The 142,669-nt window shown below is 29.3% G+C and overlaps 14 protein-coding genes, 1 long non-coding RNA gene and 2 pseudogenes across 35 annotated transcripts in view; 5 read left to right on the top strand and 12 right to left on the bottom strand.

The window, feature by feature from the left end:
* LOC149878500 (uncharacterized) overlaps positions 1-5,818 on the top strand; it is a 10,377-nt gene extending 4,559 nt beyond the window's left edge. For both annotated transcript variants that reach the window (XM_090072805.1, XM_090072806.1), the window contains 10 exons: positions 1-2,515; positions 2,728-2,743; positions 2,872-2,908; positions 3,056-3,084; positions 3,201-3,292; positions 3,495-3,536; positions 3,626-3,723; positions 3,849-3,955; positions 5,107-5,232; positions 5,373-5,818. The exon at positions 1-2,515 is cut by the window's left edge. In XM_090072805.1, coding sequence (XP_089928931.1) covers positions 1-2,515; positions 2,728-2,743; positions 2,872-2,908; positions 3,056-3,084; positions 3,201-3,292; positions 3,495-3,536; positions 3,626-3,723; positions 3,849-3,955; positions 5,107-5,232; positions 5,373-5,544 — 3,234 coding nt within the window. In that variant the 3' untranslated portion in view covers positions 5,545-5,818. The remainder of the gene's footprint in view (positions 2,516-2,727; positions 2,744-2,871; positions 2,909-3,055; positions 3,085-3,200; positions 3,293-3,494; positions 3,537-3,625; positions 3,724-3,848; positions 3,956-5,106; positions 5,233-5,372) is intronic.
* Positions 5,819-10,089: 4,271 nt separating this feature from the next.
* Positions 10,090-19,211, bottom strand: LOC149878499 (solute carrier organic anion transporter family member 4C1-like). Of its 8 annotated transcripts, none has more exons than XM_090072803.1 (8): positions 19,009-19,211; positions 12,686-12,813; positions 12,162-12,555; positions 11,884-12,064; positions 11,105-11,252; positions 10,787-10,947; positions 10,517-10,702; positions 10,090-10,376 (listed from the first exon to the last, which is right to left on the bottom strand). In XM_090072803.1, exons 2-8 carry the CDS (start codon positions 12,782-12,784, stop codon positions 10,226-10,228), a joined length of 1,320 nt encoding a protein of 439 aa, XP_089928929.1. In that variant the 5' UTR covers positions 12,785-12,813; positions 19,009-19,211; the 3' UTR covers positions 10,090-10,225. The 8 variants fall into 8 exon arrangements, with proteins under 8 accessions (XP_089928929.1, XP_089928925.1, XP_089928923.1 ...); XM_090072799.1 differs by having other exon boundaries at positions 12,686-13,546; positions 19,009-19,210; XM_090072797.1 differs by having other exon boundaries at positions 12,686-13,534; positions 19,009-19,210.
* A 459-nt stretch (positions 19,212-19,670) lies between these two features.
* On the bottom strand, positions 19,671-43,721 carry LOC145193130 (rotatin-like). 4 transcript variants are annotated; one of them, XM_090072988.1, is made up of 36 exons: positions 43,534-43,721; positions 42,830-42,921; positions 42,159-42,340; positions 41,794-41,980; positions 41,407-41,601; positions 40,536-40,726; positions 40,274-40,418; positions 39,744-39,848; positions 38,433-38,668; positions 38,098-38,253; positions 37,594-37,806; positions 37,176-37,397; positions 36,904-37,029; positions 35,379-35,916; positions 35,181-35,272; positions 33,023-33,279; positions 32,775-32,918; positions 32,290-32,637; positions 31,972-32,163; positions 31,524-31,821; positions 31,288-31,416; positions 30,836-31,084; positions 30,440-30,538; positions 29,588-29,937; positions 28,869-29,027; positions 28,544-28,782; positions 28,269-28,397; positions 27,691-28,124; positions 27,508-27,582; positions 27,250-27,376; positions 26,790-26,998; positions 26,540-26,699; positions 26,268-26,390; positions 26,064-26,167; positions 25,867-25,936; positions 19,671-19,917 (listed from the first exon to the last, which is right to left on the bottom strand). In XM_090072988.1, exons 2-36 carry the CDS (start codon positions 42,891-42,893, stop codon positions 19,832-19,834), a joined length of 6,633 nt encoding a protein of 2,210 aa, XP_089929114.1. In that variant the 5' UTR covers positions 42,894-42,921; positions 43,534-43,721; the 3' UTR covers positions 19,671-19,831. The 4 variants fall into 4 exon arrangements, with proteins under 4 accessions (XP_089929114.1, XP_089929115.1, XP_089929117.1 ...); XM_090072989.1 differs by having other exon boundaries at positions 43,593-43,699; XM_090072991.1 differs by lacking the exon at positions 43,534-43,721 and adding an exon at positions 43,157-43,258.
* Positions 22,453-24,299, bottom strand: LOC149878498 (uncharacterized). Its single transcript, XM_090073174.1, has 2 exons — positions 23,618-24,299; positions 22,453-23,248 (listed from the first exon to the last, which is right to left on the bottom strand). Exon 2 carries the CDS (start codon positions 23,242-23,244, stop codon positions 22,453-22,455), a length of 792 nt encoding a protein of 263 aa, XP_089929300.1. The 5' UTR covers positions 23,245-23,248; positions 23,618-24,299.
* A 3,248-nt stretch (positions 43,722-46,969) lies between the features above and the next one.
* Positions 46,970-48,762, bottom strand: LOC145193242 (carboxypeptidase D-like). The gene is made up of 3 exons (XM_080070678.2): positions 47,996-48,762; positions 47,524-47,804; positions 46,970-47,387 (listed from the first exon to the last, which is right to left on the bottom strand). The coding sequence occupies exons 1-3, from the start codon at positions 48,679-48,681 to the stop codon at positions 47,134-47,136; spliced, it is 1,221 nt and encodes a 406-aa protein (XP_079926804.2). The 5' UTR covers positions 48,682-48,762; the 3' UTR covers positions 46,970-47,133.
* Positions 48,763-49,032: 270 nt separating this feature from the next.
* On the bottom strand, positions 49,033-56,537 carry LOC149878497 (uncharacterized). The gene is made up of 2 exons (XR_016447690.1): positions 56,407-56,537; positions 49,033-50,227 (listed from the first exon to the last, which is right to left on the bottom strand). It is a non-coding gene; the product is annotated as an uncharacterized LOC149878497 (long non-coding RNA).
* Positions 56,538-58,215: 1,678 nt separating this feature from the next.
* On the bottom strand, positions 58,216-69,290 carry LOC145193142 (enoyl-CoA delta isomerase 2-like). Of its 2 annotated transcripts, XM_090072826.1 has the most exons (8): positions 68,831-69,290; positions 68,281-68,379; positions 61,560-61,605; positions 61,140-61,276; positions 60,821-60,996; positions 60,365-60,575; positions 60,130-60,273; positions 58,216-58,406 (listed from the first exon to the last, which is right to left on the bottom strand). In XM_090072826.1, exons 1-8 carry the CDS (start codon positions 69,008-69,010, stop codon positions 58,251-58,253), a joined length of 1,149 nt encoding a protein of 382 aa, XP_089928952.1. In that variant the 5' UTR covers positions 69,011-69,290; the 3' UTR covers positions 58,216-58,250. The 2 variants fall into 2 exon arrangements, with proteins under 2 accessions (XP_089928952.1, XP_089928953.1); XM_090072827.1 differs by lacking the exons at positions 68,281-68,379; positions 68,831-69,290 and adding an exon at positions 67,482-67,684.
* LOC149878496 (uncharacterized) lies at positions 62,996-64,232 on the bottom strand (annotated as a pseudogene).
* A 1,827-nt stretch (positions 69,291-71,117) lies between the features above and the next one.
* Positions 71,118-77,028, top strand: LOC145193719 (uncharacterized). 4 transcript variants are annotated; one of them, XM_090072829.1, is made up of 10 exons: positions 71,118-73,164; positions 74,605-74,809; positions 75,021-75,131; positions 75,260-75,382; positions 75,470-75,535; positions 75,886-76,008; positions 76,126-76,298; positions 76,395-76,459; positions 76,604-76,698; positions 76,817-77,028. In XM_090072829.1, exons 2-10 carry the CDS (start codon positions 74,614-74,616, stop codon positions 76,915-76,917), a joined length of 1,053 nt encoding a protein of 350 aa, XP_089928955.1. In that variant the 5' UTR covers positions 71,118-73,164; positions 74,605-74,613; the 3' UTR covers positions 76,918-77,028. The 4 variants fall into 4 exon arrangements, 3 of the variants coding, with proteins under 3 accessions (XP_089928955.1, XP_089928957.1, XP_089928956.1); XR_016447578.1 differs by having other exon boundaries at positions 71,129-73,164; positions 76,409-76,459; positions 76,817-76,922; XM_090072830.1 differs by having other exon boundaries at positions 71,183-71,307.
* LOC149878495 (uncharacterized) lies at positions 71,265-73,162 on the top strand (annotated as a pseudogene). The gene has a single exon (XR_016447577.1). The product of XR_016447577.1 is annotated as an uncharacterized LOC149878495 (transcript).
* A 3,076-nt stretch (positions 77,029-80,104) lies between the features above and the next one.
* Positions 80,105-84,317, bottom strand: LOC149878494 (DNA-directed primase/polymerase protein-like). The gene is made up of 3 exons (XM_090073161.1): positions 82,441-84,317; positions 81,020-81,118; positions 80,105-80,861 (listed from the first exon to the last, which is right to left on the bottom strand). Exons 1-3 carry the CDS (start codon positions 83,492-83,494, stop codon positions 80,356-80,358), a joined length of 1,659 nt encoding a protein of 552 aa, XP_089929287.1. The 5' UTR covers positions 83,495-84,317; the 3' UTR covers positions 80,105-80,355.
* An 827-nt stretch (positions 84,318-85,144) lies between these two features.
* Positions 85,145-86,012, bottom strand: LOC145193149 (vacuolar protein-sorting-associated protein 25-like). Its single transcript, XM_080070556.2, has one exon. It carries the CDS (start codon positions 85,913-85,915, stop codon positions 85,373-85,375), a length of 543 nt encoding a protein of 180 aa, XP_079926682.2. The 5' UTR covers positions 85,916-86,012; the 3' UTR covers positions 85,145-85,372.
* A 133-nt stretch (positions 86,013-86,145) lies between these two features.
* LOC149878493 (diacylglycerol O-acyltransferase 1-like) lies at positions 86,146-103,955 on the bottom strand. Its single transcript, XM_090073139.1, has 16 exons — positions 103,273-103,955; positions 102,263-102,350; positions 97,718-97,758; positions 97,222-97,304; positions 96,662-96,714; positions 96,287-96,389; positions 92,194-92,304; positions 91,646-91,702; positions 90,963-91,066; positions 90,797-90,835; positions 89,182-89,223; positions 88,912-88,956; positions 87,878-87,990; positions 87,399-87,464; positions 87,115-87,202; positions 86,146-86,911 (listed from the first exon to the last, which is right to left on the bottom strand). Exons 1-16 carry the CDS (start codon positions 103,506-103,508, stop codon positions 86,705-86,707), a joined length of 1,476 nt encoding a protein of 491 aa, XP_089929265.1. The 5' UTR covers positions 103,509-103,955; the 3' UTR covers positions 86,146-86,704.
* Positions 103,956-111,087: 7,132 nt separating this feature from the next.
* LOC149878492 (uncharacterized) lies at positions 111,088-113,881 on the top strand. Its single transcript, XM_090073311.1, has 2 exons — positions 111,088-111,220; positions 112,516-113,881. The coding sequence occupies exon 2, from the start codon at positions 112,523-112,525 to the stop codon at positions 112,982-112,984; it is 462 nt and encodes a 153-aa protein (XP_089929437.1). The 5' UTR covers positions 111,088-111,220; positions 112,516-112,522; the 3' UTR covers positions 112,985-113,881.
* Positions 113,882-116,103: 2,222 nt separating this feature from the next.
* LOC145193423 (von Willebrand factor A domain-containing protein 7-like) lies at positions 116,104-126,456 on the bottom strand. 3 transcript variants are annotated; one of them, XR_016447562.1, is made up of 12 exons: positions 126,183-126,456; positions 123,667-123,778; positions 123,222-123,427; positions 122,112-122,294; positions 121,774-121,941; positions 121,572-121,661; positions 121,197-121,390; positions 120,802-121,063; positions 120,325-120,689; positions 119,713-120,186; positions 119,174-119,356; positions 116,104-116,613 (listed from the first exon to the last, which is right to left on the bottom strand). XR_016447562.1 is itself a non-coding variant. In XM_090072725.1 (12 exons), exons 1-12 carry the CDS (start codon positions 126,241-126,243, stop codon positions 116,243-116,245), a joined length of 2,625 nt encoding a protein of 874 aa, XP_089928851.1. In that variant the 5' UTR covers positions 126,244-126,456; the 3' UTR covers positions 116,104-116,242. The 3 variants fall into 3 exon arrangements, 2 of the variants coding, with proteins under 2 accessions (XP_089928851.1, XP_089928852.1); XM_090072725.1 differs by having other exon boundaries at positions 120,325-120,645; XM_090072726.1 differs by lacking the exon at positions 126,183-126,456 and adding an exon at positions 125,110-125,340 and having other exon boundaries at positions 120,325-120,645.
* Positions 126,457-132,873: 6,417 nt separating this feature from the next.
* On the bottom strand, positions 132,874-139,338 carry LOC149878490 (ribitol 5-phosphate transferase FKRP-like). Of its 3 annotated transcripts, XM_090072729.1 has the most exons (3): positions 138,852-139,333; positions 133,449-133,691; positions 132,874-133,371 (listed from the first exon to the last, which is right to left on the bottom strand). In XM_090072729.1, exons 1-3 carry the CDS (start codon positions 139,162-139,164, stop codon positions 133,292-133,294), a joined length of 636 nt encoding a protein of 211 aa, XP_089928855.1. In that variant the 5' UTR covers positions 139,165-139,333; the 3' UTR covers positions 132,874-133,291. The 3 variants fall into 3 exon arrangements, with proteins under 3 accessions (XP_089928855.1, XP_089928853.1, XP_089928854.1); XM_090072727.1 differs by having other exon boundaries at positions 132,874-133,691; positions 138,852-139,338; XM_090072728.1 differs by lacking the exon at positions 138,852-139,333 and adding an exon at positions 133,783-135,932 and having other exon boundaries at positions 132,874-133,691.
* Positions 134,423-136,470, top strand: LOC149878491 (uncharacterized). Its single transcript, XM_090072730.1, has 3 exons — positions 134,423-135,690; positions 135,854-136,029; positions 136,401-136,470. The coding sequence occupies exons 1-3, from the start codon at positions 135,352-135,354 to the stop codon at positions 136,438-136,440; spliced, it is 555 nt and encodes a 184-aa protein (XP_089928856.1). The 5' UTR covers positions 134,423-135,351; the 3' UTR covers positions 136,441-136,470.
* Positions 139,339-142,669: the final 3,331 nt, after the last annotated feature.

The following is a 142,669-nucleotide window of genomic DNA, read 5'->3' as shown; positions in this document are numbered from 1 at the left end:
ATTTCTCTAAATGATTCTTCTTTGACAACTGATAGCTTATCTTCTGATGTTCCAAATAGTAAAGTTTGTGCAAAAGCGATGTTATCTGCATTAAATGATACACTCATATCAAACAAAAATACTTCTTTATCTGTGCCCGAAAGTAAACATTCAGCAAAGAAAATTTTATCTCTGCTTAATGAGAATCTGCCTAAGCCTATCAACGATGATAAGGATTTAAAATTAACTCAATTTGAAAAGGTTTTAGATGTAAACAATTGTAATTCTGAGAATGAATCTCTTTGTAAGAAGTTGAAGACATTTGCTGATCTTTGTGATAAAAGCTATGTTAATCCAATCAGTGTTCCATTTTCTGCAGTTGTTAGAGAAAACCCAAATTTTAGCATTCAAAGTGATGGTATGGAAAAGTTGATTGATGAATCCTTATTAGAAAGTGAACAGTGCAATAATAATAAAACTTTCTCAAATATATATGGCTTTTACAATAAGAACCAGAGCATAGATATCAATAATTCTTCTAATGAACAAATAGAAAATAGTGTTAATTGTTTTGACACTTCATCATTTATAAAGAAGTTTCACTCCCTTACAACTTCCAAAAAGTCTGCAATAACATCTCAAGTAACAGACAGGTGTGCTGAAAATAAGAGTATCTCTCAAACCGACTTGATGAAATCAAATCAATTACTAAAGATTTCAGTACCAAATAATGAGTCTAATGATGAAATAATTACTGAAACATTACTTACAGGCATAAGCAAGTTAGGCATGGTTCCCATTGAAAATGTTGCTGAAGATCAAACTTTAACAGAAACTTCTTTAGTTGTAAACGAGCCAAATAAATCTCCAGTACATAGTATTGGAGAACAAATTGATGAAAGTAATATAATTGTGACTTCTGTCAAAAAGGTCTTTGAGGACCAAAATTTGATATTAGAAAAATCACAAATAGAGCATGATGATGGGAGACAAATAACAGTTTGTAAAGACATTAGTAGGGTTGTTGAGATCAGCCCGAAAATTTATTCAGCCAGTTCAGAAAATAATTTGAAAGGATTAGATGATAATACTACAAGAGATAAATGTAAAGATAGTTCATTAGTGGCTCAAAAACCTATCTCCCAGAGTTTATCAATTATTTCAATTAAAAACGTTTTAGAATCTCCTGTCATTATTAGACAGTCAGATATGGAAGGCGCTACTCCATCTGTTTTAAGTACCAGTGCAGTTAAGACTAATGAAGAAGATGTTAGTTTAAATAAAACGTATTGCAAATCAAGAGCAAATACAAAAAACACAGAAAAGAAAAGAAAGAAAGATAGAAGAGGAACTTATACAATTGTAAAAGACCATGAAACCTTTGGAGAAACAATCCTTCAGGAAGTTCATTATGATAACAATTGGATAGAAGATAATACAACAAGTTATTTAAGGAATAAGCCATTAGCTAACAGTTCTATAGTTTTGCCTAATGATCTAAATTCAAATACTTTTGTTTTACCAATTAAAGCAAAGGATAATGAGAAGATGTGCCATTCAACAGACCAATCTTGTCTGATGAGTCTAAGAAGCCCAACATTTATTCATGAAACACCCGAAAAAAATTACAAACTTTTGTCTGATGATGATACTACACAGTGTCTTAATGAGATTGTTAAAACACCACAAATCACTAACTCAAGTCCGCTTCAGTGCACTCCAACTGAAAATCATACTATTCCATTGCCAGTCTTAAGAGTTAAATCTTCTTTATCTAAGAAACAAAAAAATACAATGAAGGTATCTGATGCTGATACTCCTCAGTGTCTTAAAGAAGTTACTAAAACACTAATCAACTCTTACCATAGTCCTCTTCAGTGCACTCCTACAAGTTATACCTATCCTATACCAGTCCCTAAGAGCAAGACTCCAAAAGCATTGTTAGAAGTACAAGTACCTTGCTCTTCATTATCTTTTTCTAAGATTCAAAAAAACAATGAAGTACCTAATGACAATATTACTTGCCAACTTAAAGAAATTACTAAAGAACCACTTGACCTTAGCTCAAGTTCTCTTAGTAAAACCACTCCCATACTTACCTCACCCAAAAAAAAAAAATCAAGAGCTACCACACCAAGAAGGTCATCTAAACGAATTGCAAATCGATCATTGGTATCACAGTCATACTCCGACCCATTGGAACTTTCCATATCTGTTGGAACTGAAAAACTGAAGAATACGATACCTAAATCAAAAGAAAAAACACCTCTCAAAGAGATGAACAAAAAAGATTTGAAAATTGAAGAAAAAATAAATGATTCATTTCAGTTTTTTAAAGTTGAAGATTCTCCTAGTCAAACCTTTAAAACCAGGGATAAAATTTTCAGATCTCCAAATAGTAACTTTCAGAGTGATTCAAATGCTAGATCTAAAGCATGCCAAATAAATAATCTATCGCATGTGGTCATTGAACACTTGAATACTGATGTTTTATTACATGGGCATAAAACAAAAAATGCATTAGAAACTAATGAAGGTAATTTTAACTTAATTTAAAAAGACTTTTAAAAATTTCACTTGAGAAAAAGTCTTGGCAAATTTTCTATTTTGGCTAAATTAGAAGAACAAAGTAAATACAATTTTATATGAAAGGAACTTTTTTATGCAAGAAAAAAAATGTTTAACTATTAAATAATTCTAGGTTTTTTTTCTGGCATAAAATACTTTATAAACTTTTTGTTATTTTAGTTTCTGCCTGTTTAAGGTATATCTTTTGTTTATTTTTTTGTATGTAATTTTTTTTATCTCATAAATTTCAATGGATTTAATGATATGCCAGTTCTCTAGAGGCATGTTGTATTTGATAAATCTCTTTAATTTTTTTGCTTTAAGTATGTCTATATCTGAGCAAAAGGAGCTTTCAAATGAGGTGATTATGATATTACTTTATCTGTCCTTAATGAAATCAAAAATTTTTATTAAATTTTTAAAATTATTTAATGTTTGTTTTTTTGGGGGAAGGGAGAGGTTGTTTTTAGAACATGCAAGTTATATTTTAATTTTAATGTAATATTAGATTGAAGCATTAGTTCATGCTTGTAAGAGGTATTTTCTTTTATTTTTATTAAAAGTTTGAAATTTTTTTTGGGATTTTTCTGAAATTACATTTGGTAAATTTAAACTAAATTTTGCAATTAAGATAAAATTATGTTTCCAATTAGCAATAAATGGGTTATCACTACTTTGGAGAAATTCCTAATCTCAGTTAAATTTACTAACTACAGTTACCATGAAATCCATATTGAGTTAGCAGGTATAATTTACTCTTATTTTATTTTAATGTCTTACATTTGGTCATTTCTTTTTAATTATTTTATCATTACTCATCTTTCTATAGGATATTTTCTATTTTACTATTTTTACCTCATTATGAGCAGAGATGAGATATTTTTATTTTAACATTTCTAAAATGTTCTACTTTTTTTCATTGTATCTGCTCTGTAATTATCTATTAGGTACAGAGATTAAAAGTTTATCTTTGGTCCAGCTTAAGCTGAGTAAGTTAATATTTAAACAAAATTATTTTAGAAAAGTTTATGATTTAATTGTTTCTGTTTTGCTCTTCTTTTTCTTTCACTCAATTCAGACGAAAAGTTAACGTCTGAAAGATATGTTTTAAACTTAATGACAAACGTTATATCCAACGCTTTACTCGTCGCAAAAACTGTTAACCAATTGCCTGAGGTTAGTAATTAGTTTTTATTATGTTTAACAATTTCAATATAAATAAATATTTTGAATGAAGTTTTTTTTTTTTTTTTTTTTTTTTTTTTTTTCGTTTCTATAGTTATTAACCATTCGTTTTTTAGATTTTTGAGGATATTTACAATCGGTTAGCTTCTTGGCTCCCTGTGGCAAAAGATATATATAGTGTTTTTTATAAGTTTTTGGGGTGTGTAGTTTTAAAAGATGACGGGTAAGTTGTTTATTATCGCTTTTTTAGGCATTCCTGTATTCGTCACTTTTATATGATCTTATAAACAGTATAAAATTTTTTAAGACTTTAAAAAAATATGAGTTAAAATCAGAAGTGAAAAGTACCTATTTCTTTAGCATTTTAAATAGTGAAAATTTAGCACCTCTTTTTGTTCCTTTTAATGAATAATTTGAACAAAATCAGATGATGGTGTCAATGATGGTATTTTAGTTTCTGTCGTAAAGATGCCCTAGCCATTATATCTCTAATCAATAAGCGAAAGGATGAAATAGTTATGCTGAAAATAGTATTATGTTGCAAACGAGGCTTCAGAGATATAAGAAATTTTTATTGCATAATAAAGTTGCTAAAGTTTGATAGTACGATGCATGATGTAAATCTAAACTTCAATTAGTTTAAAACATTAAAAGTATCAGACATCTGTATGGTTTTGGATTGTTTGGAGAGTGCTCTGTTGAAAAACCATTGATTTTTTGTTAGAGCTGCATCGCCCGAATTGAGTTTGTCACATGCAATCTTCACTGGGCATCAAAAGATTATGATATTCTCTGCAGTGAGGAGTTAATCCTTTAGTTTATACTGTTTATAATTTGTGCTTGTAATAAATTATGTTAAGCTTGTAATAAATTATGAATGATGTCCTGTTGGTGTATGTTTGTATTAAATTATGCTTGATGTCCTGTTGGTGAAAGATTAAACTCCAAGTATCAACCGACTGTTAATCATAGTGTGGGAAACAAAAGTTTGGGGTTACTTTTGTCGATCGCGATTAATCCACTTCACTCTATTGACAGTCTTCTTTATTAAGTTATATACAAGTAAATCATCATCAAACTGATGCTCCTAATTGTTGAAGCTTGGATGGATATATTAGTATGATAATGACCCAAAACTCACCGCCCAAAAAATCTGCTCAAAGCTTATCACAAGACCATCACAGAGTCCAGACTTGAGTCCAACCTTTGGGACCATCAGACTGACATAATTTTTTTTAGGAAAGAACTACAAAGCCTCTTTTTTCTGTATTTTTCAGCTGAATTTAGTATCTAAACTTCACTCTATATTTACTTTAGTTTTGTAGCTATTGTATAGTGTGTAATTATCGAAACATTTCAATAATTATTTCTTAGTCTGTCAGTGAATTTTGTTGTGGAAAAAAAGGTCCATTCTGCATTCTATCTACATGTGTCTTTTGATGTCACAAAAAATAAATGTAAACTTCAGTACGCACTGGAACACATGGCTTTGCACAATATGTAAGTTTGTCAAAATCACCGCCTAAAGGTTATTTAGCGGTTAACTTTTTGTGACACTTCTTAAAAAAAAACAACGATTTTTTCAAAAATATATCTATGGTTTTGTGCAATATCAAAATATAGTAATGCTTTTTTTTTAGTCTTGATCACGTGGAGATGTTGATAATGTCTGAAAAGAACCTCAACACAATCATGGCAGTGTGTAAACTCTTGTATGATTACGCTTTAAAAATTTCATATGGACAAATAATATTTGAAAAAGAGCCTCCATACGCCCAAAGAGGAATCGTACGTCAAATAGAGCTAACGTGATAAAAGTTTTACACTTATGTAACCTTGTAATTTGGTCAGTTTTAGTTTTATTTGAATAATGTTGTCCGTGTAGCGTTTTTTGTTTTGTTTTGTTTTGGTATTTAAGAACGGTCCTAATTGTCCTGTCAACTTTGTAAACTATATTATTCGGTTTTTTTTCTTAAAGTATATGAAGGAAAAATATAAATAAGTTCTTAAGTAATAATTTAATTTCATTTTAAGTTTGTATTTATTTCTTTTACATATGAATCGAATACAAGTGTAACCGATTACTTACTGGCGCTTTTTTTTGTTAATACCTCCTTGAAAACTTGTTGCTGTCACTTGTGATCATGATCACTCATTATTATTTTTCGTATCCTGTTCTCTAAGATCTTGTAGGTAACCTTGAGACATCGGTACGAAAGTTAAAGAGCGAGTCTTATCTTTTGGTTTTAAGTAAAGTTTGTTTTAATTTTTGAGATAATTTGCGATCACATCATAAACAATAATTATCTTGTTTTTCTGAAAGTTTAGTGTGAATACGGAGTAAATTTGATTTTTAACGTAATTGTTTGTGACGTAGTTATTAATAATAATAATTAATAATTATTAATAATTATTAAATTTTAACGTAATTATTTGAGATCACAACATGCACTGTTGTAAAATTTTGAGATATTGAACCACTAGCTGACCCGAAATTCCCACCTATACTGGATAAAAGTAGAGATATGCCACTATCAAGAGATAAATTTTGAAATCCCACTATGACGTTTGTGGATATAACCCATTTTGAAGTTTGAAAGTTTTTCTATCACATGACATTGGCTAAAGTCAGCCAATGTCATGTGACAGAAAAACAGCTAGAAAATCCCTTTTGTAAGCAGCATTCCAATAAGATTTGGTGGGTTTTTCATTAGGGGGGTATGTCTTTAAGAGTGTTCAATTTCAAGCAAACATTTTGTACACAGTTGGTTTTATGGGGTTTCATCAAACTGCAAACCAAATTTTTGTTGATTTCACCACAAAATCTTCTACTTGACAGGCATGTTGTAAATTGACCCAAGAGATCTTACTTTACAGAGACACTTAACTTTTTTTGAGGATTTTTTTTTTTTCTCTAATTTTTTCAAACTGATGAAAAATTAGAGGCTTGAATACTAACCACATTTCGAGAATGAAGCACTTCAAATTTTATCCTTTCATGATTTTAAATATGGTAAAAGGTAAAATAAAACCAGTTTATGCATATTGGGAAAAAAGATTAGTAAAACGTCAAATGTAGTAGGCCCTCATTTTCAATTTTTGTCAATTTTGTTGTACGGTAACATAAAGTATAATTTTGGGTAAAGATTTTTTTCAAAAAGACAGCTATTTTTTTATTTTCTTTATTTTCTTAGAACATAATCAACTTTTGTCACAACAAATTGCAAAAGCAACTTTCTTCAGTTGATAAAGTTTTTTTTTTAAGGTTAATAAAAATGCACGCGAAAATGAATTAATGTTTATATCTCCTGTCAACGGATAAATTAAAGATGTTTGCTGTTTCATTCAACAACACAGCTTATCAGTCTTTAAGCATACTCTTTATGTTTTAACATCTTTTAAACACTGCCAATAGTGACTGAAATCTTGATGGACTGCTTCACTAGCTTGCTCACTGTAAATTCTCAGAGCTGAGCGATGACAGCTGATGAAGTCTTGAATGTGATGAAGCACCAAATGGACTTTTGGTGTAACACTACAGTTTGGAATTTTTTAAAGGACACCTTGAACTAGTTGATTTTTTCAGAATAATCTTCTTTTAGTTCAGAGCCAAAACAGGTTTCTACAACTACTTCAAACTTACTAAAGGCATCAATTATCCCTGAAATCTAATATGCTGCGCCAGATTCTACAAGTTATTAAAGGCAGTCCACATTTGTTAACACTTTGCAACACTCATTATCTTCAAATTGCTTCCCCCCCCCCCCCTCCCCTCATGATAAAGACTTACCGCAAGGTTGAGGAAAACTTTTCTTAACCGAGCCCAATGTTATTAAGATGCCTTTGTTTTCCAGATTTTTTGAGTCAATGTTGCACCAACAACTGGGTGTGAACTTGAATGAATCTGAAGGTAATGTTTGCAAGCCTAAGATCACAAGCAACAAAAAGGTTTATTGCAATATCTTCAATAAGTGACAAATTTGTTCAATATTGGAATAAGTCTCAGGGAGGTCTTCAGAGACTGCTACTAGCATCTGGCGCTTTAAACTTTTGAGCTTGTCTATTCTCTGGGTCAAGAGCCTTTTCTGAGGTGGTGATGCTAGCGCTCTGAGGATATTTCCTCTTTTCTTGAGGATTTTCTTCAACTACAAATAGGCAAAGTTTGAAAAAGTCTCTACCAACATTGATTCTAAGTTTAATTACAAAAGGAGGACTCTGTTTTGAAGGTTCAACAAGTACTTGCAATAAACAATAAGATGGTCTGTAGCTGGGATCTCTTTGGCATTGGATCCTTTGAATTAAGTGTGAATAAATAAATTCTTGAGCTGCTCATCAGCAGCTTTAAAATTTGAGTTGAAGTTGGGCTTTAGCTTTCCAACAAGTCTTTAATTTACAGGACTGACTAGTTTCTTCATACCAAGGTTGGATAAACCAGCTTTAAGTAGAACACTCACAAGGTCATTAGTGGTCAGTGAAGGAATAGTTGTCTTCAAATTTACTCCAATAAGTACCTATGAAAAATCCAAAAACTGTTGCATCCCATCCATCAACCAAATCTAGTTCCAATAAAAAGACTTCAACAATGTCTTGCTCTCTAAGCCGATATTTTGTTATTATGGTACACACACTGGTACTATTAAGAAACTAAGTTTTATCTATTTTTTTTTTTCTATATTGCAAAAGGAGAGGGTATCGAAAAAGGAAAGGGTATTGCATCAAGTACTTTTTTTTCAAATACCCAAGTTATTTTAATATTGTTTTTTAAAACACTTTGAAGTGCATAGAAATATAAGAAATAAATGTTCTTTTTAGTTACCTGGTGCAAAAGGTAAAGAGTGACCTTCAAAAAACTTTGCCAGAAGAATTTATCCCTTAGGAGATGATCCTTTGTGGATAGGACACTTATCGCAATTTTTTCAGCAACAATTGAATCTTGGGATGCCAAAAGGCCTTAAATTTTCTCTGAATGTAAACTGTGTGCAATTGTGTGACAAAACTTTACCAATGGGGCTTAGGCAGGTCTTACATCGCACATTTGATTCCTCACCACCTGAAGAAGGTTGTTCTAGTGGATGCTTTTCATTCATCTGCAAACGTCTAATTTTGTAAAGCAATCACAGGCTTGACTACGTGTTTCAACACGGATAAGAACAGTTGTAAAGTCAAACAATTTGGGAAGGACAACTTTGTTTCTCTCATCTCTTCGCCTCGTGATAGTTTGTCTCACAGATTTCTTGTGGAATACAAGCATCACAAAAATCAAAGTTAACACCATAAATTTTAGAGATTTTTTCAAACCAGAAAGTCTGTGAGTTGCCTTGAACACTTCTTTAGGAAAGTCAGACACACGACATTCCTGTTTTGTTGATTGTCTCTTGCCTGGTTGGGCATTGTGGATGAAGAAAGAAGCTTTTAATTTAATAGGAAAAAAAAAATTATGAAATCAATAAAAATGTTCATTAGACACTAAATTTAAATGAAGAGATATCACAAAATGTGTTAAACAAAAATTAATTCTTCCGATGTGAAAAACCCATAGTTCAAATATCATAAAAATATGATGAATGTATCATAATCATATGATGAAAATTTAGGAAAATATTTCAGTTTAAAACTTACAGAAACAATTTGCTTACATTATACAATTTATCTTAAGATGGGACGCTGTCCCATTTTAGGAAAATTAGATGTCCAGTTATCAATTATTATCGTGAATGCAGCATGTTTCTCTGCTATCAAGTTTAGTTCTGCAATAAATTATCATTATATAAAAAAATATCGAATTTAAAAAAGTATAAGACATTACATTTAACATGCCATTTCCTTGTTTAACGTGCATAAATAACAGTTATATCAGAGATGATGACTGAAGGCCCGGCAGTTGGAAATGATTTCGAAGTGTTTTTTTGAACTTTAGAACTAAAGAAGAGAATCTTCAGTGAGTGACTTTTTTTTTGCTCCACGAAGGTTATGAAGTTAATCATGGTTTTACAAGATGTAGCATTAGAAAACACATTTGCTATATCTAGTCAGCGGAATTTTCAGCAGGATGGGGCGTTCTTAAAAACCACAAAAAACATCAATCGGTGTCTGAATCCAGAATAACTGAAATTCTAGATGAATCTTTAATCTCTTTTAATAATTGTTGCATAACAATCGTTTAAACTCTTTTGGTTTGTAAAATCTTTCTAATCAAATCAAACCTTTTTTTTTTTTTTTTTGATTGATTTGAAACTGAAAAGTTTCATTTTTCTAGGAAGAATCTTGGAGCCCCCTTTTAGTAAGGTTGGGCCAGGAGGGGTCTTACCCCTAATCTGGTTTTAACAACTTTTCATGCAAACAAAGAAACGAAGAACACCAAAGAGAAATTTTATTTTATCATAAATTGTCTTTATAAAAGTTAAAATATAGGAAAGAAATATCTTTTTTAAAGAGGAAAACGCCTCTGAATACAAAAAACTAAGTTTTTTGATTTTCTGAAATTTTTTCGTTCCTAAGTTATCGATTCATGAGTTAAGTTATCGATTCCAAGCATTTCTTGAATTGGTTTTTTAATCGTAGGAAGTTTATAAGTTTTGTAAGCCAAGAAAAAAAGAACACAAGAAAGCGTCTTAACACTGAAGGTGACCAAAAAAATGTATAATCTAAAAAAATATTGCACAGTAAATGTTCATTACTCAACAAGTAAACATAACACTGAGTGCTGCAAGAATGGTATCCATAAGAAATAGCAAGTAACAAAGAAGCTATTAAAATGACTTTTTTAATAACACAGGCTATTTACCTGAAATACTTGTTGCTGTATTCTAAGCAACTTGTTACTTCCCCAGTGCATTCGTTGGTGTTCCAAAGTACGCAACTTGCATCGATAAGTTTACCAAATACTGCAGACGATGGTATCATCCCCAAAAAACGTAAAAACACCTGCTGAAACCCTACACCAAGTGAACCCAAACTTAATGGCAATGACCTAAGAAGTAAAGCATTTATTTTATAAATAACTATTAAAAATTACCCGAGTGATAAACCCTTAGAAGATTGATTGTTGTTTTACCAAAAAGTGGCATTAACTAGAGGCACAGCATTCATAAAAGACATAAACAGCAAGAAGAACGATCCAACAACAAAAAATGGGTATAGGTCGCATATTGAAGCGCATGGACCATCACGTAGGGTTTTTCCTGACAACGGTAGACATGCGCAATTGTGATATGTCTAAAATAAAGATTTTATTAATTTGTTAGCGAGTAACAACAGTTCTGTTTTTTTGTTCGCTTTTTTTAAGTTGTTCTAATACGTCCATTTGTTTTTTCTAGCCAGATCATTTAACAAAAAAATGAGCTCATTTATAGTTGAAAAAAAAACTACTTACCCCGTTTTCTAGAGGTAGATTCAAACACCCTGCATGACAAGGCGAGTAAAACGTTTTTTGGTCATCTATCGAACACACGGGTTTATACATACGGTTATTGCACTGGCAGTTTACGTTGCACGTACTGTTTAATGAAATCCCTCCGTTGCTGTAGAAAAAAATTGCATATAATTTGAAAACTAGTGCAATTAACAATAATAACGAAAATCATATATTATGCAGATAGAGTTACGGATTGATGATAAGTTGAGTGCTCAACTAAGTTTAGGCAGAGTTGTGTGTGTTATGGAGCAATCTCCATAAAACGCAAAGTACGTTCTTATTTAATTGAGGATTTAAATTTTAAAGCAAGCAATTTTAAAATTTTAAATCTGATGTTTTTGTTTTTTTTCAAATTTATGGAAATAAAAATTATGTAAAGTAGAAAAAGCTAACGCCATTGATTTTCCCCATGGTTTTTTGTTTATAAATTAGTAGTACAAAATATGTCAGATCCTGCAAGAAGTCAGACATCTTTATTACAAGGTAGGCCTTATCATTAATAAGTTATAAACTAACTGGTGAAAAATGAAAGTTATGATGGATCTTGATCGTTCCACCTACATATGAATTAAATTCAGAGTAAATTTTTAAAATATTTATCAAATCCTCTTTTTGAACTTTTTAATAACAACTTTTTTACAAAGTCAGACGTTAAAATTTTGAATTGATGATGAAGCTGATTAATAATCTTTAAATTATTTATTTGACAAAATTTTGACTTTAAGTCGGTTATTTACCTGCTATCGAGGTAAGGAATTGTTCTTCCAACTACGTTATGGCCATCGCAGCCAATCAGCACAATAGGAATAAGCATGGTAGATATTATGGCGAGTATATAAATAACTTTTAAAGTTGTTCGACAATCCCAACCGAAGCGCTTACTGATATATCCGCCTAAACCCATTCCTCCACCGCATGCTTAAAAATAAAATTAAAAGAAAAATTAGACGGTTGTTAAACAACGGCGTGAAGAACGAAGTATTTTTAGATGAAGATCATCATGATTTATACTCACCGGGAATGATAATCAATCCGCTATACAAAGAAGCTTTTGATGCTGGAAAATGGAATTGTATTTCCACAAACTTTGCAAAGAAAGTCGAAAATCCACTGTTTACGAAGCTCTCGCAAGCTATTCCTAAAGTTAAGTACATATATGGTGTGTTAAGTAAAAGAGCTTTTACTGATGGCCAAGCGGATTTTAAATCGTGATTTAGATTTACGTCTTCATCTACATTGTCCGCATGAAGTTTCTTGAGCTTAGCAACTTTTTCTGAGTTTGAAAACATTCTGGGGAAGCCAGATAGAGGAATAACTGTGGTAAGCAAAAGCAAAGCTCCTATCAAATACCCAATCCACCAAGCGCCAACCCAACTTTGATCATTCGGAGTCAAGTTTGAGTTTGAAGGCTTAAATAAAAATGTAAATAAAAAAATGAGAATGTTGTTTAAATGTTAACAAAAATCTAAAAAGAAAGAAAGAAAAAAAAAAAAAATTAAACACTTGAAAGACTTTTCAAAACTTTAGATTGTTGCGTACCTGTTGAATATCCACGTAAGTTTGAAGAATAGGATTTCCAAGAATATATCCTGCTGCAGGTCCTAATATTGACACGGTCTTCATTGCTAAAAAGTACATGCTAGCGCTGCTTCGATCGGCAATAGCATCTAAATGAGCGTAGCTAAGACTTTGAACAGGAATATTTCCTAGTCCACTAATGGAATGTCCGACTAAGAATATACCTAAATAGATGCGGTTACTTGGAAGTGTACAATCAGTCTCGTTATATAAACTATTTAAGGAAGTGTTTAAATGACAAATGTCAGTTGAACGCGACACTCCAGCCACATATTTTGATGAAATAAAATGCGGTATTAACAAGACTGCCATTCCTATAGATAATGTCAGTCCTCCTAAGGCCAATGCGCGCGGTCTGTGTCTGTGACCAATGTAGCAAACTAATGAAGAAAATATGCCCACGGTTACGTTAAAAAATGTCGAAAACAGAGCAATTTGTGTAGATGTAAAACCATAACGTTTTTCTATCGAAGTCAACAGGACGTTGTTAAGACCGTTACATATAAAACCTTGTCCAAAGGTTAACCAGCAAACGCACACTAAGAAAAACCACGGACGATTTAAACTTTGCAAAAATATAGGTCGGTAAGAAAACCAACCGTATCTTAAATACATGGCATTTTGGCTTAGTTCGTCAAGAAACATATGCTTTCTCGTAACCATTTGTATCCTTTTAATGGTGAGGTATTATTTGGAAAGATCAGAGCTGTACACTACAACCACAAAGTTTATTTAACGTTGTTTTATGATAAGTTGTGGCTTTTATTTACAAAACATTCGTGAAGAAGATTGATTTTGAAGAATATTACCCTATAAAGAAGACTGTTATCAAATTGATTTTATGGAAAAAAAATTTTTACATAATTTTAAAGGATTTATAAATATTTTCGAAAATAGTTTCCTAAATAAAAAATATTGAATTGAACCCAACACCAACAATTAACGGTTGTGGCAAAAACTGTTACACGTTTTTCAAAGACTTTATTTAAAAAACCATCTCAAGAGTCAAAATAGATTACTTTTTAAGAGACAAAAAAAAAAAAAAAAAAGTTGAGGGGAAGGGGGGGGGGGGGAAAGGCAAATGTTATTTAGAAGGAAACCTTTATGATTTAGAAATGACTATCGAATATCTTTCGGTAGGACTTTTTTTTAGGAAACCAAAAATGTAAAACAGAATTTTTTTTAACTTGCCTATATGACGGCTTATATGATGATGCACAGTGAGTCAGAAAAGTGAAAAAACGGCAAAAATTGTATGACCATCAAAATATAAACTTGTTATCATTACTAGTGTTTTTGGGTCAGAAAATTTAGATTTGTCATTAGAAATAAATTTTACGCGTGCCCACGTGCGTACGTGGCTTGGTATCAGTTTATAAAGATTTAAATAAAAAATTTGGATTCCTCGATCCCAAATATCAGATAATACCACGTATACAATATATGTTAAGTTTTTTTTTAAATAAATTTTACATGTATCAAAAGGCGCATATTACACACGCATTTGCTTGTTAGAATCTTTTACGCGCACAAATATTAATTTAAATAAAAAAAATTTGGGTTCCACAAACCAAAACGAGCACATATACTAATTAATATAAGAAATTTGAATTCAAAAAACCAAAATATCGTACTATCTTAGCTTACTATTATATGACCAAAACCAAAAAAGAAAAAAACTATTATTTGCAAAAACAGCTTTATTTTGTTTTTACGTCATCAAAAAAGAAGAAATATTAGGGGAAGGTGGTTTTCCATTTTTAAATTTGTGGTTTTTGAAACTAATGCGGTTAATGAAACTAAAATTTTCAAGGTTTGCCTTCTGCTACTTCTAACTTTACCTCAAAATCGATCAGTCAATTCATTTCAGCTTTAAGATGTTCATCTTCATTTCTGATTAAGTCTCTCGTTTCCATTTGATATTTGAGATAGGGTCAACAGTAATGTGTACTAGAGGGCTTCTTATTGAACCATACTGTTCCCTTCATGATGGATAATTTAAGTGGATTAATAGCTATATGAAAAAGACTTTGCTCGTTAACATGGGCCTCACCAATATTTCCATCAGTATATTTTTGTTTATATACACTTTGGAGACACAATCAAAGCCCCCTTTAAAGTGAAGTACACCTTTCCCCATTCACAGCAAATATTCTTATTGAGTCTTGGCATTCTGTAAAAGTTAGCATCCTTGTCAGAGTATGATTAAACATACTCTGTAGAGGAGTTGGTACAGATATTACTGTCAAAACTACAGCCTCAGGATAACATATTTCTCTTTCATTAGTAAAAGATAAATGTCTGCATTCTGTATTAATTTGATACTGTTTATCAGAAAGATTTTTAAGATCAAAGCATCTTCAATCTTCATTTTTAATGAAAAATTAACCTCCATGCTTTTTAAATTTGCCAGGATTTTTGTGGTATTTTTAACAACAACAAAATCTTTCTTGGTAGGTTCTCTAGAGGCTTTTCTTATTGAAGCTAATGCCAATGCTTCAGCAGGATATTCACCCAACTTGGTAACCATAAATATCTTAAACATATGCCTTCAAATTCAGTTTTGAACTGTTTTTACCCGTATCAACCTTAAAAGTGTGACCCTTAAACGAACATTTTGTGCGCGAATTTCGCAATTAAAAAATGAATAAAATAATGTCTTAGGAAAAGGTGAAAATCTCATTGAAATTTAGTTACAAATAAAAAAATTAGAAAAAAAATTGACACCAGCGTAGCGAAAGCTCATAGAAAATAAACAGTGGCCGTCTACTTAAATTCGTTGATTTCGAAGGTAAAAAAGTATTTCCTACCGTTTGATATTTTCTTTAGTTTTACACCAAAAAATACAAAACCAAGAATATTTATCAAAACTACCAAATAAGTAAGAAATAAAACGTCCCCTCTTTTCTCAATTTATTTATTTTATACTTTTGTTATCGGAAAGTTGTCATAAAAAAATGTGACATTGTTTCCTTCTTTTCTTTGTTATTTATATTTGTGTAAACAAATTTTAAAATGTTAAAAAAAAACCACCTACATTTTTTATGTTTGCAAATCAATTTCGATGCAACAAGAAAAATACACAACAAGAAATATTAGTTCTTTTATCTATACAAAACTTTATTTTTTTATTCCGCACTGTCTGTTTGTTTACACGATTAATTTACAAACAAACGATTATTCGAATTTTTATTTGAAATGAAATCACAATTATTTTTTCTTTCTTTTCATGATAGTAGATGTTTGAACATTTTAATATTAAATAAAACTCCATACGGTGCTTCTGCAACTCAATATATTAACTTAACAAAATTTTCAATGAGTAAGAATGTTATAGAATTTGTCAAGTTTTTTGTTCGCGTAAAAATTTGGGTACTAAAAATGCGTTTCATGAATTTTCCCACCTTTCACAATTTTAACAATTTGCAATTTTAAAGTTGTTTAAAAAAAAATCTAAGTAGAAAAAGTTGTTTCAAAAATAAGTAAAAATTAATAAACGTGTGGGTTGACTTGACAAAACTAGCATCAGAATTTAAAAAAACATCTTAACTTTCGCTCTTTATCAAAAGTAGTTTAGATAAACATTTTTTAACTTTCGCGCTTCATCAAAAGTAGTGTAGAGAAAAAAATGAATTTTTTTGGTTTCAAATTTTTGTGTAAAAAATTTAACGTTTAAAAATTTTTCCCCTTGTTTAACTAGGAATCGAAAACATTATCAAAAATTAACGATGTACCGCCATCTACCATTGTCAATGATTTGAAAACATTATCAAATATCAAAAATTAACGATGTGCCGCCATCTACCATTGTCAATGATTTGAAAACAGCTTAAACGCAGGAAAAGTACCGTCATTACTTATCAATTATCAAAAATTAACGATGTACCGCCATCTACCATTGTCAATGATTTGAAAACAGCTTAAACGCAGGAAAAGTACCGTCATTACTTATCAAATATCAAAAATTAACGATGTGCCGCCATCTACCATTGTCAATGATTTGAAAACAGCTTAAACGCAGGAAAAGTACCGTCATTACTTATCAAATATCAAAAATTAACGATGTGCCACCATCTACCATTGTCAATGATTTGAAAACAGCTTAAACGCAGGAAAAGTACCGTCATTAGGAAAATTCTCTGAATAAACATAAAATGTATTGATATTCTTATTATCTGATTTATAATAAAAATCATCTTAAACCTTACATAAACAAAAACAAAAACTTAAAGATATCTTTTAACTATTCATCGCAATCATCCTACCAAACTGTGTAATTTAGGTCCACATCCACCAATGAGTGTTTTAGGTCTGCTATTAGGTCTCTTAGGGTTAGCTAAACATCTGAGGTGAAGCGGTTATAACATTACTTAAGCTCAGATATTTGACTAAAATTTTATTAGGTGGATGAGACGAATTTTATGATGCAAGTTACCACGAGTTCAAATAAGCGCTGTAGTTCCATCAATTTACACAAACATTTTAGTAGGTCAGTCCATAGATTACCGATTTTGTTTATGGAGTAAGAAAACATTTTTAAAATTCTTTTATGGTTTTAGCGAGAATGGTGCGGAACTCTCTGTACCACTTTTCTTTTTGTTTTATAAACACTTGATTAAATTGCAGAAAATAAACCTTGCTGCAGCGTGATCAAGTGTTTGCTTATTATCAGTGACTTTTAGGATTATTGACGCTTTTTATTTTCGTCATTTCAATGGATCTACATGCCTTCTGAACTTTTCCCTTAAAAGACTTTTAATGTTCAAAAACAGTTGCATCGTGATCTTCAAAAACCACACGTGTCGCATTTTTTTACAATTCTTTTTTTATTGCAAAAAATGCTCCTAATTTACGGTATCTATGATATTCAGTAAAAATCAGACATTTACATGTGGTACTTTATCAACAAATTTTGTGATTACGTGAAGATTATGGAAAAGAACAGTTTTTTAAATTTATCGAGAACATTGATTTTTTAAACTTATCGAGAACATTGATTTTTAAACTTATCGAGAACATTGATTTTGTAACATGCGTAGCTTTTACAAATCGCGATTTAAACTTTATACTTTTAAATCAATAGACAGCAATAATTCTTTTTCTGCTTCCAATTAAGATCTTTTTAAAGACCGATTTGGTAGGTCAGCCTAAAATCAAAACAACTTTTGATTGTCCAATGCCACTCGCTGTAAAAGCTGATTTATGTGCTTTTTTCAGTCTCAACATCTGAGGATTAATGATAATGAAAGACTTTTCTGGTTGAATCAAGTCTCTCAAATCCAATTCCATCTCCTTGTTTCCAATTTAATCTCCGTGTTTTCAATTTGGAAAGTTTTACTTATTGATTTTTTAAATTTATTCTCATAAAGCTGGTGAAATCTCCTATAGGTTAGCTAACCCATACATTTATAATTGAACTAATCCGTGTAAACAGCTCCTAAATAGTTTTCATTATTAACTTTAACCTGTTTTATTTTTTGCCTCCTACAAGTGCATTTATTGACAACCAACTGTTGGATACATAGGACTGCCTTGTTTGTAATTTATTGTAAAGAAAGTTTTAGATTTTCTATAAAGTTTTTTATTTTATTATATTTAGGTGTTCATTCTAAATTCGTCATATTATACGCATATATCATATTATACGCATATATCATATCGTAGTTTATTATTTCAATGAAATATTTATGTTATATTTAATAAATATGTCCTCTTCATTGAATTAAAACCAAAAAAAGTTGCCTTTTCGACGATTTAAACAAACTGTAAACAAAAGTTATCGTTGTAACCTCAACCTTTTTTGTACCGTGCCCCACCTAAACCTTTCTAATATTCTTTTGACCCCCTATGTAACCTACTTATTTTTAAATATTCGAAAACTAAATTATTCACTGAAGAAATTAAGCCGCTTATACAAGGAATACACTATTACCCCCCCCCCCCAATCTTCTCCCGTGGAGAATGATTTGACTAATTTTAATGACGCATGGAATTTGGTTGGAATCAGTAAAACGACATCAGTAGTGTTATCAATTTAAGCTGAGATAGATTAGGTCTGGCTTCGCTTTTTTATTTATTAGTAGATCAAAGAAAACCAAGAGTTACTTTCACGAATGAAATTTTTTGAAACAGAACTTTCCTTTTCAAAAAATGTTTTTACGGAATCCGAAGAAAGCAGCGATTTATATTAACTTCTAATATTTAAGTAAAAATAAAAAATATCACTATGTCTAAAAGTAAAAAAAAAGTAAAATAAATCTTTATTATATGTTAATGTAGCTTACCTTAAGAAACACCGGATAGGATTTCCTTTTTAAGTGATAAATATTTATTATTCACTAAACTCTTTAAAACATGAAACGAATTTATAAAAAGCTTTCGTTATTTACGCCTGATGAGAAATAAGTTTTTGTGGTGAATGTGGCCAATTATCTATGCAAATTCATAGGATGAATATTACTAACGAATATATCAATCTGTTTTTGGGACAATACAAGATTAAAATTTTCAAAACAAACCTCGAAAAACATTTTTCTCAAAAAAGGAAATGAAAATCGATTTTTTTTTTCTATTTCACTTATTATTAAGTGATATTTTAACGAAACGTTTAATAAGCGGCATTCTGAAAACTGTCTTTTACGCGTTTTAAAATTTCAATAATTAAATTGTAAGTAATAAATAAAAAATAAATAAATAGGTAAGTAGCCAATGGAGTCAAAATAATTGCAGCAACTTTAAAGATAACAGTTGTAAAAGGTAAACAAAGATAATGTAAATTTTGTGGGTAAACGAAGAAAATGTAAAACCTGAGTGTAAATGAAGAAAAAGTAAAACCTGCGGGTAAACGAAGAAAAAGTAAAACCTGCGGGTAAACGAAGAAAAAGTAAAACCTGCGGGTAAACGAAGAAAAATTAAAACCTGCGGGTAAATGAAAAACAACTAAAACTTAATATGAATTGATCGATACCACTGAAAAAAATAGATATTTCACTCACACATTTAAATATTTATATACAAAAATCTTAAAACAACTAGAGTAGATATATTACCGAAGTAAATATCTAAACTCCTGGGTTTTCGCTTTTTTAAAAATAAAGTCTTCATAAATCACCCAATCAACTCCAATGTTTTTGTTATCGAATATTTTAAAACGTCATGACATCGGAGATCCCCGTCTTCAGCTAAAAAACGACCTGGAAAACAAAGGTTGTATTAACTAAACAAAAGATGATGATTCAAGTTTATTCATCAACTTTAAAAAATGAGTTAACATCACATGTTGCGATGATGTCGGCGAAGACTTTTCGTATAAAATCTTCGCCGACATCATTGCAACATGTGATGTTAACTCATTTTTTAAAGTTGATGAGTAAAGTTGAATCACATTCTGAAATAAGTTTCCTGATGTGTTTTTTAAAAAAAAACAAATTGAAGATTGTCTAGATCTGGTCAATTCTCTTTTATTTTGGGGGAAAAAAAGTTTTCGCAAATTAAAACAGCTCATATTTTCTCAACGGACTCAGGATTTTGGAAAAAGAAAATATTTTATGCGAAAAATTTGTCGCTGAGTTAGAATAAGGTTGAAATATTGCTAAACTTCTAAACTTCGTTTTAGAGTTTTCATCTTTAGTTTTTTACACAAAGATGAAAATCTTTTATTTCTAACCAATTGTTCTTACATCCGATTGATTTAAACAGTTAACATAAGCGTTTTAACAATACTTTTTAAGATTGTTGTAAAGTTCTTTTATCTTTCGGTCATTATAACTGTCTGTTTTATTCAGTTCTAGCATCTGTGGTCAAAGGAGCATCTTTTATCTCTTTGTGTATTTACTTTATAAACCACCTATAACGATTAGTGATATTATCAACAAAACCGTTATAGGTAGTTTATAAAGTTTTTTACGGCTTTGTGGTACAGACCAAACTTAAGACACTCACGTGAAGACTTGAATATTTGTAATAACTTTATTTTTTCACTCACATTTTGCAACATCTCTCTAGATACTTGTTCCATCCGTTTTTTAAATTCCTATTTTACAACTCACATTTTAAATGTTGCATTTTTGCAAGCCATTTTTCTTTTAAAAAAAAAAAAGTTGAGCCACATATAATCGAATTCGTTGCATGGTAAAAATAGTGCAACACTTTAACGTAACCTTCTTTTAAAGTTCCTACATCTTTAAGAGTATTGTCAAGGTAAAAGAGACATCTTTAAGAGTATTGTCAAGGTAAAAGAGACAGCTTTTCAAATGATTATTACTGTACAATTGTATTTTTTCTATATCCACTTTTACAACTGGGTCATCTATACCATCTACTTGTAAAACAATTTTGGACCATAAAAACATTACTTAACCTTATTTATTTACTACACTATGTAAATTTACTACACTATAATAAAGTTTTTTCGTTACTTTCATCTAAGTTTGAAGGAAGTGACATTCTTCTTTTAATAAAACAGCTCAAGCATCTGAATGAAATAGTTTTTTTGTTTACATTAACGATACAACTTAAGCTTCGATATTAGGCGCGGATTTTTATTTTCGGGATATTACCGCTTACATAATTCTCTGAACAGTTAAAAAAAATTCACTTAATGTTTCATCATTCTTGTTACATTCACAACCTTCGGTATTAGAGGCAAAATCTCAAATACTGATTGTAGTGAGAAATATAATAGAGATCAAAGATCCAGATTTACGTCAGATCGACAAGTTTTACAACGCTAGTTGTGTTATTCATTGTTTTGTTTGTTTTTTTTTTAAAAAAAAAAAAAAAAAAAAGAATTACTGAAACCACTCTTCTAAGCCTCTGCGTCTCGGAATAGCTTTCTCGAAATGAACCGGGACAAGCGTAAAAAAAAGAGAAATTTCCCGGAAAAAAAAAGCGAGACAAAGGAAAAGTTTGTTCTGGAAAAAAGTTATAAATCGGGACGTTAATTTTGTCTCGGATTTAAAAACTGTGTCCCGGATAATTATGAAACGTTTTGATACTGATCAATTATATCAACTAGGTATCTAACTCGCGCTTTCGCAGTGAAGAAAATTTTTAGCCAACCAAGCTTGTTTTGCCAGCCAGAAAACGACGCAGTGACTCAAAACAACAAAAAAATAAACCCCTCACAACTTTTTTGTAAATATAGTGCACTTTTTTTTTTTAACAATATTAAATCAAAATGATTATATATTTAAAAAGTAAAAACAATTTTTTCATAAAACTTATATTTTGTGTTTTATGACTAAATTTTAATATTATTTTCAAAGAAATCTAAAAAATGAGAGATTTTTATTGAGTAAAAATGGTGACCTTTTGATCTAAATTAAAGTCTATATTTTTATTTTAAAGATAACCTTTTAACTTTATATATTTCAAATATATTGGATAAAAAAATTGCATACTGATTTTTATTGTTCAAATTAGAAGAATTTTCTAAAGTAATATAGAATATATACTAGGGTGGTCCTTATTCATTACAAAAAAAATTTTCTTCAGTTTTCTGACGGGGCACCCCCTTCAATGGTTGACGTTTATGAAAAAATAATTGTACTGAAAATTTTATTTGAAAAAAATACATTTTAGGGGTCTCTACCGCAGAGTTTATATCTATAAAAGTGCCCACAGAAGGCTCATATGTTCAGTATTCTACAATATGAATGATTAGGACAAATATGATCACAGAGCACAACATTGCTTTATTGAAGCACATTTAAACAACTGTTACAGTGTTACATATTGTAATTATTATTGTCCTTCTGTGTTGAGACTGTCAAAGTGACAAAAACCAGACATACTGCTAACTTGTCATTCAGTATTTTGTGTGTGCCACGCTTACGTTTAGTTCTCTTTGAAGTTGTGGTTGATGATGGCTCACCAAATGCTTCATTATCATTACCAGACTCCTGTTCGCTTTCGGAATTCTGAAGAATAGCTTTCTCCTCTCTGGCCACTCTGTCCTGTTCTTCTCTCTCTTTTCTTCTCTTGAAGTTTTCTTCTCTACTGTGAACATCTCTTTCTCTTTTGGCCATGGCTTTGTCAACACTTCCCATCTTACCACGTCGTCCCGCCTCACGCTGAGCTAACAGGAACTCCCTGTCCTCCTGCATGCTAATCATCTTCATGGCGTCCGCATGAGCAATGTCAAAAAGACTCTCTAAGCCATCCTTCCATTCTTCTTCCTTCTTCAGTAGACTTTCAGAGCGCTTTGCTTTATTTTCCTTATTTTTCTTCAGTTTGTCATATTCATGAAACAGACATTCAACTTTTTCAACAACGTGTTTCTTCAACCGTGTCGGGATGCGGGCTTTAGCCCACACTTCAAGAACGTCATTAGTTGTTGAATGTGATGCTTCACGAATGGTCTGTTTGGTGGCCTCTTTGTAATAGAAGAAAAGTGCCATGACTTCCTTCTTTGACGGTAACTTTGTAGAGCTGAGAATTTCAGACATTTGGCCTATCAGCCACAACTCAGTTTCTCGTCTTGTAGTTGGTTTCGAAGTCCTACAGCAAGCATTGGCCATCTCCCTTAAAGTAATAAATTTTATTTGTTACCATCCAATTTAATTATTCAAATTATATGTAATTTCTAACAAAAACTTATAGAGCTCAGAAAACTAACTGACAAAATTTATGTTATGCAATATAAATAAACAACAATGACATATGAAAACTCTGACAAGGTCTAAAACCAATAAATAAAATACACAATTATGTGCATAAATGAAAAGTCAAGTTCGATACTATGGCACTCAGGCAATTGATATTAATAAACAATTTAAAATGTATTTAGCACAGCGGATCGGTCATTCTGTCTGTTTTATAATAATTCATTGTTAAATCAATATAATTTGGCAAATTAATATTTAAGCAAAAATAAACAAAGAAAACACTCACTTTTGATCCAGTATCCACTAGGTCAGTTGTTACGGAAGTTTCCCTGAGAGAGTCAGTAGTCACTAATTCAGATTCATCAAATATTATTGTTATATTGAGTGTCTGTCAGTGTCTGATTACAAATGGCTGACAGCTGGTGAAAACATTCTGGATAATTTAACAATAAATAAGTAACATCATATTGATAAATTATGCACGTGGTATAGTGTGCAGTGAAAGAGTTCACCAGCATAACAACTAGTGACATGCAGCCACGGAACCCCACATGATACTTAACTATTATATATGTGGTAGGGACCTCTAAATGTTTTCAGATTTAGCTGATTTTTTTTGTGAATTTTTTATGCATGCATATAAACAAAATTCAAGGGTGCCCTGTACAAAAATCAAACTTTAAAAATTAAGGACCACCCTAATATATACATAGTATTTTGTTTTAAATATCAGCTTAAAAAAATGTCCCATTGAGTTCCAAGGAGATATATATTTTTTTCAGTTAATTAACACTTTTACTTTTAGAATATAAAGGGATTTCTGCGGTCACCTACAGTATAGGGAGTTATTGAAGAAATACAAATGTCAATAAACCCATAAAAATTTTGTTTTCCGCCATTTTTAAACAGTTGTTTATTTATCAAAACAAATGAAAATGGCGGAAAACAAGTTTTTTATGGGTTAATTGACATTTATGTTTCTTGAATTTGAGTTTTTTAACTGTATGACTTGTTTTAACAAGTCAAATATAGTTCCAAGGAACATATTTTTGTCATCATATGTACTTAGAAATTTGTTAAAATGTTTTTATTTGAATTATAATTTACTATTCAAGAAGTGCTATATTTGAAATAGCATTACTTAACAACTTCAGTATTTCCTGTAATATACAAGTAACATTATTTACTTAAACATTATAGGAAACTTAGTGTGATAATTGTCAAAGAAATAATAACATAAAATGTTAAACAGTGTAAAGTGAAAAATGATGTAAAGTACTCAAAAATGTTTCTGATATATATTAATAAAAAAAAAATTAGATCTTATTCCGAATATACGTGAATTAGAAGTGGATAAATTACGATTTTGGAAGGATTTACTTAACGAAATCAAATAAAACTGAAGAAATTAGCATAGAGAACATAAAGGCTACTTAAGATACATTTATTTCAAAAGTGAAGAAAAAACTAAAACAATGTGATTTGGTTTTTTTCACAACCAAAATGGCTACTTGTATTGGTCATAAGATTTTCTTGAACCATTGGCATTCTTTTTCTATAATTCTTTTATAGAAAAAGAATGCCAATAGCTTCAAGAAAATCTTATGACCAATACAAGCAGCCATTTTGGTTGTGGAAAACCCCATAAACAATGGGTCGTTTTTGGAGAGCAAAGCAAAAGAGAAAAAAATAAATGTACTCGATGTTGAACATCATGCTCTATTTTTAGTCTCTGCAAGAATTACACTTTTTAAAAAAAGTCAAATGTTTTACAGATCAAAAAAGTTAAAGACACTTTGGATAAAACCTTTCCTTTAAATAATACTGTAAAACAAACTCTTGGATTAGAAGTGAATATTGACCTCAACGATAAACAATATCAAATGATCAGAAACTTAGCCCTGGGATACATATTTATCCACTTCTTGCACGATATTATAGTGGAAAAAGTTAAATAGTATCCTAAAAATACTTTTTTTCTCTGATTTCAGCTGCTACCATTAATATTGCTAAAGCTGTGATTATATAGATGGTATAACAATATTAAAAGTAGCAGCTTAAATAAATGATGGTAATTGTGCCAGAAATTCATTACTTAAATTTTACATTAGGAATAACTAGTATGTCTCTTTATGTCTCGTTATGTCCCGTTAAAAAGATGTATATTCCGAGAAATTGTAAAGCTCCTATTTTGTCCGGGACATTTCGTCTCGTCTCGGTATCGTCCCGGATTTCGAATGAAAGTTGGCGCTTACACTCTTCCGCCTACAAAACTCTTCCCACACAAAAATGAAACTTGTTCGCTTTCGCTAACTCCAAAGTTAACGAAAGCGAATAAAGAAGCTGGGCCTTAACTAGTAAATAAAAAGAGGAACAAAAGTAGAATTAGTAAACACTTCTTTCGTTTATTCACATGCTAATTATTGTAATAAAACTGAGATACAATGCCAAATTTTAATGAGAAAAAGGAACCAGATCCGGACGTTGCGCTAAATTCTCAGAGAGTTTAGAAAAACAACCGTATACAAATATTACCTGAATTGACGTCATCCTTCAACGCCATCAAACAGTTTTTAAAATTCGATTTCTTCAAGAAATTCATCGCCTGGTGAAAAGTTTAGAACTTTACTCAAAAAAAAAAAAAAAATCAAAGTTCTGTCCAAAAAAAAGTTTATAGAAAAGAAATTTAATTAAACTTAAAATAAATTTCAAAAAAAAAAAAAAAAAAAAACCTTTTGATTTCCGTAAGTGAGAATCCAAAAAAACCCGCTGACAATAGATTTGGTTTTCAACGACTGAGAAGTCAGCTTTTCTAACACAGATGATAGCAATTCAGCTGAAGAAAAAAAAAACAACGATCAAGGAGTATCTGTTTGGAAGTAACTTGAACGAAGGAACGGAGGAAAAAAGAAAAAAAGAACAACAAAGTTACATACAGTTTGAACTTAATGACTGTTTAATAGCAGGAACATATGCAATATTTCGAAGAATGAGTAATCCATAATCTTGTTTTTTTAAGCTTGACCCGTTTATCATACTAATAAGTATTAAAAGAATATCTAAAGAAAAAATTACTTTAAAAGCTTGGATATTAACGGTGAAAAAATAACGGTCTTGTGAAACTAGACTGATTTCTAAAACGTCGCTCAAATTCTTTGAGTTCGAAGATGTGAAAAAACAAATCGTCATTTAAAGAATAAAAAGTTACCAGGAATTTTCCAAATCACTTTAGCACCGTCTTGAAAAAATGACAAAGATGAGAGCAATTTCAACCAATCAGAAAGGAGAGCATTTGCAACTTTTCGCTGATGCATATTTCCTGAAGAACTTGTATTGTATATGGTTGTAAATAAACCAAGCAACCCGGACTAATTTAAAAAAAAAGGAAGTAGTGAATATTTTTTTCTTTCTGTCATTTAATAACAAAAATAGAAAAAAAAAACTTTAAATAAACAGACTTTGAAAAGAATTTTTCTGCATTCTGAAAAACTTATTGCATTTATTAGGATCCCAAAACAAATCGCAGTTCGGTTGCTTAGTTTTCCATTAGCTAAGAGAGCGTCCCTTTGAAGCTTTTCCAGCATCTTGATGTTATATTGGATAAATGAAGTTTCGTCTAATGCATGTTTATTCACCAAACTTGTTTGAGAGCAAATGGCTACTTGAGCTGTGAAGGAAATAAAGTAAAATTTACCTTATTAAAAATGGAAGAAATATTTGTAAAAATTTTGAAATAGTATTTATATATAAGTATATGAACTTAAGTATTTAGAAAGACTCATAAACAGATAAACACTGTAACTCACTTAGTCTATTAATGTTTTGTATTTTTAACGTCACTTTTTGTATAAACATTTTTTCCCTGATATTTATCAAAAAGCGTTTTTTTTTATTACCCAATGCATTCAGTTAACAAACCTGTTCTACAATGACAGGATAAAACCAGGAGAAGCAGCAACAAAGCATCGACCAATGGTGGGTGGAATGCAGACCACACTCTCACATTTAACAAATGAATTGTAATACCTCCAGATATTAGTGCACACTTTAAACACAATAGTTAAAACACAAATTAGTAAAAGACAATACATGCTATCCAATCAAGAATGTGATTGGATCTTCATAAATTTATAAAAGAAACCCAAAGGGTTATATCTGGAAGATCTAAAAACTTACTTTTATATTTTCGGCATGCACTGCAAAGTTGCGAACTATATTTAAGCAATCAATGAGCTGTTGAAACAATTCCGCCTGCAATGTAGAAATTGTAAAAAGAAGATAAGTAATAAAGAAATGAACCAAGAAAAATAAAAAAGATAACTACGAGCACCTTTTGCCCCAATCAATTCACATTCTCACCTTATTCTCGTCAACTTTTTTTCCCTCTCGTATTGAACAAATGTTAGTCTTTATGAGTAGATCTTTCATTTCTTCAATAAAAATTTCAGCAAAACCTTCTTTAAGGGCTAGCTGCTTTGCTTTTTCACTAACATTAAACAGAGAGCTTAAAGCCATTTTACCCAAATGAAAAGAATTGCACAAAACCCTGTTATGAAGATACAGCAAAATACAGCATAAATATTCCCCGACACATATGTTTTCACTTGGTAAATTAAAAACCTGTATACCAATGATAAACTTAACAATTTCTCTTGCCACTGGTTTCACATCCAACAAAGATAAACAGAATTCATTCATTTGAAAAATAATCACCAGAAGCTTTAACAAGCTGTCTGTGCATTTATTGCTTGTTTTCAGCTTAGAATAAACGGTAATAACAAACGACAAAGCTCCTATAATGATAATAGATTAATCCTTTTATTAGGTCATTTTGTGTTTATTTTTAAAACTAACTTCAAAAAAAAATAGCATAAAAACTTTATTCTTGCTTTTTTAAATATAGAAAACAACTACTACCTGACAGTTTAAAACCTTACCACAAAGGGACTGAACATTGTCTGTAAGACACGCTGCCAAAGATGGGATTGTTTCTTTAAAATTCACTACCAATCCTCCAAGTAAGGAGCAAACATTGTGCCATACATCCATATAAATATCCCTGTATTCTAAAACAAGAAAAATTTTCTTTTAGCAAGTTGAAGACTGCATTAAAAGTTCTACAAAGGCATGAAATGAACATTTATAGACAGAAAGTTCTTCACCAAGTATACTTTATATTATGTGAGTATTTTTTGTTTGTTTTAGTACTTACCCCAAATTGGATTAAAGGAGAGTGAAAAAAGCGAGTAGAACTTTTCAATCAATTTGAAATCTATCACTAATTTGATGCATACATTCTCATACTTTTTTATTGAGCTACTTGAAATTAAAACGTTTACAAGATTTGCAACAGCCAACGCAACCTTTGAGTGATGCACAAGTTTTTTTGCCAATTTTATTTGTGGTGGATAAGATTTTGATAAAGTAACAAAATCTGTAGGATTCCAATTTCTAAAAGAAACAATAGAAAATAAAGCATGATAAAGCTCTTAAATAAAAAAAAGTATAACTATTTAAAAATGGAATAAAAATAAAACCTAAAAATAGCATCCAAAACATTTTCTGCTACCATCTTGCTTAGAACATCTTCAGGAGATAACAATATTAAACCAGAAACAACATCAATAACTGATCTCTTCATCAGCAAAGACTTGTATTGCTTAGGAAGAAAATCTCTATGCAGTATGTGTAGAGATCTTGAAGAGAAAAGTTAAAGAAATTTAAAAAATTAATAAATAGGAACAAATAAGTTTTACTTGACATCTCTATACTTCAACTATTTGCAGCAATTTTTCTACTCGGAAAAAAACGATATTCTCTAACAGTCACTAAATCATCAAAAGAAATCATCAAAAGAAATCATCAAAAGAAAGCCCCAAATCTTAGTTATGGTAGAAGATATTTTTTGTGGTTATTTTTTTCTTTTTTGTAGAAAACTTGAAAAAGGATTTTTAAGCAAAACATATATTACAATACACTTTGAATTACAAAAATTTTAACCCTGTTAAGCCAGGTTATGTTGATTTTCAGATTTTCATGAATAACAAATCTTTTCAATCTTTACATAAAATCTATTAAGTTTGTATCATTTTTTTTTTTTTTAATTTAATTAAAAATTTTGAAGAAAAGTAAAATTTGAAAAGATGAAATTTTGTACAGGTAAACATTATCAAACTGCTTTATTTATAGATATAAATAAAGTAATAGTCACTAAAATATTTGTGAAATGAAAATAACACTGTGTGTGAAGACTTACAGTTCGAAAGATTCATTCAAGAGTTTAGTGTGATTGCTTTCAATAAATTCATTCAAGAGTTTAGTGTGATTGCTTTCAATAAACTCATTTGGTAAGTATTTACTTGACAGTAAAGATACATCCTCAGGTATATCAGAATATTTACTACCTAGAGTTTGCATGGTTTCACTCGCATTTGTAGGCAAAATATTCTCACTAATGTAAGAATCTTGTGTCATTGATGTAGAGGCATTGACATGTCTAACAGATAAAACATGTGAAAAATCATCATCAAACATTTTTCGTATCTCATTGTACAAATCAAAATGCTCAAATAGTAGCAAGAAGGCAGCAGAGCCAGTTGCTTTTTTCTAAAAATAACACAGTTCATCAACATTATTTAAAAATTTTGTTTACATAACCAAATCTTTTAAAATCAAATCCAATATATTTGAAAATATAAATATTAAATTATATTTTTTAACATATTAGAAATGATCATAAAGTAAATATCCTACAATTTAGAACCATTTTACATTAAAATTAATAAAGGTGACTGTACTTCTTTTTGTTAATAAAGAAATTTAAAGTTTATGGCAAGCAAGCTCATCTCCCATATTATGACCAACTTATAAAAACATTATAAATTTGTCACAATATGGGTTGCTTATAAATAACTTTTATAAACTTGGGTTATATATAAATAACTTTTATAAACTTTATATTTAGTTGCTGCAAGTTGGTAAGAGAATTGATACCTATTTCCACATAGTTGGAAAAGCAATAGAAATACATGAATGACGCAAAGTATAAGAAAACAGTCTAGCAACAAAATAAAAGCTTATTGTTGTTATTAAAAATGATGAAAAATACCTTAGTTATAGTATCTTGTACAACCATACTTTCCCATAAAAAATTGTCTGTACAAACAATTGACAATTGTTTAAATAATCTGCATAACAACACACAACTCTAAATAAAAAATAAAATCAAATAAGCTAAAAATTGGAATTGTGAAATTCCAGATTAACAAATAAAATTAACTAAAATTTTCTTCACTGATTAATCATTTTAAAATTTTTAAAACAGTTTTTAAAAAGTTCAACAAGTTTTTAATGATGGACAAAGGATATAAGTTCCAAAAAACTTAGTATATGAAGGCCTTTTGAAGGAAATTCTTGTTTCACAGTTAAAAACTATGAAACAAGATCAAAATCTATGATGCCTGCAAAAAAATTGTTAGATTTAGAATAAAACAGTAAAACATACCTGTGCTCTAACTACAAAAGCTTCTTTGTGGTTTAGAATGACCCCAATAGCAGCTGCCCAAATACCACCAGGTTGATTTTGAAACTCAGTAACAATCATTTTATCATTTTCACTAAGAAAAGCAGTTGCTAAAATCCAGCCTCCCCAACGTATCTCTGTTGAGCGATCAGAGACCAAAGAAGATAACCAAGGAAGAGCAGTAGAACATGAGTTTTCAATATTTTTTGATGTGTATGAGTCTATTAAACTCTAAAAAAGCATCATAATTACATTTAATTTGAAATGATTGTCATAGTTGAAATGTGGTTAAAAGAAATAGTTGCTTAACCAAATGTATCATAAATAAAATAGAATAAAACAAGGAATTTTGAATTAACTAAACCACAATTCATAAGTGCATAATCAAAGTTAATTCTAAGGAATAAACCAAAAAATGAAAAACCAACACTTACACTAAATACATCCAAGATTTTTATCTCATGAACCAAGTGGCACAAACAAATTACAGATGATTTGACAATCCCTTTACCCATGAATGATACAAGGGCATCAACCCTATCTACTTGAAAAGATGTCACAATCTAAATATTTGAAAGCTTTATGGAAAGGATTTTTAACCCATGTGTTACGAAAGTTTCTGAACAAAATTACAAATTGAAAACTTGATATTAAAAAAAAAAATTCATACATTCACCAACCAGTGGAAAAGTTCTAAGCACATGGAATCTCCATTAACAACTTCTAAGCTCCAATTTTGATAAGCAAGAAGATGAACCAATAATGCCAATACACTTTCCATTAGGGGTAGATCATAATAAGACTCTGAGCCAGATATCAGTAAGTTCTTATAGACAGCAACAACTAAGTTACCAACAGAGTCAAACCGTGGCATACAAGGTTTTGTTATAAGTTTAAATTGAAAATCACAACCATGTGAGTTATAGCTAAATATCTTAAAAATTGTAACAATGATTTGTTGCACGACCCTAGAAAAAATATAACTTATTCTAACTATAAGTATTATTTTGTAATAACTTAACATCGTTAGAGAAATTAAAGGTAACCAATTGAAGCCTCTGAGCTTTTTAAAAGATAAATAGAAAACAATTTTTTTCAAGTTGTGGTCAATAACTCACTTTTTTTGATGTGTCACATCACCAATGTTTATTTTTCCACTAACGATATCACTTGTGTTACAACACAATAAAAAAGTATTATAATTTTGAAAGAGATTTAGTAAACCAAGTTCAGCCGCAACTTTAAAGAGTGAAAGTATTGACAGGAAAAATGGATAATCAGCTGGTACAAACGGGCTGGAGATGAATGTTCTGAAAAAATATTTAACTCATGTATTTTTGTTTAACCATGGAACTATAAATCTTTATATTTTTTAAAGATGATACTAAATGAAAATAAATTTGGATAACTTATAGAATTAAGTATTAATTTAATACCGATGCATCTGAGTATCTTCAAATAACTTAGAAAACTTTGATCGGATCTTCTGTATAACAGTATCAGCATATGGGGCATACAAGTTATCATTTGCATTATGACTTCTTACAACTTTTTCTTTTGGTTCAAACTCATCTTCAACATTTATTTGATGATCACATTGGGGATCCTTTTTAAGGTAAGATTTTTCCAAAATTTGTAGTAACAGTTTTAATTTGTCTAAGTTTTCAAAAAATGAGCCACAATCAAAACCCTCAAACAATGGTTCAAACACTTCTTCAATAAACATATCAAATGAAAGTGAATATTGTGATTCCTTTTCTTTAGCATTAAGCTTGAAAACATCACTATAATGAAATCAATTTTTTCTTTAGATTTTTTTTTAAGAGGAAAAATAATTTTAGACTGATTAAAAATTATTAAACCTGAATAAACAGAAAAAATCTCAATTTACAAATAAAAAAAATTTAACCAGTAACCATACTTAAAGTTATCATCATTTTTATACCAGTCGCAAAAATGAAGACATGAAACCTTAAGGAAAAAAAGATACTCTTCCCCTTCAAGCCATTTTTTTTCGTCATGGTTATTATTTAACAAAATATGAAACTTTATAGGTAGTTTGTAGCTGAAAAAATAAGTACATAGTTTTATTACTATTTTAACACTATATTTAAATTTATCTTAGAATTTTAACAAGATAAACCTAATAAAAATAAAAAAAAAACTCACTTTTTAGCAATGCACTCAGAAAGCATGGTTTTTTCTAACTGTTTGCTAGGTAGTAAAATGTCCTCAAACAAAAGGTATACAAGGACACAAGCTATTTCATTGCGTAAGCTCTCATTCTTATGAAACAATATTGCTAATTGAAAGAGATAAAAGAAGATGTTGATTTGAGATGACAAAATGTGTCTAGTAGTCTCATTTGCTTCAATAAAATTGCGGAGGATATGGACCAATGAAAGGATATGTTTTTCTGGCACTTGCTAGATAAAAAAAAAAGTAATTAAAATTATAATAATAAAAATAATACCAACATCACTTGTAATAATAAATACAATAAAAAATGGAAATTCACAAAAAAACCTAATAAAAACTTAAGAACTCAACAGCTAAAACCAAGTTTGCTTTGTACTAAGACTGTAAAAAAACTGCATGAAATTTTTTAAAAGTTGAATGTTTTAAATATGACATAAGTATTCATACCTATTGAATTATTTAGTACTGTAAGTTTATTTTTTGATTGTTTTTGGTGGTACGTTATTTAATTTTGTTTGTATACACTACACAACATAAAATTTTAAATATTTAAATAACTTCTTCTGTTTTACTTCACAAGTATTTCAAAATGCCTAAGAATTACAAAATTAGTGTTGAGGCAAATGATTATTGATGATCATAAAAAAGGCTTCAGGTATAGAAAAATTGCTGAAAAATATAATAAAAGCAAGGCAACAGTACAATCAATAGTACAAAAATATAAAAAACTGAAAGTGTGCAAAATAAAGCACATTCAGGCCATCCATCAAAAACGACATCTAGAGAAGATAAGCTTATTGTATGAGAAGTAAAGCAAGAGCCTGTTATTTCTGCCAGAGCTATTAAAGAGAAACTAAACATGAATATTTCATAACAAACAATACAATGTAAACTTCACTCTGCAGGGTTTTATTCCTGTGTTACAAAAAAAACCTTTTATTTCAAGAAAAAATAAAATTAAACCTCTTGCCTTTACAAAAAAGAACTTTTCAAAAACTTTAATGGTTTGATGAAAGTAAATTCAAACTAAAGAATTCCAAAAAAAGACCAGATGTATGGAAAAGAAAAAGAAAACCCTTGAACAAAAAAACTAAAAAAGCAACCATCAAACACAGAGGTGGTAATGTACTTGTTTAGGCCTATTTCTGTTATAATGGAGTTGGTAAATTAGATCAAATTGAAGAAAAGTTAACAGGAGCTGGATATGTATATATTTTATGGGACAACCTTATGCCCTCTGTCAGTAAGTAAGGATTTAACAGATCAATTTGCCTTCCAACAAGACAATGATCCAAAAACATACCAGCAAGACTGCCAAAAAATATTTCAACGAAAATGAAATAGAATTGTTCAATTGGCCTGCACAAAGTCCAAATATCAATCCAATTGAAAATTTGTGGTATTATTTGGATGGTAAAGTTAATAGGGATGAGCACAGTATCAAAATAAAAAAACTTCTTTTTAGCCTTCTTTAAAACTTCTTTTAGAAGGCAGCTTTAGAGGAGCCAAACTCTTTACAAAACTTAATTGATAGCTTTCCTCGTTGCTTGCAAACAGTTACCGATGCCCAAGGACTTCATACTAAATATTAATTAACTTTAAAACAAAATCAAATATACTTAATAAAACTTTAAGAGGTATGAATACTTTTGACGCTTCCTAATATACCAATTTTTAAATAATTTTCTTTTTTTTTTAAAAAATCAAGATTTAATTTTGCAAATATTAGTTTATATTATTAAAAGTCGCTATAATAAATATTTTTTTAGTTTCAATTAAAATTATTTAAATCAATTTGGTTTTTGTTTTACTGTTTGCATACTGTATATATGTGTGTCTACACACACACACACACACACACACACACACACACACACACACACACACACACACACACACACACACACACACACACACACACACACACACACACACACACACACACACACACACACACACACACACACACACACACACACACACACACACACACACACACACACACACACACACACACACACACACACACACACACACACACACACACACACACACACACACACACACACACACACACACACACACAAGTAAAACCCAGCTAGTAAAAATTGTAAAAGTTTAAACATACATGTTCACTTCTTTTGTATAGATGCTTCTGTATTTCATCTACAACAAACATGTAGGCACTTTTTGTAGTAATAGATTCTTGCAGGGAATGGTCTAAAAAAAATCTGACTGCGACTTATCATTTTAACATCATTTTATTATAAGTGTAAATTAAATTTTAAAAAAATGTCAATTTATATTTATCTCAACTAAAATAAACCTTCTAGCATGATTGCAAGTTGCTCTGCTGCAGAATATTTAATCTCATCAGCAACAGACTCAACTGCAAATATTTCCCATAACTTTAAAACATCATCAGATGTAATGCTCTTGTATTGATCTCGATTTACAACAAAGTCCTGGTCCTCAAACATAAAGAAGTTCTCAGGGGAAAAATTAATAGAAATGTTTTTCTGAATGGAATATTCTTTAACAAAATCATTCAAATAAATTGTCATCCAAGAGAACCCTTTTCTCCTCATTTTCACTGAGTTTAAAAGCATCATTCTCAATACACCCTTAACTTGATCAATCAGCAACAAACTTGTTTTTTCTCCCATTACATTGAGCATCTCCTTCTGCTGATTGAATAACAAGAGAATAGAGTTTGAAACTGCTTTATCAGCAGTGTTAAGCTTTGCTTGTAAGTAAACAAGAGAATCTGATAAAATTTCAAGAACTCTTTTTATCATTTTTACTGACATACAAAGAGGACTGGATAAAATAGTATGAAGAATGCTAGTTGCAAAGGCAGATATCTAGGCATAAACAAAAGAAATCATTGAAAATTAAATTAAAAAAAAAGAAAACATTAAATTTAACAGAATTAACTAAGTGGCATTAAAAGTTCAAATACTTTAACTGGAAAATAAATTATGTTCACAATTATTTCCTTACAACATAATTATTTCCTTAGAAGATAAATTATGTTCACGATTATTTTGTTACAACATAAACTACTTTCACAACTATTCAAACTTTATGAAATTTAAAATAAATATTGTATTTCTAGAATTATACATAAAAAAAAAGTCTTGTTATGGTAAGAAAAGAAGAGTCTTACTGTGTTTCGGATTAATTAGTTAGAAATTACCTATTTGCATTTCCATTTTTTCTTACAAGAAAATATAACTTATATAATGTAACTTATTAATATAACTTATTTTAGCAGAGTTTGTCACAAAAATAAGAAAGATACAAGTAATTACAAACTTTTATAAACCTAATGAAACTGATTGTTGCTGCTTGTTGTTGCTCAAAATAAGAAAAACTAAAAGAGGGATTGTAAAAAAAATCAATATGATAATGTCAGACCATAGCAAACAAAATGCCATCAAATGTCATGATGCAGCAAACTCAATACAGGTAGGAAAATATCAATACTCTTAAGATATAGCACCTTCTGACTATCACTAGTTTTGATCATAATTATCTTAGATATATAATTGATTTGCATGCTTTATGTAGAAATCTGCATAATTTTAGTAAAGTAAAACAACCACAATTATTGCAATTAAATTAACTTCAAGTATGATGAGTTAAATATTCCTTCTTAAGAATGAAAAAAATGTAGATAAAGTATTTACCTAAATTAATATATAATATTTAATAAAAACTTAATAAAACATATACTGTTAGATAATTTTCAAAACATCACTAATGTTTTAAAAACTAGCATATAGCCTACTTTAAAATTCTGATAAAAAAAAAAAAAAAAAGTTGACACAAAAAAAGAAAATAAATACCTTATGGTTAGCATGATGAATATCTTCACAAACAATCTTTGAAAGCACATTTTTACGAATTAAGAACATTGCAGATTGGTATGAGGTTGAAAGAGGTTCACATACAAGTGAAATAGACAATGATTTCTATAGTAATAACAACAAAAAATCAAAATAGTTTATAAGTACCCAACAAAGTTGATAAAAAATTTTTTTTTTATGATGGATTAGTTGATAATATAAAACATTAATAATAAAAAGATATGTTGATGAAACAAAATGTTTTAGACTACCTTTATTACCGCAAGTGAAGCAGCATATACTGTTTCTCGTACAGTTTCATTATTATAATTGATGAGATCATTGAACAATTTTATGGATTGCTTCTTTGAGTTTTTATTTAAATAAAAACTACTGCAGAGATTCACAGCTTCTTCAACAAAGTTTTTTTTTGCGTGAAGAAACAATCCAGGCAAAACTTTGAATGCAACTTCAAATATGTTTTCATTATAAACCTAAAAGAAATGACTAAATTGCTTACTTGTAGAATCACGCCAAAAATCACTAGAAATTTAAATGTAAAATACATTTTGTCCTGTTACAGTCATACAGTGTAACAAATATACAATTTCATAAGAACTTTTTTTATATTTCTCATTAAAAAAAGACTTTATTTATCAATTATAAATTAAGTTTATAAACTATTCTCACCTTTTCTTGAAGTATTTTCTGAAAAACATCAATACTTTTCATGGACTCAAGAAGCTTTAATGCCATTGTGTAATTTTTATTGAAACTTTGATCTGAACATGAAAGAGTGTGTAGAAGAGATTTTTGAAGAAATGGTAAAGCACCAAGGTAAGTGACTTTTGTAAGAGCACTTTGACACAAAATCACCAATTTATCTGTCATTACCTCATAAACCTAGGAATAAAATTTTTATTTTTTTGCCAAAGAATTAAAAAGTATTTTGAAAAGGTTTAGAGATTAAAACCCATGCAGATTTTTATCTAAAATTTTTTATAAAAGTTAAAGGAAACACTTTAACATTTCCTACACTAAAACTTTCATATCTAGATTATATTATTAAGAATATTATTAAAAATTCTATAAATTTATCTTTTATTCATATATTGAGCAATTTATGAACTAACAATTTTATAACTTTATTATCTCTTAAATTAAAAGTAATGCAAGAAATTAAAAACAAAGTACCTTTTCATCGGAGACAGATGAAGCAATAAAACAAAGCATTAACTTTATTATCACAAGCATTTTTACTTGATGACTCTTGCTCATATTGGCATCATTGTGAGAATTAATTTCTAAGAACCCTTCAAATTTGTGTAAACAAGTTATAAAATCATATACCTACGGAAAGGTTAAATGAGGAAAAGTTAAATGAGGAAAGGTTAGCTTTTCTACAAGCATATTTAGAAAAAAAAATTTCTTATTGACAAAAAAAAAAAAAAAAAAAATTGAATTCAAATTTGTTATAAAATCAAAAATTACTTTTATTTTCCTTTTAATTATGAATTAAAGAAACTTACTCTTTTTTTACTGTGTAAATCATCAAGCTTCCAAACTGCTATAAAATCATCCAAAACCAGAAGATCTGAAAGCGTTCTGAAAAGTTTACTGATAGTGATAAACATCTCATTATGTTCTATATGCTGTTTAAGTAGATCTGTGATGACCAGTAATAAAGAAAGTGCAAAATCAGTAACGGATACTTGCTCTTGCATCAAAGCTTCAGTAATTATACTGGTTTCAAAATTTTCTTTAGCTAAAATTTATATTTTTTTGGTAAGTATGTAAATAACCAACTTGCAATCATAATAATTCATTAACTGCTGATGATGAATAATATTTTTTAACATTATTATACTCATATTTTATCTTAATACTTTATGTATTTGGTCTAGGAATTAATTCGTACCATTTTACAAAAGGTGGTTTACCAAGAAAGAGATTCCTCCATTGAATTATTACTGGTGATGAGAAATGCATTCATTATGAGAATCCTAAACAAAAAAGGTCTGGGTAAAGCCAGGTGAACCAGGTTCATCACAAGTAAAACAAGATAATCACTGTGCAAAGGTTATGCTGTGTATATGGTGGGATATGAAAGGTGTGGGTATGCTATGAGCTTCTGAAACCTTGTGAAACTATTAATGGAAACCATTATCAACAACAATTGATGCAACATGATAAACTTATTTTTCAACATGATAACACTCAACAACATGTTGCAAAACTGGTCAAAAACTATTTAAAAAATGTTGGATGGGAAGTGTTACCCCACTCATCATGTTCACCAGACATTGCTCCTTCTGACTACTATTTGTTTGATTGCATGAATAACAATTTGATTAGAAAATGGTTCATTTCTTCAGAATATATCAAAGAATGGGTCTCTGATTGGATTGCCTAAAAAGATGAGGAATTCCTTCAACATGAACCTGTAAATTGTCTGAAAGATGGAAGAAAGTAGTGGCTAGCAATAGTCAATACTTTCATTAAAATAATTTTAATCAAATTTTAATCATTTTTTTTTTAATCAAAAGTTGAAGCTTCCTTTTAAAAGGAAGCTTCAACATTTGATTAAAAACCCCACAAATAAATTTCTAGACCAAATAGTTTTATTTACATAACATTTTTATAACAATATTTTATATTATTTTAAAGTAATCTTAGTTAAACATTAAAGTCAGCTGCGACTATTTTAAATGTTTATAGCTAAAATTAAACAGATGACACAAATATTTTTTAAGTTTAAAACCTGTGTCACTACTTTAAACTTAAAAGTATTATTATTGTTTATCTTAAATATTTAGCATGGCCAAGCTAATTTTACTCACTTTCATGATTTTCATGCAAGTCTAGTTGTTCAATAGTAGACTCCACTGTGTCTGTTGATCCAGACTGGTTAGTGGAAACACTTATCGACTGTCCAGAAACAAAATCTAAATTTAAAGAGCACGCTGTTTGTTTTAGTAACAAAATATAGCTCTTTTATTTACTTATTTTTTAATGTTTCTTTATTAAAAAAACTATTTTTCCAGCAGCACTAATTTGATTACATTTCATGATAAAATCTTTATGTTTTTAAACAAAATTTTAAAAAATTTTCTAATTCTTTTCTTAGAAGCACATTTTTACTAATTAAGAACATTGCAGAATGATATAAGGTTGAAAGAAGTGTCACTAAAGTAGAGATAAACTAGAGTAAAGTAAACTAAAAAGGTAACCACAAACTGTTACATCATTTTTTTCTTTCAACATTTATTATTAGCAAACACACCACAAATTATTAACAGGATTTGACATATGCTTAACAAGGAAAACTTAAAAAAGAGTAAATTTGTAAAAAGTAGAAGTAAAAACTCACTATACTCTTTTTGCCACAAATCACCATTGCTATTATGCAGCATCCTACTCCTAAGGTTCTCAGATAATCTGATAAGGCATAGCAGAATGTTAAGAGTTATATCAATATCTCGACTTTTATAAACAGTCAACAAAGAAATGAATGTCTAAAGTAGAACAAAGTAATATTATTTTTGCTTTCAAAAAATTCCAAGATCTTTCCATTAATTTAACAAATTTTTATGTGGAAGTTATTTTAAACCCTAAGTAATATTGACAAATACCCTAAAAATGCTTGGTCTTTGGAGAAAAACCTCTGCTGGAAAATCATGTAAAATAACTCCTTGAAAGAAGTCACATGATTGCTTTATTATGGCTGATGAGGCACTCTTTAGCCTGTTATCAGTTGCATGAAGTATTTGTCTATCACCAGAAGAAAGAGGTATAAACTGGAATGTAGTTGTTGATGTAACTTCTATAAAAATAATTTACAATCATTTAAATAGAACTAAAATGATTGTATGTTATAATTATTGTTAAAATAAAACAGAAACTTGATGAACATCAAATTTTCACACCCAAAATTGTTTACCTAATCATCATCTTGTCTTTGTATTGTACAATAAATAATATTAAAGTACAATAAAATTATTAAGTACCTTAAACTATTCAATAAAAGCACATGCTTTCATCACATACTGTTAAGAATCACAAATCTCACTTTAAATTATGTTTTAAAAGCCTACTATAGTCATTATTACTGTCCAGATTTTGTCCTTAAACCATAAGTATTATTGTCTATGATTAGCAGAGCTGAGCCATAAATAATCAAATGCAAAAGTTAACAAGAACAAAATCAGTAAAAAAAAAATCACAAAGAATTTAACGCCTTAAAAGAAGCAAAATCATCTTATGCTGAATACTTTTAACTTAAAATGATTAAGCATTCACAATAATTTCAACGGCAGAAGAATTTTTAATATTAGTAAAGGCATGTAGAATCAGAGAAAGCAAACCAAAAATTATAGGTACAAAATATCTAATGACTTAAGCAACACTTATACCTCATAGATTATTATTAATTTAAAAAAACGTGTATCGACTTAAACATAGAGTCAACTTACACACTGGATATATGGTACCAAAATATATTACCAAATGATTTATTAATTTTTTCCAATTTAACTTCTGACAGTTTCTTATTTGACGATAAAAAACTATCTGCAACAAAATGACTGTGATAAGATTGCTGAGAAGAGCTTGTAGAAAAGATTTCACTCTGATCTTCTTTACTGGATTTCTTTTCAGATGAAATACCTTTCTCTTTTTCTTTTTTTGATATGTTTTTACCTAAAAGAAAATTATATGAATTACAAACACTGGCTGTAATAATTTAATAAAAATAAACTTGAAATCAACAAGAAATTTTGATATAGAGATAACTTAACATAACAAAAGATTTTGATAAAGAGATAAAGAGATAATTTGTTATAACAAGATATAGGAAAGATAATAGGTTTAAAGCATAAAAGATTGACTAACTGTATTGATCATTGAATTCATAATGGTTATTCCCAGAACTAATATCAGTATGCAAATGAAACAAGTTATCAAGAAGATTGTCAACAGTCATTAAGTACTGTTTCCCTTTGTGTTGTTCATCATGACGAAATTGTGTGAAAAATTCTATGCCACCAAGCTTTATTAAATTTTCAGCTCCATGAGGAAACTAAAATTGTAAGTCTAAGTATATAATAATTTATATATAATTTTTAGAATAATTTTTTTAATAAATATTAGTAGTTAACAGTAAGTAGCAACAAACAACAACAGCAATTAACACTTTAAGCAACATACACATTATTGAATGATGTTACAACAATTACACTGTTAAATGAAAACATCACCTTTGATAATTCAATAAACAAATTGATCACTTCCAAGATATTCTCATTTCTGTTCAAAAACTCCATGAGATGAACATATAATAAATGTTCATGTAGTAAATCTTCCAAGGTAATAATGCCACTATGTAGCTTTGAAAGGATATTCTGAAAGGACCGATCCCGAACTTCATGTAAATTGTGGCCTATTTAGTTATAACAAAATATCACCATGATTTTCTTACACAAGCAAAATGTATTGACAAATGTTTTGAATACAGATAAATGCTTAGATATAAGTTATTATTTATGCATTACTTAACTACTCAACTATTTGTCTTGGGTAATATAAAGGCTTGATCAGCTTTTTTTGTCAATAAAGATATCTACTTTTATCAGAACTAGAAGTATACTTACATATTTATATAGATATATATTACAAGTTTCTTTATGTTAAAAAAAAAAAATCAAATATAAAAATATTTGCATTAACCAAATCTAATGTAATTATCTGGAAACTTTTGTATATAAACTAACAATTTATATATATTTTTGGCTTTTTAAAAATGACTTTTTACTAAGTTGCAAAACACATAAGTTTTTAGGTCTCAAAATTAATTTTAACTGACTCAGTACTAACCAATCAAGTTTTTGGAAAATAATATACCAATCATACAAAACCTTATAGCAAATACCTAGCTTATGGATTATTTTGGTCAAGCTGATTGTTGATACACTTTGTTCCTCGCTTTTATCCATTGTGTTAAATCCTGTATGCCACTTTTATCTAAAAAAAGATAGAAACATATTTGAATAGAATAACAATAAGAAATATATTTGCAGACTGTCAAGTTGTCAATTTTTTCAATTTTTTGAAAATAGAAAAAATTTTAAAAACTTTTTTAATGATATAACAAAATAGATCAATAAAGTAAAAAAAAAATAATAAAAAATGACAACTTGAAAGTCTGTATTTGATAAAATATTTCAAAACTTATCTAAATTTAAGAGAAAAACTTTACAAAATAATCCAATATAACCAAAACATAAAATACAAAGATTCTAGACTTGTAATGCACACAAAGATACATCAGTGATAACTTTAATGAGAGTATTGCTCTTTAGTTACTCAGTTAACAAATTTATGTTTTCTATTATTATATTTCTGTTAATCCCATTTAGCTAAAGTTCTTAGCCTATTGATTTATTTTTTTATTCCTAAAAATTTGAAAAAGGAAATCCAGATAACCAATTTAAAAAATCTATTTAGCATCAGGATATTTAATAGACTGGAGAAAAATACTCCACATTGTTTTTGAATATTTTTTGGTTATTTAGGTATCTACTTAATTCTATAAAAAATATTGCTAAAGAAAAGCTGAATTTAAAGCGAAAATACCAGAATTTAACAATGTAACTTTAAACCATTCCAAGTACTGCGAAATACAAAAGACACACCATAGTTAATAATATGAAGAAATTTCACATATTACTGTTATAACAAAGATATAGGACAGGGTTTCCAAACTTAAAAAATTGATTTCAGCTTTAACTTCGCGCCTAAAACTTATTTATATCAGGTGCTATATGGCCGAATTTACGTAGACCGATTAAAATGGACATGATCCACTGATCTCAATAATAACTGGATAGCGCAACTCCGAGCAAAACTTCTTATTTTTTGACGCCAAAATCGCCATATTGGAAAGCCCCAAAAATTTTAATCCCGTAAGCTTTAAGTTCTGTTTTTCGGCTTATCGCTTTATCGCTTTATCGCACATATCAGATTTCATTGTTCTGGGGCTTTCTAATATGGCGATTTTGGCGTGAATTTTGATATTAGAGATGCGCTATCCAGTTATTATAGAGATCAGTGACATGATCCTATAAAAATTTAGATTGTTGTAACCAGAGTTGATAACGCCTCCCGGCGGCAAAGTAACTTTCAGCCGAATGGCCGACTTTTTTTGGAGGCGGAAGCCACTAACGGCCGCCTTCAGAAGATATTTCGGAGGCAAGTTGGTTTAGAGTGCGTCTCCAGTGGCTTTCGCCTCCCGATTGGCGGTGGCATCCAAAAAATTCTGCCTCTAAAACAAAATTCTAACGGCGGCCTCCAATCAGGAGGCGGAAGCATCTGGAGGTGGAAGCCAGAACTATCTGCAGGCAAAATAAGTTTTGGGAAGCGGCCGTAAAAAACAGCTGCGGAAGAAACGTGGAGGTGAGAAGATTTCTGCTGTTTATCATTTCTCGTTGTAACTAAGGCAATTACTCCGAAATATAGCGTAAAATCTCAAATCTGGCGTAACGACGCTATTTTCAAAATCCTTTTAAAAAAATATAAAAATAGTGAAGGCATAGAGATCATAGTTAAGCCAATTATGATCTCTACAGAAATAGGTAAAAAAAATATCTTCAGAAATCTGTGAACTGAGATTTTGTCTTAAATCAAAAAGTTTTTAATAGCATTTTTTAATAAGACTTAGCAAGACAAGACTAAGCGACACAAGAACATCTTGGTCTTGTCTTGTAAAGGCTTGAATCAATCAAAACCAATCTGTAAAACCTCAACTTAATTGAAAAATAACAAGACTCTTCTTATTATTGATTTCTTACCAGACTAATATGTTAAAAGCTTGTCATCTTAGAAGATGAAAAAGTTGTGAGACAAGCTTGAATATTTAACCTATGTGATTAGATTTCAACAAACTTGTGTTTTACTTGTGATTATGAAAAAACAAACATTCTTAACTTTTGAACGTCAAACAAGCAATAACTTTTAAATGAAAGCCTGCGCATCACCATAAGAATTAATAAATTTAATTGATCTAACTCAATTATAATAATTAAATTAATTTAATTGATAATAATTTAACATTTTAGAATAAATAGCTGAGTCTGAAATTAAAAACATTTAACAGTGTTGATAATGATTGATACATAATTGGTATTATCAATTGATCAGTAAGAGATTCTTCGAGAGGGAAGAATTTCTTACTTCAGGATTTCCTTTTTCAAACTTTAAGGATTTGGGTTCATTCGAAATTTTGGTACTTAAAAAGAATCAGATTTTCTGTGAAAAAAAAGATTAAGAAATCTCTTTGATGAATTGATCAAAGAGAGTTCTTGGCACCTGGAAACATTCCCAAAACATTTTGTCACTTACGTCATCATCGACTTGTTTCTCTTTAAACTGAAAAAAGTACAACTTAATTTTTTTGTCTTTTAAATAAATGTTAGCTTATTTATTAGTAATCAAGAGAAATTTTAATTTTTGAAAAAAATTCATTTTAAAAAATTATCTACGGATACAAATATGTAGAAGAATTCTTAACACTGACATTTTCTGCAGTAAAAACAAAAGAACTTGGCTGAAATTATCGTACCTACCGGGATTATTCTTTTTTTAGGCCTTTTAACAACAACATTTAAGTCAATATCCTGAAAAAATCTGATTCTTTTTAAGTACCTAAATGTCGAAGGAACCTAAATGTCATCAAGTTTCGTTTACTTTTAAAATAATATACCACAGGAATGTAGAAACAGTCACTTCAAAGCACAGCACTGAAATATAACATTTTTTTACGAGTTTGACTAAACTTTTAAATTGAAAATATCTGTGTAAAAAATTAGTAGTATATTTACACAAAAATATTTGTGTAAAAAATTCGTTGTTGATTTACACAAAAATATTGGAGTAAATTTTTTACAGGATCCATTTTTTTAGAACTTGCCAAAAACCATAAACAAGCTAAGATTTCAGTGTAAATTTACGCTGTAAATATGTTTATATGTATATGCATTGTCCTTGGTATTTATTAACATCAATTGTGGCGTTAACAGCCAAAGGGGCGGCCTGTAAGAACTAACTCTTAGAAAACAGCAAAAGAAACTCTGAACTGAAATTGTTAATCAGATAATTACATCGATATATATATTTATGCAAAAAGATGCTACTATTCTATAAACAGTAAAACCTTTTAAATAGTGGAGAGGATAAGTCTCATTAAATGTAATTGGTTTAAAGTTTAAAGTTTCGGCCCCCCTGGCTTTCAACCCTTAATTGTGAACAACTTCATAGTTTTAGAAAATATCGCAATCTATTTTTTTTTTTTTATGAAAACTTATTTATTGCTAAAAAATATGCAAGTTTCAAACTTTGACAATTAAAGTTATTTCTTTCCGAATGATGTTTTAACAATAAATATTGCGCCCGCATTATTTGTACGTATTCCCCTTGACAGAGGTTTGCAACTCATGGGCCGACTGCGATAAAATCGTAATAACGAGGGCATTTGTGATTGTTTTTATCATTTGCTGAAGGTTTAAAGATTAAAAAAAATGAAGGTTAAAAAAAGATGAAATTTAAAAAAAAATAAAATAAAATAAGAAAATTAAAATATAAAAGTTTAAAAAAATGAAGATAAAAAAAGATAAAAATAAAAAAAAAGTTTTAAAAATATTTGCTAATTTTAAAAAAACAAATTTTGTAAAACCGTTAAAAAAAAAAAAAAGGTCATCAACTAAGGTAACGAGTTAATATATTTTAGTATTATGAGAAATAAAAGGCTTTATAAAATAGTTGGTACCGAAAATTGTACGCAGACTTACTACTTATGCAAAATTTATCGTGCTGTAATTGTTAGGCTGTGTAATTAATTGAAATTTAAGTTCTCATGAAAAATATACTAGAAAAGAAAGAAAAAGGTTTTATATTGATTGAATTCATTTTATCAGACATCTAAGGAGTTAAAGAGCCGGTCAAAAATCTAATGACATTATATCTACAAAGCCCCTCCCCCTCCCACCCCACCCCCCCCCCCAAAAAAAAAAAAAGGTTATTAAACAAAATGCATAAAAACCTTACAATAGTTGTAAAAATTTACTTTATAATTTGACACAATAATGATGCTTGACGATCTTAAACTTAAAAGCAATTAAGATATGGAAGTATTGTGGGCGATAAAATATTCGAGATATTGTGTAAAGTTTAAATAACAGTTTAAAGGACTATTTCCTGTTCATCTTTCTGTCTCTCAAGATAAAAAAATACGAGATTCTCGCGGTCTTCTAAAACGTTTACTCTTTTGCGTTTTGAAATATATCCTTTTGCAGATGCTTCAACCGTGTAGATACCGCGGAGAAGAAGACGCCAAAATTCGCCCGTCGCTGAAGTCAACACATCTTTATTTCGTCCTTCAACTTTTATGATTGCACCATGGATGGGATGTTGTGAATGTAAATCTCGAACCACACCTAAAAAAAATGATTCTTACAATATATCATAACATTACAATTTGGTTTGGTTAAGTAATTTAAAATAAATTTAGTGAGAGAAGACATCATTGTGAAAAACAAGGATGTTTAAAAAAAAACAAAAAAACATAACTACCTTTTATTCCCATGTGAGTTCTTTGTATAAACTTAATCAAGGACTGTTTATTATCGGCCCAAAGTTGCTGTAGTTGTTCAGCGGGTGGAAATTTAACGCAACTCAGCTCTATTGTTATTTCGAAACAATTTGTATATCTGTAGTTATAATCTTGCATACTACCTGCAACGATGTACCAAAATGCACCATTAGTAATTCCGTTTTCAAAATATTCCCTCCAATCACAAGTATTACCTAAATGCATTGTTGGATGAGTTTTGGCATACTCTAGCGACATAAACCTAACATTAAAAAACAACTTTTAATAATACGAACAATAAATCGTCTCATTTTTATGTAACAACCAATTAATGATTGTATTTTTGCAGCACGACCTACAAACTATTTTTACTCTATTTTTGCTCAGATATCTTCTTTATTTTTTTTTCGTTCTCTAACAATTATAAGAAATTTTTTATATATATAAATATACCTATAAACATCATCGTCTGGAGACATTCCATACACGTTTTCTACAACAGGCTTAAGTTGAACATTGTCATACGGATAGTTAACAACTAATGCCCCCCCATGAAGACTTGCAGAAAGTACAAAAGGATAGGTTTTTAACCATTCTATAACAGCCCTTGTCTCCTTCTGTAAGGGGTAAACTCTTTCATCAAATGGATCAGGAAAATTTCTGTTCAAATCAGCAAAATTTTTGTTGTAACGGCCAGTATTGAAATCGAATTTTTTTCTTGTTCGCCTCGCAATTTCGAACCCGTCAGGGTTTAGTGAACACATTATGTGAATCCGAGTGTTGTTGATAAGTTTCGTTATTGTTTGGTTCGTGCCGTACGAAGTCAGTAAATACTCAACCAAATGCAAGAGTACCTCTTTCCCAACAGGTTCATTACCATGAATGTTACCGACATATTTAAATTCAGGTTCCAAATACTCGTGTATTCCTGGGTTGTCGCTAATTTCTACAACTAAAAGACTTCTATTTAACGTACTGTTTCCAATACTGTAAAGCCTCGAAATATCTGCATATTTAGTTGTTAAGTTTTTCAATGTGGAGACAAGTTTTTGATGAGAGAAGTATATAAACGGCAAGCTGCATGATACGTTTTCAAAGCATAAAATAATGATGGCAAGAACAGCAAAAATTTTATACATGGCTTTTTTTTTTTCTTTTAATTCAATGCAACAATCAGCTTCATAGTAATAATAAAACAATGCTATAAAAATAGACGTACGAATTCTGAATCACAGTTAAACAAACGACTTATTGCTATCAACGAACAAATGTGGCCCTGGGTATCATTTAAAATATTTAAGAAATAGGTAAAATTAAAACCCCTAATTAAAAAGAAAAAAAGAAGAAAATTTTAACATTCAAAAACATCCTTTCTATTTTTATTAGAACATAAAATACTGTGAGTTTAAAGAGTTTCTTTTAGAATGTTCTAAGCATTAAAAAAAAAAACTTGACGTCATTTTCGGTAAGAAAAACACGACAATATTTGCTTTAAAAATAAATGGTGTCATTTGAACTTCACAAAAATTTGTTCTTGCAGTTCTAAGTAATAAACCATTGCATAGTTACCTGACCAAAAATAAAATCAAAATGATTTTTTACACTTCATAAAAAAAAGTTATGAAATGATAAAACTTTTTTTTATCGCGTAGTTTTGTTTTGACACCTCTCATCACATTTTGTAAAAGTCTTTAAAGCTTCAAATTAATTCGATTGATCAATGGTTACTCGGTTTTTGCTGGAAGGTGTTTTTTTTTTTTCTTTGGTGTAATTCTTGATCTACACTTATTTCAATGCTTTTTCGTACATATAATTTGCCATGCCCTACTTAAGAAGCCGACGAGATATTGTCTGGTGCTTGCACAACTTTTGGTTCAGTTTGACTTGACTTACTCCAGATCAATGATTTGCAAGACAGTTCAATTAATGACGCTTTGCAGGTGCCCATGAAGAGGGAAGCTCTTTTTTTTTCCATCTTGTGTTGGCCCTCACCACATATTTTGGTATTAATGATTATTGTTGATCGCACATAACCATGCTTTTCAAAATGTTTTAACAGTATCACAGGTATATAATTTCGGATTTTTTACAAAAAGTTATTGATCGACTTTAGTTTTTTTTCTCATACATTTTGATCTTAAAATATTTTAAATATTATAACAATAGATAGTCTATATCATGTAAATAAATATAACTTGATTACACTTTTACTATTTCATGGTGCATAATTAAGTTTAAAGCTTGGTATGTGCAGAAATGGTTTTTAACTTAGCGAAGTAAGCGAAAGTAACAGAGCGGGGTTCGCATATGTAAGAAATATAACAATAATAACTAAAGTAACTTAATACTAAAAAAAATAATGTAAAACAAAAGAAAACAGGTAAATCGATTTTTGAGGTTTATTGGTAACAGGTGAGTTTAACAATACTTTAAAATTGTTCAATATCAAATATTTTAAATACTTTGAAAATTTACAGAGAAGATTCGCAAATGTGAAGAAGGCAAGTAAGAAATTAAATAAAGATACCTAGCTGCACAGTTGACTTTTTTTCTGTACTTTGACAAGAAGCATACTCTTCTGGTTGTAAAGTCCAATACTTGTTGTGGGTAAATGGAAAACGCAAACCAAAAAGGCTTCCAAAAAACTTCTGAAAGTATGAACTTGTTTCCATTTTATCGAATAAACTAACAAAATAAGAAACTGCGATGGTAAATAACTTTAACAAAGTCTCCTAATTCCTCTTTAGAGTTTTTAAACACTAATGAATCAAATGTGTTTGACCAATGTGTTTGGAATTAATGGTGGATTTCATTAATGAGCTGCTGTAATTTGATTAGAGATATCTTAACAAATGATTAATTTCTTCAACTTTACCTTTAACTTGATTTTTCTTTTTAAGATTTTCAGTTTAAATCACCACTTGGATGAGAACAAACGGCTTAAGATCTTTTTGATTCAAAAACTCAATATTGTTTGTTAGTGTTTACTTTTTTAGTTCAAGAATTTTGAAAGTCAGCATTTTTGTTTAAAGGCCTCTTGCAGTTTACTTGTGGGTTACTTGCAGGCTGACATGCAAACAATAAATTATTACTTGCTCATCAGCTAAATTTTTCAAAATTAGTTGAAACCTTTTTTTAGTTTAACGTTATTTAAAAACTCTTTTTAAACATTCTATAAATAATTGCTCTGGTGAAAAATCCACGTATGAAATTTACGGGAGTCTGGAATTAAAAAAAGAATTTTATTTAAGAAAAATACTTTTACTCGCTTAGGATTTGAACATCCATATCTTAGCAACAAAAATCTTTTTTTTTCAGAAACATGTAGCCGATTATATTTTTTATTTATATTGTAAAAATAAATGAAAATAAATTTCAAAATAGTATACAAAAATTTATTTCAAATGAGAACAGTTATTTTGACCAAATTTTAATTCCGTCTCAAAAGTTCGGTCACTTAACCAAAGCCACAAATTTAACGTTGAAACAATTTTTTAAATATAATTTTATGGTAAAATAATGATGTATTAAAAAAAAATAAAAGAATTCTTGTTTCTATGCTTATTTGCATTTTTCGCACTTATCTTACTCATATAGATGTGAAATTGTTTTTAAATTTCACTGTTTACGGTATTTTTCATTTTCAAAACTTCAGGTGACTTTTAACCAAACAATTTTCAATAATTCGCATAAATCTTTTATAGGAGCTCATTTGAAAACGATTCATTAAACCTGGAGCCATCCAATTGGACCGAAGTTATTTTAAAATTTCAATAATTTCTAAGAAAGGAGAAGTTAGAAATCAAAAATCTTTCGCAAATATATTTATTTTTGTGACTCTTAATCATACCTGTGTTAAATGTGTTCATTTCACTCTGAATCATTTCAATCTGAATCATTTCACTCTGAATCATTTCACTCTGAATCATTTCACTCTGAATCATTTCACTCTGAATCATTTCACTCTGAATCATTTCACTCTGAATCATTTCACTCTGAATCATTTCACTCTGAATCATTTCACTCTGAATCATTTCACTCTGAATCATTTCACTCTGAATCATTTCACTCTGAATCATTTCACTCTGAATCATTTCACTCTGAATCATTTCACTCTTAATCATTTTACTCTGAATTATTTCATTCTGTACGTAGCTTATTTTCAATTTCAATGTTATGCATAGTTTGAAAATTGTTAATTTTGTACGACGAACTATTTCAGTAAATTGCAAATAAACATTACTATTTTGTTATGGATTTTTGTTAAGGATTCTTAAATTAGGTTTTACGAACGTTTTTTTAACTTTTATTTAAAAAAACGTTCGTAAAACCTAATTTAAGAATCCTTTTTTTTTCAATTTATTCTTAAATGACCAAAATTATATGGTGACCGAACTTTTAGACAATATAACGTTCCGAAATACCGTTAGAAGTAAGTTTATAATGTTTCACATAAATTTTGCATAAACATCGAATTAGCAAGATTAGCAACAGACGCAATTTTGTTGTTTTTGATAAGTTAACCGACGTATTTAGTACAATCAACTAATTTTTGATGTCATTTATTAGCTTACTTTTTGTTTTAAACCAATTTTCCCAATTTCCATTTCTTTGTTTTACTATATAAGTTTAACAGAAAAGGTTCTGTGGTGGTTAACACCTGTGAGTAAGCACCTAATTTTATGAGCAGTAATAAACATCCATTGTTTGAACAATAAGTCATAAAAAATATTTTACAATGATAAACGATGGTCAGTATCGACATCATTTTCATGACTTCTTTTAAAATTAGCAAAAATTTAAAAAACAGGATCGAAGTTAGAACTTAAACATGTCAGGAAACTTCGTTGACTTCGTGTGGGAGAGTTAACCTCAGGCACAGCAAATAAACTCTTAATATGTATTATGAGTTTATATCAACTACATATGCAACAAATGGTCAAGAAGCTTATCAGAACCTTCAACAAACCAAGTGCAAGAGTTAAGTTGTGGTAATAATACTGAAGAAGATAAGAGCAGCACGGATTCTGATGTTCAAGAAGAGTCTTCCCATCTAGAACAACAAACTATGCAGCTATGCTGATGTCAAAAGTGTGGTTTTCAACAAGGAAAGCACCAAATTTTCTTTAAAACTTAGCTGCAGAAAGATTTGGTGTATCCACGCTTTTACAATCGCGAATTGGCAGCGAGTGATCGAGAATGCAGACAAAGTCAAAACACGGCTGAAAAATTCACTGAAAAGGATTCTCTTTAATATTGTGTATCAAATGATTCTCTTCAAAGTATCAAAATGGTCCGTTTGAAGACTTCCATAAGAACACAATCTTGGGGTTTTCGCTTGTGACACCGGAATAGGGTCTAGAGGAGTCTAAATTTTTTGGTTGTCATTCTTGACCTAGTCTTCGGGATTTGCTAAACTACTTATTCCCAATAGATTCGTAGTCATCTTACATCAACTATCAGTTCATTAAAGATGTTTTGTCAGGATATGAGGATTTACAAAAAAGTATTCTAGCAAACAAAAAATACCAACGCGTGATAACCCAGGATGGAGAGACAATATCAGGTTTCTTTTTGAACTCTTTGAAACACATAATTTCTATAAGAAAAAAGGAGAATGCCCTTAATTGCAATGGCATAAGCTGCCCTCCCTTCATAGTGATTGGTGGAATTCACGAGTAATTTTTGGATTGATAATATTTTTTTTCTCCTTCCAAAATGACAGATCAAAAGCACTTGCAAATTCATCGCAACTACATGGCCAAAGGCATGATTCTCAAATCTGACAAGTATTTTAACAGAAAATTTATAAATAGTATTTCAAAAACTTACATACTTTTAGATAAGTTACTGTGCGCTTTGTAACCAGTGTTTGTAACAAATGACGTGAATACAACCAAATATTCTTTATAATGATTCCTATATATTACAACACCTAGCGAGATGCGGAAATTTTTTTCACAATCAAACAAAATGAATGTCGTTTCTGAAAATTATAAGTAAAAGTTCATCGGTTAACACCATAGGCTTTTAAATTTAAAAAAATATCATAACCCAAATATATATTTTTCATATGCTGCATCTGTATTTAACATACACTACGAAGCTCTACATGCTTTAATATTGTAGATCAATCTACTATAGGTTTGAATGAAGAATAAACACATTAAACTTAATAAGCTAAAAATACTCTAAAGGTATCAATTAAACTTAGCTTAAAGAATAACGCGAAAAGTACATTCAACCAGCGGCCATTATTGTTAACTCGAAGGATTAATTCTTACAATTGGGTAAAAAATGAATTTTTGTGTTGTAACTTTGAAATTTCTCCGTTTTGTTAAGTACTTTTAAGTGTTATTCATGGCAACGCACACTGATTAATTTTGGATATTTAGTGGAACAAAATTTTCATCACGGGATTTGAGATTTACTTCTAATGTAAAATTGTAGATAGCGCAGTATATGTACCAAAATTGAATTTTTTTTTTTTGATACACTATTCATCATCCTCATCTAGTATTATATCTGATTCCTCTTAGAGATTAAGGACTTTAGTTGGCAATTAATACTTCTGTCTTACAGCTCTGTTACTTCACATTACATGAACTGAGCAACATTTTCATTAGATCATTGATTTATTTCTAAACCATTTTTCTGGTGTCCTGCTCTCTGTAAAACTTCACATTTTTTGGCGACTTTCCTGTGCATCTCCTAGCATACCAATTGGTAACAAAAAGCTTTCGATTACATCCTTACCGTGTAAGAATTGTACAGGCTTTTGGTGTCTAGTTGTATATAATGAACAACAGGTTCTATTAATTGATATAGTTAATCTGATTGTGTTTATTTTGTAAAGAAAATTCAGTGTTTTCAAAATAACGTTAAACCACTCTATTAGGGTTTGTTGGTCAGTCTTTGCAAGCTCTGAGGTATCATTAAATATTATGGAGGTCTACCTCCATAATATTTAATGATACCTCAGAGTTTGCAAAGACTGACAGTGTTCTCGCCATTGGTGCTACATAAACTAGGTTTTGGAATATCATCCAAAAAACTAAAGTTGATCTCTAAATTGAGGCTATATGTCGTTTTCTGTCAACCAAAGTTTTATTACTTTCTTGGCCATGAGCTGCTTATTTTGGCATGTTAATTTATATGACATAAAAAGGACTCATAAAGGTGTATACAAGCATATTATGACGACAACCCAAAATTTAAATTCTCTGGATATTAAAACCTTGATTGTGATTTTTCAATAACATAGAATTGGAAAGAAGAGGTTTTACATGTTTAACAGATTAGAGTAGGTTGTTTAAAAAAAAGAGCACACTGTTTGTTCTGCCATAGTTTTTACTAAGCAATGCCGAACTGTAAATATTTGAGAATTGATTTTTCATTTGACGGCAGTAAACATTCTGTCTATAAGTTAAAGCAAATTCATCTTTGATTATGGCATCAGTTTCTTTAACATACTGCATTCTCATGGGTCTACACTTTCGTATAAAATTAAGGGGTAGATTTTGATTTAAAGAACTCATGAAGATATAAGAATCATCTGAATCAAATGATTGCTTAAATTTTTTTGGCTTCGGTTCCCATCAGCAACCCACTTGAAAGTATTTTCTAAATGTAAATCATCATTGTTCAAAAATTCAGATTGATGACGTAAAGGTGGTACTTTGATTGACAAGGTCTTGTAGAGGAACCTCTGCTGACATCTCTGTGACTGTAATATTTTTTAGATAACACTTGTTTTTCTCTTCAATAAACTTATAATATTTCAAATGCGATCAATCTAATATAATGATGCCGAGTCTTTATTCAAATATTGATAAAGCTTCCTTATTAGAGTAAGAAATATTTTTTTCCTGTGAATTGCTGTATTTAATTCAGTGAGCTTTATTGGGTGACGTAGAAATGTTAATCGATAAAGCCCCCTGTAAAATCACAGGACAAGTGAGGTTGCACTCCTGTTTCCTTCATTTAGATTTTATCTCCTCGTTTAATCTTTTGCGTTTATTCTTTGCGGATAAATTACAAAAGCTCGTTTTTGGACGTCCAACTGCTCTTTTTGATACAGTGGTAGAAAGAGTATTAGCATCAATACTAGAGGTAATTATTGTCTGCTGAAGCCATTACTAATTTTTTTTTTCGAAATCTAATACCACCTCAAGAAGAGCTTTGTCATAATCTTGAAGCACTATTACAAAAGTTTTTTATGACTTTTTGAACTCATGTTAAGCTGGTTCTAGATAAATCAGGTTCTCCATAGTCTCTAAAACATGACAAAATACTATCTCCTTAAAATTCTTGGTTAACGGTTTCATTGACAAATTATTCAATAAAATATCATATAAATCTGTATTCTGAATCGAATCACCTAAAACAAATGCTTTTTGTAAACCGCAAATTCGCCCAATAAATTTTACAATTTCGGATCGCTTACAACCAATGCAGTGATATCAAATTTAGAATACACTTACTTGTAGATGAAAACGTACAATAACTCACAGTTTAAAAAGAGAGTTCAGATCAATGCATCAGTATCAAATCACAATCGCCTAAGTCATTTATGGGGGGTTTTAAATTAGTAGTTATAATGTATGTTTTATACGTTTTTCTAAATTGTGACACAAATCCCTCAATATGAACCAATCAGAACTTAGTTTTTTATTTTAGCGAAAATTTGCAGTGACATAACGGAAATAATAATGATAATATTATTCAGTTGTTGCTTTTTTAATTTTTCTCAAAACATGAAAAATGACTTCGATTGTGATTCGATGACCGCGACGATATTTAATTTGTATATCAAGAGTATCCTTAAAATCATTCTTCTTCAAAAATAAACAAAAAGTACATACCTTTTTTAATAAGCACCATTTTTTTTAATAAAATTTTTACACCAATAACAATACTAAATAATGTTGAACATGCGCGTAAATTAGCAATAAATAAATGTTTTCGTTTGAGTCTCTTGGGTAGACAACTTTAAAGCAATCGATTGACTTACAAATTGCACAATGTTTATATTTTGGTATTAAGTAAACAACTTAACTTCAAGTAAAAATATCATGTTTTTAATAACTATCGACACATTGAAAAAAACTATTTCGGATCTTAAACTCTGCAAATTGAATAGTTTACGACGAGTATTCGCGGACTAGGAGAATCTCTTTTTTTGTGTATGGGTTTATTAACGCTGGTCATTTATATGACATTTTACGCGTATATAACTGTACAGATAACGTGTCCAAATTTCATAAAGAAATAGTTTTTGCAAAACGTATTTAGTTTTAATTAATTGAAAACATTTTGATGAAAAGTTCAAATGCCGTTAGCCGGCAAAATTTAATTTGCTCGAAAACTAACTACAGAAGGTGGAAGAATTTCTTTCTGTTTATTCAACCGTTTTCTCGTTTAACCTATTCTTAATCGATTTTTGATAACCATTTTACTAGTGCTCGATGGATGTGAAGCTAATTTATCTATGACAATGATTCGATAAAATCATTAAGTACTCGATCAAATGCAAGAGATTTTTTGAAAAAAATATTTTTTTTATTCAAGGTTTGTTTTTCTTTTACATAATTAGAAAAATAAACATTACATCGCTTGCGAAATTTCAACAATGTCATATTGAACTCTTTTGTTTTCGACATCAACAAAAGTTTGATGCTTCCAGAATACCTACATGTGTTATCCAGAATACCTATATGTGTTATCCAAGACTGAAAAAATTTTTTGCAAAATTTCCAGGAATTTTTCACGCTTTTTAGTTAACTTTCCCTTTAAACTGGCGATCTTTATACTCCTAAAGATGTTCGATAAATTAGGATAAAACCCAACTTTTCATTTAAAAACATTTACCAGAAAGTTTCAAAACAAAAGTCTCGAGGTCCAGAGAGGTTGATTTATTGAATATTTTTACTGGGTGGTCTTTTCAGTTTAATACAAATATCAACAAGGCTACTCTGACCTCTTTCTTATCCGAAGACTTTATCTTAGTAGGTAACTACTTTTTGTTTGTATGTAAATTATTAATTAGTATTCTGCATGATTATATTTCAATGGTGCCTTTTCAGATATAGCTTCCTAGAAACTTTAAAATTATTGCTTAACTTTGCTCTGTGACTTGATAGTTAAAACTTTGTTTTTTGTTTACGTTATATTATTGCGGTGGTAACACGTGGGTTAATGGGAAGGCCATGGCCGCCGAGAGGGGAGGGTGGACGGAGAAGATTCCCGGTGCCCCGTGTGTACAAATAATTTTTAAAAATAATTTTTAAAAGATTTAAATAGTTTTGACTTTTAAAAGATTTAATTAATTTTCATTTTTAATTTTCAATGACCAGAGCACGCTTCTAGTGGTCCTGGGTATACAATTGATCATAATGAGGGCCCGTTAAGAAAACTTTCCTAGGGCCCGAAATTTCTCTCGGCTGTTATGGGGAAGGCAACATGTCCTGATGATGACCTATTACTTTTAGCAATTTATAAACGAAAAATAGTGTTGTCAGGCATTGTCGAGGGGTCTTCCCTTGTAACCTTTACATATGCATAGGTTCATGATCTTTATAGTACTTTATTCAAGTTCATTTCAAGTATACATTTCATCTATTTTTTTAAATTAAAAGTTCCTTTAAAATGAAAACAAAAAATGATAACTCAGATCAATTTTCAAAATTGATTGTTCATGGGAAAATTTTTACATTTTCGATTTTTTTGAAAGGAACTCCATAACCGCTTTCATGCACTCATCTGAAAGCCACCTCTCTTCCAAACGAACACACTCTTCATCATTTACTTTTAAAAGGATTTCTTTCTCTCGAGATCGATTAAGGGCTTTTGAATACTCGATCGACTAAAAAAGAGAAGAAAATATCTAAAGAAATCTAAAAAACCATTTATAACGCGTTAAGCATTCTTAAAACGTCAATATTTTCTTAAAATAAAGTTGTAAAACATCAACGTTTTTAAAACAAAACACTAAAAAATCAAAAACTTTGCAATCTATAGGGTAAACCTGCTTAATGTAGGCGCCATTTGTAATTTTTTTTCAGCCTAAGACACAGAGCCACAGACCTAGAAACACTGAAAAGCCTGTTATTTAACACTGAGAACAAACCTTTCAAAAATTTAATTTATTATTTTTTAAATGAAGGCTTTAAATCATGAAAAGTTTTAAGGTCTTTGATAGATTAGACAATAGCCTAATAGAGACATTTGTCAATAACCTTCCTGCCTTAAGTTAAGTTAAATAAAGATATTATACACAAATATAGAGTAGTAAGTTATAAGATGATAATTTACATGCTTTTACATTATCAAAAGATAAATAAATGATAAATTCTTTCATTACGTAACCCATTTATAAAAATGGATTCAATGTATAAATGGATTTGTGTAACCAAGCAATTTATGCTTTACTTATGTGAAGAAATTAAAAAAAAAAGAGCAAATTTTATAAAAGCAAAATACTTTTTTATTTGCTTTTTTAGATATTGTAATTTGTCACAGTTAGTCTATTTTAGATATTATAATCTGTCACAATTAGTCATAGTTGCATTCTGTTTTTCTAGATTTTTGAACAAGGCAAGGTATTTCTTAAAAGGTATTTCTTGAAAGAGGCAAGGGTTTTCTAATGAATTAAACTTCTTTTCTTCAACTTTGTTCAACTCACACTTATCAGTGTTGTTCCTTGTGATGCTAAGAGAACTCCTTTTGTAGAAGGGTTTTTATCTTTTAAAAACTCCATCAGGGAACACTAGAAGTATAATATTGTTAGCTCTATTTAGCTGTGTTGTTGAGCAATACTGCCTGTTCTAAAACAGCCAGATTTTGATTGCCCAGTTGGTAAGAGAATGACTTTGACTTTACAATCTCAATCTCAAAAATGATGAATGCAACTAAAAAAAATGGATTAATGAAGTTTGTGACATTCTGTGAACTAAAACTATCTTGAAGATTGGAAGTATTTAGCAAAACTTTTAACTGAATATAAAAGAGAATTTTAGGAAAAAGTCCTAAGAAAAAGTTAAAAAAAAAGCTGAAATCTTAAGATAGGTTAGAATAATCTATCTGTTATTCAAAAGTTTCTCTTCCATTTGTAAAAATTTATATAAAACGTTGCTAAAGATAATAAAATTTAAAGTAGATGTAAAATTAATCTGTTGATTGCAAAAAACCATTTAATCAAAAACAGTTTTTTCTACATAAATAAAATTATATTTGTATTTTAGGACTGAAGAAGCAATAGAAAAGAGCCATGTATAGATGTCTAACATTATACATGGATCTTTTCTAGTGCTTTTCTAGCTTAAAATCTTAAACCAATTCATTACATAGAGGGAGCTCACATTAGAAAGGGGTCCACATTAGGCAAGTTTAACTTCTCAGTAACATTAACCTACGCAACCTCTCAGTAACATCAATCTATTCAGCCTCTCAAAAACATCTAAAACTTTTAAATAAATAAAAAAAGATTTTTCATTTATTTAAAACAGGGATTTTCTCTTGAAATTAAAAATATTTATATAAAAATCAGATCAATAATTCTTTGCAAATTGTAAAAAATTAAAGTTAACCTTGGGTGGTAATGCAGCTAGATATTTGATTTTTTCCTGTACAGTTTTCTGAAATTCTGCACGTGGAATAACAGCAGTTACAAGACCCCTATCAAAGGCTTCACGTGCTGTCAATTTTTTTCCAGCCAGCAACACTTCATTTGCCTAAAAAAAAATGAATATTATAATTTTTTTGGATAAATGTAACTGAACTTTTAAAATTACTTCCTGTTTAATAGACCATTTTAAAACATACTTTTGCATAGCCCATAATTTTAGGAAATATATAAGAGGAACATCCTTCAGGTGACTGACCCAGGGTCATAAATGGAGTGTGAAATGTCGCATCCTCTACTGCATAAACAAGATCAGCAAGTCCCAATAATGTAACAGAAATACCCACAGCTGGTCCATTTACCACACATACAAGAAGTTTTGGGAAGTTAATAAAACTTTCTACAAATCCCCTAAAGCCAAAGTTACAAAGTAACAACTAGCAATTTTTTTTTTGGAATATGATTTTTTTTTTAACTTTTACAAATTTTTATAGATTAAACAAAAAATATGTTTAGTATCTATTTCTCCATTACTTATAAGTGTTTGAGGAAAGCAAATTTTTTTAACTGCCTTTATAACTAACATACCTTTTTAACTAGTAATGACTTTCTTCACTTTATACTTTAACACTTCATTTAATATTTTAAAAACTTACTTGAGAAGGTTGCGACTTTCAGAAGCAAGTTTTTTTACACCACCATCTGGAATTTTTGTAAAATTAGAAAGATCATTCCCACTGCAGTAATACTCTCCCTCACCTGTGATCACAGCTACTTTGATAGAAGGATCTTTGCCTACTTCATTTAAAGTATCACGTATAGCATGGTACATCTGTAACAAAAAAAAAAAAAATAAATGAAGCTGAAGGACTAAGTTAAAATGTTTCACAAAAAATCAATAATAATGTATGAATTTCATATAAAAGAATATAACTTATTTAAATATAAAACATATTAAACGCTATTTTTTCTTACTTCAGCAGTAATTGCATTATATTTATTTGGTCGATTAAACTTGATAGTGCAAACACCATTTTCTTTCTTAATGACCATACTTTCTAAAACAGGCTCTTGCTTATTTACCAAATTTTCAGAAGGGACATCATTTGGACCTAAAACAATTTGAAAATCGTTTTCACAACTTGTACTATGAAATAGACTCTTAAAAAAAGTTAAATATAGACTTTAACAAATGTGATATGAAACTATCCAAATTTAATAGTTATATGTTAAATTCAAGAGTTAACCATAAAGATTTTACTAATCAAGAGTTTAAAAAGATTAGGCTAATAATAACTCCCAGTTGATAGAAGAAAACACTTATATTCTGGAACATGATAATTTAATTTAGAATGCCAAGCATTCAGTCAAACACAAGAATTCAAATTCTCTTACCAACCAATGAGTCAACAAAGGATATGTACTGCTTTTCTGCTTCTTCCTGCATTTATTATAGAAATGGAATTTTTTCATGAGCAATTAGTATTTAAAAAAAAAGCCAGTACAAGATTAAGCTAAAAATAACAAAAAGAAATTCAAAATTTGTTTAAATCCTATAAGAACAAACCAATATAGCACACTTTTTCAATGGAATAATTTTTTTCATTACTACTTTAGGGGTTTATAAGCTATTTACAAAAATTATTTTGAAAAATCTTATTTTCAAAGTTTGGTACTACTTGATTAATACACTACTTCATGGGTATTCTCTCTCTCTCTCTCTCTCTCTCTCTCTCTCTCTCTCTCTCTCTCTCTCTCTCTCTCTCTCTCTCTCTCTCTCTCTCTCTCTCTCTCTCTCTCTCTCTCTCTCTCTCTCTCTCTCTCTCTCTCTCTCTCTCTCTCTCTCTCTCTCTCTCTCTCTCTCTCTCTCTCTCTCTCTCTCTCTCTCTCTCTCTCTCTCTCTCTCTCTCTCTCTCTCTCTCTCTCTCTCTCTCTCTCTCTCTCTCTCTATATATATATATATATATATATATATATATATATATATATATATATATATATATATATATATATATATATATATATATACGTACACACACACACACACACACAGATATATTTGTGTGTGTAATTTTAAAAATCAGTTAGAAAGTAAATTATCTTCTGTACCTTAAATCTGTTTAGAGCTTTGACTTCCATTATTATTTTTTTAAACATTAATTCTCTGTTGATAATCTTGCTAACTCTTAAGCTCTTGTAAAAACTTTCACATTCTTTTAATGCTTTTGAAACTTTTTGATGTGTTCTAAAACTTTCACATACTCCCTTTCTGAGGATTTTATGGCATATTCCTACTATATTCAAATTGAGAATGTATTCTAATTTAAATTATTATTTTAAAAATATCATACCAAAGGTGGACAAACCATACAGTTCTTTCACCACTGTCACTCATAACTTCTAGGTTTATTAAAAATAGTTTAAACTTAGAGCAGTAGTTGATCAGTGTTTTGAGTCATTACATGTTTTCATGGTTTAAACAGTAAAATGTGAAACTTCTCTGAAATCCTTTGTAATCAAGAGGAAACAGTTCATGAGGAATATTATCTGTGATTTCTATACTTCTTTGCGTTAAAAAAAAAAAATCAAGTCTGATTATTCCTAAAAGGGCTGCATTAACTATAGTAAATAACCTTTCTATCTAACCCTCCTAACTTTTATCTGATCTTTCAAAAATCTTTGCTATCTTCTCTGTCAATAAAGAGCTTATTGCATAGATTTGAAGCAGCAGGAAGAAAATTTTTTTTCTTAAAGAATTATATCATTTTTAATATAAAGATATATCTAAAATTGTTACAAATTTCAATCAATAAAATATTTACTATGTAAGCTTTAGCTATGGGGCGATTCCGTGTGAAAACATCCAGGGCATGCAACCCTAAGTCTGAGATTTTACCCTGAGATTTTACATCTTCAAATATATTTAAATTTATTACTTATAAAACATTAGTTTCATATTTATCAATTTAAGACAAATAAACTTAAAAAAAAAGGCTCCAAAACAAATAGAGCACTTGGAAAGTTCAAGAAACAAAAGTAATATACAAAATTTAAAAATTAAAAACTCAAAAAAATTCTCATTAATATACTCATTCACATCAATGTTATATGTTCTCCCTGATTTTGTTGTTGGGACTTTGATTACTGCAATTAAACTCGACAATGGTAACCAACAGATATCATCTCTTTGTGGCCAAATGAATTTTTGAGAAGAACGGTGAGGGTGCATAAACTTAATTTGAATATCATTTGTAGTAATATCTATCTCTGTAACCATGCCTATCCACCAAAAGGAATCGTACTTGCATGCAACAAAATCATTTAGATTAAGTACAATTACAACATCAGACATTACTGCTTTTGACAGTATAAATCTGTCAACACATTGATGTTCGCTTGTTCTTTTAAAACTAATTTCAAATTTTGAAATGGGTATGTAATGATGATAACTTCTGGTACCTGGAACAGTTTTTCCTGTTTCAAATTGCTCCTTTAGTTGTTTTTACCTTGAATTGACTGTTTCTTTGGTTATTTTATAAAATATGATTGTGTTTATATTGGTAATGCAAAACTCAAGCATATCATCAACTGTCAGTATTTGGTTTCCTAATGATCTTTGCAAACTTGCTCGTGCTGTTATTCTATTAACTGAACCACCTACGCCATCACAAGTGGATTTTCCATGGCTGGTTGCAAAAAATACCCATTCAGCTGTAATCTCGAAATCTTCCTTGTGGTGGCATTTATTTGTAAATTTTTTATAGTTTTATAATGAGCAGAACATCCATCAGAAAAATAATAAATTTTATTGATACCAACTAGATATTCTTTAATGAACTCTACTATTTTTTTTTGAAAATCATACACAAAGCATGTATCATGATCATTGACATCACTTAACAAACAGAACAACTTATGCTGAATATTTGTTTTAGAAATTTCCTTTAAATATATAACAACAGGATGTAGTGTACATTGTTGTTTATTCCTATGATAATTTTGCATTTCATCCTGTATAACAAATTGATAATTCTCTGCAAAATCTGCCTGTATAATAACGTGCGTGTAATTGATTTGTAGAATTTATAAAACAAGAATTTATAAAACAATTTATAAAACAATGTACCCAAATGATACTAAAACATAAAAACGACAATTAAAAGCATTAGTCACCTGTATATCATATAACACAGTTTCTATTTTTAGAAATGATTTATTCTAAACATATTTGCATGTTAACATTATTCTACGAATCAATTACATGCACGTTACATTAATTGTAACCTAAATTATTTTTTAGCTCTTTCAAATAGCGAGTTTGGCATTTAGCAATATATGAATGTGAAGTTAGTTGATTAATGTGAGAAACAACTAGTTCTTTATATTCAAATAAGTTAACTGTCAGAGTAATTAATTGTGATCTATCAGTACTTTGCCATTGATCCCTATGAAACTATAATTTTTTAGAATCAGATTCTATAAAATTATAAAGAAAACAGAAACAGCTAGTCAACAACAACTAAAAGAACAGTTTGATGTTGCCAAAACAGTTTCAGTTACAAAACTGTCAAACTACACCTTTTTTTTCTTGTTTAATTTATCAAAATACCTGTTTTTAAGCACTAAATTTAACTCTTTCACTACCGCGGTTTTTTTAAAAAAACTTTTTGCCGTGACCGCACTAATTTAAAAAAAAAAAATAAAGATCACATATTATTCAAAACTAATAGAAATCCAAGTAATAAATCTCTTTGAAACCATAACAAACTATATATATAAAGAAAGCTAAAGAAAAGATCTTTTTAAATATATCAAAGTTAAATACACAGCATTTCATACTGGAAAATGCAAGGAGTTCAAAAACGTTGTTTTTTATTGAAAGAAAGAAAAATTAAATCAAAAACAAAACTCTTTTATACATTTTAAGAATAAAATATTTTAAAAGACATTTCTAACAACTTACATAGACAATGGAATCTATCATAAGTAATAAAAAATAGTTTTACTTTTCTTTTGAGAACAGAAAAAAGCTGAAAACAGTTTTTTTTAGAACTGAGTTTAGAAAATAAAAAAAGAAAAAAATCAATTAGTTTGTAAGATGTGCTCAAAAATAAAAAATTCTCAAGTAATTCCAATGATAAAAAAAATTATCTGGAATGGTAAATCAAAAAGCAATCTTTAGGATGCAAATGAGGTTCATTACTGCAGCCAGAACATATAAAGTTTGTGCTCTTTCTATCAACAGGAGTACTACAGACTATACAATTTCTTTCGCTTTCAACATATTTAATCAAATGTCTAGTATTATTGAATCTTTCTAAGACTGGATTTGAAACTTGTCGAACTCTTTTTAAAAGTGTAGAATTATCAGGCATCATGGTAATACAAGAATTAACTAGTTCTTCAATAAGATTCTCCTTAAATTTTTTTAGAGCAATTCTTTTTGAATTATGTGGACGAGTTAACAAATATAATATGTAAGAGTTAGCTTGAGTTACTTCTATCAGCCAATTAAAAATTCTTTTCCACCACTTAACTGTCTTTCTATCTAGATTACTGTAATATGAAACAGATTGGTCTAAACGATCACAACCATTTATTGATAGATTGTACCGGTGAATAATTTCTGGTATTTCCCTGACTCCTTTGCAACGAAAAGATACTGCAAAAACATTTTTTGCAAACTTAGTAGAAACAGCTACTACTGGTTTTTTAGCTTTCTTATCTTGTCACTGAACAAGTAGAATTTCAGATTCACTGCGATAGTAATTTGTTTGTAGATGTTTCATTCTACAACCTTTTTGGAACTTAATATTATCTGGAAAATTCTTGCGATTTGTTTGTAAGGTTCCAGTGTAGTGAAATGATTTTGATGTTAGATAGGAGATCAAAGAGTGTGTTGTGTAATATCTATCAGCAAAAATATGGTAACCCTTTCCAAGAGGTTTAAGTAAGTATTCAAAAAATTTTTCCGATTGTCCCATTCCATATGTATCAGAGTTATAAGATGTATCACTTCCAAAGAAGGTAAGGATGTTAAAGGCATACCCAGTAGCACTGTCACACAAACCTAATGTTTTAATATGATATTTGCTTAGTTTGCTGGGGTTAGATTGTTTATTTTTCCATCTACCCTTATATTTAATGACCATTTCATCAACAGAAACATCTTCATATGGATAAAATGCTTTTTGATAATTTGCAATAAGATTTTTCATAAATGGTTCAATTTTTTCTTTTGCATGGCTTTCTTGAAATGGAGCAACATGAAGCATTGTATGGTATATTGCTTCAAATCTATTTCTTGAAAACATAGAGTTATACCAAGGACTGTGATATATATATCAGTTAGGAACCAATAGTCTTTAATTGAGGGTCTTTTATCTAATCCCATTGCAATCATGACACCAATAAACTTAACAAGATCATATTTATTAATTGGGGTCCAAGAACAAAATATTGATGAACTTAAACACGGACTATTTATCTGCATTTTGTACTATATTCATTCAATGTACTATACTGATTGGCACTATACGTTACTTTCGACGACTTCATTTTGATAGCAGTTTAAAAAACCACAAACTTTGTAATAAAATATCTTGCTATAATTTATACTATAAGACTGTTACTTTTTTTTAATAATGCAGAGAATTAAGTACACTTTTTGAATAAATCAGTACTGATGTTCAGAACATGATAAATATTGAAGCACATGAGAAAGCCGCTACCAGCAGCTTGTGGTCAAAATAATTGAAAAACAAAAGCCGCTGTCAGCGGCTTGTGGTAGGGAAAGAGTTAAGTAGATACGACCATGTTTTTATTTCTGTTTTAGAAAAGAACACTCTCCAATTCTTTGTAATAACTGTAACTTAACTATTCAGGACAAATTCTAAAAAAAAAAAAAAGAAAAAAAAGAAATTGAGCTACTTAAAAATTGTGGTAAACATTTAAATTTTAGGTGCTATGTTTGTTTTTAAATATTTTAAGTTGTTTCATTGGATTTGTTGTTACATAAAGGTACAAATTTTCAGCTTTGCAACACTCATATAATAGAAACTAGGACCAAAACCAAGTTTAAAAATGGCGGATTTTTGTTGGTTGGAGGCAAACTTAAATAGTTATACCTTAGGAACCGATTGAAATTAGATGATAAAATCTTTAGGATGTTCATAATTTACTAAAATCTTTAAGTGGTTTAAAAATCAGCAAAAACTGAGACTTAGGGTTGCATTTTTAAAAAAATTGGATGTTTTCACATGGAATCACAATATGATTTTCCTAATATAGTGCCTAATATTATAAGTAATAGCTCACCTGATACAATGAGATGCTTAAATTGAAAGTCCACCTTGCATTCATGATTCTACAAACTTAGATAACAGTTTTTTCCAGTTTCCTGACAATTTAGTTCAACTCAAATAATGATTTATACAGAACTGAGACAGAGATTTAACTTTTGCAAATGCTGATTATATTTCAAGATTTCTTCTGGTGTTGCAAACTAGACAGTGATTTGCCTAACAAGAATGAGACCTTGTTTAGAGACTTTCTTTTTTTTTTGGAGGCATTTTAAAGTCTTTAAAATGCTTCTATCAATAAAAAGTGTAAAAGTACTTTTGCTTATAACTGTTTTCTATACAAATGTACTGACAGTTATATTCAAACAAACACTATAACTTCCTAGTATATATATAAGGGATTAAAAAGTATACTTTTTTTTTTTAAGAAATAATTATTGCATCAAATAAGTCATTATTCTACACCAAAAAATATGTATGCTGCATTTAGCTAAAGGTTGAACACTAAAATTTATTCAAAATTCTAGACAAACTTTCTTATGGTCCAGAAGGTTAATTTAAGTGTAGTGTATAAATCAAGTTTTCACTAATGTAAAACTATGCTTATACACACATAAAGCATTTTTATACCATTAAATTACTACTTAGAGCAGTTAAATCAAAAAGAAAAATTAGCATATAAGTAATAAGAGCATAAATGACAATAAAAACATTAAATATATATCACATACTTTAGTACTGAAAGAAAAATATGCATTTGCTTCTATATGTATAAACCAAAAGATTTAAACATTTTAAATAAATTTACTACATACTTTTGATAGGTTGCCCAGCTCATTCCAAGCATTCCACTTAGCTTGGGCAACAAAATCGAACATCCCTGGTTTTTTTACAGTGCATTTTCCCTCTGTTGCCTTAAATTTGAGTTTTTATGATAATCAATTTCTATAGCATATTGTTTATGAAAAAAAAAAAAAAAAAAGTAAGCATGAATATTTTCAAAGTTTGTAAAGTTTGCTAATCCAGTAAAGTAAATTAAAATGAATATCAAAGTTGAGTATCGTTCAATAGATTATTTAATGTTCTACTTTATGTTATGCAGAGATGTCTATAATATCTTTTTTATCACTCAAATTTGTTAAAAAATAGCAGAAAATGTAGTAAAAAAAAATCTAAAATCTGGAAAAGAAAATTTTAAATTAAATTGTAAACAATTGAAACATCTATATTTAACCACTGAAGTATTTACCAAAAATTAGATAAAACAGCAGAAAATTACTTAAGGCAGTTTAGGAAATCTAAATTGCTGGATATTTAAGACAAACTTTATTATAAAATCTTTATTGCTGGATATTTAAGACATACCTGCTTGAAGAGTCCATAAAGTTTCAGCTTAGCATCATTACCGGGATCATTTTTCAATAATGCAACTCGCTTTTTAGCCTCCTCCATGGTGCTATAATGATTTATAAGGGAAAAAGAACTTCTAGGAAGAATATTTTGACGAGCTAAAATTTGCTGAGTTACTTTTAAGAAACGATACATAACGTTAGACTAGAAACTTGTAGTTGGAGAAAATCGTTGAGCCAGCCGCGTTAATGATGTGCCGCAGATTCAAAAGGAAAGGATTGATTATTGTCATTTTCGCTTTCCGTTTTCGCATAGTGATCCATTAACCATGGAAACATCAACTTGAACCTTGTTTACATCACTTTTCATTACGCATTTTGCATAACATTCGAAACATAATTCTAGGAAATTATTGGTATTGGTTAAATTATAAGTATTGGTTAAAATAAGCTGATTTATTTACAAGTAATTTGACGTCAATTTAATCAGTCCATGTCACCATATACAGTATTGTGAATAAGTTTTAGCCCACTATAGCCCAGTTTATAATTATTTTTGATTTTATCGTAAAAATATAAAGGACTTATGAAGTAAAAAAAAAAAATCAGGTTTATAGACACATATATTATAAACAAAAATATCTAGAAATAATTTGATAAAATATGATACAAAAAGAAAGAACAATTAATACTTCGTATGTCCGCCTTTTGAGTTGATCACAGAAGCAAATCTCTTGGGAACTGATTCATATAAATTTGTAATGATATTTTGTGGAATATTGTTCCACTCTCTTTATAATATTCGAAAACATTCTTCGACATTTTTGGGGTTATATTCAGCCTTTTTTTTATTCAAATAATCCCAAACATGTTCCATAATGTTCAAATCTGGATTTGATGAGGCCAGTTCATTACTTCGAGAACTCCCTCCTCACACATATCCTGTAAATATTTTTTGGTTACTCGGGAACAATCTTTGGGATCATTGTCTTGCTGTAGAATGAAATTATTACCAATTAGTCTCATTCCAGATGGTATTGCATGATGTCTTAAAATTTCTTTATACTGTACTCCTGTCAGTTTGCCATCAATTCTGATTAAATCACCTACTCCAGATGATGAAATACAACCCCAAACTAAAACAGAACCTCCCCCATGCTTGATTGTTGAATGTAGACAATCAGGGCGATAAGCCTTTCCTACCCTTCTTCTTACATACTACAAAAAAATTAAAAAAATCGGAAAACTTGAAGATCCAATTCCAAGTGGTTCAGGAGATTGTTTAAAATTTGCCGCTTCGCAGTCTTGTCCGGAAAAAAATATTTTGGACTTTTATCAAAAACTTTGTGAATAACTTTTCTGTAGGTCAGTACCTAATTGAATTTGAGGTCAAGGAATCTATTAAAACTGCTTAAATTGCAAGGAATGAAATGAAAAACAACATTTTAGTTTTAATATTACAGTTAATTTTTTTCTGTAAAGAAAAACTCATTAATTTATCTGTAAACAAAAAACAAAAAAACAAAGGTATTAAACTGTATATTTAGCCACTAGTAGACCATTTTTTGCAAGCTAAAACCTTATTGCACTTAATACAATTTGCAGTACTGTCTGTCAATGTACTGTAGTACTGCCAAACATAAGATTGATTTGGTGGAACCCAGCAAGCACACAACGTTGAAACGATGTTGAAATAACGTTAAAATAACGTTGATCGACGTTGATCAACGTTATTTCAACGTTGTTTTAACGTTGTGTGATTGCTGGGAACAGACATTTTAATTTATTCTTTAAAGTGGTTCCTTTTATTTACACATTCAGTTGAATATTAATTACACACTTATTAATAAAATGATTAATTAAAAAATCAACATAAAAATGAAAAAAATTATTTCTGCAAAATCAAGTTATGCTATGCAAAGATTCTTTTTCTTTTCCTTTTTCTTTCATTTACTTTTATATTTAATTTTGTATGGGACTTCCCGGCAAACATAAGACGTCTTAAGACCGTCTTATTCAGGTCTTTAAATGGTCTTGTCTTCGGTTGACGTCTTCAAGATGTCTTCAAGACGTCTTTTAAAAGACTGTAGCGTCGTGTAAAATTGCTTGTCTTCGTAAGACGTCTTCAAGACGTCTTTTAAAAGACTATAGCGTCGTGTAAAATTGCTTGTCTTCGTAAGACGTTTTGAAGACGTCTTTTAAAAGACTGTATCGTAGTGTTAAATCGCTCGTCTTCGTAAGACGTCTTAAAGACGTCTTTATTTTTCGAATAATTCTACCAAAATAAAAGACGTCTTTTAGTCGTCTTAAAGACGTTTTTAAAAAGACTTTCGGCGTGAATAAACTTACTGTCTTTTAAAGATGTGAAATTTTTCATAAAAAGTTTTATCTCGACCAATGTTAATTCTCTAAATCATTATTCTAGCAAAAGGTTTTATATAGTAATCATTATGGAAACTGAAAATAGAATGAAGCGTCGTCGCTTGAATAAAAGTATGTTGAATTTTATAATGACATTTGAAGATGAAGATATTAATGATAGTACATCGAATTTGAATCCTGAATTTAATGCTTCACAGGCTGAGCCTGAAAATCCTTGTAAAGCCCTAAATAATGTTTTTAAAGAAGAAAACAATAAGTCTTCGAGTTGTAATTATGAGAATTTTGAATGTTGTAATGCAGCACCACTTTTGACAACAGAAACATTATCAGAAGATTTAGCAATGTGGTCTTCGAAAAGCAAAATTTCTCAAAACCAATTAAACGAGCTTTTGAGTATTCTTAAAAAACATGGTCATTCAGAGTTACCAAAAGATGCAAGAACGCTTTTAAAACCCTCTAAAGTTGTTACAGTAGATAGGAAGTGTGGTGGAACTTATGCTTACTTTACTATTGCTGATGGCATAAATAATTTTTTGAATTTGAAAAATGATTCTCAATGTACTGGGTTATCTATTACTATTAATGTTGATGGGCTACCTCTTTTCAAATCTTCTAATCTTCAATTATGGCCAATACTTGGTCTAATAGAGAACTATATTTTTATCATTGCACTTTTCTGTGGAGATGGTAAACCAGACTGCTTGGATGCTTTTCTTAATGATTTTCTCAAAGAATCTTTATTGTTAAGTGAAGAAGGTTTATACTATAATGATAAAAAAATTGATGTTACACTTAAAGCATTCATATGTGATGCACCTTCTCGCTCTTTTCTTAAATGTATACAAAGTCATACAGGATATTACTCCTGTGAACGATGCCAAGTTAAAGGATTTTATGAAGAGCATAGAGTGGTTTATATTGATAACAACCCATCAACTCCAAGATTAACTGAAGAGTTTAATTCCTTTTTGTACACTGATCATCAGAAATCTCTTACTCCTTTAGCTCAACTTAAAATATCTTGTGTTTCTGATTTTATTTTGGATTACATGCACATGGTTTGTCTTGGTGTAGTAAGACGTATACTTACTTTTTTAAAGTCTGGTCCAAAACATTGTAGACTTTCAAATGCCCAAATAAAAAAAATATCTGATAATCTATTAAGCTTACGTGGTATGATGCCATCTGAATTTGCTTGACAACCACGCTCCCTTTTAGAGTTAGATCAGTGGAAAGCAACAGAGTTCAGACAATTTATCTTATACACTGGTCCCTTAGTTTTAAAGGGTGTTGTTAGCAAAGAAATTTATAATCATTTTCTAACATTGCATGTTTCAATGGTAATTCTCTTAAATGAAGACAGTGAATTTAGGAAACATTATCTTGCTTTTGCTAGAGAACTCATTAATTATTTTGTTATCAACTCAAAACATTTATATACAAATTCATTCTGTGTTTACAATATTCACTGTTTACTTCATATTTGTGATGATGTTGTTAAATTTGATTGTTCACTAAATGACATATCTTGTTTTCCCTTCGAAAATTATATGCAGACATTAAAGAAAGCAGTAAAAAACTCAAAGAGTCCTGTTGTTCAAATAGCCAAGCAATATCAAAGTATACAATCTTTGTTAAATACAAAATCTCGAAAACTAAAAGTTTCAGTGAAGCTGAATAACTCATGTTTTTACATAGGAGAAAATCAATTTTGTTTTGTTGATGAGAAATTATCATCTGGATTTTTTAAGTGTAGAATATTTAGACTTGATTTACAAAATGATTTATATACACAACCTATTCAGTCTAAAACCTTTCAAATTTTCTTCATACCAAGTATTGATGAAATTAGAGTTATATTTGTTGAGTTAAAAATGGAAAGTCTTTGCCGAAAGGTTGTTGTTCTACCTTGGAAGGGAGGTCTTGCATGTTTTCCTTTATTGCATGAAATAGAACATTAATTGAAAGGTTTTTAAATTCAAATTTCTTTTGATTAAATATTTTATATTTTTTATGTTTTATTAATTTGTATCTTGTATCCAAAGTTTGATATATATATATATATATATATATATATATATATATATATATATATATATATATATATATATATATATATATATATATATATATATATATATATATATATATATATATATATATATATATAATGATTTATTTTTAACTTTATTTTTCCATTTTATTTGTTTTTTACAGTTTATATTTTTGTATAAAAAGATAATCTTTAATTGAAATTATCAATAAAAAATTAAATATAAAAAAAACATTAAATTATCAACAAAAGCCTAATAATAAGTTGGAATAACAGAAATAAGTAGTGATAACAAAAGACAACTGCTTTTAATTTAAAAAACTTATAAAGGAATGAAAAGGAACAAAAAAAATCATTAGGTTAATAATTATGGTGATAATGACAAGGAAGAGCACTAATTTGTCTGAAAAAAACAGACAAACAAAACGAAAAAAGGAAATAAAAACAGCGTTAAAATAACTGTGTGGGCAGTTTAAATAAATCTGTTTAATATTTTAAATTTTTAAGATATTTTACTTCATCACTAACTATTAAAAAGGTAGTTTTAATAAATTTTCTAAATTATAAAGAAATGAAACAATTTTATAAAAAATTAAATCTCTTAGATAATTTTTTTTTAAATTTTACTTTTTTAGCTCTTTAACTTTATTTCTTTTATTTTTTCATTTACTGAATTTTACTTAAAAAGTGGTTTTTTTTAATTTCAAAAAATGATAAATAATTGTATTTAACTACATTTTAAAATAAAGCAAAGATAATTTCAATTAAAGATTATCTTTTTAAACAAAAATATAAACTGTAAAAAACTAATAAAATGGAAAAATAAAGTTAAAAATAAATCATATATATATATATATATATATATATATATATATATATATATATATATATATATATATATATATATATATATATATATATATATATATATATATATATATATATATATATATATATATATATTATAACATTATTATAACATTATTTCATTTGTTTATTATTTAGAAAATTTATTAAAACTACCTTTTTAATAGTTAGTGATGAAGTAAAATATCTTAAATATTTAAAATATTAAACAGATTTATTTAAACTGCCCACACAGTTATTTTAACGCTGTTTTTAATTCCTTTTTTCGTTTTATTTGTCTGTTTTTTCAGACAAATTAGTCCTCTTCCTTGTCATTATCACCATAATTATTAACCTAATAGTTTTTTTTGTACCTTTTCAATCCTTTATAAGTTTTTTAAATTAAAAGACAGTTGTCTTTTGTTATTGCTACTTATTTCTGTTATTCCAACTTAATATAAGGCTTTTGTTGATATTTTGAATTTTTTTTTTTTTTTTTCATGATTTAGTTTTACACCATGATTTGGGCAAGAGCTGTTTGGATAGAGAACTTTGAAGAAATAGAAGATGTTGTTCCTAGAAGGTGGATAGATACTGATAAAAAAATATTATTCTGGCCTGCAGGTGTATCTTATCATAGAGCTGTTAAAGATGAATTGGATGTGGATGAGACATGGGACAAATATAAACTTGTTAAAATCAAATTTGAGAGTGGTATGAAATATATATATATATGTATATATATATATATATATATATATATATATATATATATATATATATATATATATATATATATATATATATATATATATATTATAGCTCTTATAAATCCAATATAAACATCAAATATTTTGCCACCATGTATGTGCTGGCAAAATATCTGATTTTTATATTGGATTTATAAGAGTTTTGATTCTTTTAGATAATATGGAAGAACTAAAAGAATATTGTTACACCACAGCAACAGAGGAAGAAGATGAAATAGATATTTGTGTTTCCAAAGATACCTTTAAAGTGAAAAGTAATGTTAATGGTATAATTACATTTAATTATTTTTATGTTAATTATTTATTTTTATTTGTTTTATGTCAAATCTATATTGTAAATTAATATGTTTGTATAAATACTAAAAGAAAAATAAATAAAACTATTATGTTTTAGAGTTACCTAACTTTCCTTTGCCTCCGCCAGTTTTTAAATCTGAATTGAAAAAACCATTAAAAAGATCTTTTGACTCAAATTTGTCATCTGGATCTACTTTCAAACAATCTAATCTGTGTTCTGGTACACTTTGTCTCTTAATTTTCAGTTTTTTCAAAATTAGAATTTATATATTTTTAATTTACACTATTACTGAATTCTTATTTTTAGCTGAAACTTTTTTACCTCTACATTCAACTACAGAAGAACAATCACCTTCATATTCTGGTGCACTATGTATGTATTACTTTTGAATTTTCTACTATATTTTTTGTTCATTAAATTTGGAATATTCTTTTATTGTTAACTTTATCTTTGCCTCACTTATTTTTACCTTCACAATCAACTGAAATGGAACAATCAAATTTTTTTTTATATATAATTTTTTTTTATAGACTCTAAACTAAAAAATTGTATGTTCCCCCTCCTCTTACCCATCAACTTTTATAGTCTCGAGGAGCTAAAGCCTAAAATAAGAAAAAAATGTAGTAATAATAACAAAGTACCAAAAATTTTTAAAAAAGATTTGTTGCAGATTAAAAAAGTAACTTTTTATTATTTATATATATAATTTTTTTTTGCTTTAGTTATACCTCATACATCAGAACCAAACAAAAAGCTTCAGAAAACAGACATACAAGAAAAAACCATGACTGAAGCGCTTGGACCCGAGAAGTTACTTCAAAATAAGTTTCCTATGGAAGTTGGAAGTAAGCTCTTTAACATTTACTTGATTTTTTTATTTGGAGTAAGTAAAATGTGGAGAGTATTTGTACTCACATTTGGATTTTTTTTATGTATAAGAATAATACTTGTAAACAATTTAGAATACCAACACATGATGTTCAAGATGGTTTCAAAGGTTCTTGAAAACCAGGAGCTTATTTTAGCTATAAACAAACAACCCAATAGTAATTTTGCAATCAAGAAATTAGACACTATTGCAGAGTATGATGATTTTATCAAAAGTTTAGAGGATGATTGTGTTCGACTTGATTTGGTAAATCTTTATCCATATGTAAAACTTTATAATCCATATAAATTAAAGTTGAAAATAGTTATCTTTGTATAATTATTTTGCCAAACTTTTATTTAGGTTAAACAGCTCAGTTTTTTAGGTGCAGAAGATTTTAAACAACTGACAAGATTGGTCATGAATAGGTTTTTTTATTACATTTTGCATAGCAATCATTTTTCGTATTTGTGGTAAATATATTTTTTACGTATAGTAATTATGGAAATCAATAATTATAAATTGTTTAATATTTTTCACAAATTTTATCATTTATTCAATATGTTTTTTAGATTATTTACAAATAACCTGTTGACACAGTTCAACTTGAAATGTTCTGGTGGAAAGATTGGTTTATTATCAACTAAACTGTATGACTTAATAGAAGGTAATCTAAAATAGGTTTAAATTATTCAACTTTTAATTTAGTTAAAAATCTATGTTAAGTTAAATTTATTTCCAATATATTTGATAAATATTTCCTACATGATTAATTTGATTTTTAGAAGTTGTAAAAAGAAGATTTGAAAAGGTTTCAAATGCTGAAATTAAACAGCAAGTTGGACGGTATTGTAAAAATGCTCCTTCACGGCAAAAAACAAAATAAAAAAATATTCTTTTTTATTGTTATATATTGTATATATTATTATATGTTGTATAAATTGTTAAATAGAAAAATACTTGGTAACAATCCAACTAACTGTATTATATGTACCTTTTTAAATTATTTGCGTTGTTTTTTTTTTAAATAATTTTCTTTTTCTTCTTTAATAATGTTTCCAAAAAACAGAGTAAGAACTTGAACTTGCTTAATAGTGTTTTTAATGTTGTTAATACCCATTATAATCGGTAGTAGCAACTTAAATATACCATTAATACTACACAGTTTTCTTAAAATATAATTAAATAAATCTTTAGGCCGTCTTCAGTAAGACGTCTTTAAACAGTTTTGAGTAAGACGTCTTTTCGACGGACAACTAAGACCTTTTTAAGACATCTTTAAGACGTCTTTTTTGATCTTGAAAAGACGTCTTTAAGACGACTAAAAGACGTCTTTTTGTTTGCTGGGTTGGTTTAATGAGAGTGCAAAATAAGCTTGTCAATGGCTTCACAAACTATGACTTTGCAGTCAGCAGTTGTTACTAATTGCGTGATTCAATTCAATTCTATCAGTAGTTTCCCATTAAATAAGATCAATTTCCTTACTGTTATCAAAGACAAACAGTTCTAAATTCATAAATACTTTTAAAGCATCGACTCCTTGACAACTTTGGCATCTATAAAACATACCCTCATTGTTAATTGCGCTGCATGTGTTTTAAAATCAATTCTTTGTAAATTTGATTGCATTTGTTAACAAAATCTTGTTTTGGAGTAAGGTACAGACAAAAATTGAATGAGTTCCTGAGGACCCTGCTTAGGTTTTAGATTAAAACCTGAAAAAACCAGTTTTTTTTAGCTAGAAACTTATTTTTGAATGCTACATAAAACTCTAATGTTTTTTCACAAGCTGGTTTGCCTTAAACTTATGTAGACTTTTTTCCAAACATTTGCCTACTAAAATCTTCATCACAATAAAATTGGCACCTTTTTTTAATATTGCTTCAGATAACATTTATCCTTCTTTGATATCTTGAATTGATAAAATATCTTTTTTTTAAGTCTCGTGCTATACGAATTTTAGATTCTGTTATGTCAAAGTATTTAGCAGCATATTTCTGAACCAAAACTCTGGATTCAATGTTAGCAGTTAAATAAAGGCACTTCTGTTAGAGTTTTTTAATTTCATACTTAATGACTTTCATAGTGACCTTCAAAAAACCACAGACCAGAATCCACAGCAACTCTTAAAATAGAAAAAGAGCATCAATGATTTTTTCAGTAATTATATGTTTAATAAATTTGATACTCATATCCCTTATAAAAACCATTGATTGATTTTTTATATCACCAGCTTCAAAGAACTCTTCTTCTTTATAAGTAAAATACTCATCCATTTAAGCTTTTAAAGCCTTTAATTTTTCAAATATATTTCCTTCAATGTTACTTCGAAACCCAAGAATCTTTCTAAATATAGAACACATTTTCTTGGTTTGATGCTGGGATAGTTCTAATAAAGTAGATGACTTTACAGCTGTTGTAAAGGAGATGGCACACTACTGTCCTATGCTAGAAACGCACCTGAAGAACCCACTTATATAGATCGCTACATATTGAAACCCTAAGTGTCAAAACGAAATGATCAAAGTCACAGAAGTCAAAAAGTATTTCTTCATTTTACGGAAATTAGGAGCATAATCGTGGCGCATATTGACAAATGTTCTCTTTCATTTTATGAATTTACATAGAGGAATGCAGGGTACAATCTAATGGCAATGCACCAAATATGCAATAAAAATAGAGAATATTGCATCAAGTTTTATGTAAGGTTATATGGTTACAATTTGTTTACTTAATTTAAACTTGTTACCAATGATAAAAGATTAAATTAAGTAAATAAAATATAACCATATAAACTTATTAATTGATTATGTATAAGAGCAATATAAAAGTGTACAGATTTATTTTAATTATCCTTAGCAGGGAAAAACCTTTAGAATCTATTACAAAGTTGCATTTAAGTAGTCTACAACCGTAATGAACCTAATACGTAGGACGAATGGTTAACCATGCTGCTAAAAATGAAATTAATATAGTACGATTACGTTTTCGCATAAATTCAATCAAATGCATTCATAAATCCTATGGAATTTCATTCCAAATTTGTTGCAGGGCAAGTTTCAATTGCGCAACGCTTTCCACATTTTCTCTTTATAGTTTCTTGTCCATCCATGACCAAATATTTTTGATTGGGTTTAGATCTGCTTACCATGGTACAAGAGTAATATGTTGCCTTTGAAACCACTTTTTCACCGAGTTGGCAGTTTCCTATTGGAAAGTTTAAATTTTACGCCTTCCGAAAAATGATCTAGCAGTAGGTAAAAGCTTATTTTCCAAGTTCTCTTTGTAATTATACTGGTCAATTTTTCCCATAAATATTTTGAAATCCTATTCCCTGATTAGAAATGCATACCCATACACCAATTGAGCCGCTACCGCCTTGTTCTCTTGGTACACAAAATCTTTCCTTATATTTCTCTGAAGCTAATCTTATAACGATAAATCTTGTTTTACAATTAACCACCTCAAAATTTGATTCATCACTAAAAATGACCTTAGACCAATCTTCTGCTGACCAGTGAAGTCTTTCCTTACACCACTTACATCTTTTAATCCTATCTGTCACCCTTAAAAGCGATTTTCTGGCAGCAAAATAACAATCAATACCTTTTTTATTAAAACATCTAACTGTGTTATAACTAGCACTAATGTATCCAGCCTTATTACTAAACTCAGCTGACAGTTCTCCGTAGCTGAGTTTAGTAATAAGGCTGGGATCTTCCCTTAAATTAACTGACCTAGTATTTTTGATTTATTACCTTTTTTTTTATTATAGTTCTTTGACCTGATTCTCTTTTTTGATTGATTTTGGTATCAAAATGTTTTTTTTTTAAATTTTTTTATTTTGGTTATACAATTTATTCCAAATAAAAATGTAAAAAAAAAAATCTCTCTTTTTTTTAAAAAAAACATGAAAATAATTTAAGTAATGCTAATAAATCTTAGTGACCTTATTTTTTTGAAAGCCACTGTACTATTTGTGTTATCTGCATTTATAAGTTTATTTACACTGCATATTTCCTTTTTTAACAATACTACGTGCTGAAGCCAAGCAAAATAAATAAAAACACTGATTAGATGATCATTGTATTTTTGTATAATTTCTGCTTTCAATTATTTTGAATGAAAATTATAACTTCTGACAAATTATAATGAATGAATAAATGGTAATTTCGATTCAGTATCGATTATATTCATATTCGTTTTGATTCGGTATAAACGTCGTTGCGAATAAATTCATATGGGGAAAAAAATTTTTTTTTCATTAAACATTTGCATTAAATAACAATAACCACAACATGCTTCAAACCTCAAATTCAGAAATTCAATTTTCCAAATGATGAACGTCGATTGTAAATTCTTCTTCAAACAATTCTAAAATTTCTTTACTGTTTATGTTAATTGATCCATCATTAATACCACTTCCTGCTCTCTGATGTTCTCTAGAGGATAAGTGGTTATTTTTTTTAAAAGGCAAATTAGATTTAGAGTATTGATATGCGTCGGTCTTTCCTAATAAACTAGTATCTGGCAAAAACTCCTCATCAAACATTTTATTTAAGTTATCGTCAACAGACACGTCAAATTGTTCAATCAAATCATCATCTGCAAACGGCAGGACTTCAACTGGAATCGGTATTTCAGAGGACTTAAAATTTTCACAGTTTGGATCGTGGCATTTTTGGTAAATGACTTTCGCACGAAGATCGGCAACGTAGTATATATGATTGCTCTTATGTTGCCGCTGTATATTACCACACCAGCGATTGTTGTCAAGATCGTAGATAATCATATGTCGTTGTTCGTAATGAATCCAGCGTCTGATTGACCCTACGATAAATCAGAAAAGCATTGTCGCACAGAATTAAAGAAAGCAAACCATTATAATATAAAATAAACCATTTATTAAATCAACTTATGCCGGAAGTAACAAAGAGTATTAAAAAAAAAAAGAGAGAATTTTAATCGATAAATTACAATTAGCAAACCATTTAAACAGTGCACAGCAGCTTGTTGGAGAACGAACCGATCAAGGTCTGGATAAGGTGATATTTTACAGCCATCAACTCGCCTTTCTTCACAACAAACTAAAAAATAAAATAGAAAAAAGAATAAAAAGTGTTTTCATTGCTAATTAACATTTTCATTTCAAATACACCCGGAAAACGTACGTAGTATCGCATAAGAGAAAGCATCTTTCAAAAGGAAAAGGTCAATGATAATCTTTCAAAAAGCTAAAAAACGATTTTGACTTATATTTAGGTTTTTTTTATCACGGCGACTCTCTGTCCAGGAAATGTGCTGATAATCCAGACAAACTAGCTAGTATTGTTCTAGCGATTATATTTAAATGTCTATTTGAGGATCTAACATTTTTGCTTAAAATAATATCCCAGTTTTCTGCAATTAAATTATTTATATAAGCAAGTTAACCGCTTTATTAATATAGCTTCTGTAAATGGACTAATTGCTGCTGTTATTTATAACAATCGCCTTAATCAAGTGTTCTATAAACAACGGAAAAAAGTCATATTTGAGAGAGAATTGCGTGTTTCTAATTTTTCATTGTGTTCATTTAGTAAAGAGAATTAGGAGATTTGTTAACTGAAAAGTGCAGTGAGTTGAAATTCATAACAAGGAGATTCTTATGGGACCAAATTAGAATTGCATTTAAAAATTCTATAATTAGGACTAAGGTCCCAATGCAAGAATCGAACTTAAAATTTCAAGTCATGCTTCAAACCTGAAGTTCGTTTTAGGGACAAGTAAAGAGAGACAGGTCTTGAAAACAAACTTCAAGAGGAAAGTTAAAGAGGAAACCACACTGACCATGTGCTTACTTCTTCAAGTTTTATGCCGTGAGTAAGTTACAAGTTAACTACTTTACTCACGACAGAAGCCTTGCTAACGTAAGACTTCTGTTGTGAGTGAGGTACAACACTTGTAAAGTAATAGATTTGTAAATATTTCGCATTTACAAGAATAAGCTTGTTTTACTTTTCATTTGAAATATTTTACACTAGAATTAAAAAAACTGTTATTTTGTTACTAAAGTTACCTATTTGATTACTTGCATATACGCAATACATATGTAATCACTTGTATATACTTAATGATTACGTAATTACTTCTATATACGTATTGTATATGTATATTTCAACAATACTTTTAAATCATTTGTAGTACATTTTCTTTTAGCACTAGTTGCTAATGGAGCCCATTTTACCTATGATTTATTTTAATTTTGCAATCAGGAACAACATATTGTATAAAGAAATTTTAGAGGTTTGAAGGGTTCTACACTAATTTAATAAACTAAAACAATATTAAAATTTTCTATAAAAAAAATTAACTTTGTAGTCAAAAAATAAAAACCTAATACGCAACCTAAAGAAAGTGAAAAAATTACCTGGATTTGTAATGTTAGATTTTAATGAAACGGTGCCTCCAGTTGAAGTTAACATACGTATATTCCCTACTAAGTCCGGACATACCAATGTATCGAAAAATTGTCGAAATTCTTTGTCAAACTTTTTATTTTGAAGTTTATAAAGTTGTCGCTCAATGTTTGTAAGTTTGTTCTTAAAACAAAATGCGTTTTCTGAAGCGATTACTAGCGGTACATTTTTTGAAAATTTGCTGGAAAGGTACAGTCGAAAGTTCCGATTTTTAGTATATACAGACAAATCACACAAAAAAGTTTTACCTTGGTCATTGTTAACCATAATTTCACGTAAATTTTCAATAGATGGCATAGAGGCCACAAAACCGTCACAGCTATCACCAGGAAAATAATAATTAGATATACCAGTACTTAGATAATCACTTAGAGATGAACAAATAGATCTTACAAAACATCCACATTCTATGTTGTTTGTAAAGAGAGCATTATCTTGAAGGTGGAAGATCAAATGCCGAGAAAATTTATTTTCTGTGCTGGAATCTAGATCTACCAAGTTCTCACGTGATGCCTTGATTTTAAAACGCAAATAAAGGCAGCAGCAGATAAGTTGAATAAAAGTCTCTAACACTGTGGTGCCATTACCTAGAGATGGATTCTTACTTTTTTCAAACTCAATATCAAAATATAAACGACATGGATTGGATTCACAAATAACTTCATAAAAATGTCGTTCTGAAGATCTCATTTTTAAATAACGGTTCCAGAACTGCTGGCGGGAAGTCACAAGAAACTTACGTTTACTATCATTTTTTTCGTATGTAAATAAAGTAAGATATTTTTCCCTAGTCGAATTGCAATATTGAAAAGCATCTTGTTGCCTAGGAAACCACTTCCAAACTATTCTCTCACCAAAAAAAGAATTGTACTGATAAGATGTTGTATGGCGCAGTGAATGCGATTTGGAATTCTCAATTAAACGACGCTTCTTTTTCAATTGGTGCATGTATTCTTTTCTAGTAGCTCCATAAAATGAGGTGACTTTAGATGGTGTTTTCGCCATAATTCACTTATATACATGCTGACTTTATAAAAATGTAAGTATGCATACAGACATGTCTGTATGCATACTTTCAAATTTTTCTTAAAATTCTCACTACCCATAGTGTGTTAGTACAAATTATAATTTTTTTACATTTGGATTATTTGTATTAAAATTTATAAGAGATACGCATAAATATAAAGACAACAATATACATTTTGGATATAAGAGGATTTTTAGTAGCATATATACTACCTGAATAACACAACATGCAATTTAACCGATAAAAGAACAGCAATATACATATTACATAATGTTGAATCTGTCACACAGAAAAATCAGTTCATTATGAATTAATCTTTTTATATTAACATGTTAAAGGGTTGAATCACTTTTTTCAAGCAAGAGAAAACACTTTAAGCTAAAAATCTAGGCGGCCCACATTGTCTATTAAATCTCCATTATCAATTTTAAATGGTTAAGAAACAACAAACAACTGACCATTGATATTATACTCAGAAATGCATGCCTGAGTTTCCATCGCTAGGCATTACATCCGGTGTAAAACCAAGACGTCTTCTGATTTCCGCACGTTTGAGTTTTTGGCTAGATTCTAAAACCTCAGTTGTAGATGGCCGAGATAAAGCCTCATCTTCTTTTTGTGCCTGCAAAAGAATCTCCTTCCTAATTTCTTCAGCCTCATCAAGATCGCTTTTTCTAAGCTCTATACGCCTTGGTTTTTGATACCGAATCATTGCCTAGTTTTTGTTAAACTAAAAAAATGTTTGTAATATCTAGAACCAATATTAGACAATAATTAACTAAACTAATAACACTTAATCCTAAAACAATAAAAGTATATATATATATATATATATATATATATATATATATATATATATATATATATATATATATATATATATATATATATATATAAATAAATTTAATAACAGTTATAAAAAAAAATTATTGTTGATACATCTTTAATTTCTTTTAAAGTTTGTTTGTGTGTTTGTGTGTTTGTGTGTGTGTGTGTGTGTGTGTGTGCGTGCGTGCGTGCGTGCGTGCGTGCGTGCGTATGTGCGTGTGTGCGTATACATATATATCAGTTAAATTTAAAGAATTCAAGAAACTTTGTATTAAGTTGAATATATAAGAAAAAAAATTCTTAGAACTTGTTAACAATTTAAAACTTCTTTATAAACGATTATTGTAAAAACACCAATAAGTTAATAGATTATTATTCACCATATTTCCTTAAAAGAACACCTTCTTCTTTTTTACACCTACCCTTGAGTTTTAAATGAGGCTATTATTTATTATTACTTATTATTAAACTTTAAAAGAAAATTTAATATACATAAAACCTAAAATATAAATTATGTGTAAAAAAGTAATACATAAAGTAAAACTTTTAGAAAAATCAAAAAAAAAAAAAGTTAAAGCAGATATTTTTTATTTTGAAGTGCAAATATGCAACACTCAAAAAAAAAAAAAAAAAAAAAAGATTGCAGGTGAAAAACTAACTCTGTATTTAGCTTAAAAATATAAAAACAAGTTCTATGACTGCTGAATAAAAAGTTAAAAACTAAACAATAGCCTTGCATTATTTTTTTCTGCAATGTAAAGAAAAAGAAAAACTCAAAAAAAAAAAATTTACATTACTGAAATTAGAGAAATTAAATTTACTACAACCAAAACTTCACAAGATAGAAAAAAAACCAGATTGTATATAAAAATGTTTAAAAAGATATATTTTAAACTGCAACCTCTTTTTGAGTTTTCTTTCAAATACTAGACATTACATTTTTAACCTGTTTTGTAATCATGTTAATTACACTTCAACTTCTTTTAAATTATTTCAAATTCTGCTGATATTTTCTTTTTTAAATAATTTTAAGAGAAAAACTTAACACCTTCTTCTTGTGGATTTTCACCAGTAAATATTTGTGCTTTTCCACGCCGCTCTAATACCTGAAGAGCTTTTCTCAATACATTTATATCAATGTTGTGAAATTCTTCTCCAACTGTATCCTCTCCTGAATGTAGCTCAAATAACGTGCAAACAGTGTCAGTCATTCCATTTGTATTCACCCAGTTATATACTAACTCTGACCACTCCTCCGGAGTCCGCCACATTAGATAACATTTTTTTTTTTCTTTAGGATTATCCCACTCAATATGACCAGTTTTTTCGAGGGCTTCCAAAACTAATAAAATACCATCTCTAGAAAGTTTTCTATTAATGCTTGCATTGTTAAATAAAGCATGTGACTGTGCTTCAGTTAAATCTAATCTATACAGTTTATTATATTTATAATAACTGAGTATAATGCTACCCCATGCATCAATCTGTTTGGCTCGTGTATCCAAATTTGGTTGAATTGTAAAAAATGGAGGAAAATTATATTGCCAAGGCCATTCAAATGGTTTGCTCATTTTTCGGTGACTTCAAGACAAACTTTAAAGTAAACAATGTGCAATTGAAAATACAAATTTTGTCAACTATTCTAACCAATGAGAAATGAGAAAAGTTTAACATAATGGAGAAAAATTCACAATTTTAAATATTTGTTAGATCAATCTTCAAAAGGTTTTTTTCAATTCTAATACAATATTTTGAAAAACATATTTTGAAAATGATGAAGATGAAATACTTAAGTTACTTCATTTTAGCTGCAACATTTTCTCTTTCTAATTTATCAAAATTTTATAAACAATAATTTAAAAAAAAAAAAAAAAAAAAATATTACTCCTACATTAAAAAAGCTTGACAAAAAACTTTTAAAATTTATCAAAATAAATAATACAGGTTACAAAGCGAGTACTTTTATATCTAAAACACAATAATAATAAAAAAAATATTCCATATCTCAATTTTACAACAGTATTAACAATATATCTATTACTTATCAACTTATTAATTAATAAAAGTTACCACTAATAAGCTCACAGATGTTAGAAGCTAGCTTTATTAAAAGAAAAAAGAATATGAACTTTTGAAAAATGTTATCAAATTCAAGCAATTTAAGATCAAATGCAAGAAAAATGAATTTCGTGAAACCATTAAAAGTAACAAACCTTAAAGCCATATTCAACAGATAAAACACTTACATCTTGTACAAATAGAACTCAACACTTATCAGCACAGAAATCAAAGAAAATTTTAAAAAATACAAAAAAATCAAAAGAACCTTAACAAGAAAATATCTTTTTTTATCATCAAATTTAAACTTTGATTTCAACATGTTCCACAAGGTAGTCATGATAATACATCATAATTGCCAATGGTTGACCAATAATGAGAGATAACCACATCATAATATTTCCCCATGGGTTTTTCATTGATGATGTCAAAATTGCAAGCGGAACTTGCATCAGCATAGATAAAAATGCATATGGACGAAACATCTGCAGAGGAATACTGACTATGAACTGTAAACAAAATAAAAGTATGTAACAAAATAAATGTAAATAACTGAAGTTGTCCCTTGCAACAACTTAATTTTTAATCAAATCAGTTTTCATTTTCTTCAAATTAGACTGTTTTTTTTAAAATCTAAGCTTTCAATTTAATATTTGTAGTGCAACATATCTCATGAAAGAGGTTTCAATTTAACATTTTTAGTAAGACGTACCTCATGAAAGAAAGCACTTAAGAAAAAGACAAACAAACTTGCATGCACTTTTGAGTAATTGTTGCGAAGCATTGGTTCATAGACATGCCTAAATATAACTGAATATTTTCAACATTAAATCAAATTAACATTAAATCATTTTAAAACTGTCAAAAATTCATTACACTGCAAATAATAGCTTTAAACTATTGCCAAATTTGAACTAAAGAACTCAAAAATTGTGGATATTCCATTTACAAGTAAAGCCTTTTTTTAGTACACTTATTTCAAACAATAAAATATACCTTTTGGCCCATCTATGAATTGGAATATTCCAAGTTTGCCAAAAAATTGCTACATTTGGTGCATTCCTAATATATTTAACAATTGAAAATTAAGTTATCTATATTTAATGTATTTAACAATAGAAGTTTAAGTTATTAATATACAATATATTTAGCAATAAAACTTCTAAAATCTTAATATGATCTATGTTATGAACTTAAATAATCAAAAAAAAATAAAATGAAAATCTGATTATGTAAACTCTTTATCTATAAATACTAAATTTCTCAAATTAACAATTAAAAAAAGCAATCAAAATAAAAAAAAATCAAATCATCAAACAAAAGAAATGAGAGTCTGAAAAGATTAAAAAATATCAAATAAAATCATTAATTAATAGAAATCATGGTCTGAAAAAACTATTTAGAAATCCCCCCCCCCCCCCAAAAAAAAAACAAACAAAAACAAAAACAAAAACAAAAACAAAAAAAAAACTTGCCACCAATCCTTATAAAATGTCCTATCGCCAAAATAAAGAATTTCTGAAACAATGTTGAGAAAGCTATGAAAGTATACATAGAATCCCAACAGCCACAACAGATGGTTAGGAATCTAAATGTAATACTAAAGTTTTTAGAATGATTCAATTTCTTTAAATGAAATTATTCAATTAATACATAAAATAGATCATAGGGTCAAGGAATGCAAGAAGTACACACTTCTTGCATTTACTTAGAAGATAACAGAAAACCTTTTTATGTCTTCAATTATCTTCTTTATTGCTGAGTCATCTACTTCATTTACTAGTTACAACAATAAGCAGCTCTTCTTTTGTTTTGTATTTTTTGCCCTACCTTACCAAAGAAGTTTTAGATGACTTCCAGTTTGTCTGTACTGCTGAGACTTGTGTTCATTGCACACATGAACACAAGCCTTTGATATTTTTAGCTCTGCTGCAACAGCTTGTTCAGATTTTTTTCCTTGTGCAATGTTAAAAATGGTAAAATTTATCATTTTAGACATACTTACATATTAAATATGAGAAATTTTTTAATTTCAAACTTTAATATTAAACATTAATTTTTAAAAGTGTGAAAATAGTTTTACTTTTGTATACTAAAATTTTTGTATAATGAAATAGTTTAACTTTTGTATAATCTTACATTTACATGTATCTCTTAAGTTGTTTTAAATCTTTTGGCAGGCAGTGTATTTGAGCTTAAAAATCTGGAAAAACAATTTAATACTTCCCCATGGCAGGAGGTTTGTTGTCCTTTAAACTTATTAATGCTGGAAATAAGGATGAACATTTAAATTTAATGTTATATTTCCTAACATCCATATCTTAAAGTGCTTAAAATTGGTTTAAAGCTTACATGCTAGTCATTTTTTTACTTTGAAGGACACTGAACAATTTTTGCATGCCTCGACCAGTAAAAAGAATTTTTTATATATGCAAAATAACACCAAATGATAAAAATTACAAATCTCTTACTGTAAAAACAAACAAAATTAAAAATAAAAAAATCATACAGCCAACTTCATGATCCTTTCAAAGAAGCGAGCTAACTCTAACTCCTATAACAATATAAACAATTACTAGACAATTAGTAAATTACAGAGTTTTAGAACTTCATAATTTCAGTTAACTTTTTCACTAAAAATGTCTTTTGAAAATGGTTATTTTGATCATAAGAATATAACATTCTAATATCTTTTACTAATATCTTTTACTAATATCTTTTACTAATATCTCTTACTGAGGCAAGATTTTGATCACAAACTTTTAATAAGTCTGCTTACCTTAAACGAATCTAAAGAGTTTTTTACTGTAGGTACTAACCACTAAAAAAGAAAAAAAAAAGGATAAATTTAATCAATCAAAAAAATTCAAACCCCCAAGGCCACCCCTTCTAATAATAATTAAACCCTAAAAAGTAAAAAATGTTTTTTGTAACCCATTCATTTTATTGGATAAATAAATTGTAATGCCATATTATTACTATCATTTTCATCATCACTGAAATAAATAGTTTCTTCTATACGCAAAAAAAAAACACTAAAAAAAGAAAAAAAAAAAAAAAAAAATCATGTCAAAACAAATTTTGCTTTTATAAATACAGGGTGCGGCAGCAATTCGCGAACTAATTTTTGGCTAGGTTTTGTGATGGAAATAAAATACTTCTGCAATTTGGTTTTGTTGATTAGTGTTCAATGACCATCTTAGATTTTAATAAAATTGTGAATAAAAAGCATTTTAGTTAAAAGTTTTACAATGGAAGTCAAAAGAACCGAAGCTTTAAATTTGATTCACGCGGGTTTACCTGCACATGAAATGATTAGTGTTTCTGGAGTGTCTAAAACTACATTTTACAAAGTGAAAAAACGTGTCAGTGCTGAGAGAGCCAAAAGGCCATCTCCAGTGAACAAAAAAGTTTATAGAAAGATTACAGAAAAGCTTAAAAAGCATGTTGAAAAGAATTCTATTGTATCCATTAGAAAGACAGCAAAATTGTTCAATATTGATGAGAGGACAGTCAGAAGAACTCTAAAAACACTTGGAAAAACCAGTGTGGCCCGAACTTCATGTCAACTTTTGACAGAAAGACTAAAAACTTTTCAATTGGAGCGATCAAAGAAACTTCTGAATCAGCTAAAAAACCATACTTCGCCAAAAGTTAATGTTTTCTCAAATAAAAAACTTTTTAGTGTTGACTGCGTGATAGATAGAAGTAATGACAGGTTCATTGTGCAGAAGAGTGACAAAGCACCACCTGTGTATCACACCAAGCACCCTCAGTCTATCATGATGCTAGGAATCAACGCTTCTAACGGAGAGAAATGTCCACCAATCTCCATCAAAGAGAAAGAAAAAGTTACTTCTGATGTGCATATTAGCTAACTAAAACACTATGTGGTGCCATGGCTGAAGAAGACATTCCCAGAAAACAATTACATCTTTTAACAGGGCAATGCAGGTTGTCATAGATCCAGAAAAGCTTAACAATATCTTCAGGACAATATGGCTAATTTCTGGCCCAAACACTTTTGGCCACCATCCAGCTCTGACTTGAATCCCCATGACTACAGTATGTGGAGCGTACTTGAGAGTAAGGCTTGCAAAAAAGCCCACTCAAGTGTCGAGTCACTAAAGCCATCAATTACCCGTGCTAGGAAATCAATTTCAAGGAATTGTATAATAAGCACCTGCCAGTCCTTCTGCCCTAGACTTGAGGCAGTGATCAAAAAAAAAGGAAGCCTAATTGAATGTTAAGGTGGGAAAAGTATTTATCTTCAACTTTTCTCCTATTAATACTCCATGAATACAATTTTTTAGTGCTTTAAAAACTCATTTTGAAAAATGTTCTAAAAAGTTCGCGAATCGCTGCCGCACCCTGTACAGCATATTGAAAGTTACCTGTTGAATAAGGGCAAAGATAAGTCCAGATAAAAAAAGCTAGAAAAAAGAACAAACAAAAGCATAATAAATTTTTTGGTGGAAAAACGATAAAAAATCACTGCAACGAATTAACATCACTGAATATGGTCAAGATAAGACAAAGCTAATTTCATAAATTTTATACCACTTCTAAAATTCTTCTGATGAGAAATCTTTTACAAATCTTGTTAGTTCGCGGGAAATTTAGCTCATAACAGAATGTAGGAGCAAGGATGAAGTAGTAAAGATCTGAAATTTGAAATCAAAATAACATTTTCATTTTATATTTTATGTAAAACTATGGATTGTTTATGGGAAAGTTTAAGTTCTACGGAATTGAAAGCAAAAAAAAATATGTCAAAAACTTCTGTATAGGCTTCTTCATTTGTTATTTAACTCTACAAAAGGTATTATTTTCACATTTAAAACATTTGTCAAAAAAGAAAGCAGACAAAAATTTTATTGTTAACATAAACTATAACTGATCTTTTCAGTTATAAATAAGAATACTTAAAATTTAGGCTGATCTTTACAATTGCATTTATACAATGATAAAATAAATGGTGCAATTGCATATTTGTATGCATTTATTAATGGAATTTATACAAGTAGGTGTGCAATTTAATTTATATATGTAGGTGTAAAAAGAAATTTATATGTAGGTATACAATGGTACTTTTACTTGCATTAATAAATTGGAGTGTTGAAATACAGTAACAAATTCTCAACACTATAGTAGAACTTTTCTGAGTAGCTCTAAAACATTTAATAGAATTTAAATAATCCATAAAAATTGTAACAAAGATTATGAGGTTAACATTAATAAACCTCTTTGTGACAAATTGTTGGGATACTGCACAGGTCCAGGAGACACTTGTTGCAAATCTAAAAAATGATAAATTGGATGCAGATGCAAAAAAAACTAACCATGACTGAAACGGTTTAACAAATTAAATTAAACATAAAAAAATCAAAGGCAAAGAAAGTACAATTTAAGTTTGTTTTAAACAATATAAAACTTGTAAGAAAAATATTTTTCTCAAGTTATACTTAAGTTTTACAGCATTAATGTCAAGCTATTTATAATTTGTGTAACATTTATGTCAAGTGTATACAATTTATCTCAAGTTATATATAACTTGACATAAATGTTTTTTTTTCAAGTTTTGTATTAAAGGTTTTACTTACAATCACTATAAAAATTTTAATTTTCAGATGAATAATCTTCATAAGGATGTCTTTACGTCTGATGGTACATAGCTGTTTAATTTTAGTATTTGCATAAATCAATTTAAGTAGGTATGGACTGAATAAGTTATTTATATTGTACATTTTATTTCAGTCAGAATCCCAGAAAAAAAAGTGCAAGAAATTACCTTTGGATCTTTTAACACTAATCTCCTCTCTGCACCACCAGTTAACTGCAGCATAAGAAACCAATTTTAAAACCAATGAAGTGTACCACATCAAAGTTAATGTTGCAAAATCTTTAAGAAAAATAAGAAATGAAAAATTGTGACTGATTAAGTTCATTTACTGTTAGTGAGTTTTAACATGAAATTTAAAAGCTTAGACCTTCTGCTTATTTAACTTGATTAGATTCAAAAAGGTAGCAATACCTTCTCATTGGCACCAGCCTCAATTCACAAAATTATTATTAATTAGAAAAGCAATGACATTTTAGAGAAGTCTATTATGGTGAATGCAGTTAAAACCGGTGCCTCAAGTTCCTCTTGAAGAACTGTGAGCGTATTCACCAAACTTTTTTTTTGCGTAAGTTTGGCGTAAGTTCAAAACTGTAAAAGTCGTATTCACCAAACTTGTGCAGTTGCGCTTCAAAAAAACTTTCGTAAGTTTTTGCGTAAGCTCAACGCTAGACTATCGGTATTCACTAAACTTTTTAGCTCAATTTATGCAAGAAAAGTTACGCTTGCTATGAGCTGCCTTTGGCGAAACTTTAAAATAACTAAATAATGAGAATAGCGTTATATTATTATGATACATATGTAGTTCTATTGTCAGATTGATATATTATTAGGGATCTTAACACATGTAAATTATATATATTATAGTAAGAGTTAACAATAATCACAGATATTAACAAAAAATGACTGCATCGTAATGATATAGCTCCTTATTAAGATGTTATATTATTATATTTATTAGGCTTAATATATCTTATATATAATTATATAGCATCTTATTTAAAATGATATATTAATGTAAGAGATATTGTCAACACTTCACACAATGAATATATCTTATATATAATTATATAGCATCTTATTTAAAATGATAAAGTAATGTAAGAGATATTGTCAACACTTTACACAATGATTTGTCACCAATTATATTGAGAAGCAACTCAATTTTTTCAGAAGCAAAAGTACTAATAGTGTTAAGGCTTTTATCAACTGGGAGTTTTCAAGCAGTAATTGGTAAGAATTATTAGTCAATTCAAAAAAGATTAGCTATAATCTTATGATTCTTTATTGTTAAATATGCTTGTTATTAATGGATTGTTACAAATGGAGCTTAAAGATGGTGCTTTATACAGGGTTTTTACTCAGCCTGGAATACCTAGCAAACCTTGAGGCTGCAAAAATCCCAGGGAAAAGCTTTTTGTTAATTATATGTAAAAAAATTATTTAATTTATGAAGAGACAATACTTCAATTTCACAAAGTGCGACATGTTTATTACAAAAATCGAAGTTTTTAAAATGTTTTAAATAGCGCATCATAGTTCTTCAAAGTTTGAAAACAATAAATTATTTAACGTAAGTGCTAAACTTAAAACAATATTGTAATATAATGTCATATAGTTTATGATAAAGATCATGTAAAAAAAAATTAATGTTTTGGCCAAAATTGAACAGTTGTTCTATCATGATGCTAACATTTCCTAAAAAGGTTTTTGCTGCTCTCAGGATTTTTAAACATTTTAACATTTTAAAGACTTTTAACTTCTATTTTTTTAGAAAAGGATATCCTGCTTTGAACTGTCAAGTTGTCATTGATGCTGATGGAAAGTTTAGAGATGTTGTTGCAAAGTATCTGGGATCGTGATGTCTTTATCTTTTCTAATTCTGCATTAAAACAGACAATAGAATATGATCCGAATTCAGGTTTCCTTTTTGCAGACTCAAGATATGGGTTGTCACCAGCCAAGATTACACCATTTAATCAGCCAACTACACCAGAGGAAATATACTTTAATAAAGTTCACTGTCAGGTTTGTAGTGATGTGGAGCGAACCATTGGACATCTCAAAAACTGTTGGAGGTGTTTGCAAAAAAGTGGTGGAACATTTCAGTATATCCCAACAACTTACTGCAAAATAATTTTTACTTGCACTTTATAGGAAAACCTTTGCATTTCCTTAGGATTAGAAATTCTAAATCAGATTAAGCAAATCTAAATCCCTATTTTCCTCTTTTTTATATGAAATTGAATGTAAGGTTTGCAAAATTGCTTGATATTATTGCATATATTGTTTTGGTAATTAAAAACCTTAAATAATGTGCTAATTTTTTAAGCAAAAAAAGTCTAGATATCTTGCTTTATCTAATTATGCACAAGTTTATTTTATGTTGATAATAACTTATAAATTCAGTTATTTTATAACTTGTTATTTTATCAGTTTACGTTATTTTATTTTTTTGTTACAGAAGTTATATGAATTCATCTTCAGAAAAATATGCTTTGATAAAGATTTGTAATTACAAAAACTTGGTTTATTAAAAAAAAAATTAACTCGGTTGTTTTTTTTGCGTACGTTCAGTGCAACTTATGCGCAAAACATTGGTGAATACCAAATAGTAACATGAGCTTACAATTTCCGTAACCTTAGTTGAGCTGCACCCAAGTTACAAAAGTTTGGTGAATAAGCAGCCTGGTACATATTTTTCCTGACTTAAACTTTATTTTTTATAGCTCATTTTGGTTAAATATCTGACTACACTAATACATTTACATAATTGTTGATCAAGTACTATCCTAATTTTCTTTTCTTTAGTCTGATCAAAGTAAAATTCAAGGTAAATAAGCAATAAAAATACTTGGGTTGTAAAGATGTAAACATCTGCAGTTGAGTGTAAATCAGAAGGTACAAGTCAGTTTAAAATAGCACAGTATAGTTAGAAAGCAAATGGCAGGAGCTAGTTCCAAACTTGCTTTTTACTTGCCAGATACATTTAAGCGGCGTGCAATGTGGGCTTCAGTTCATCAACAGTTGAAGTAAATAAATTGGCTCAAGATTGTGTTACACTAAATCAACTGAGGATGCCATTGAACGATAGTAGGTTTCATTTCAAAGAAAGAAACTATAATTAGCACAATTTGTTAAGCAACTGAAGCTAACCCATTCCTAATAATATATAGGCCAAATTGAAATTGAGGGTAAGTAAGTTTGCATACAACAAGATGAGGTCAGTGTTATGAATTCCTACAGAATTTCTACAGGTATAAGTACCACAATATTAAATGTGAACCATATATTTTAGTGATCATATATTTTTAAACTATTTGAAAAAATTGTATTTTTACAAAGTGGATTAAACATATTTGAAATTTTTCATGTTTAATAAATAATGAACAATAGTTAAAATAATAATAAAATCTGCATTATGCTTTTTAGTAGACTGAATTATGTTTTATGCATTATGTTTTTTAGTAGACAGAAAAGAGACTGATTGCAAAAAAAACATCTGTTTTCACATGGAATTAATCAATCCTATAAAACAATTGATCCCTGCCTTCTTAAAAGGTATGAGCATTAGGTTTCAGATGGCCTTTTTAAAAAAATGTAGACTAGTGTCATAGATAATGAATGAAGATTACTTGGTACTTCATATTTTAAAGTTATCAGGCTTAATTAGCAAGTAAATTTCAAAAGCAAACGATTTTACTTCAACATTATTACTTTTACCCATCACTTAAACACAAAAAGAAAAGAAAATTTGGAATAGGTATTGAAAGAATAATTAATAAATATAAGTAAAGATTGTGTGGCTATGTAAATTTTAACCTCCAGTAGCACCAGTTTTAAGATCCACAAAGTGCTAGTTTTCATAGGATTGGCAGTGAAAACAAATGGTCTGTGCAATTATATAATCTGAACAAAGTGAGCAGCTTAGGGTTCAATACAGTAACAGAGTATTGAAGGTAATATCAGAAACCTAACAGAGTTTCATTATATTTTCCAATTATTTGTAGGATGAAATGTTTGTAAAACATGCCAATATCATCCACATTCACCATATTAAAGAAACCCTTCATTCCCAACTCACTGAAAAATATTTTTGAAAATTAAAGAAAGCAAAACTTGTCTTTTTAAATTTAATTTTAAACTATTTAAAAGTTATTCTAAAATTGAGGCACTTCAAAAGCTATTTGTAACACAAGCCAATTACACCTTGTGTAAGCAACTGTTTATAATTATAAAAGTTGTGAAAAAAAAAGATATTTACATGGCAGAGGATCAAACTTAAACACAACATATATTGGCGTAAGAATTGTCATGCAGATGTTGATAACATGAATACAGCTACCAACTCGTTCTGATATATTTCCCTGAAAAAAAAAAAGGCTATGAAAGGTAATATGAAACATGTGCACCAAATAACTAATCATATTTAATTCATCATTCTTTCAATAGTTAACTTCCTAAAAACTGTGATACTTAAATTTTACATTTATCATAGTTGACAGAAACAACAACTGAGCTTATTAATTTTCTGTTTAAAAATTTAATTCTATTTTTACAATATTTATGAGGAAAAAATACAAAACCAATAGAGACCTTGCCAAGCCCATCCTTTAACATATTTTTTGAATATACAAACCTTAGACAGATTCTTTTCCACACAAAAACACACTTGAATAAACACATTTGAAACTAAAAAAAAAATTAGGAAAAAACTAATATAAAATAATTTTATGAGTACCACATATACCAGCAAATAAATTGACTCATTGTATAATTAACCATAAATAAATATTCTCTTTCAGTTTTTAAAAAAAAAACTTTCACTGTTTATTATAGGCTGACATGTTGATTCTTTCTAAACTGTTTAAAGTCAGGACTTATATACCAGCATATATGGTATGCATAAGCTTTCCTGTATGATTTTGGTTTTTCAAAGGTTTTTTCAAGTATGCATACTCTTTTAATGAAATATCTCACCCAAAAGAAAAATCCAATAAATCAATCTAGTCAAAAATATTTTTTACTTTTAAATATTAAAAAGTATGATTTTGTGTCTTGTGATATTGTATACAATTTTATGGAATCTTGTTGAAAATCTTAATCAAGATGGAAAGAATTTTTTTAACTGAGATAACAAAAGATTAAGCAACTAATACTAAACTATTCTATATTCTATATACAATTATAAAAACTTACAGATAACTAATGTTGCTGAAGGCCAGCTGTAAGGATGCTCCAGGAAAACAAAGATGATATAAGGATCAACAAGAACACCATACCTACACAAACAACATCACAAAGAACATGAAAAAATTTACTTAAAAAAAAGTTAATTTTATAACTAGCTTAAGAACTTTTTTTTTCTCTATAAAATATATATAGAGAGAGAGAGTAAACTATTTTATTTTTAAATATTTAACTGCAAAAAATATTAGAAAAAACTGGACATTTTTTTCTTGCATTAATGCAAAATATTGATTTAATCTTAAATGAGGAAATTAATACAATTTTAAATGATATAAAAATAATTTCATTAAACAATACTTTGGTAAAACTTTTTTTTTTACATTTTTTGTGAAGCATCCAATTTTTTTGTGATAAAATACAAAAACTCTATATTTTCTATTGTGAAGATAAAGTTCAAAATGACATAACTGCAATAATTATAATACTCACAAGTTTATTTACTTACTTTAAAATATTATTCAAAGCTACTCTAAAATTTGATAATACCTGAAAAATAAATCAAAAATAAGATTTTATAATAATGCTTATTTATCAAACATTTAGATGTATTCATGGACATATATTAAGGTGATGACTTTTTGAAATTTTGTCTCAATCATTTTTTGTAGCACAAAGACGTGAAATTTTGCCTATTATTAACTAAAATGATATTTATACTATCAAAATATTGAAAAAGACTACACAAAAACCATTTTGAAATAAGGCATTTTAGCATATTATATAGTTATTATGTTAAAAATACTTATATATAATGTAAGTAATCAAACTAGTTTGTGAAATTATTTATAAACCAGAGAATTATAAAGAATTTTCTAGAATGCTGTACACCACTACATTAAATATATACATATACATGTACATACATATATAAATATATATATAAATATATATATATATATATATATATATATATATATATATATATATATATATATATATATATATATATATATATATATATATACTACCAGCAATTAATATGAGACCAGTGATGAGAAAACAGTAATTCTAGTAAAAATCAATTAAATCTATCAGTTATATTTTCGTTTATGTTTCTTTCGATCTCAGTGAATGAAGAAACTACAAATTAGTTCATGAAATATACTTTATTTAGTTTTCTTCACAAATATTTCTAAACAAATAGAAAACTTAACAAACATGAAAAAGTTAAATTATAAGGTCTTTATTATTTCGCACAAGTTTCAAACTTTGTGTTCATCAAAATAACCACCACGTTTCTTCATTACTGCTTCACATATTCTTGGCATACGAAGCTTTCCAATCCTTTTGCAGTAACTCCCATAAATGTTCCTCAGATTTTATTTGGAATTTCTTCACATTCCGGTCAATTTCATCCCAAAGAAGTTTAATGGGATTGAGGTCTGGTGGTTGCGCCCGCCAGTCCATAAAAGTAAGGGTTTTTTCTTGTACTAGTTGATTCAGATAATTTGTACAAAATTTAGATTTGTGCTTTGAGTCATTATCTTGCATAAAAACAGGCTGGCGTCGAACTACCATTCGATGAGCAGATGAAACGGCATGATTCTCCAAAATTTCTCTGTATTGCTCCTTTTTCATAATTCCATGAACTCTGATCAAATCTCCTATTTTGTGACCTACAAAACAACCTCATACCATTATTGAACCTCCTCCATGGTTAACAGTAGGCACAATGCACTGCGGAATGTAACGTTCATTCTGGTGCCGGCGTACAAATATTCTTCTCTTGTTGCTTAATAATTCAAACTTGGACTCATCGCTCCATACTACTGCTTTCCATTGACTTATTATCCAGTTGGCATGTTTGCGAGCCCATTGTAGTCGTTTTACCTTATTTGCTTTCCTTAGCAACGGTTTTTTGGCAGCTACACGCCCTCAAAGTCCAGCTTTCATCAATCGGTTTCTTATTGTCCCGACACAAACAAGTTTTTCAGCAGTTTCATGGTATTCTCTCATTATTTGTGGAGCTGTTAATTTTCTGTTTGACATAGATAATCTTGTAATACGACGATCACCATGTTCATCTATCTTTCTCGGCTGTCCAGGTCGTGGTAAGTCATAATATTGACCAATTTCCTTCAAACGCTTGATTTTATTGTGAACTCCTGTCGTTGATATTTTTATTCTTTTTATAATTTTTCTTTCTGAAACACCTTCTTCATCAAGTAAAACAATGCGAACTCTCTGTTCAAAGCTTAATTCTCGAACTGGAGCCATTTTAGTACAACAAAATAGAAACTAAAAAAAAATAAGTAGCTCAAACAATACAATATTTGTATATTCATTTGCAAGTCATAATATAATATATTGGATCTACATAAAGTATCTACAAGAAGCTACCAATGAGAAAAATTATATTTTCAATATCAATTACAAGTCATTAATCAAAATTAAGTAACAGTTAAAAATAATACTTGTATTGTCTTTTATGCTGGAAGAACTCAGCACATACACTTTTGTATACTTTTGTACATAAGCAAATTTTTGGGTGCAAAAATGCCTATATCCTATTCTATCCACATATTTATTGTGCTCTGTTTATTTTTGATCCAAAAATAAAGAAGTGCAATTTTTTATAATCAGATATATTTATTTTTGAAATGTAAATACCGTTTTTAACCACTGGTCTCAAATTAATTGCTGGTAGTATATATATATATATATATATATATATATATATATATATATATATATATATATATATATATATATATATATATATATATATATATATATATATATATATATATATATATATATATATATACTTAACCACAAAATTAACGCACCACTAATTCATTTCGATTTATTTTAAATGTTGTCAATGTTATCATATATTTTGAAAAACATATTAAGAATAGAACACATGAACACAATCATTTCTGTGATAAAAATAAAGTTGACATTGAGGTTGGTGAAAAAAAAACTAAAACCAAAAATATGGTTCGTTTAACAAAATAAAGTAAAATGATTATTATTGTTATGCACACTAATACAGCTTAAATTGAAACATTTTTGACTTATCAATAGCTAGTATTACCACCTCTTGATGTTATTACAGCCTGACAGCGCAGTGGCATACTTTCAATTGAGGTCTAATTGCTTCTTGAGGGATATCTTCCTACACGTGATAGGACTTTGTTGCAGCTTATCTAGGCTGTTAGGTGGTGGGTGTTGGCTTCTAACAATCCTATTTAATCTCAAAGATGCTCCATTGGGTTCATATTTAGACTGCAAGCTGGCCACTCCAAAACTGCAATATTAACATTATTTAAGTATTCAGTAACAATATGTGCCATATGTGGTCTAGCATTATTCTCCATAAGAAGGAATCCATCTCCAATGAACAGTGCAAAAGGTACCAAAAAAGAGTCTAAAATGTCTGCTATGTATCGTTGAGAAGTCAGACGTTCACCATCAACAATAACAAGCTCTGTGCAAGCTGTTAAAGATATTCCGCCCCATACTATCAATGAGCTGCTCCATATAAGGTGTTTTCTCGAATGTTACAAGCAAAATATCTTTCATTTTGGTCAGAACTTGCAACGCAAAACCTTAACTCATCTGTAAATAAGACTTGTACCCAAACATGTATTTCTTAATTCATATGTCCCCTTGCAAAAGCCAGTCTGTTTCTTCAGTGGTCAACAGACAATCTGGAACCAGTAGCTGCTGCCTGAGGTCGTAAATTTAAAGCACAAAGTCTTCTTCTTATGGTATCTTGACTAACAGCAGTTCCATGAATCTCAGCAAGTTATATTTGGAGACTTTGTGCAGTAGTGGACTATTCTCTCAGTGTTTGAAGCATTAAAAATTGGTCCTTCACAGCATTGGTAGCTCATGGTCTGCCTAGGCCAAGCTGACTAGCATGATCATTGGTCTTTATAAACCTTTGTAGAACCTTACCGACTGTTGTATAAGACACTCCAAACTTCTAACAAGTTTGCAATTTGTTAATCCTTCATTGGACAAAGTAACAACTGCAACACATTCATTGCAACCTAAATTTCATCTAGAAAGCTGCATTGTGAACAGATGTGTTGCTCAAATGACAGTTATTTTTTCTAACATAAAAACAATTTAAAACCAATACATACTTTTCTTTTAGAAGTGAGGTTTAATTACAGCAAACCATACTACTTATGAAAAACTGCTATAATTTTGAAATTAAGTAAGGGAAACGGAATAAAACCTACAAAAGGCGTAATAATAAACATTATTATCATTTTTGTAATTGATAAATCTGGGAAATACATTGTATTTTTCAAAATAAGTCAGAATTTTTAAGTGGTGCATTAATTTTGCAGTTAAGTGTGGGTATATATATAAAGTATATATGCATTAATAAACTATGTGAGTGAACATATCAAAAAGGGGATAAAATCAATCATTTTTTAATAACATTTGATAATTTAAGGGGTAATTAAACATGGCAAACCAGATGGTGAAACTGTTTTGACTAAATTCCAACTATTTTCTGGCTTACTCCACATTGGAAGTGCAGAGCAACCATTAGTAAAATGTAAAAAATTGCAGAAACAATTGCTTTAGATCAACAAAATATTAATTCCACAAGATTCAGTATATTTGAAAACCTTTTATCAAAAAAGAACATCATTCATGTCAATTAAATGTGAATTTATGAAACAGTTTTTCAACTTTCAAAAGTATTTTAAAATGCATTCACCACAATTTTATTTGGCTGCTCACATATATTGTAGTAAATAAATTATATAGCTACATAGCTTAAAAAATGTTCTTACAACATTTATTTTCCTAATTTTAACGTTAAAGCATTAAATATAACTAAGTATAAAAATATTAGCCAATTTTATCTTCCGGATTGACATTCATAACTTTAATATTTTATCTTAATGATATCAGCAATTTTTTATTGAATCTAGTTTGCATAGATGCAAAATAAAGATACTAAATAAAAGAACTACTTTTATATGCTTCTAGTACCTGCATAAATGTAACCAGCACCTACCAGTAGTAATAAGCATAGATTAATTATTCCTCTGTAATTTTCAAAACCAGAAGAACTGCTCAGTATTGATGGACTTGATGTATGGACACTAGAAAAATCACACAAATTGAACGACAAAATTACATCTAATAGCTTTAAACAAAATGTTTTTCGTCAAATTTACTTTTTTTATAAAAAATATTTTTCCCAAGTTTTTATAGTTAATGGTCTAAAAAGTCTAGCATGATTATTGAACCTAACATTGAAGCTTTGATTTGTAAATGTATTTTGTTGGTATATTATGAAAACTAAAAATATTGCAGTAGAAAAAGGGTTTCTTTCAAACACTTCTAATCCTTGTCATGCTAATAAAATTACCACTTAAATCCCTGGTAGTTTTTTTTATCTATGAGTAATCTAGTGCAGGAAACTTTAATCCATCTTCATGAGCACATATTTTTTTAGAAAAAATAACATAATAAATATTAGAAGTAGTTGAAAGTAACCTATGTTCAAATGTTTCCCATCTTCTCCTGCAATTAAGATTTTTAGGTACTGGTCAAAGATTACTTTAGAATAAGATTAACTGGGCTCAACGCACACATACATTTAATCTTAAGAGTTACTAGAAAAGTCATTTGGTGGAACTATTTGTATTGTTTAAATCACTTTGTAATATTTTTGGGTAGGTTCTGCTATTATCTTATTTTGTGTGGAGTTAGTAGTTTATAGACTTATTTGCATGTTTTGGCAGGCTACCTAAGTGACTTACCTTGTTTTTCATCTATTTTTACCACTCTATACCAAATGAACAGTTTTTAGTTTAATATTTCTTTTAACTGCTTATTACTGTTTGGTATTATGGTAGTATGTACATATTGGATGTATTTAAGACTTATTTACAGCTATCTTGGCAGCTAACTTTGTTATTATAATTCAATCATACTAATCTAGAAACCTTTTTTACAGGGTGAGTTTAAAAATTAGGAAAAAGAAAAAAATAATTAAAACAATTATAATTAAAAACTTACATTTTTAATTTATTATACAAATGCTGTTTACGTTCTTCTTTTATTTCTAGTTTATCCTTGGAAATTAATTTCTCATCTGTTTGATTGTTTTCTGATAAATTAGATTCATGACTTTGTGATTCAACTTTTTCAAGTTTACTTTTTAATGCTGTAGATTTTCGCTTCTTTGAGGTTGTCACACTATGCTGGCTGATAAAGTTTGGTGTTTGTGACGACGGAGTCATTTTTGAGGACATTCTCTGCAAAAAACATAATTATGTACGATGTAGAATCTAAAGTATATACATTTTTATTATGTTATTACTATATTTTTAACTTTACAATCATAATTATGATTATAATCATCATAACCATGATTATCATCGTTGCATCACTATCACTATTTTTATGATCATAGTTAACATCATGATTATTTTTGCTTTATGATCATGACTATGATAGTCACCATAATCAGCATGATTTGCATCATATCAATTCTAGCTTTTATTATATATTAAATTAGCGAACATACATGAATTAAACTCCTAAAGTTTTTTTAGCTAAGTTTAAAACATAATTTCATAAAGTGTTTACAAGAAAACATTACAGGCAAAGTGAAAAATGAGAAATTTAAAAATTTTAATTTAAAAATTGTTTTCTACGTAATCCTAACTGCCGTAAATTTGTTAAAGGTTTCGCAAAAGGAAATGTTTACTTAAACACCGAAAAGTTAATGCTGGCACATACCAAACCGGTGGTAAATAATAATTATTATTACTATTTTTCTTACTGTTTTTGCTTAATTTGCAGACCGAACGCATCCTATTATATGACTCCGGCTGACTGGGTAAGGCCTGTAACTCAGACCAGGGGGTTTTGAACGCTGGAGTGACTTAGAACCGAACAATTAAAGTTATTTGGGAATGACTGCTTTTTTACTTTCTATTTTAATTGCCCTTCTACATAAAAATTTGGAGAATTTTAGACAATATTCAAATGGTTATAACTTAGGACCGAGAAAAGTTTAGACGTTATTCTTTTCTTAATGCAATTAAAAAACTGTGCCAAATTTGATTAAAATCTGAAATGATGAGCATCATGATAGTCCTGATTTATATAGATTACTCGCCAGCGAATTTGTACATTTAATTAGTGATTATTCGTAATCATTAACATTTATATGTAAACAAATATTCATGGTACAAATTGTTTTGATTCTCTGGTAATTTTAAAGAGGCCCAACCCATCTAGAATAAATGTCTCAAGGATATTTTGCGGACGTCTGATTTTGGTTGTGATATACTGATACCCTAGATAAGTCTTGCGTCCGCTGGAAATTGGGTATATACGGTTAATCACTGATTAATTGCAAAACAGTAAACCTTTTCACAACTATATGATAACTACGCTGATTGACGTAAAAACGTTGAAACAAGTTTTGAATTTAAGAAGAAGAAAAATTATATTTCGATGGTTGTCACGTTAAGTAAGTAAAAAAAACAACATCAGAATGAGAAAATGTCAGAAGGAATGATCTCAGAATGGTCAGTTGTGAGAAATTAATTACATCTAAAAGAAATTCAGATATAAATTTTCTGCTTGAAATATTTTTACTAAATCCAATACGTGTTTAAATACAGTGTAAAAAAAAATATCGAAAACAATGTCTGATTAATCACAAATTTTGTGTTTCGTGTATTGCTGCATCCATTTTGGAGGAAAAGAAATGATAAAAGAGCAATTGCCAAAGCGTTGAAGACGAAAGTATGGTGGCACCGCGAATTGCACATCGTTTCAATGAAGGCAATTAGATCTTGAAGACAGGTTACGTTCTGGACAACAAATGGTTTCGGGAGGTAGGTAAAAAACTTGCTTTTAAAAAAGTCTTTTTGGATGTTGAATCATCACCGAGCAATCGCAAGTTGGCTGAAGAACGTGGTATCGATCAGAAGACAGTTTGAAATTATCTTATGTAACATTAGTTTGTCCACAAAAAACCACGACAAGGTCCGCCGAGTTGAGCAAACTACATGTTGTAAAACGAGTCAACAATCCGTTGGATGACCTTTTATGGAAACGAATTAGGACATCAGACGTGAAGAAAATCAAATTAGTCAATCAAGATTGAAGCAAGAGTTGGGTTCTAAAAGGTCGAACTTCTCTATCTAAGCCTCGACGGTATTTCGACTCCCTTACAAAAAATGTTATGAAATGTTTGCGGAAGGAATTATTAAATATGGAATATTCTCATGAGAATTTGATACTTCAGAGAAAAATACCGTGCTTTGATATTCTCGGTATACGGACTTCAATTTACTTTCAAATACTATTTTAGATGTTGATTCTGATCTGGTGAGTTATCTTGCGGCATTGCACCACAGTTTATCTGCAGATCAACTTTATTTTCACTTTAATGTTTAATTTCACTCTCTAAAACATCGAATGATTTTAATGCCACAAAAATCTATTCACGCGGCCACATATTCAAATTTTAACTATGTAGCAACTCGGTATCCACCTGTTAATTAATACGCATTCAAATAGCGCTGCAAAAATTAAAATTTTTATTGGTATTCAATTTTACTTGGTTGTACCGCGATAACCAACGGAATACCGACGGGGCATATCTCCATCTGTTCCAAAGCAAAATTAATTTGAAAATAAAAGGTCATGATTTTTGTTTGATACAACTTTAAACTTTACTGCGAGAAAAATCAAAGCATGTCAAGAATTATGAGAAAAATTTGATTTGCAAACTTTCGAATTTGGTACTTTAACCAAATAACAAATTCATTTGTTCAAAATAACTTAAATTTTGTTTAACTGCAATTTCAGAGTTAAAAGTTATTTTTAATGTAATAGTCAGTTGTGTAAGGTTGTCGATATTGTACCCCCTCGATCAAATTTAAAAATGAAGACAATCTATTGAGTTGAAACGTAGATATTCAAATTCTATTTCTTAATTTAGGAATTGTTTGTTGTAAAAAAGTTGAAAAACTCAAAATTTAAAAGGCGTTAAGTCTTTAGGAGAATCAAAAAAAAAAAAAAAATAGCGCTATCAGTACAATTAAAGAAACTGGATCCTTTAATGTATCATTGTAATCCAATAATGTACCATTTTTTTGATTTCAAATACTTTATACCTTCGCAAATATTTCGTTATTTTAGATTTAATGAATTAAAAGAACTAAAACGAATGGTTTATGTAAAACTATTGGAATTGGAAATATTCTGATATAACAAAACACCTAATTGGCCATAATATAATGAAAGAGTTTTTTTTTATCTAATAAAATCTATGCACCTTGAATTTTATTTCCTTCTGGAAAATGCTGAAAACAGGTATTACCAAATATGGTACAACTTTTATTTAAATTACCAATGAGGTAGCTAGGATTTGAATAGAGAGGGAAGGTGGGTATTAAAAACAATTGTACTAAATAATGAAAAACAATATATACCATATCTGGGTTTTAAAAAACAATCACACTAAATATTGTAAAATAAAATACATAAAACTTTATTTTTGGCAAAAGTTGCAGTTATATTTTTCTGTTTTTGATTAACACCTGCACAGTCAACATGAAACCAGCCTTGAAAAGTAAGACATTTTATTACAATCTTTTTTATATTTTTTTCACAAAGGTAACGAAACCAGCTTTCACTATGAGGAGATAAATTTGCATGTTTGACACATTTGAAATTAAGTAATAAATCTGCCTAGATGGCTTCACACCAATTTATCACAGGCAATCTTATATTTAGAAGTTAAAGCTTTGAAAAATAATATATCTAAAGGTTGTAGCCTATGAGTAGTATGCAATGGCAAAGATACCATTACAATTCCATGATCTCAAGCTAAAACTAATGCTTCTAGATTTTTTGTGTTGAATGACCATCAAAGATATGAAGTACTTTCATTTGTTCTGGGTGTTCTGTTAAGGACAAAGATAGTTTATAAGATTCCTAATCCACAAAGTAAACATATCTGTGGTTATCTAACCACTATAAGAACATCCAAAAATTGTTAATGGTGGTGCTCTGCCTTAAATATTCCAGTAGTATTTAAACCTTTTTCAATACTTGTTATACCTCCTACCTGATGTTTAACTGCTCATGCCAATACAATGCAAAGAAATTCGCCAAAGTTGCAAAGTTCGCGCCATTTATAATTATTAGGCACGCTTTTTTTACATCAAACCATTTATAATCCAGTTTGTTAATACAATTAGCTATCATCTTTATCATTCAAGTTATTCTTATTTCACGCTTCGCTATGTGGTTTTATTTGCAATTATGGATGAATCTGCTTTCAAACTAAAATTTATAAAACAAACGTAAGTTAAAGTAAAGTAGAAAGTGAAAAATGAGTAAGGGGGTATGCGTACGAGACCAGTAAAACAAACAAAAAGATATAGAAAAAAAAAACCTCCACCTACAGACAGGGTATGTATGATTACTTTTTGTAAATTTGTAATTAATATTTTTTATTTATTTGTATGGTGTTCTTATTTGATTTTTAAGTTTTCATTTTTTTCATTTTTTTTTTAATTTTAAGTCATTTGTAAGTGTGCATTTAGTTGCCGTGATTTTCGAACATGAAAAAAACGCTCTTTGATAACTTAAACAAGTTGGGAATCAATTAACAGGGAAATTTTTTAATGCGAGTCATGCAAATTCTATCCTTTCAAAGACGTCGACATTGGAATACTGATAACCCAAACAACAGCAGAAGGCAGTCCAGCTATCAGTTTCATAGTTCCTGATGGTGAAGGAGATCTCAAAAGGGAATACAAAAAAACATCTGGAGACATTTTCGCTATTAGCCCCAAAGGGTGACTACTCTTATTAATAGAAAAAAAGCTAGTTTGGGGGGTAAAAAATTCAAGTATACTTTCCACGACAGACAAATAGTTAAAAACCACATTAATAGCTTTCCCAGGGATGAAAGCCATTACAGTCGTGCCAAATCTGAGAAAGAGTATTTGAGTCCGGATCTGAATGTTAACAGAATGTACTTGGTTTACAAAATTAAAGAACCTGACTCAACGATCTCGGACAAATTTTACCGATCAGTTTTTTTGAAAGATTAACCTAAGCTTTCATTTAAAAGGCCAAGGGTTGACACCTGCAAAGCGTATGATGCTCTTGATCTTAAAAGAAAGAACAATAATGAGCAGTTAGCCTTTTCAGTAAAACAGAACTTAAATTACACCACCGTAAGGTGATGCTGTCGCTGAAGTTATCAAATCCAATGCTGCAAAAAGTACAATACCCGGAAATCAAGTTCTATTACTATGGATCTACAAAAGGTGTATCCACTACTTAAACTGTCTCTTACTAGCATATAATATTATCGTCGGCTTTCATGCTTCGGTTTTAGAATTAATTTAACAGACACGGCCAATGGCATCATGTTCGTGTGGCATGAGGACAATCTGGATGGAGTAGAAACCAAATTACTTCGTGTTTAATACAAACTATTTATTCATGACATTAAACTTCCAACAAACGGAATCTAACTGTTTGGACTGAGTTGCAGGGCAATTTAAAAGCAGGATGCTTTTTTTCCTCCACATTTAGTTTTTTGCAAATGGCACATTTAACACGATTGAGCATAAATTTTTTATACCAGAGCGCGAAACGAAGTAAGTTATGCAATTTAGACGATGTTTAGCGCATTCAAAGCGCATTCGCAGCTCTAGACTTGACAGACCGTTCCAGGTCATTGACGTGTTTAAGAATTTTTTTTTTGATTTTGACACTGCCTCGGCTACATTTTTGGATACATCTATATTGGGAATAAAAAATTAATAAATAAAAACTTTTTAAATAAAAAATGTACTTTTTTTATGGAAATGTTTTTTTTTGATTTCCCAAAAAAAAAGTTTTTGGTACTTAACTTAGCCCCGCCGCGCCTCATTTGTTAAACTTTACACGCGTATTTTTGCGGTCAAAGTGGTAGCGTCGGTACAATTGGGATCTAAAATTACAGTACAATTAGAATTTACTTTAGGATCTAGCGTCGGTACAATTCAGGATCTGCCTTAGGGTATAATTTACGCAACTAATCTGAAATTCAGTTAGTTCGTAAAATTTGACAGCTAATAATAAGGCATTTTAAATTCTAGGTAGTTATTTCGAATTTATAAAATTATACTTTAAAATAAATGCACTGAACAAATCTTCAACTTTATTAGTGAAATCCCAAAAATAAGAAATCTCTAATAACAGACCAACAAGAGCCCACTCTGGCTTTAATTTAGTTTGATGACAAAAAAAACAACAAAAAAACAGTTGACTCCTTAATTTATTCAGCAAAGATAAAAAATGAATTAAAACATTTCTAGTGTGTTGTAAAAATAAAGTTATGTTAAATGTACAATATAGACAACGGTATAATTGTTAGCAACCTTAACCTAATAGAAAAGCCTAAAATAAACAATAACATTAAAACAATAAATATCTCCTGTTCTCATAAAAAAAAGAATACTTTTTATAAATATTTAAAAACAATATTTTTATTTACCATCTACATAGCCTGATATAGATAAATAAATGGGGAAAAAATAGAGATAAAAAATAAACAAACCAAACAAATGGAAGAAAAATCTCTTTTTATCAGACATTTTAAAGAATTGAAACCAAGTTCTACATTTTACTTTTTTTCTTACAAGTATCAGCAGTTTTTTCCAGATAAAAAGTTCAGGGAAACTGGAAATTTAAAAGTAAGGCTATTTTGGTAAAGTTAAAAACGGATCAATTTTTCAAGTGAAAACTTTTAATGATAATAGTAAGAAGACATCTTCAGCTGTATGTCTATGTAGAGTCAAAATATTGATAGTGTTAGGTGCAAATTCTAATGCCTGTGGAAGTGGAGTGCGGTAAAAGGGGCCTCAGGTACAAAAAAAATTTTGAAGCGGGTAGTTAACATATCCCTCTTGCCACTCACTTAATTTTGTAGGATCTTTACAGGAAATTGATTACAGGGGCGCCATGATCTTAAAAAAATTTTTTTTTGATTCTTTTCAAAAGTATCGCACGGCATTGTAAGTGTTAGTCACGGTTTTTGCGCCTTCTATTGCTTCCCTCCTTAGTTTAGTTGTAAAACTGCTTCTATCAAATTTTCGCATAATTCAACGATATAATTTAATCAAATTTTCGCATAATTCAACGATATAATTTAATCAACTATTTCTATCAAAATTTACTAGAGTGTGTCTTTCAGAAACCTGTTCTTTTGATTTTGTGGTTTTTTTCGATGATATATCAGTTACTTATTTGCTTCTTGCTATTTAAATAAGTTTAAGTCGAATACTAAAGGATTTAAATTTATGATAAGTAGGTATGCAACTAAAAACAGTTAGAAATAACTTTTAGAAGTTATTTTCACGATAACTCAGGTGATGTAAAGAACCTTCGGTTTTCTTGTTCTGCAATTTCTAAAAACTCAACCATGAGTTTATAAAGGGTGCGGGTTTAAATAAACACTTAACACCTATGCGATTAGTTAGTCACTGCTAATAATTTTATAACTAATTACTACGACTATAACGGCTAACGAAGCTCAATGATCCAACAGACTTCATTCATTGTATTCATCGTCTGTTGAATTGAAAAAGAAGAATTTTCACTGTGTGTTCACAAAGCACCACGCCAAGTGCGTTGTTTAATTATTCATTGGGGAAAACTGACACTCCGCTAAATCAGAAACTAAACATTGCCAAGTTTGGAAATTTTATAAACCAATCGAGCTTTAAGAAACAATAAAGCACCATTGGCTCGACAGTTAAACGAAAATAGACTTATGAATTATGGAAAATTTTTTCGCATTTTGGTTTTTATAGACAATACGGTTTAATTTACATAACGTGTATTCCTCCACCCTTACCCGCACCGCATTGAATATTAAGTCGCTTTGAGTCGACGTCTGCCTTTTTGGATTTAATCTATCGCTAAAAAATACCAGGTATACTTACAATGTTTTGTTAATTTTCTTTAAGCTTTGAATTATATACCCAAATAACATGAGAATTTACAATTAAAATAATGTAGGAAAATATAAATAAAGTGAAATTTATTTTAAAACACTGATAATCCCCATCAAAGATGCAATTTCCGAACGAAAAGCGTGTTTTTTAATCTTATTTAAAATTAAGAATGATATTGCTCGATATTTCGCAGCTATTAACTCATAGTATTAGCGTCACGGATAATCATATTAATCATTAAGGTATTAACAAAACTTACACATCTTTAAGCTATTGGAGTATTTTTGTTGTTGTCCTAACAGAATTAAAAGCTCAAAGATGAGAAAAGCATTAATTTGTATGTCTTTGTCTAACCCATTCTAATGTATTTGGCTTTAGCAGCTAAAATGTTCTGTTAAATAATTAGCTTTTTCTCCAACATTTTAGTATAAGCATTTTAATGCTAAACCTAATCTCTATACTTTTTAAATTTCTTTCTTTCAAAATTAATTAACATTTTTACTGATTTAGTTAAGATATAGGTAAACATAGAGTTAACTTGGGATAAGATCTAAGTATAAAATGTTACTAAATTTTCATTCTATTACACTAAAAGGCTTTTTATAAAGACCTATTATTATCTTTTGCAAATTTGTTAACATTTAGTGAAAAAACCGATCTATTAAATATTAAGAAATTTGCAACAATTTATTTTAAAAAGATGTACCCCTACTCCTATACATGTAAAAGATTTCAAATCCAAGTTTAATGTTGCTCTTAAAATATACTCTTAAAATATGCTCAGAATTTAAAACAGTTATTAACAATTATTACTAAAAAAAAAAAAGCAATAAAGTGTTAAGTAATAAAATATTAAGTAATAAAATATTAAGTAATAAATTGAATATGAACAGCAAATTAGTTATAAATATAAGGTTAAACATTAACTCGTTTAAAAAATGACAATTATGCAAGGTGTAAAGAGTTAAACTCTTTTTACAATATATACTTGTCAATTTGAGTTACAAAGAGTTTAACTCTACATTTGTGAGTGGTTAAAAAATTATTAAAAAAAAACTTGCAAACAAGTAGTTTTATAAAAAATGGACAGTATTAAGGGCAAAAGATTCATTGCATGTTTCAAGTAAAGAGTAAGTTTTTTTCTATTGATTTTGATTTGTTTCTATTACTATCCTACTAATGCTAAGTCTGTTTTTTTGGATAAGGTTTTTTTTTTTAATCTTTAAATTGTTTTTATATGATTTTTTATCATTTTTGTGCTTATTTCTTTTAGCATCAGTATGACAACTTCAGGAGCCACAATTCACCCAGAATGTTGTGAAGTTTACAATCAATTTAAATCTAACAGTAACAAACCAACTCATGATTTCTTGACAATGAAACATGATAATGACAAAATTGTACTTGATTTGTGTCCCCCTATAGGAGAAAGTGCTACTCTTGACAAATACAAAGATAGGGAGAACCCAGCTTTTGACAGAATGGTAGATTACTTGGTGGAACAAAAGTGTCGTTATGCTTTCTACATATTTGATGTAAATACTTCAGAAGGACGGCGTACCAAAGTCGCCTTTTATACTTATGCTGATGACAATGCTAGGCCTCTTGATAAGATGAAATATACCACAAGCAAATCTGCTGTAGAAAAAGGTTGTCCTGGTTTTGGTGTTAAAATTCAAGCCAATGATCCTGACGATTTAACATACAAAAATGGACTTGAAGCTGTTTTATCTTCAAAATAACCGTCCACGATTCTTGTTAATTGAAATGTAAATTTAAATAGATAAAAAGCAGACCCTAAAATACATTTTGGTTTCCATCTTTTCTCTTCAATGTTATAAACCTAATAAAAACTATATGGATATTATTGTCTATCTTATCAACAGTTCTTAAAAATGAAAATCTTGTGAAAAAAGTGTTTTTTAAAAAAGAACAATTCTAGAATGAGTTCTGTTTTTCTTTTTGTTAAGTTTAATTTTTTTTCATTATATTTATATTCCAGAATAGTTTTTTTCCCCCCTTATTATGTCATGTTATTTATTAAGTTTTTCTGCAGTAGTGAGCAGTGTGAGAAGTAGGTTTAGCAAAATGTTTATGCTTTTAACATTTGAGCAGTTCAGTTTTTAGGATAACTTGCTTCTATTATTTATTGTGATCAGATAACTTAGGTTCAAGTAAGATTAGCTTTATGCATCAAATTTATCTGATAAATGCAAATTATTGTTTGTATCAAGTAATTGATATTTTTGGTACTCAAATATGTTGAAATCACTTTTTAAGGACTATTTAGTTCTCAAATGGTTTATTTTTAGTTTTGTGTCATCTATTATCGAATAATCTCTTGTCTAATGGGTTTTTTAGCATGTTTTTATTTTTTACGCGTTTTTATTGTCTGTTCTTTTTTAACATAACTATTCTTTAAAAATGTCGGTTATCATCAGATTAATCTTTTTAGCTTAAAACTGTCTGAATTTTTAGAAATTAAATTGTTTCTGAAGTCATTTTTAACTTGAGTTTGTTGAAGTTTATCAGATGATCTTAACATGTAAAAGGTGCTTTAAAGCATTCCAGATATTTATTTTTTAATTTTCCCTGCTTAAAAGAGTCATACTTGCTCGGAGAAATTGAAGTCTATTAAATCTTAATCTTTTCACTTTAGCTTATCTTTTGAATTAATTGTCTAATTATCTTTTGAATTCTTTTAATTCAAAAACGTCTTGAGAAGCAACATTTAAACGACAAAATTTAGCAGAATTTCTTTTTCTTTTGAATTTTTATGTTTGTTTAATTATTCTTATTAACATAAGTTTAAAAACAATATACAGGAATTGTTAAAGTAAGAATCGTATTTTTTCAAAAGTTAACAAGGGTTTCCCTACTTTAATTTACATTGATAATTCTGACTATAATTCCGAGAGTGAAGAAATTGTCTATACAAGACCGCTAATTTAATTTTAGTTGAGACGACTTGGGTTCCTTTTCGCTTCAATACGGAAGAGATATCACGTGACACATCAACCTGAGAGAGTTTAATCTTGATTTTTCCAAATTATGTGAAAAACGAAACGTCTAAAAGTTTAAAGTGCGCATTAATTTGATTTTGAAACAGTTTGTCAGGGTTTATTGGAATGAGGTTTGGTTGAATGATCCCCCACTAATCGACATAACATATCTGTCAGGGCTTACTTGAATGACCCCTCGCCCCCTACACACACAGACACTAATCAAGATGTTGTAGATTGTTGTTTTCGAGAATACAGTCATGAACAATATTTCTATGGACAAAACAATAAGACAGAATTTTCATCATCAAATACCATTACGGAAGTGGGCTCTAAAGTGCAACAGTTCATTCATCACACACAGCATCAAAATATTAGTTGATAAATTCAAAGAAACAGGCTGTATTCTCGACCAGTAGAGATCAGCTCCCCCATCTTTAGACGAACGAACACTAGTTGTGACGGAATCACTGCATCGTATTTTTGCTAGGTTACAATAAAATTGTGCGTTACTTTTCGAACATCCTGTGTATATGTATATGTGTATATATATATATATATATATATATATATATATATATATATATATATATATATATATATATATATATATATATATATATATATATATATATATATATATATATATGCATGTCATCTACATACAGTTACCTAGTGCTACTCAAATGGATTGGGTTAATAGAAAGATAACGAAGACACAAAGATACCTAGTTACCGTCATTTAAATTTAGCAAGGTAGTAATTCAAGGAGAACACTTTAGAGCCAAGTGAGTTCCATAGCCTCGAAAAACTGGATGATTAAACTCGTAAAAATTTGACCGAACGCGAGAAACTTTACAGTACAAGTTGAGCGCCAATAAAACGAGCGGGTCACGACAACTTACCAGAAAGAAGACATTTTGCCTACTCTAATTTTTACCCTGAACTATATCAGGGCGAAAAAAAAGCCCCTCTCCAATTTTTAACGCTAATTACTTTTAAAGGAAGTGATAAAACTAATAATTAGAATAATTAGCAATATTTAGCATTACTAACTCTAAGCATCAACCTTTGGCTTGTAACGAATATTAGCAAATAAAGTACTAACTTCTATAAAGTTTTTCAAAATAAATCGAAATTTTTGAAGTTTGTTAAAGTGAACTCTTTATGCGCTTCAAACAGAAAAATTTTTGGTTTATCAAGTAAACTTTCATACATAAATTCGTTTATGCGTGAACATTAACATGCATAATTTATTTAAATATATGGTAAAAAATAAGTTTAACAGATTTAATCGATTAACAATTCTGTTCTAGCTTGAAAGTATGATCTAAAAAAGCATAATGTATGCGAGGTATTCTTTTTTTTCTTTTCTTCTGGAATCTTGTAACTTTGTATACCTAATTACATAAAATATTTTAAATCCGATTTCAAATCACTGATTCTAGAAGTTGGTACTTTTTTCGTTGTTATTCATTAAAAAATGAAAAACCAAACACCGATATTCATTAAAAGTATAGGCGTGTGATGTAAATAATTTTGTTCAAGAAGAAAATTATTTTCTGAAAGAACTTTAAGTTTTTTTTAAGTACTACGGGCGATCTCTTTTTAAAACGTAAGAAATTTACTTCAAAAGGGCCACCAATCATGGTTTGATTTGTAAAAATCGATGACAATATATGCAAATATGCAAAAATTATTCGAGAAGAGTTGATCTTAATTGAACATTTTAATTTGAAACTTATTCTTATAATTGCTGATTTAATACATCAGTAATAAGGTTATTACGATTTATGATATACCTAGACCTAACTATCCAATGCAGCTGGCAACTTAGTTTGCTTCATAAAAGACAGTTCTGAAAACGTTTCTTTTTCATATAAAAATATCACAGGCTAACTACATTACTAGTATTAGAGGTTAACAAGTGTGCACAGTACAGGATAAAATCAAACAAGATTTAATAAACATCAAGAATTTGATTTAAACTAAAGTTGTTTAAACAAGTAATATATTAAAAGAGGTAGAAAATTCTTCTTTAGTAACATCGCGCTGCGCACTGACCGTTATTCTCTCTGTTGCTCCAATTAAATTTGAATTACTCGGTGCATTATATTTAAACTGTAAAAAGGTGCTCCTTCGAACTGACAAAGTTTGCTTTACCAATGAAACACTTCCATGACTTGATTTCACACTAAAAGTAATAGATTCTTCTGCACCGAAATTGAATACCATTATTTGAACATCAACAATAGTAGATAATGACGCAGTAAACATATTTCCAGCAAAGATGGGAATCATGAAAGCAGATTTCGCTGTAGAAACTTCAAGAGATAAACGTTCAAAAAGAGATCCGTTTGTAGTACGACCTTTAGTGGAAAAACAAAGGCTCTTTATTAAAACTAAAAACTCATTTTGGGTTTTAAATTCAACAACCTAAACAAATAAACATTTTTAGTAAGACAAGTAGGTTACATATATATATATATATATATATATATATATATATATATATATATATATATATATATATATATATATATATATATATATATATATATATATATATATATATATATATATATATATATATATATATATATATAGACAAGTAGGTTACACTAGCATAACCTACCATAAATATTTTTATGATATATAATTAAATATCATCTAAAATGCATGTGACTTTTCAAGAATAAAGCCTTGTTTTTTATAAATTTAAAATATGCCCAAAAAAGAGCGGTCGAAACTTTATGATATATAAAAAAGGAGACCTAAAGTTAAGTCACTATTTAATCCTTAAAGTTATACAGTGGGTTGCATAAAAATAAAGTCAGTTGACTTTTACTATGATTTTTTTAATGTTTTTTTTAAAATTTAAAGCAAACAAAAAAGTTAATAATTTAGATTGTTTTAAATTTTATTAACAGTGGTTTTATAAACAAAATAAGAAAAAAAAATTTTTTCAAAAAAAAAAAAAAAATTTAAGATACTTTTTTATGAGAAATATACACAACTGTTAAAAAAAAAACTACAAAAAAACAGAGCAAAAATATAGAGTCAGGGTGCATTTTAGTACTTTGTATGCGCACTATGATCTTTCATACATGCGCGAACACGTCTAGGCTTAGATTCAACTAGTCGAATGCATAATTCTCTTGGAAATTCTTTCCAAAGCTTTTCTAAGGCCTGCTGTAATTACGCCCATAGCTAGTGAGCTATGGTCTTTTTGACCAATCTCTTTACTATCCAAGCCCAAATGTTCTCGATAGGATTTAGATCTGGAGAACGAGCTGGCCAAGGCATGACCGTAATGTTTTTCCGATCAAGCCACTCTTTAACCGAGATTGCAGTGTGAGCTGTTGCGCCATCGTGCTGAAAAATCCATTGTTGTCGTCTTCAATTAAAAGCTCTAGCTGTTGGCAAAAGTTTACCTTCAAGGGTCTCTTTGTAGTTGCACTGGTTAACTCTGCCGTTATAAATGTTGTATGACCCTGTTCCTTTATGGTAGAAGCCTCCCCATATTCTGACTGATCCTCCTCCGCCTTGTATCCTTGGTACACAAAAATGCTCTTTGAACTTTTCACCAGCCAGCCTCTTGATGATTAATCTTAATTTGCGATTTATCACCTCAAAATTGGATTCGTCGCTGAAAATGACTTTGGCCCAGTTTTCTACAGATCAGTAAAGTCTTTCTCTACACCACTTTAATCATTTTAGGCGATCTGAGACACGCAAAAGTGGTTTTTGAGCAGCGACATAGCAGTCTAAGCTTTTCTTATTCAGGCATCTTCGTACAGTCCATCTACTAACACTAACGTTAGCAGGCGTATTTGTGAACCCTTCAGCAAGTTCGCGGTAAGAAATTTTAGAGTCTTGTCTAACCTTCGATAGAGATAACTTTGGTCTTTTGAAGTTAGCTTTAAAGGCCTACAAAGCCTTGGTAAATCTTTGACATCATTATGTAGCTCGTGGTTTTTCAACGTTGTTTGTACACATTTAAGCGAAACATTACACATTCGAGCTATTTCTCGTTGGCTTTTTGTTTTATCTTTTAGCAGACCTACAACTTGCCATCGTACGTTGTCTGAAACAGCTTTTTTGCCCATTTTTGTCTTTTTACTTTACCAAATAATTACCAAGGCGAATAACTCAAGATATAAAAATGATAACTTAATTTTATTTTCACAAGAACGTTTATATAGTTTGAAAGAAATTAACTACCAAATTTAAGATCGTTCGGATAAAATTTCGTTGAGGTATTTCAACTTAAGTCGTTTTAGTTGACTCTATATTTTTGCTACATTAGAAATACAGGTATGTTCTAATTGAATTAACAATTACTCAAGACTGGTTAACCTAACGAGTTCGAATTATATACCATTCGATAGAGAATCAATTAACACATGTAATACGCTTTTAATCGTATTAATTTGTTAGTTTCAAAGATAATTTTGAAAAAAACAAAAATTTTCCATAAAAAAACTAGTGACTATATTTATGCAAACCACTGTAGTTTTATGGTGTGATGTGCACAACCATGTTTATTGCTGTATCCTTTTATAAAAAAAAAATCAAAACGAACCAAATCGATTGTTTTCAAAATTCCGAAGAATATCCAGAAGATGTTATTACTATTGCAAGTACATTAATATTGTTTTTTATTATTGATACAAGTGATGTAAGCAAGTGATGTAAGCAAATGATGTAAGCAAGTGATGAGTGCACTGAAAACTCAAAAGTATTCAAATTTTACTTGATTGAAAAAAGTGTGATTGATTGAATTTTTTGCTCAAAACTCCAAATGTTTGTTAAATTTTCTTAACTCCTAGTTGATTAAATTTTTCCTGAAAAAGGGACAAGATACTAATAGGAAATACTCAAAAGAAAGTTATAAGATAAGATGGTCATAAGTAAAAAAGTCCTTACCATAGCATCTCACTTTAAATGGTAAATGTGGAGGTAGAAGTTTGGCAGAGAACATGTTGTTATCCCGCTTATTTAAAGATAAATTTAAAAGTGTGCTTCCTTTTAAATCTACAATTTGACAATTCAGAGTTGATAAGTCAACATTTTCCCCTTTCACTCGTATAATCATATCATTTTCTTGATCTAAAAGTTAATAATAAATTAACAATAAAGATAATTAATAATAATAATAATAATAATAATAATAATAATAATAATAATAATAATAATAATAATAATAATAATAATAATAATAATAATAATATTAATAATAATAATATTAATAATAATAATAATATTAATAATAATAATAATATTAATAATAATAATAATAATAATAATAATAATAATAATAATAATAATAATAATAATAATAATAATAATAATAATAATAAAATTAGAATATGTTAGTTATCAATGGAGTAAAGTTTTTTAAGTAAATGAAATTTTTTTTGTCAAATAAGTTTTTAATCACGATTGAAAAAAAAAAAAAAAACAACCTTTGATAGGATTGCTGAAAGTATATGCAGGGCTGTTCTTCAAGGGATTCTGCTGATAAATAAAGGAGTAGGCAAATTCAATAGGATCATGTGATACAGCTTGCACACTGTATTTGTAGTTCACTGAGTTTGATGGAAAGGTAATAGTCCATTTACCAAATAAACTTTTTCTAGATTTGGATACTTGGTAAATCTGAGCCATTGAAGTAGTTATAGTAGGTGACAAAAGTGAGCCATCTTGATATTGTAACTTGACCAGGCCAACTGCATTTTCAACATTAGTTAAAACAGATACAATGATCATTTCAATCCCCTCATCAACAACAAAATCATGACTTATTTCTGCTAATTGCCTAGTAACTCTGCTATGTATTGTTTCTCCTGTTACAATTACTGTGTCTTGTTGTAAACTAGTTTTCACAAATTCTGTAAAACTTAATATTTCCTTGTCATTTTTTAGCGGAAAAACTTGACCTAAATAAGGTCAACTTTAGGTTAACATATTTATACAAAAGAAATCAAAGAACTCAAAAAAAAACCCAATAAAGAAAAGAATTCAATTCATTAAAAAAACATAATAAAATAAACAAAAAAACAAACAAACAAATGTACCAGATGTATATGATGCTATTTCTTTAAAACTATCAATTCCTGATCCACAGCCATCAAGATTTGCAAAAAAAGTAATTGGTGAGGAATAAGAGGATGCTACAGCTTTTAATGCATTAATATTTGATCTTGAATCATCTTTTGCACTGGCATCAGTGTACACAAACATTGGGCTACCATATTGGGGTCCTTTAGTAAAAGCATTTAACATACCAGCAAATGCTAGTTCAGGACAATCACCACCACCATCTATGCGAAGATTGGTGATTGCAGATATGACTTCTGCACGCTGCTTTTCACTTTTATAAACAACTGGTCCAACACCTGATCAAAGAAAAGATGTAAATTTTTGCATCTGGGATTTGCTTCTATTTAGAGAAGAGAAATATTTGCAACACAAGCATTTTGCCTATTTTTAAGCAATCATTAAAGTAATTAATTTCAAAGTAATGGAATGTAAGAAACTCTAACAATATTTACCAGGATCATTAAATGGTGAAAGTATGTAATCAACAGGAAACTCCCTAGTTATGTCAATTATAGACTTTGCAATTCCTTTTGCAGCATTGATTTCATCAGACATAGATCCAGTTGTATCCATCACAAACATCAAAGTACTGGCACCTTGACTAGAGATGATCCGAGAAAACTTATCTTCTCCAACTTGAGACTTGACCCATTTTAAATAACCTTCTGATGCTTTACTCATATCATCCATAGGGAGTCCATTAGCGATTTCTTTCTATAGAAGTAAATAAAAAAAAAAAGAAAAGTATTTTGCTTATAAATCTTTTTTTGAACTTTTAATAATGATTTTTATATCTTTAAATGCCTTAAAAGCTATTTTGATATGTTCATAATAAATATTATTTTACTTTCATAAAGTTGAATAAAGCCTTTCCAAGTGTGACTCGTGCAAAATCAATGGATCCGCCTTCTGCAGCTTTTAATAGGAACTCCTCTAACTCTTTTAATAGAACCTCTACAGGTTTACGAGATGTTGGATCAACTGAAGTAAACTCAGCAGCAACAGCTTCCTGAATCTTGAAGATTGCTTTCATGAATTTACCTACACAATAAAAATATTAATATGCAGTCAATATTAGATAAGATGAATGCACAATACTAACAGTGAAAGTTTCTTATAATTGCATTTAAGCATGAAGTGAAACACTGTCTTCAATCTTTTGTACTGTTTGTTTTTATGTTTTCAACAACAAAAATATTTATATCATTGTTTAGTGACTTACCTGATACAGGTTTTCCAGGATTTGTTGAATTATAAAAAGATTTTAAAAATCCATCAACAAGTGCTTGAGCTTTTGTGACACCATCTGTGCCTGAAATAGATTCTTTTTGTGTTAAAAATTATTCCTCAAACATTCATTTAATACCCCTATTTACTTAAAATGCATTTTATTTAAAATACAATTTTCATGAAAACAAGCATACCAAGACAAAAATCATTTTTGCAGCCACGTGTTTCTTCTTTTACTCCAATGCAGTCTTTGCTCCCATTTACAGGTTTTGGATTATTACAATCACGAGTTCTAATCTGTACACCTCCTCCGCATGTAGCTGAGCAGATACTGAAATCTGACCACTCACCGAAACCACCATCTGGTATTGAGCAGAAAAAGAGTAAAGTATTTATGTTTTCAAATACAAAACAAACAAAAAAATTTATAAGGTGAAAAAAAATCAATCTAGATGAGCTGTGATTTTATCTCTACTGCAGTATAAAGTCATTGTACTAACTTATGGAATATATAGAATTTATTTGATCATACCATTTCCACATGATGGTCTTGTGCATAAACTTGTTTCAGTTCTTGGTCCGAGAACAGTGCATGGTTTTCCATTTCCTAATTTAACAGGACTATCACATTCTCTTCTTCTTTCAGAGAAACCATTACCACATGTAACACTGCAGGGTCCCCAATCACTCCATTTACCATATCCTCCATTTTGTCCTAGGAATGATTGCAATGCAAAATGTTTTTGTTTTAAATACTTCAATCCTTAGAGTGGATAATGTAACTAGTAGTGAGTTTGAGGTCCTTTATTTCTACTTTTTATTTTGAATGAGTTTCAGAAATATGAAAAAGATACATAAAAAATAAACACTTTTATAAAACACTAACTTTTTGTTTTTAGTTATTTTTTTACTATTAACTCATACATATCAGAGCTGACATTCCTAGGTTTGATTATTATTCAACCTTTTTTCTTCCTTTTCTTTTTTTTTAAAAAAAGAAAAACTAACAAAAACAGCCTTGTATATAAATCAACCTTATATCAATTGCTAAAAATATTGTTTGAAAAAAAATTCTGAATTTGCAAACTTGGTTTTTTTTTTCCTGTTAAATTTAATAAATTGTTGTTAGAAGACTTTTTTAACAGTAGTTTTGAAATAGAAACAGTAAAAGTCCTAAATTTTTAGAGCAATTTAAATAAGTTTAAAAAAAAGACCAAGAAGAGAACCAAGAATAGTTCTAGTGGTTTTTTTTATATCAGGTCTATCATTTTAAATAAAAATGACAAATTACTATGCAAGATCTGATGTAAAAATGTCATTTATATATGTATTTTTTGGATAAATATTTCATAAATTCATTGTTAAAGTATACTTTTATAAAGTCATTTGTTACTTTAAACTTATGTGACCTTAAAATTGTTCTAGTATTTTACACTAGTTACAGAAGTAACTGATATAAACAATTTTTTAACCAAGTATTGAGTTTATTTTGTTCCTTTATAAAACTTTATTTTTGAAAATTTTACATTTCTGTTTTTAATGTTAATTTTTGTTCAATAAATTCATGATAATAAAAAATTTAAACTCAAATTTTATAAATATATATTCATATATTCTAATACCCTTTTAAAATTAAACTCACCAACTAAATAAACATAATCACTCCATTCTGCACCTACACAATCAGCAGTAGATAAGTCATCACACGGTTTGTAAGCAGTATCTTTACAATTGCTTTTGTGTTTTCCAATATTAGTAACATTTAATCCAACACAAATACCATAAAATCGGATTGAAAAATATGAATAATGTCTCTTTTTAGCTTCCAATTCACATTTTTTTGTAAGGCTTTGATAAAAGAAAAAAACTGTGTAATATTTAATACTAACTGTGTAATCTTAAACAAATAGAGTTTTACAAACAACAGCTTATTGTAGATTTTACCAACTATATAGAGTTTGGAAAATGTTTTGTTATAATTATTTTTATATCTATAAAATTACACATGAAAAATAGGTATACTACACATACTATATATATTATGCATAAGCAATACTTTCAATACTAAGAGAAATATAGTTTAATACTTTTGCACATATGCTGGAAACTGCCACCAATCAATGTTGTATCTATCATTAAATATAATTATCCCACCAATATGTTCTTCATAACAGCCTTGTTTCTGATAGGTGGAAGTGCCTATAAGTAAAGTAATTTAAGTAAAAAATTACCACATTTGAGAGATTTAGAGTTAAGTAAAAATCCATTATAGTTGTACTACTTCCTCACTTGACACCTTTACACTGTTTCAAATATATCATATGTAGTCTGAGGAAAAACTTAAAACTAGACTAGTTGTTGCTTAAAACTAGACTTTGGTTGTCAACCATAAGTATGACAGATGTAACTTTTTGAAGCTATTTTATAAAAGAAGAAATGACCTAAAACAATTAAAACTGAATTAAGTGAGGTAAATTCACAATTATTTGGAACTGTTGAATACAAGTATTTTAAAGATGCTCTTGTGAAAAAAAAAAAAGAGTTCTTTTGCAGAAAGAGTTTCTATACAGCAAAAATTTTGTTTGATACAAATTAATAAATGTGGACTTTGCCATAATTTAAATCAAAGAGAAACAAGAGAACAAAAAATTGAAACTAATAGATTGATGGAAACAATGCCAACAAATACATTGTCATGTGGCACTGTGGTAATTATAAAGATATTGATGTGTTAAGTATAAGTAAAGCAAAGGATTCTCTATCAGATGAGATTGAAAACTACATCAGACATGAAGTATCAAATGTATGAAAAAATAAGAATTCAAATGAAAAGAAGAAAAAAAGTTATATGCCACAATGATCAGTGAAGAGCATGCATCTCTGGTCCAAGGACCAAATATTATTTAGGTTATATAACACCATTAAGTATGTTGAATATTTTAATTATTTTATTAAATTAATGAAGAAAAACATAAATACTAATGAAGAAAGAGTAATTGATTGTGATGGAACAAACAACATTTGATGAAAACTAAATTAGATAGAACCTTAGAGTAGCTGATTTGTCTTCTTAAGGTAAATGAGTTACAATTAAGGGATTTGATTTAAAAGCATGTTGTTATTAAGGACCAAATGTTTATTTAGTTAAAATTGGGCAATTGTTAAATACATGTGAACATTTTTCAGTTACTAAGGAGAAAATCTAAGTTAAGCTTGTATGCTAAAGATGACAGGCTACAAATTTAAATTTTGTGAGCTCTTTATGAATATTGTAACTAATCAAATGTTAAGTTTGTGAAGTATTGTTTGGTTTAATGTTAAAGCTAAATCATCTCATAGTATTTGAGGTAGATATTCAAATTTTCTTGATATTTGATGCCTGAAGCAGAATCAATAATTGATATAGAAAATCAAAGGTATTTTGGCCATTTTGGAAACTATTAATAGCTTTAAACTGATAGAGCATCACACATACAAATCATAACTTAAGTAAAAAACGATAGTTAGTATGAGTGTAGACTTGATTATACCGTCAGTAATGTTTCTAGATTGTCTTCATGTGCTTTGTTACAGATGATTTAGCTGAATTTATTTTTTATGCTGAAGGTCAGAGAAAGGCCGCGCAAAAACATGGTTAGAAAATTTAATAATTATTACTACTTTTAAATTTATTTTTATGGCATAAATTTTGTTACAAGGAACCACGAACTACTGTGTATTTTTTTGCATTTTTCACTCTTCTTTAATGTTAACTAAGACTTTTACTAGCTACACTTTGAATCCACACACTGGCGAGGCTAGAGTACGGATAATACAAGAGATGGAGTGTAATTTAAAAAAATATATCTGAGAAAGAGTGTAATCAACAAAATATCTGACAATTGTAATTTACAAAATTTTTGGTGTTTTTAAGTAGGTTTTACATTCTACTGGCTTTATAATCCAAAAAAATTATCAAGATTTTCATTTTAAAAGTTTATTTTCATTTAAAAAAGTTATTTTAGTGCAATTTTTAGTTTGCTTTGATGACGTAATTTCATTTTAAGTTTTGTAGCAGTAGCTTTAAAGTAAGCTTAAGATTCCTTTATGCAAGCACTGAAAAGCTCTTCATTTTTTTGACTTTAAAGTTTGAGTGTTGTTTCAATTAAGAAAATCTTTGCAGCGTAGTTGCAACAGTGCAAATTTTATTAAATTTCGCACTAATAAAGTTAGGTTATTCATTTTCTTTTCACTACAAGGTAATACAATTATTTATAAAATATTGTTGTAGAAGTTTGATTGCAAGCTTTAAAATGTTTTAAAACTTTCAAACAACCATTAGATATACGCTTCGATAAATTTAGAGCCACTAATTACATTATAACTGGGTGGAACAACCAAAATTTTGCATGTTTTTGAAGCCAATGATTCTCAGCCGGTGGTAAATTAGAGAGTTCCATGATTACAAAAAAAGGGTTATCAATTTGCCTAAGGGACCCTCCTAATATAACCACTAAGTTTTTTTTAGCTTCATTCCATAAACAGAGATGCAGTATCTAACTATTATAGAGATCAGTAACTTAGACTCTTAACAATGAAAATGAAGAATTCTACATAAGCGTACCTAAAACATCACATATTTCCGATGCAATTGCAATCCAAAAAAACAAACTCTTCCACTCCATATCTTCTATAAAAAACAATCGGCTTGCGTTAATATGAGAGAAATATGTTACCTCTTTCTTGCGTAAGAGATTATAAGTTTGCTTTCTGATATAAAAAATAAATTTTCTGGGCTTTTATAACGAGGGAAAGTAAAACAAATATCTGTTTTTCATTTGTGTAAACTTTCGGTTCTTGTAAACTTTCGTTGAAGCAGTTGCATAAACTTTCGATTCTACTTGGAATTTTAAGCCAATCCCAAGGTTAGAAAAAAAAAAAAAATCATGCAGCTGTTCTATTTTTTCGCAATTAGACAAAGTATACAAAGCTGTATGTTTATATGAAATTAATCTAAGTTTTTTCTAGGTCTTTACTGATTTTAATGACACGTGGTTCAGCAAAGTATATGCAAGTATACAAAGAATCTAGAAAAGAAAAAATAAATTAGTTTCTAAGCTTTAATTGAATAAGATAGGACACCTTCACCATTTATCTGCTTAGAATTACTTGATATTAAATCAATGCCAAAACCTTCAAAAAATCTGTCATCTGCAATCCTCTATCGCTTTAAAAACGTCTTCTCTTATATAACTTTCTTCTAGAATCATAGAAGGAAAGTTTTTGATGTTTAAAAGTTGGTCAATGCCTCATCCTGACATATTTATTGGGGTATATAACGGAATTGTTATAACGAAAGTGGGTGCGGATGTGTAATCTTTATTAGAAGTTCTAAAAGGATTGGTAGAATAGAAAGTAAAAAAGTTCATTGTCAACATTCAAAATTTAACAATGATAAATTTAATCATCGTCGGTTACAATTAACAAAAAGTCACTTTGTTGTTCACCGAATTTCCAACAGGAATAGTTTTTGGTTTCCTTATTCAGTTCAAATTTTCTACATTTCCAATAATTTACTTCAAGAAATTACAAAACTCAAAGTTCAAAGATCGTCGGAATACTTTTTCAGCTCATTTTTTGAAAAAGGGGTGGGTCTACTTTATAATCACACTGTGTTCATTAGTTTATCAATAAAAAAAACAACAAAAAAACAACTGTAAAATAAATAAAACAACAAAACATTTAATAATTTTTTTTTTCCTGATGAACAGAAAAGTTTTTTCTGAGAACAAAAACAAAATGGCAAAAGAAAAATTTACAGAGAAACAAAATCACAAACGGTGGCAAAAGTCACTCAATGGCCAACTCACAAAGTCACTTAATGGCCAACTCACAAAGTCACTCAATCGCCAACTCACAAAGAAACTATTTAAAGCATAAGAAAGTATTAGTAAGTTTTGTTGCTTTTTTTGTTTATTTCTCAATTATCATTTTTTTGAATTGATAATGAATACAGAGAGTTTAAAAAGTCATCCAGGCGGCCAAATTCACCCTAGTACTATATTTTCGTTTAACTTCTGTTAGGATTTTGCAGAAGCTGTAGGGGAAGCAGAAGTGAAAAAGCTTGTAGATTTATCCACATTTGTGAGAGTTAAAGCAGACTTCCGATACAATTTTAAAAGTTATTCAAAATTATAACGACTTTGTGTTGATTAGAGATTTCAAGAAAATAGTTTCTATAGTCTGAATAAGTGTGATTAAGATGCACACTAGATGAACTTTTATGAGGTTTTCTTTATAACTGTTGAGCTTTAGTTTAATGTTCTGATCTTCTCTCTAAGGATTGTCAAATTTAACTAGTTAAAAGTGACCAAAGATTTGAAGATATTTTAACGAGAATTAACAATTATGAAATGTTAATTTTTAAATGCGCTGACATTGAGCAAATATTCTGAGCTCATCAACACTAACATTAAGCAAAATCAGAAGAATAAATGTCGTAAGCACAACAGCGCTGATACCGTTATCCACTCTCCTGAGCTCGCACGATGTCAGTACTGGACATGTATCGATGTGTGGCGTGCATGTGGGAAGTGTTCAGCGTATTTGTGACAGGTATTTTTCTTTAGACTAGTTATTTTAATCAGGATTATTTTATTCTAATTCACCGGTAAACGAAAAGTTTCATAATTTTCAGCTTTCCACAATAGTAAAACTTATTCTTACTAAGCACAGTTGATATTGCAGCGTCTTTTACATCGTTTTCGGATAAGTTGAAAAAATTTTGAACAACTTGTTTGATGTGTTTTTTTTTCACTAGTCATCAACAGCAATGCTTTAGGTATGTATTGTATTTGAAGTTTAAAATCTAAGCATTATTTTAACTTAAAACGTTTCACTGTATCTATTAATGGGTTAACAAAAAATCATTTTGATTCTAAATATGGCGATAAAGAAGGTTAACCCTGCACACACAAGGCACGTTTGCCATGTGAGCTAATGTGCCTCGTTTACACGTACGAATTTTTTATTTATTATATAGTTTGTGATGGAAAACAGTCTTCTGCAAAAACAGAATTTTTTACCATTTACCCATTAGACAAGTATCAATCCACATAATAAAGAGTATGTGTGTAGCACTCATGTTTTGTCCTGATCTCCTATTTTGCAACCAAAATACAAGTATTTTAAATCACAAATATGGCAGAAATCGCATGCTTTATTTACATAGCTAATATTAAATCGTCTTGATGGACGTTTGATGGAAGAGGCGAGGGACAAAGGAAGAGTGGGGACGAAACTTTATTGATGCGATGCACATAAAGACAAACCTGAGCTAGAAACTGTTGATGTTGGTACTATTTGTGAATTGGGTGGAAGAGTAAAGCAAAGTTAGACTATAATGCATTAATGAATGAAAATGTTGAAAATTAATGAATTATCATTATTAGTTATAAGGGTAAAATTATAGCAACAATTTATCAAGTGCCACGGTAAATATACCTTTATAGGGAATATCAATTGAAGTTAAAAGGAAATGGGAACTGTTTTTGAAAAAAAGGTTAAAGGAGATTCTTAAATATGTAAATGAAGGTCCTCTACATGAGACGATTAGAAAGAAGGCAATTTCAAAAAAAACAACAACTGGTAAACACTGTTTTTGTCACACGAACTTTGGGAAAATTTTTCTTTATGTTGGTGTACCCTTATTAAAAATATATAATAATTTTGTTTCAATCACATCCAGTTTTTTTTGACAGCTATATATTCATTTCTGACGCATCTTTGTTTGAATAACTTCATTTAGGCAGCTGTATAACTATTCAATTAACTTACATTTTATTTATTTTAGTTCCATCTTATGCGACGAACATGTTCTAACAACCCCATCAGTTTTTGTTAAGTGTGTGGATAAATAACTTTTAAATCTTAGCATCGAAACTTCACACCATTAATTGAACAGTTCGATTAAGAATATTTTGGATTTCCTGTACGGTATCAAGGTAAACCCTGAGTTTATACGAATGTTGTGTAACGTGTGAGACTCCTGTTGGGTTGGGGTAAACAAGATTCTAGCCATTTGTCATTTGCTATACCAATAATTTGAACAGAACCAAAGGATCATGTAATTGTTATTTTTGTTTTACTCAAATAAAAGGCATTTCAGCCTAGTCCAAACAATATCCAGTATCCAAACTTATCTTCGGCAGACAGATCCATCCTGCATAGTGTCAAACTGTCTGTGCCAAAGCCTTCATATTACCAGAAAGTCGGAATTCTAGCCCGGAACTTGCTCTAACTTCGTGACCTAAGTCATGAACTTTCAACTTTAAAAGAACCACACTTCCTGGCACAAAGTGATTTAAATTGTTTAGTACGTGATTTGAATCCGTCAAAAAAAAAAAATAGAGCTTTTAGGTTCTGAGGATTAAAGATTGGAATTTACTTTCTCTTGATACAAAAATTTCTGATTTTTGACATCGTGAGGATAAAATAAAAGCCTTACTTTTCCATTGTAAAAACGTTTCTTTTGTGAAAATTTATTAAATATTGAATATGATTCAAGTAACTGGTGATTGTTCACAGACTCCGTAAAAACTAGTATAAAGGCAATGTTGCTGCATAGCGAAAAAAAACTTCCTTCAGTGCCAGTTGCTCATGGTTTTGATATGAAAGAGACTTTAAAAAACATGAGATTTGTTCTAGAAAAATTTAAACACAGTGAACATGCTTGGAAAATTTGTGGTAGTTTTAAAGTCATTACACTTTTGCTTGGATTACAGCTTAGTTATACAAAATTTTGCTGTTTTATTTGCGAATGGGACAGGAGAGAGAAAAAAGGTTACTACATAAAGAAAGTGTGAGCAAAACATGAATCGCTTACTCCAGGCCATAAAATCTTTAAAACTGATCCTTTAGTGAACCCTAATGAAATACTTTTACCACTGTTACACATAAAGCTCATCCTGATAAAAAATCTTGTAAAAGCTACGCCTACGCCCGGGGTAAAAATTAAAGAGGAAGTGTTTTTATGTCCACAAATACTAATGAAGGATAAAAGTTTTTAAAAAAAAACTGAATGATCAAGAAAAACCTGTCTGGAAATGTTTTGTGAATGTTGTCCAAAACTTTTTAGCGAACCATTAAGCGAAAAATTACAAAGACTTAATAAATAAATTTAAAAGCTTTGGTTGTAATAGTTCCTTAAAAATACATATGCTAAACTCTCATCTGGATTTTTTTTCCTGCTAGTTTGGGCGCTGTATGTGACTAACAAGACGAGAGGTTTCATAAGAAAATTTCTTTAATGGAGAAGCGCTATCAAGGGAAATGGAGTCCAGGATTGCTAACAGAAAAAGTAATAGAAGGGATTGTGTTTTTAGGCCAAATACTCATGAAGGGTAAAAATCAGTTTCATCAAATTAAACTATTTTGATAAAACTTACTCTTAAAATTGGAACTATTACTATACATATATTATTATAAAAACTTTGTAAATTTACTCACTCAAGCGAAGATATTTTCTATGCAGGTAAATCAACTCTATGAGGAATAATGTCTTTGCTATCTCCACTGAAACGTTAAATTAAAAATTAAAAAGGGTAGTACCATTCTAATTAGACCTTACCTGGTACATCAGCATCCAAATCAACAGGCTAATTTTATCCAGGTAAGGTCCTATCTTCACCCGCTTACTTAAACTAAACATCGCATCTCTTTACTTATGCTTGCGTTCATTGACGCTTCTGTAATTGTCAGAAGAAAGAAATGCCAAATAACAGTTTTAATTAAAGGCTCCTAGAACTTTTTAAAATGAATTCAGCTTTCAAGTACAAAAAAAGTATTTTTTAAACACTTGAGTACAAAAAAGATTCAAAGCTATTTTGAAAAAACTTAACATAGCTTTGAAGTATTTTTAGTTTGTTCCCGGAAATTTATGGAGGTAGATCCCAAAGAGTGAGAACTTCAAGAACAGAAGCAAATCAAAGACCACATCAAATTTTCAGCAACAACTGAACTCTTAGTGATTAATGCCGAATTGCTGCTAATGGCTCAATACCATTGACTTTAAATGTAAAAATTACAACTGTAAATGCTCTTTTAGTTCTTGTAATAGGTGTAACCAATAGCTACAGTTGAATACGCTAAAACTTGATGTTTCAGAAAACTTCAAATCTATAATTGAAGAACTATTGCTTTGATATAATAGTGCAACCAGGATTTCTCTTTGGAGGAAAAATGAGGGAGAGCGGTTAAAATTTAAAATTGAGGACATCCTCATTGGGGAAGGGAGTTTTAAGGGTTATTCTAATTAATGTACTTTTCTAAAGAAGGACTGGAATTTGATTTAGTGACAGAAAATTGTATTCAGGCTGCATGTAATAAATTACAATAATAGTTAATTTATTAAATGCAACTAAATGAATTAACGGTGAGTAAAAAATCCTTTGTCAAGTATTCTAAATTGATGTTAGAGAAAAACGCTCTTTTGCCCTTACTAAAGGTTTAAATATCTTCATACTAGGTTTTTTCTTCAAAAATGCAAGGTCATTTTCTTTAGAAGTAAATGAAAGATATTAAAAAATTAATGCCGATTCTCTATCTTTAGTTGTTCTTATGAGTGAAAACATGAATGAATCTCTTGAATGAATCTTCAAATGAATGAATCTCTTGCACCCGATACTTGCTAAACTAGTTTTATATCTTGACATTTTTTTAAAATTTCCAGGTCAAGCATAAGAAAATTACACAATCTTAATTTGAGAAAATGTTGAGGTAAAACGAGAGGATCATAGGATCTTGTCAGTCCCTTTTAGTGCCAATTGGCACTAAAAGTTATAAATTTTCGAAAGTTTCACTAAAATTTATAAAAAGAGGTTACTAAATTTAATATTTAAAAGATCAAGTAGTATATTTATATAAACTTGACTTAAATTTATGAACTTGATTTGAATTTATGAACTTGATTTGAATTTATGAACTTGACTAGAATTTCTATCTGACAATATTTTATCTCCTACTTTTTAATTTTTTAGACGAAAAAGCTGACGCCATTTTTGCAACCAGTTTGCAACTCTCTGCTATTTTTAACATTCATATCTTCAAAGTTCGCAATCTATTTTATGCAAGAATTAGTTTTAACTTATAATGCAATTTCAAAGCAGACCTGTGCTTAAAATAGTTTGAAAATTGCAAAGAACAAAGGTCTGCCTTGAAAAGAGATTACCCCTAAGAATCTGTAAATATAATTGCAAACAAAATTTGCCCCCTTCGCACTTTCATTTCTGTCAAAACATCTTGCTAAAAAACGATAGTTTCTTTAATTGATATCCTAAACTGAATTAACATTAAATCAAACGAGGACATGTCTACAAAACTAACCATGGACAACTCAATATAATCAAAATAACAAATAAAACAAAAATAACCACCGTAGAGCGCTTTACTAAACCAAGTTCAAAGTCGTTAAGAGGTCTTTCACTGCATTTTCCTTCCTCTATGTAAGAGCAATCCAACTCAGGTTTCCAATTCTTATACAAAATGTTCAAGTAGCTCTTGGGATCTCGAGGTACGTAAGTCCACACGTTATCAAAGCTCACATAGCGCTCTGGAAAAAGATTTTCTAACGGTTGCAGTTTCCATTCCGAATGTGGTATGCTTACCGCCGGACTTATTCCACTTCTTCTTATAACTTCGAAGGGCCATACATCAATCTTGTTTTGATTGATTGCGCTATAACTTATCCATAACTTTTTGCCATTGTCCATGAAAACTGATTTGTGCTCGTATCTTATTTCCAGTTCTTTTAAAATCTTAAAAAATAATGTAGTATTCCAAAACTCTATATCAACAATCAAATCAATGTCTCGATCGTAAGGTATCATTTTACCGTTTCGCGCCCATCCTAACACGGCTCCGAATGCCAACATATGGGACACATGCAGTCTTTGCAACTCTTGTGAGAAGTGATTTAACAACTCTAGCAGCTTTTCTCTGCAACAGGGTGGAGTGTTCACTCTTTTATTGACGATGAAGTTGAAGTGTGCGCTTTCGTTGCATTGAACTGTATGTTTAGTGCACCCACGGTTTTCGCTTGTACCATTTTTATGTATAATACGCTTAACAGTGTTACCTAAGCAATAGACGCGAAAAGTTTTTTAATAATAAAAGCTTTATAGCAATTAAAACGAGAAACAATTCGCAAAAAATGATAATTGTCCCACTTTTTAAGAACTCTTCAGAAATATTTTTGCAGTTCTTTTGCAGTTCTACGGTCTCGTTTAACTTTTGATATTGCAACGTCCACTCAGAAACATCATACACGAAGCTTTTGCAAGCTCCGCCCTCTATAGCTGATGCAAAATCTTTGAGCTCCGATTTTTTTTTTCTAGACAAACGCAACTCTTGTTTCTGTTCATGAGCAAATGATAATAATGGATTATAACTTATTACCTGTTGCAAAAGAAATATACAACCCAATATAATTGCACAAAAGGAAATATGACATATAATTTTCAATTGGATTTTCATTTGTGAAAACAAATAAAAATCTAAATATTTGGATTTTCATTTGTTATTATTTACTTGTTAACGAAACGGTTCCGGTGTTTTGCTTAATGAGCGCATCTACAAAACGGTTTTTAGATTTGATGTATAAATTTATTGTGTATAAGATCGCTTATTGTGTATAAGTTCATACATGGTTTAAATAGCTTTGGAAGAGGTTGGAAGCAGGGGCAGCGGACGAGGAAGGCCAAGATATTTGTAGTGTTGTACCAGACTACTGTTGGAAGCATCTAAAAATACGGATTCTATTTGATGCATCTAAATTTTATTATTTAACGGTTTGACTTTCTATTTTTAATAAATTTTGTGTAACATTTATTGAAAGCAAACTTTCAGCCAACTTAATTTTAATAACTTTTCACAATTAACTTCATAGCATTTTTTAGGCAAGTCAAGTGAAGCACATTTATAAGTGCTACTGGTAAAAAATATGCTTTGTTGTGTGAAGAAATTTTTTTTTAAATACTAGACAAATAATAAAATTAAAAGACTTTAAAAAAATAACGGACGGTTAAAAAATTTAGGACTAAACCTGTACAAGGTTACCTCTTAATATTTTTGGAAATAATTCAAACAAAGTTTTTAACCTCTATTATAGGAATACTTGCTGTATTTTTGTTTAAAACGCTACAAAAAGGTCTCGAGAATAAAAAAAAAAAGAGTATTTGCATGATCGGCCACCTCCCAAACAAGGCTCTAGCTTAAAAAAATCTTCAAAGGAATAAATTTGTGACTGCTAACAAATAAAGAGCCAAAAATTGAGGATGGAACTTTTATGATTAACTTGATTATGGCAAAGCATCATCTCATCATCTGCAACAAATATCTTGAAGCATCATCTCATCATTTGCATCAAGTATCTTGATTTACATTCAAATGAAACTCAATAATTATACCTAATATTGAAATCACCCAGACTTGGCGGAGGAGGATCGTTTTAGCGTTTAAAACTTGGCGGAGGAGGATCATTTTAGCGTTTATTACTGCGTGCTGTTTTAAATTAAAAAAGGATATAAAATGTAAATGTTTTCGGAAAATCTTTCTTTAAATAAAACCACAAAGCCATACAAAACTTTCTCATTAAATATTTGGTAGAAAAAGAAAGAAAAATCAAAAGACTGGTTATTGACAACACTGTGACATTGCATTGTAAAAATCAACAAAATGAAGTGTGGAGTCTTCTTTTTTACTTTTTAGTAAGCTCTATTCAAGATGTCTTAATAAAAATGGAAAAAGTTATGCAAGAAAACTTGCGCGTTTCAGCTGTTTCCAGTAGATTTCTTACACCTGTGGTTATAGATAAACTACATTTAGAAAAACCAATCAAAACAGTAAGCGAAGACTTCACTTACATTGATTATCCTGGAGTTAACTTTGGGAAATCAAGACCTCTCATGCAATCAAATAAAATAGCAGTTACTTCATGCAATGCACAAAGTAATATTTCTAGTGGGAATTGCAATTGTAGGCCATCGCGATCGGCTGGCTTCTATGACTTATTTTTAGCAAAAAACGCTCAAGTTTCAGGATGCATAGAAAATGTGAAGATCAACGGGGAGCAACAGGTTTAAAATAGAAGAAAAGTGATTTGAGACTTAAAATTAATTCTGTTCAAAAAAGAAAAAGTTATTAAATAAGCTGGGAACGAATAAAAAAAGTTAATATGAATAAACTGGTGTCCATCAAAACTTTAACTAATTGTTTTTTGATGACTTTTATTTTTCATAGAAGAAAGAACTCCTGTGCGATGATATATTATTATACACTGAGTCTAAAACCAAAGATTCTCAAAAGTTTGACGAGTTAACTCAAGAATTTAAAACACTTAAAGATACTCCGTGTGATGAATATAGCGTTGAAGAAACGGATTCGAAAGTGGTCTTCAAACTTGTTGTTTCAAAAAGGTAACGTTATTACTGAAAAATTAAAATTACTTCGTTTAACGTTTAAATCCGTTTATCTCTATAACTACAAAAAAAAAAAACTAACAACCGATCTTGAATAGGGGGTGGGGGGAGAGAACTAAAAAGTGGAATCAAACTAATCCACAAAAGGTAATTCTCAGTTTAAGAAATTCTTGATTAAAAAATAAATTGTAAGATATAACGTAAATGGTAAATTTTTTTTCTTCCAATTTTGTTATGGGTGAGACAACCCTTAGTTATGGCCCCAAACAGAAAACATTTACTTTGAAATCATTTTGAAAAAATTGCTAAAGCTAGATGTTATATAATTTTGAAGAAAAATCATTGAACCTTTTTTATTTTCATTTTAGCGAAGACAAATGCAACACTGAAAGAAGTATTTTTTTGTAGATAAAAACAAAAACGGAATATAAAAACCAAGTCAGTTTTTTGAATACATTTTCTTTTTCGCGTTTTAACATAAATAGAAGACATTTACTTCATGCAAAGCTACTTGGAGATAAAGATAGTGGCAGTGTGATCGAGCGGGTAGAGATGATCTTGATTTTAGTTCTTATACAAACCAGTTAAAATCCAGATGTTGTAATAAGCGTGATAGTCTTTTACAAAATTTATACAAACCAGTTAAAATCCAGATGTTGTAATAAGCGTGATAGTCTTTTACAAAATAAGCGTGATAGTCTTTTACAAAATAGCTGCCACAAACTTAGAGAAATGATAACAATCTTCTTGGCTATATTACCAGATCGAATATCACCCGATAGGACTGATTTCAGTGGGCATTTTAAAATTTGAATACCCGACCCGACTCAGTTCCTTGGTTGATAAAAGTTTAAATAACTAACCTCCATCGGTTCTATCAGTATCAGAACCATATAAGAAACCGATAATCCAAAATCAATCCAATTTTTTTTCATTAAATTTCCAATTTGAGTTATAAAAAAAATTCAATTTTTCTCATTATTACAATTTTCAATTTTAAAGACTTGTCATTAAAATTCCTACTCAATCTTCATCAAATACTGAGTCGCTTGGCTCTTCAGTTATTCTTCAGTTATTCTTTTCATTCCTTTTTGATTTAATCTTCCTTTTTGCACAACCTGCACAATGATGAATAAGTTGATTAAATTTGTGTTTTTTTACTCTTGAATATTCAGAAAATGTATTTTCGAAAAGCATTTGTGATTTAAAAATTATTGTGAAGAAATAATCTAATTGAGTACAGATTTGGGATATTACCTTATGAGTTATCAATAGTCATTTCCATAGTTCGGGAACCGAACGATCATGATGCAGTTTGGTTTAAATCAAGTTAACTTTATTGACCCCTTGAAAAGCTAAAAGTGGAGCATTTGAGAAACGAAGGCGGGGAAGAACATCTCATCGATACTTAAGGGAGCTGGCAATTGATGGGATCCCAACAACTATTAAGCTACTCCAGTTTTAAAGTAGATTTTTAGCGACAAACAGTAAGACTTTAAAATGCTACTCACTTTTTTTCAAAGCGCTTCATTTTTTTAGAGACAAATAAAATTATGAATAATTAGAAGAACAGTTAATCCACCTCTAACAAGGAAGCATTTTAATGGCCAATTTGCAATGTGTTTTGTTTAAACCCAATAAAATGAACTCTCAAGTATATTTATAAATTTATTTTGTTCTTCAAAAATAACCCGCTTTTAATTCAAAATTTTAAAGAAACCCACGTTTTTACTTAAATATTAAATATCAAATTATTATCGGAAACGCGCTTGGAATTTTCGAAAATGGATTAAGAAGTTTTAAACTATTACTAAGTTGCTGAACCTGTTACGAAAGCTGTATCCTTACTGTGTAAAAATGTTTAAAAAAAAGTCCAGGAAAAGAGATCGGCTACTACCCTTTTCAAAATTCGTCAGAGCTGATTAATTAAGAGAGTCAGGGCTGATTAATTAAGAGAGAGCCAATTAATTAAAACATTGATGCAATATTTCAACGATTTAATTACAAATCAAAAAAATAAAATTTTATTGCAAATGAAAAACCGCTCCTAATTTGTTTTAAATTTTTAAAGTGAACCAGTTTTGTTTTTGTTTAGAGTATCATTTTATTCAGAACATCAAAATACTTTTATGACATATTAATCAAATATATAAAAAATATAAAATATTAGATATATTAAAAAGTAAAATATGTTAAAAGCTGGAAAAAGTGTCGAAAGAAAAGCTGGAATAAAAAAAAAGTTAACTATGAAAAAATGTAAAACATCGTCACGTTTAGAAAATCACAATTTGTTTGAAGGCTCTTCATGAAGCTTATGAACCATTAAGGATTTAAATAGCGGGCTCTTCATCGAGTATTATAATGATTGAAATTAAAAAAACTGCCATGTTTTAACGTTTAGAATATAAACCAATCTGTTTTTGTTTTCAAGAATTTGTTCACAAAGAATTTTTGAAACACATTTAAAATGGTAGAATACAAGTCAATTCAATACATCTTTCTTACTTGTACCAATAAAAAAAAAAGAGCAAATATCTTTCAAGTATCATTTCCACAATTTCTAAATTTCTCATAGTTTGCAACTTTAAAAAAAGTAAGTTCTCTTTTTTACATTTTATTTACTGTTATTACGTTGTTAAGATCTTAACATGATGCAACAATCTCTAGATTAATATAACCATTTACTATTAGAATAGATATTTACGTACGAGACTCTAAACTGTGTTACTAAGCAATCAATACAAAAGGTCTTTTAAAAAAACTCACGATATCAAATAAAGCAAGAAACACGTCAAAAATAAATACTAAAGTTGACTTACCTATCAATAATTCGTCAGAAATATTTCTATAACTACATTTGTCTTCGATAACTTTGTTTAACTTCCAGTATTGCAGCGTCCATTTAGAAACATCATGCATGAAGCTTTTGTAAGCTCTGCCCTCAATAAATGGTGTAAATTCTATAAACTCTGCTTTCTCAATTAGAAATAAACCCCAATCTTGTAGTTTTTCATGAGTTAATGATGATTGTAGATTATAAGATATTAGGTTTTGTAATATAAATATATATATGCAACCCAACAAAACTGTATAAAATAAAAAACGGTATAAACTTTTCCTTTGGTCTTTCATTTCTTCTGTGAAACGATAAATCCTTCATCCTTAAAACAATAAAGCCTAAAGCAAATAATTTTCAAGCAACAGTTGTTCATAGCTTTTATGAACTGTAATAAAATCATGTATTATATGCATAGCATCAAATATCAAAGCACAATATTTGTACAAAATCTCATTATTGTCATAAACATAAATAAAACCAAGGGTAGAATTAGTGACATAAACATTCTTCCTATGTAAGCCTCGAACGTATGAGCGGCTCTTTTAACAACATGGTTTCTGAAAGGTAACTGAAAGCTTGCTGCAATCCATTTTTGACAGTGATTTTTGAAATATTAGTTTATAAAATGAAATCCAAATGCTTTTTCTAGTAGCCTTAAGCTTAAAATGATATAACTAACTATAAAATGAAATATCTTCTCAGCAACAAATTCAATTTACTATATTTTTTCACTCACCAATTTAAAGCATTACAATGATTAGTTAGTCCCCTGAGTGACGGAGGGAAACAGAGTTTTGGATTGTTTCTTATCTAAAATTTCAAACCTGATTTGTAAGCAAATTTACTAAAGAAATTAATAATGTAGCAACGATACTCAAGTCGAACTTTAAAAAGATACACAAATCGTTGTATATAGTAGTACATACTTCAACTTTAGAGATGATTTTAGCAATAAAAATGTTTCAGAAGCAATTGATTTTTTTATGAAACAATCGCGTTGAAAGCGATAATAATCTCGTTATAAATGATCGTTATTAACAATCGCGTTATAAATGATACAAAGTTTAACAAGATGACATTTCAATAAGCACTTTCAATTATCATTCATCTTTTACTGAAAAAAGAAAAAATTACATTTCGCTGTTGGTTTTGATAGGAAGAACTTATTTCACGTCTGAATGAACAAGGGACAATAATCAAAGTAAAAAACTTCGTCGTTGTTTTGTTTCAAACTAACCACATCTTCTTCCTCAGAAATCAAACTTAAATTAGACTCTAAACATGTATCCCCGTTATCCGCTATTACTTTAGAAGTTGTCTTGACGTGTTAATAATCCATTATGTAAGTCTTCGCGGCAACTTGTTTATGAACTCTTCCGTTGTTATACCTGTTTCAAGACTTGGTGCAAACTGGTTTTAATGTTAACCAACTTATTTTAGATGAGGCAGGAGAGGGTGGAATGTTTAGTATTAATGTTTGTTAGCACAAAACAAATGTCATACATCGCTGGTCATCTTTTGATATTCAAAAAACAAGTTTAGTATATCAAGACTTGGCAGGTTCAAGTATAATCATAGATGTTTTCAGAGGGGCGGCTGTGTTTATTTGGCAAAGCCTAGATACCACTTCGTCAAGAATAAAGCTCTATTTCAAAGTTTTGAAAGACGTCGTAAACTCAGGATAACGTTTAAAAAAAATTCAAATAAGCATTCAGAGACACAGCATAGACACGAAGCACGGTTTGTTGATAACAGGTAATTTAATTATCACGGCTTTATAAGGATGCTTTGCAACGAATAAAAATTCTAGAAAACCGAGGATTTCTAAATTCCTAATGTGAACAAGGTTCTCATGGTTAAATGACTGGAATTGATAATATTATAAAGCAGAATAAAGGAAGGATTGCTTAAAAGATGACAATAATGTTTTGATAAGCTGGAACGCTCTTGATTAAACAAGGGTATTGTTGATTATTTAAATATAACTTTGATTATTTTTACGAAAACATCAAGAAGCAGCAATGATAACACCATTTTTGTAGTAAATGAAGACTATTTAAAATCTTCGAAACCTCGAAAAACACTAAGGAAGAGAATTTTTTTGACTTTTGCTGCAAAGCTATAAAACTCTGTCGTGATCTCATTGTCATGACTTCCTTTTTTCATTAAATGTGTTTAAGTGTATTCTGTGTTGTTTACTTAATTCAGTGGAACCTGATTATATGATTATAAGAAATTTAGTAATGCTCCCGTTTCTTTAATGTCTATAAGTAAAATAAAACGTGCAAAAAACACATTAATATTGTACTAATTTTAGCTGAAGATAAGTGCATAATAATAATGAGTAATTACCACCAAATGTCCAATATTGACCAGAGCGGAATGTTCAGTTTTGATTAAACTTCCTCAAAAGTGGATCTATCGAAAGAAAGAAGAGGGGAACTTCTCGTGCTCTAGAAACTAAAATAAAGGCAATCAAGTTGATTACGGAGAAGACTCCTCCGAATCTAACTGTTCTGAGCGGAAGTCTGTGAACAAAATATGGTACAAACTACTAATCTACTGCAATATTAAATATAATCTACTTATATCAATATTCAAATGTCGAAAGAATAAGCGTTATGCAGAGGTGATCCTCAAGAAAGACTCCGAAGAGCAGAATTCCTTCAAGCTTGGCACGCAAGTTTCAATTCAAAGTATGTCGTTTTGACTGATTAGAGGATTTTTCACCATTTAGGAAATAGAAAACTCATTGAGGAAAAAGAAACCCAACTTATATAACTACCGCATGTATGCTGTAAAATTCAAAGTGAGGAGTTTTTTTTACGTTACCTTGGTTCGAAACTCTTAACTCAAAAAAAAAAAAACGAAAAATTTTTGTAGTGTCGTAAATAAACATATTCGGCGCAATATTGGCGATACAATATTGTGCCAATATTGGCTGAACAATATTGGCCAATATTGTGAAAATGTTGACATCCTAATATTGGCGTGATATACTTTACAATATCGAGCCAATATTGGCGTTCAGCCAATATTGGCTCGATATTGTTCACGCCAATATTGGCTCGATATTGTTCACGCCAATATTGTTGTATCACGCCAATATTGTGCAGCCAATATTGGCGCAATATTATTTTGCCAATATTGGGCAATATTAGATGAAAAATATTGCGCCAATATTGGCTGGACAATATTGGCGTGATACAACAATATAGGAGTGAACAATATCGTTCAAATACTACCTACTGATTAAACTACAACCTACCAATTAAATTACTACCTACCGATTAAATTACTACCTACCGATTAAATTACTACCTACCGATTAAAATACTACCTACTTATTAAATTACTACCTAACGATTAAAATATTACCTACCAATTAAATTACTACCTACCAATTAAAATATTACCTATTAAATTACTACCTACCGATTAAATTACTACCTACCGATTAAAATATTCCCTACCGATTAAATTACTACCTACCAATTAAAAAACTACCTACCAATTAAAACACCGTTAAACTTGTTTAATCATAAGTTTTAAAAATTTCAAACTTTTAAAATTTGAAAAACGATTCTTTTTAAGAAGAATGACACATCAAATTGAAAATCATGCTTTTTGCGCACCACACTCACCTTGTCATTTTTTGAATTATTATAACGAGTTGAAAAGTTGTTTTAGAATTTTCTAATTCGTCCGTTCAGTTCGAAAGAAATTAATAGAATTAGGTAATAGTTGTTAAAAAGAGAAATGAAAAATATAACTCGTATAGAACTCGGAGAATATAAT

This window comes from Hydra viridissima, unplaced genomic scaffold, assembly GCF_058129835.1.
Source record: "Hydra viridissima isolate aposymbiotic clone 2 unplaced genomic scaffold, HvirCarnegie_v1 scaffold_15, whole genome shotgun sequence".
NCBI classification, from domain to species: domain Eukaryota; kingdom Metazoa; phylum Cnidaria; class Hydrozoa; order Anthoathecata; family Hydridae; genus Hydra; species Hydra viridissima.
Note: the sequence above shows the minus strand (reverse complement) of the source record. Positions and strands in the feature narration are given on the sequence as shown.

Coding starts and splice junctions, on each gene's coding strand:
- LOC149878491 (XM_090072730.1), top strand. CDS start 135,352: ATGGAAAAAGTTATGCAAGAAAACTTGCGCGTTTCAGCTGTTTCCAGT. Junction 135,691..135,853: donor AGATCAACGGGGAGCAACAG/GTTTAAAATAGA, acceptor TATTTTTCATAG/AAGAAAGAACTCCTGTGCGA. Junction 136,030..136,400: donor AAACTTGTTGTTTCAAAAAG/GTAACGTTATTA, acceptor TTTTCATTTTAG/CGAAGACAAATGCAACACTG.
- LOC145193423 (XM_090072725.1), bottom strand. CDS start 126,243: ATGGAGTGGAAGAGTTTGTTTTTTTGGATTGCAATTGCATCGGAAATA. Junction 120,646..120,801: donor TTCACCATTTAATGATCCTG/GTAAATATTGTT, acceptor TTCTTTGATCAG/GTGTTGGACCAGTTGTTTAT. Junction 116,614..119,173: donor ATTTAAAGTGAGATGCTATG/GTAAGGACTTTT, acceptor TTTCCACTAAAG/GTCGTACTACAAACGGATCT.
- LOC149878490 (XM_090072727.1), bottom strand. CDS start 139,164: ATGAAAGACCAAAGGAAAAGTTTATACCGTTTTTTATTTTATACAGTT. Junction 133,692..138,851: donor TTCTGACGAATTATTGATAG/GTAAGTCAACTT, acceptor TCTATTGCTTAG/GTAACACTGTTAAGCGTATT.
- LOC145193242 (XM_080070678.2), bottom strand. CDS start 48,681: ATGTATAAAATTTTTGCTGTTCTTGCCATCATTATTTTATGCTTTGAA. Junction 47,805..47,995: donor CCAGACGATGATGTTTATAG/GTATATTTATAT, acceptor TTTTAATGTTAG/GTTTATGTCGCTAGAGTATG. Junction 47,388..47,523: donor AACTCACATGGGAATAAAAG/GTAGTTATGTTT, acceptor CATTTTTTTTAG/GTGTGGTTCGAGATTTACAT.
- LOC149878499 (XM_090072799.1), bottom strand. CDS start 13,387: ATGGTTACGAGAAAGCATATGTTTCTTGACGAACTAAGCCAAAATGCC. Junction 12,556..12,685: donor CTTACGTGGATATTCAACAG/GTACGCAACAAT, acceptor TTTTTATTTAAG/CCTTCAAACTCAAACTTGAC. Junction 11,253..11,883: donor ATTCCTTACCTCGATAGCAG/GTAAATAACCGA, acceptor TTTTTTCTACAG/CAACGGAGGGATTTCATTAA.
- LOC145193142 (XM_090072826.1), bottom strand. CDS start 69,010: ATGTATCGTTTCTTAAAAGTAACTCAGCAAATTTTAGCTCGTCAAAAT. Junction 61,606..68,280: donor AGCTGGGCAACCTATCAAAA/GTATGTAGTAAA, acceptor TAATAAATGCAG/GAAGAAGCAGAAAAGCAGTA. Junction 60,274..60,364: donor AAATTATGGGCTATGCAAAA/GTATGTTTTAAA, acceptor ATTTTTTTTTAG/GCAAATGAAGTGTTGCTGGC.
- LOC145193130 (XM_090072988.1), bottom strand. CDS start 42,893: ATGGATAAAAGCGAGGAACAAAGTGTATCAACAATCAGCTTGACCAAA. Junction 35,273..35,378: donor ACTTGCAATCATGCTAGAAG/GTTTATTTTAGT, acceptor GATTTTTTTTAG/ACCATTCCCTGCAAGAATCT. Junction 27,583..27,690: donor AAAAAGTTGACGAGAATAAG/GTGAGAATGTGA, acceptor TCTACATTGCAG/GCGGAATTGTTTCAACAGCT.
- LOC149878498 (XM_090073174.1), bottom strand. CDS start 23,244: ATGGCCAATGCTTGCTGTAGGACTTCGAAACCAACTACAAGACGAGAA.
- LOC149878492 (XM_090073311.1), top strand. CDS start 112,523: ATGACAACTTCAGGAGCCACAATTCACCCAGAATGTTGTGAAGTTTAC.
- LOC149878494 (XM_090073161.1), bottom strand. CDS start 83,494: ATGGCGAAAACACCATCTAAAGTCACCTCATTTTATGGAGCTACTAGA. Junction 81,119..82,440: donor ATCTAACATTACAAATCCAG/GTAATTTTTTCA, acceptor TTTATTTTTTAG/TTTGTTGTGAAGAAAGGCGA. Junction 80,862..81,019: donor TGCTGTGCACTGTTTAAATG/GTTTGCTAATTG, acceptor GATTTATCGTAG/GGTCAATCAGACGCTGGATT.
- LOC149878493 (XM_090073139.1), bottom strand. CDS start 103,508: ATGTCCTCAAAAATGACTCCGTCGTCACAAACACCAAACTTTATCAGC. Junction 97,305..97,717: donor GCTTTGAATAATATTTTAAA/GTAAGTAAATAA, acceptor TTGTTTGTGTAG/GTATGGTGTTCTTGTTGATC. Junction 88,957..89,181: donor ACTCTTTAGATTCGTTTAAG/GTAAGCAGACTT, acceptor ATATTGTTATAG/GAGTTAGAGTTAGCTCGCTT.
- LOC145193719 (XM_090072829.1), top strand. CDS start 74,614: ATGATTTGGGCAAGAGCTGTTTGGATAGAGAACTTTGAAGAAATAGAA. Junction 75,132..75,259: donor AGTGAAAAGTAATGTTAATG/GTATAATTACAT, acceptor ATTATGTTTTAG/AGTTACCTAACTTTCCTTTG. Junction 75,536..75,885: donor TTCATATTCTGGTGCACTAT/GTATGTATTACT, acceptor TTTTTGCTTTAG/TTATACCTCATACATCAGAA.
- LOC145193149 (XM_080070556.2), bottom strand. CDS start 85,915: ATGAGCAAACCATTTGAATGGCCTTGGCAATATAATTTTCCTCCATTT.